This window comes from Diuraphis noxia, unplaced genomic scaffold, assembly GCF_037042655.1.
Source record: "Diuraphis noxia isolate RWA-SAM2 unplaced genomic scaffold, SU_Dnox_SAM2 contig0004, whole genome shotgun sequence".
NCBI classification, from domain to species: domain Eukaryota; kingdom Metazoa; phylum Arthropoda; class Insecta; order Hemiptera; family Aphididae; genus Diuraphis; species Diuraphis noxia.
The window spans coordinates 47,407,640-47,521,901 of record NW_028301714.1 but is presented as its reverse complement, the minus strand read 5'-3'; the positions used below and the strand labels follow the sequence as shown (position 1 = coordinate 47,521,901).

Sequence of the window (114,262 nt, the reverse complement as noted above, 5' to 3'; positions counted from 1 at the left end):
TACACTTTTTTTGATTAAAAAATTATAAGAATAGGTACATAGGCACAATTTTTTTTTATTAGCATTTGAAGTTCAAATATTGGCAAAAATTCGTCAAAACCATGAATAGTTGTAAATTATTTTCTAGTTCAAAATTCATAAAATTGTTTGTATTTACCTATTTACCTATTTATATCTAAGGTTAAAAAATTAAACACTAAGTTTTCCATAAGTTTTGCTTCAAATAGCTATAGAGAAAATTTGAAGCGTCATTATCGGAAAAATGTTTTGAGCGTTTGAGTTTTAAATTTTTATGAAATCGCGTAACGATAACGATTTATCCTCAAACTATAGGTATATGTATATCTATGATAATGTAAGGCAGTGGTCGGCAACCTTTTTAGACTCCCGGGCCACATTCATAAATTAAAAAAAGTTCGCGGGCCAGACAAAAATGAAAATTTTATATTCCAAATTATTTACCAAGAAAAAAAAATAACTGTTAAAATATATATTTTTTATACAATATGATTTTTTTTTTGGTTATGATATATTCAATTAAATTTCGTTGTTGTAGAATTTAAAGCGGGCCGCATGAAATAGACTTGCGGGCCGGATGCGGCCCGCGGTCCGCCGGTTGCCAACTACTGATATAAGGTATTATGAATTATGATAACTTTACTACATGCAATGTGTTTGGAAAAATTGATTAACCATGCCTTATGCAAAATGCGTCATAATTGAAAAATAAAATATTTGTTTCAAAATAGAATATGTATGGCAATATGACAATATTTATATATAATATATCCTAGACTGATAGTAGACTGACAAATCATCTCCGTTCAGAATCGTTTTTCGTATAATACAATGATACCATTGGTATATCATACCAATCATTTCATTCAAATTTAATCTACCCTAGTCAGAGGTCCACCCCACCCCCTAATGTACAACAGAGCTGTAACCACTTATTACCCTCTTTTTTTAATTTAAATTTTTACGAAACATTTTATCTAAACCACAAAAATGTTTAGGTATTCTAAAAATGTTCTGCGGACGTACCTATTTCAACGATTTATCTTCGACACTATTTCGTAATTTAGTTATTATACCTATTCAAAAGATATTTAAAACATTCCATTAACTTTAATAAAATCATCATTTTCAGCAAGCAATACAATTTTCAAAATATTAATACCAAAATAAAACTTTAGAGGAACTACATTTTCAATTTTAATTCATAAGGTTTTCTAGCTTAATTTGAAAACTACAATTTTTAACGGGCAAATGCAAACTTCATTAAAAAATAAAATAGTAAGCTATCCCCCTAAAACATTTTGGGATTTTGCTACCGAATTACAATTTTTGTAAATTCCCTTAAAATAATTTTGGTACCGTATTACACTTACCTAAATTCCCCTTAAAACATTTTACAAAAAAATTAGAACCATTTAGCGTAACTCGGAAGACACCACGTGGATGCGATGCTAATTATCCTCCAAAAATATTTATATTTTTAATTGAATTTATATTTCTTAATTTGTATTTAGAAAAATTCATATTTATCACATGTAATAATTCAATATTGAATATTGATAATTTGTTATTATATATCTATAAACAGTGGTATAGGTAACAATCTAGTTTACAACTATAGCGATAATAATGATACACTAATACCTATAGTTGGTTCTTCAAAGAGCATGATGATTAAATAAAATAATTTAGGACTAGATTAGATATAAATATTATATTATTATTATTATATGACCTTAAATTGCTATTTGATATAGTAAAAATTAATAATCAGGGCTGGACTGGGTCACTGTAATACTATTATACAGAAAGCAGGCGGAAATAATTAAATAAAAATATATATTTTTAAAGTTGCCAAAACACTAAAATATGAAATAATCAAATTTCTTATCCCCGAGAGTCTTATAACAAAATCAGAATTTTGATATCTCCATTATTTCGGGAGATATTACAATGGGTATATCCACGCGGGACACTCTATTTTTTTATTGGGGTTGTTCGCGCAACACGTAATGCGCAGGGTTGGGCAAGATACTCAAAAAAAAGTATCATGATACATGATACATGCATTTAGTGTATCAAGATACAAGATATATTGTGAATGTAGAAAAGATACAAGATACAAGATACATGTATCAAAGATACTTAGATACATGATACTTTTATGGTCGATTCACACTAACGGTACGGTCACGATCCTTCGATGGGTAAAATATATCTATATTTATATTATACATATCTATATTTTACCTATTGACAGACCATGACCGTACCGTAAATGTGAATCGGCCTTTATATTTCCAATCGAATTGTATTTACTATTAAACTTAAAACATCTATACATAATTCACTGTAGTGTCAATACATAAATACTTATAAAGTCATAATTATATTAAATAATACACTAAGTCAATAGGTAGGTACACATTATACATTTATAACTATTCCATCACTATATAATAGAAATACACCAACGGCCAGTTGACACAGTGACATAGTCACACTGAAGACAGAACGAATAGTAAAATGTATAGAATGGTATAACAATTAACAATTCGAATAGTATACTGTAATTGCTTATCTTTACTTTTATTTTCTATTTTATGCGGGAATACCTACACGGCTAGACAGTCACACTCATAATATCTAGGTAGCGGATTCATATTTTATGAGAACGAACATTTCAGTTGAGTGATTATCTATATAACTGTAGATACGTATATCGTATATGGGGCATGGGCTACGGATATACGGGCACCTTAATTTAATTTTATGTTTTTCAAATTATCTTACAGCTTTACAAGTTATAAAATCATCTGGTATATTTTTTCGGGCGAGACCGTTTTCGACCAAAAACGTACCCTTCCCTTTTCGGCCGATTCACTTTTCGACCAAATTTAAAAAAAGTCTATTCCCTTTTCGACCAAAATTGTACCCTTCCCTTTTCGGCCGATTCACTTTTCGACCAAATTTTAAAAAAACGCCAATTCCCTTTTCGACTAAAATCGTACCCTTCCCTTTTCGGCCGATTCACTTTTCGACCAAATTTAAAAAACATCGATTCCCTTTTCGACCAAAACAAAAAGTTTTGTAATATGATATGTAAAATAAAGAAAATAATATACAATATAATAATATACTTTAGAGTTTAGTTTATACTTACAGAAAATTATTAAAAGTATAAGTTGTATAAGATGTGTAAAATATATAAATAAATATTTATAATATTATAATAATATACTTATATATTATTTACATTAGTTTTGTACTTATATGTCACACTGTACATAATATTTTATAAAAAGAATAACATAATAATATACAATTTTTGTCAATAATTATTACGTATAATAGTAATGTGTATAATATAATATTAAGAAATAAACTAATAGGTGTATAATTGTTGTAAAATAATGGCAAATATTATTAAAAATATAAGATATATTATATAAAAAAAAATGATATAAGGTCAATATAATTGTGTTCTATCGTCGTCTGAGTTTTGTTAGCGCTTTTCATTACATTTGTTTGAAATAATTGTTTGACACCAACTTAACAAAATCATACCTAAAAATATTTTAGTGATATATTTACTATTAAGAAATAAAAACGCATAGCTATTTTAATAAATTATATACTGTAGGTACCTGTCAAGTTGTCCGTTTTGATAATCTGATATATATTTTTCATTTTTGGATTTTCTCTCTCTGATTGATCGATCTTGAGTACGGTTTGGCAAGTGAACACTTCTAAGTTTTATATAAATTTCAGTTTGTACCTCATCAATTAAAACCGCAAGCAAATTAAATATGGATGGAGATTCTTTATAAAAGCTTCGATTGAAATTTGCATGGAAGGATTCACAGTTATTAGTCGTGCGTTGTAAACTAGAACTTGCTGATGCCCATATTTCTGGAGGATAGTCACAATCGTCTGTTAAATAGTTGTCAATGAGATAGTCTGCATATTTGATAACTTTATCATCTATAGGACGATCAGCCATAAAGTTTTGAAGAAAACAATCTAAAACATTATTTGGTTCTAGAAAAAGCAATCCAAAAGTGTGGCGCAACCATAATCCAATTTCTGAAGATCGGTCTTGATATTCAGTAGCCAGTCCTACTTTTTGGATTTGGCGATACCAAGCTTGGGTTAAGTGGAACCTACACCCAATAATTTGAGTTTGTGGCCAAATTTCATGGACTGCGTTAATTATTGCTTTAATGTCTAGATACAATTCAGTACATACTTTTACAATAAAAGTATCTTGTATCTTTTGGCAAAAAAGATACAAGATACTGGTATAAAATGTATTATGATACATGATACGTGATACTTTAAAATTATGTATCATGATACAAGATACAATTGTATCTTTGATACTGCCCAACCCTGGTAATGCGTTTCTTAAAATGTCACAATATGTAATATGGAAATCAATTAAATATATATGTATTATTCTCTAATGGACTGTTGGCCAAAATACGTTGCATAATAGCATGAGATTCGGAATACAGTCGGTCGGCACTCTGACTGTCGATCGTCACGAATAAACGCTGCAACGGCGGGCACGTTTGGCGTCGGGAGGCGTACATGAGCTACCAACTTCCCGCCGACTGTACCGGCCGGATCTATGTATTATGTAGAATTGTAGAGCATGGGTCAGACTGGTCCACAGAGCACCGGTTGCAATAAGGTACACGATAGTACAAACTTGCTCAATAAAACTATTAATGACCCGACGACCCGACATGACCCGTGTATATTCTGCGATAAGGAATGCGTATCACATCATAATGGTCATTACACTAGTAATAACTACTAAGGCTCAAATGAGCCAGGGGGCATTGTATGCGGACAAATGCCGGCACCACACGGCGTCGGTGCCGTGTTCTGTTCCTGACTAGGCTGGCGCCCTCCGTTCCGTCATAGAACACGAGACCGGCCACCCGGCCACCCGGCCACCCGGCCATACCCAACGTCAGTACCATGTACGGGAACTCGTTCGTAACGCGCCGGATCTGCACGCCGGACACTGCACCACGCGCAGCAGCTAATCGGACTGCTGTGGGCGTGGTTTCGAAGGTGGCAACAACCAATGCATTGGTCAGCGCCGTCAAGTGACCGTACGCAATAACCAACCACAGACAATCATGGGCGGTTCATGTTAGTACACAGCGCCGCAGCAGGTGAAACCAAGATTATAAAAGGGAGTGCGGAGCACAAAATCAGTCAGTATTCCTTCCTATCTTACCATAGCAAGACCCACCCAGGGCAGACTTGCGTGGTATAACTTCCCTCCTACCTAACCGTAGCAAGACCCACTCGGGGCAGACTTGCGCGGTGTTGACTCTCCGCTCAACATCAAATTAAAAACCAAAAGAATACAGTCCACTCAACATCAAAATAAGAACAGGGGTTGAGGCTTCGACAACAAGCCAGGTCATAAGCCTGTGGAACTGTGGGGGAGGAACTGTTGGTTTGGAACTCGTGGATGTTTTTGGCAGAATTTCGAATGGACACCCGACACCCGTAGGTTTCTGCCATGCCCGGGTGAGGGGCGGCGGCCTCTCTTTCCAAATAGCGTGAACTGCCCGAAAAGCGATGCCGCCCATAAGCGGGAGGATTTGAACCGGCGATGGTGCGCGTTGCAACCCACGCTTTAATCCGCCCGACCAATACACACTTAATATCTTAAGATTTGATATTTCATACTGCTACTTTTTTTCCTATTAAAACCTACAGCATCAGGGGAAGTCATACTCCTACTTATAATATTACTGAATTTATACTTATATGTATATTGATATTATACAGAGTGATTTTTTTAAGTGGGTACACTAATTATCTCGAAAAGTATTGACTTTTTTCAAAATATTTTTTTACATGGTTTCAAGTTCTTAAAAGCCCAACGTTTTTATTACAAAATTATATTTTTAAATATTTTTTATCCTTATCATTTTTAAGTTTTTTACTTTATTGAATGACAACATAGAGTTTTAATTTCATATTCCAAAGCAGGATATTTTTCTAAGTATTTTGATATATAAAAATCGAATTTGGGGCTAGTAGTTTATGAGTTATAGGTATTTAAAGTTTAGATTGGCAGAGTGGAGTGGTTACGGGGTTACCCCGCAAAATATTTGTCCACTACTCCGCTTGTCTAAACTTTAAATACTTACAAGTTACAACAGTTATAACTCATAAACTGCTAGCCCCAAATTCGATTTTTATGTATCAAAATACTTAGAAAAATATTCTGCTTTGGAATATGAAATTAAAACTCTATGTTGTCATTCAAAAAAGCAAAAAACTTAAAAAATAAAACCATAATTTTTTAATAAAAACGTTGGTTTTTTAACAACTTGAAACCATGTAAAAAATATTTTGAAAAAATTAAATACTTTTCGAGATAAATAGTGTACCCACTTAAAAGAATCACCCTGTATTTTGAATTTTCTATGTAATCAACAAAGAAAAAGTTCCTGAATCCTATCCTTATAAAATTTGGGTGAAAATAAAAATACTATTGAATAAAATGTAATATTTTGTTAGTATAAATCAGTGCACTGAATCATGGTTCTCAACGGGAGCGATATCATCCCCCAGTGGGCGGTGAAGTGTCACTGGAAGACATTGAATTAGTTTTGGTTGGTAGGATGGTGATGGTGAATTAGTTTTAAGTGGTAGAAGGGCGGCAAGCGTGTTCACGCAAAAACGTTGTACATGGTGAGACCTAAAAATAACTAATACTTGATAATCCATATAATAACTATCAGTTACTAATAGCCAATAGGTATTATATGTTGAGAAATGCACAATAACTTATCTTTAATTGTTGACAAATTTATTATCTTTTTTTTTTGTACATTTGTAATCGATGACTGGCGTTGGTGGTACCTGACGTTAGTCATTTCAACCCTCAGCCGTCATCATTTATTGTGAACGAATATATACAATAGACAAATTTATTATCTTACGACATACGACCTAACCTAACCTAACCTAACGAGTATCAAACCTAATGTCGAAAAACTTGCTAAAAACCACCAAGTTCAATCATCTAACTGAAATCGTGTCTACAACACCAATAAAATTAACATTTTTTATTTGATTTTAAAATCTTTTTTAAAAGTAATATTTTTTCTAAATAAACTAAAAAATGTATTTATTATAAAAAAATAAAATTGATAAATTATTAAGTTTTTTTCAAATATTTAATTTAATTAATTTACTAGTACTATAATTAAAAAAATATGAAAATAAAATATTAATTATAAGATAATTATTTAAATTTTTTTTTAAATTGTCCAAATCATTAAATTCCTTCCTATCTCTCAGCCCATACCATTAATTATAGAATTTTCATATAGAAGGGCGTCAAAGAGTTGATTTCTACTCAAAGGACTGATGATATAAAAAAGGTTGAAAAACACTGGCTTAAATTGTGCTATTAAACCTAGGAAAGTGGGTCGATCGCTTATAAAAAATAGTAGGCCGAAACCCTTCCAGTCCGACCAAACTAATATTTGTTAAATTATTAATGGTATACAGTTAAATGTCTAATAAACATGTAAAATAAAGTAGGTTTATACACCGTACATTAGGTATAATATAAATGATAAATTATTTTCAAGTCAAATTGTCGTGGTTGGACTTAGTTTTGAAGTTATAACCTAATAAAGTTCATGATTTTTCATATGCGTATGCCTATATATTATTATGTATGTTTTATTTTACTGCGCTTTTCATGCATTTTTTTCTACGGTTTTTACGCTGAATTTTATAGAGCCTTAAGATCCATAGACCTATAGATCTATTGATCCATCCTTTAACCACAATAATTGGTGGACTATTTCTATATCTAAACCCTTTATACCTGCGAGAGGTCTGTTTTTCTAATTTTGTTTCCGGCAGTTTTGAAAACTTCTTAAAATTTGTTTATTTTTTATCGTTCCCCTCCCCCCATAAATGTCAATAACATTGTTATAGACGCTTTCGTTGGTTCGAAATGTGCATGAAAAAATTGAATACAAAGCTAAAGTATACTCATAAGTTGTTACATAGTACCAGTTGTATTTTTCAATTCGTAATGCGCTATGTCCGGTAGTATGCACGAAGGCCTAGGTTGGACGCCTATTTGACAGAATTTCTATAGTGGACACCCGTAGGTTGCTGCAATGCCCGGGTGGGGGGTAGTAGCCTCGTTCTCCAGACACCGTGGACTGCCCGATGACAGGTGCCAGCACTGCCAGCCGTGACCGAGGTTCGAACCGGCGGCGACGGTACGTGTTACAGTCGACGCCTTAGAACGCTCAGCCACACTAACCTAACCTAACCAGTTGTGCATAATATTTAAGATGCATATGATAGAATCATCAAAATGTCGAAAATTGTAAGGTTTATGGTAAAAAAGTATTCAATATATTGTAGTATTAATAATTAATTACCTACCTTAAGTCATCTTAATCATTATAAGTAGGTATAATATCATAAAAAATATATAGCATTAATACTTATAGTAATATTATAGGTTATAATAACAGACAGTCATATTATATTCAAAATCATTGAATTCAAATATAACCCATCCTTTACAATAATGACCTCTCTGGACACCTGCTGTTTAACAGAACAACTTCGCCAGATTTTTTTTTTGGGCATTAGTCATTATTACACAAGATATCACAAGTAAGGAAAAAAAAATTAGATTCAAAAAGGTCATACATCAACTGCGCCGGACGATATTGAGGTTTAAAAAAAGGTTATTATACAATAGATATTTGCGCTGACCAGCGGCGCGGCGTAGATACGATTTTTTTCTGGGGGAGGGGGGTTTTAAAATATATTTATGACACAAATTACAAGTTATTAATTAAACTAAACGTATTAGTATTATATAAGTATCACAGAAGATAAAATACCAATGTAAAAAGTTTTTTTTTGGGTGGTTGGGGGGGGGGGGTGGAAACCCCTCCCCCCGTAACTACACCACTGGCGCTGACGATACTAATCCGGACTAATCAAGTGAGAAATGTAAATACTCAATCCGGAGTACAAAAAATTACATTTTTAAAAAATTATTCTATATCATATGTGATGTATTTAATTATAATACGATTTTTGAAATTACAATTTATCTTATATGTTTGATTGTATTTGAGACTTAATAATTCAATTTAACTCAATTCAACATTTTCAACAAAAATGTTTAGTATTTTTGTACTAATACTTATAAATTATAATGTTAACGTAAACAGGGTGTCCCACAGAGATATGACATTCTGACAAATGAAATAGGTAACTTTTGTTCTAATCAATATTTAAAAAAAATTCTTTTAAATATAATTCATAGACACTTGTGCTACATTTTTTATTTTTTAATACTGAAAATAAACAACTTAAAAATTGATACAATTTTTTTTCGAAATATTCAATATAGCCAATTTGTAAATCTGATTTTTAGAAAAATTTAAATGGTAAAAACACTTATTTATAAGTCAAATGGCTGATTTTTTACAATTTTTTTAAGTATCAATATTTTCGTTAAGTAAATTACGATCTAGTTTATGTTAGAAACCTTGTAATTTCAAATAATAATAAATTTTTAAAACATATTTTATAAGAACATTTTTAAATAAGTGCATGTTAAAATCTAATTTTTTTTTTTTATTGTATTTATTTTAATATGTGATGTATAAACTATAAATTACTATAATTTACCTAACGAAAATATTGATATTTAAAAAAATTGGCCTTTTGACTTAAATAAGTGATTTGACATATAAATTATAAATTTTTCTTAAAATCAAATTTATAAATTGGCTATATTGAATATTTCGAAAAAAAATTTATCAATTTTTAGATTTTTTATTTTGAGTATTAAAAAATAAAAAATGTATTCTAAAAATGTAGCGCAAGTGCCTATTGATTATATTTAAAAGAAATTTAAAAAAAATATTGATTATAACAAAAGTTATTTCATTTGTGTCAGAATGTCAGATCTCTTTGGGACACCCTGTATACTTCACGTCTTATTAAAATGTATTAAAATAACACATCTAAAAATATTTATATTTTTCTGGTGCAATCGATCGATGTATACCTAATTAATTTGTAATAAATTTACTAGCGCAAAAGATGCGTGTATATGTTTTTAGTTAGAGATAAATTCGCCGGCGCAAAAGGTGTATAGATTTCAAATATTCTAGAAAAATTGGCGCTATCGAACAATCTTTTTTTAACTATTGAATATTACATTTTTGTCGATATTGGATTTATGTCGGCTTTTAAACATTCGTTGATATGTGTCTTTAGTTTTTAGTTTTAGTTTGTAAAAAAATGGCTTGAATTAAAAAGTAGAAAATCATTTTAATATTCAGTATACATATTCTATATAATTTAGTTTGATCGTTCATTAGGCGGCTAAATAATAAACAAACTCGTTTGTTCCATGATTACGTTGAGCTGTCGCCGGCAGAGGAGGCCGACGACCATTTTGTTTAGGCTTTGAAAAAAAAAACACTCGCGCCCGCGCCCTCTCGTCTATCGGCACCGTGGTCGCGGTACGAGATGACAAGGTACAACAGCGGCGGACACCCGCTGTGGCGCGTCCGTCGCTGATCGCTTATCGCTATTGTTAGCACCGCGGCGGCACGTACGCCAGCAGCTCGCCAGCAATTCATATTTTGTTCCCACGATAACGAGTAATATTATATTATGCACGATGACGTCACGTTATGACCGCGGATCTCGCGCATCTGGCGGCAAACCATACCTGTGTTCGTTCTGCGTCGTGCGTTGTCGGTGGCGGCCGGCACCGTCGGCGCAGCGGGCCAGCAGCCACCGCCGTCCGCCATCCAGCCAGTGGAGTACAACGACAGAGAAGGTGAACATCAGGCAGGAGTTTTCGTTGGGGTTATTTTTTCCATCTTTAACATCATAGTTCGGGCCGCCGTCGTCTTAACAACTAAATGGCAGAACAAGTCGGCGAGAGAAGGACGGAACGGCCACCGCAGAAGCCCTTGGCCCAAAAGCCGGTCATATGTGAGTAAGCCACCGCGCGCACGCTCTCCGCGGGGGGGTCATTCGTCCCACGCACAACGGTCGTCGTCGCCATTGACGATTTGGAGGCGGCACGTATAATTCACGTGCTTTGTCCCGAGCGCGCTTAATGTCATCACGGCCGTTCTCGCAGGACGCGTTTTTACGCTAGACGCGAAATCGTCGTCCTTCGTCTCTTCTCGCCTCCCCCTCTCGCCCGTGACTTCGGAAATGCGCGTCCCGGGATGATTGTTGTTTGTTTTTGTTTGTTGTCTGCTCGCCGCCAGCCGACGCGCCTAGACTGCTTGTGTGCACCGTTGGCGCGTTGTATTCGCACCCCCCCGCACGATCGTAAGCGTGTGAAGTGACTTTTAGGAAGTCTGAAATCATTATACTTCTACGTCCGGTGTTTGTTGTGGTTTACGTTTTATGGCATTATTACATCGTACACACGCGCATCGGCATCACGTCTCCGGTCCATCAAACCTCTACCCACACCTCTATCAGGCCACTGATGCTATTATCACCGCCAATCGAATTATTATTGATGTTTGGCATGCTCGCTACTTGGATCGACAGATAAAAGTTAACTTATCTACTATTGCTACTACTACGATTTAAGATATTATCTTAAATCGTCGCTACTGTGAATGTAGTATGTACGTAGTTGTTGTTATTGGCGGAGTTACACCTTTTACCTTTGTTATTGTTGTTATGGGTTGTTTTGTTGATAATGATGATGATGATGATGATAATAATAATAATAATAAATTGCCCCGACAACAATCTCCTGTTGGAAATTGATAGTGACGCTCGTCGTATTTTTAGTCGGATCGCTCGTTATTATGACGGATAGTCGACGGGTCTAAAATTGCACGGTCCGTAAATAAATGCGCATATTTTTATTCAGCCCCCTTCCTCCCTGAATTATTAACCTCTTCCACCTAGGTCATATTTACGACATATTTTATGTAACTAATCATCTGTCGCGAACTTGTAGAAGAGGCAAATCGAGTTCTTACATTTGTCCTTTTTTTTAGCCGTGAAAGTCACCGGTGTAGTCAAATGGTTCAACGTCAAAAGCGGCTATGGTTTTATCAATCGGTAAGTGCAATTTGGATTATTGGTATTTAAAAGAAATCAAAAATATCATGTATTTTTATACATAGGTACTTAAATTGTTATTATGTATCTGTTTAATCTTAATTTTCACTCCTATTATTGTTGAATTATTTCAAATTTCTGAAATGTTCTAATTTTTTCTTTGCTAGTATGAACAATTTAACTCAAAATTGTGTAGTTAATAAACATTAAAATAATATGTTTCAACAATAATAAATATTCAAACTATTTAATAAACATACGACTTAAATGTAAATATTAAATTACTAATCAAATTTATCAAAATTAAAAAATTAATCCAATCTTGACTTTTATACCTATTTCATTTAAGATAAAATATAAATACATTTAATAATTATCTATGTTATGTTATTTTTAGTAATGATACAAAAGAAGATATATTTGTCCACCAGGTAATTACATAATTATAAATATTTATTATTATTTAATATTTAATCATTATTTTAAAAATGTACACATTATATATTAAAGTTTTACTTATATGTATTTATATATATTTATAGTAATTTATTTTTTACTTAATAAAGATGTACTGTTATATTATCAATATACAGGTGTATCTGAAAAAACTATAGTAATTAACTGTCAAAACCTCCAGCTACTTATCTTTGAATTTATTAAATTATTTAAAATAATTGATATGTTAAACATTATCTACATTTTTGTAATTTATGCAAATTCAATTTATTTTTAAAAATACTCAAACTAAAATTTTAAAAGCATGACATGTGCAATGTCTTATGTGTAATATTTACACTAATTTTTAATTATTGAAAACTAAAAAATAAAAATCACAATAGTAAATTATATTAATTTTTTATAAAAGGAAGTTCCATTACAATAAAAGTTATCTTAAACAATACATAATTTATGTTATATTTCTGTTAAAATACATTTTAATATGGTCAAAGTATGAAAGTTATTTTGATTTTAGTTATCTATCAATTATACATATATTGGTAATAGGTATAAATTTTATTTTTTAAGTTTTAATGGTGTCTATCTGACTTAATTTTTTAAACTTTGAAGTACAACCATAAATATTTATTCTTAGATGCATACTCTTATTTCAGTCTGCTATAATCAAGAACAATCCGAAGAAAATTGTACGCAGTGTTGGTGATGGTGAAACCGTAGAATTTGACGTTGTTGAAGGTGAAAAAGGCCACGAAGCAGCAAATGTTACTGGTCCAGATGGAGAAGCTGTTAAAGGATCTCCTTATGCAGCTGAAAAAAGGAGAAGCAACTATCGCCAGTGGTTTTATGGACGCCGTCCTAATACCCGCCCGAGAAATGGTGGTCAACCTCCAAGAAATAGTAGTCCAAATGGTATGTATTAATATTATTATTAATTTATATAATAATTCTGCAAGTATATATTTTTTACAATATGTCCATAGGTGACAAGGAAGAAACTGAAAATGAAGTAGGAGAACAACCAAGACGTTACCGCCAACCTCGTCAACAGAATTGGTATAACAGTTATCGAGGAAATCGAAGAGGTCCCCCACCAAATAGGGGAGAAGGTGGTGATTACAATGTAAGAATTATTTTTAGGATTACCTATAAAAATTGTTAAAATGTTTATTATTTCTATTTAAAGATTGAGAAAATTTAATGGTTCTTTAATTACTAATTTATTATTAAAGTTCCTAGTTTCAGTTGTTACAATCTTAAATTTTTTAAATTATTTTAGTACATATATATTGAGCTATTTAATTATATTAAATTTGTGTCTGAAATTAAAAAACTGTATTCATTGTGGGTTTTGTTTTTAGGGTGGAGATAACTATGGATATGATAGTTCACCTCCTGGTAGAGGCAGAGGTCGTGGAATGGGTGCTCCGAGACGTTTCTTTAGACGAGGCAGTGGATTTAGAGGGAGCCGTGGTACAGGAGGTCCACCCCGAAGACCATACCAAGATGAAAATCAGGTAAAAATATGGTATGGTAGTATTGAAGATTTTTTTAATCATTTTATTTTTTAAATGTATTAGGACAATGAATATAACCAAAGTGATGAAAATGGAGCGAATAGACCCCGTCCTCGCTACCGCCGCCGCAATAATCGTTCAAGGGCAAGAAGTGATGGTCCTCCAAGAGCCAACAGCCAAAGTGACAACGAATCCAAACAAAAAGTAATATGTACATAATTTTATGTCTTATCTTATTATATTATGTTTAAGATTAAAAGCATGATTGAAGTATGGGTTACTTTTAGTTTTTATTCAAAGCATTACATTATAAAGAAAACTTGTAAATAGATATAAATTTACCTTTCTTTTATTATACTTTAGTTAACATTACACAAACTTATGATTTATTTTTACTTTTGTTTTCAGAATTTTGGAGGTGAAACGTTGGAACTGGATGAAAGTAGCCATGCTTAAACATCTGATTAAGTTGCAAACAGTATATTTATCATAGAATCTTGTTTTAATTTTCTCTTACGCATTTGTGTTTTTCATGTATCTAATCTCGGACGTTTTATTTGTTCCACTCGCCATGATTATGACTCTAACAAGTTCTACTATAATCAATTTGGTTTTTTGATTGCCTACATCTTTTGATATGTATTAACTCTTCTATTACAATCCAAAAAAGACCTGGGTTGTCGGTTATCTTGCTTGATCTTGATCTGTAAATCGTTCATCTTTAAAGTTTAATGCATGATAATTTTTCCTATTTACTTTTTTTTTATAATTATCACAAAGAAAAAAATAATTTTTTTTATGAAACATAAATGTGTTGAATACAATAAAAATATTGATTAATACTATATTTTAGACAAGCAATGTGTGCATGAGTAAATGGAGGAAAAACGAAATATATATTTGTATAATTTCGTATATATTAGAATTGTTTTATTACTATGTCAAACCTTATTATTTATTCTAAAAATTAAGTTAAGACAAACAGAAGAGGTACATGTAATTTTTTACCTAAAACTTAAATCATTTTTGTACCACAGTACACATATCAATTTATTAAATTATTTTCATACTAGTTATCAAACATTTGTAATATGTTTGAGAAATAATTAGCAAAGGTAATATTTTAGATTTAGAATAAAATATATCTGTATATTTCGATATATAAATATATATTTATAATTTATTATATATTTTGTCAAACTAAGATATAATTTTCATATTAGTTAAAAGTTTTTTTTAAACATTTTATATACCAAAGTTGTTTTAATATCCAAATAAGATCAGTAAAACAGTACCTGTATTTTATTGTTTTGATATGAGACCGGTATTAATTTTCGAAGCAAACATGAATCTTATTCAACTTGGTGGCTCCGTGCTCTAAAAAAATTTTATTTTCAGAAGGCATCACCTATGAAAAATATTCATACCAAGGTTATTGTTATACTATGATGTTACTTTATGATACTATCTACATTATATGAGCAGCCTTAAAGTCCTAATGACTATTAGGAGCAAAACCCTTAGGACCACCCCATTTTAGCTATTGATTTAACATCATTTGTTTGGGGGGTTCGGAGCAACTGTATCTTACTTAAATGTGAAAGTGAAATTATGTTTTACTTGCTAAATTTGTTTAAGGTAAATGTTATTGACAATATAAAATTAAAAAGTGTTTGAATATATTTGGATGTTCTGATTTGTGCACTTATCAATTGTCAAATTAAGTCACGTTTGTATTTATAATGACTAATATATTTAGAAAATTGTCGGGTGGATATTTTTATTATTTATTTTATTTAATCTATTTTAGTGACTAATTATTGAAGAAATTGTTTTTAAAATTTTACTCATCAGTATCATATTTTAGGTTAAAACCACACATACTACCTTAGCCAGAAGCGATTAAAGGTTTATACGTCTTCTGATCTACTTTTAATTTATTCAGATTTTTTTTTCTTTGGGGTGGATAGTATAATACAGAATTAAAACTTAACATTTTTTGATGATAATTTAAAGTAGGTATTTATATGGTTGTTATTTGTTTTTGATTCATAACTGATGAACTAAAAAAGAAATTTAATTATTTTATGTGTGAATATCAGACGTAATAATAAAGATGCATTAGATGTTATGCGTGGTTCATGCGAATTTTGCACACACGTTCGTCGCACAGTCATCTCGCTGCAGTATTAAATGCATCACATATTCGCATTAAAAAAAAAAAAAAGATAAGAAAATCCAACATTTCAAAATTTAATAAATAGCTCAAAAATAAAATAAAAATATCTTGTGAATATATCAAGTATCTGCGGTTAACTGTTTTTGAGTTACATCATATTACAAAATCGATTTTGTCGAAAACTGAGAATAAGTACCTAGGTACTCATCGGAAAATCATGAAGATTTCAACGGAAGTCTAACGTTTTCAATATCGAATGTGAATGGGAATCTTAAAGGTTAATGTCAGTTTATGACGGGGGCTAGTTCTGCCTATGGGTATACACTTCTCATATAAGTACAAAAGTTGTACATATCATTTGGAATTTTAACATAATATGACTGTTGAAACTGTTAGTTCGATTGTTTTAGACGATTAGATGCGAAGAAATTATCAACTCGCTTGGTAGTAGATACATGGGGCTAAGCAATGTGAAAACAGTACTGCTCCCATGTGGTGATTCATAACGGGGGGGGGGGAAGAAAGATAGATACCTTCCTACATAATAATATGTTTAGGTACTAGATTAAAAAATCTCGGATATAACGTTAATAAATCGAAACTGTTGGTGGCTTTAGCAATTAGTAATTTTAATAAATAAATTATTTTATGAAAAATAACATATACATTTCTCACACACACCACTCAGAACATAAAATTAAATAATATGTAATTAACTGGTACCAAATAAATAAACTCTTGAGATAAATGATACGTCAAGATACCAAATAAACAATCTTCAAAGATATCAAATTGTACAGTCAAATACGTATGTTTGAATATTTCAATCTTATAATTGCTTATCTTGTGTATATTATGTAGGTACATTTATGGTTTTATGTAATAGATATTTTATGCCTATTGGCCATTATTAAAAAAGTAATTTTGTTCAGTAACAAGTTAATTGTTTGGTTGAATGTTATTCTTTCATCACTGGCTCACTGCAGATTACAGCTGCACAAAACCAATAAAAATCGACAAAAAACATATAAGTAAACTTTTACTTGGCCAAGTTACTGATTTATTATAAATACACATTATATTTTTTAATAAACATTTTTTTAACGCTTTAATGTAAAATGTAAAATGAAGAATGATGTATATATGTATTGTGTATAAAATAATATTTTATAGGCTTTTACTTTATACATGGATTGGCGCAGTCAGGAGGGTTTTATGTGTTTGACCTCCCTCCCATAGGTTTCTTCTCTGATAAACTTATTATTTATAAGCAAAAACTTGGTTTAAATCATACTTAACCCCCAACACACTTTTCTCAATCCTGGCAACTGGCCACAGTGTATAGATTAGGACGATTTTTACTATTATTCCCATAAGGTATGCGTGTTATGATGTTAGATATTATATTTAAACATGATTAGTTAAACGATATAAGTTGGTTTAACAATTTAAAGTAGAAGGTTTCTTCCACTTTGAATTAATGAATACTTGTGGAATCTATATATGTACCAATACATTATAATAAATGTAGATATCTTATAATCCTTCCTCTTTACAATAAATTATCTATTAATTAATAGGTATTATATGTATTATAATTAATTATATAATATATGCGTATTAGTCATCATCATTCATCACTCGTCAAATTTTAAATAAATTAATACGTTCAAATGTAATTTTTTGATCTGTTTTTTATTTTATTAAAAAAAAAAAAAAAACATCAAACATTTATAAACCATATAAAATGAATAAATAACTAGCTAATAAGTAATAGTACACAAATTACATAGTAAATTTAATAATTATAATATTTTCTACAATAAAACACTTACATTATACATTTTCAACATACCTACGTAGGTCACCGACTGCAGTATAGATACCTACTATAATATTATAATATTATATTGTACAACATCGAATTTTGAAGAAATAAATACTACCTATAGGTACCTATCATAACTATTATGCCTAGTTACTATTTAAAACCAATATAGGTACGTGTTACAAAATTATTATTAGTATTCAGTATCTAATTAATATTTTTTATATAACACACAAGTGATTTATATATTTATATTGTGTCTGTTGCAAATACGCAACATCCAGGTATAGTATATTTGTTACAATAATATGAACGTTATTATTACAAACAATTGATGAGATAAAAAAAAAATAATAATAATAATACTGACTGGCGAGGTTAGTTACGTTTTATACCTATATATATATACAACATAAGAAATCATTTTAAATACAAATAGTTATATTCCTATTCTAATTTACAAACTTTGCTTGAATGATTAAAATTTTTATTTGTATACCTAACTACGTATGATCCGAAGATCATGATTGTTAACAAATCGCTTTTAACACACCTGTATGAATATTGATGTGTGACGCATGAATAATATTATGTATAATTTTTTACAAAACAAAAGCAGTAAACAAATAGTTGAACAATTGGCGAACAATATTGTTTAATTTATGCTGTCATATATGTAAGTAGGTATAGTTAAACCGAAAATGCAAAATGAAAGTTGTCACTACCTATATATTTTTGTTATTAAAAATAACTATACACACAACGAGTCGTAAATATATCGGTACCTACTCGTACTTAATGTAGGCACAGATAGACTGATTTTTTTTTACATACTTATTGCAATAATTATCATGAAATTAGTTATACCTAATTAGGTGTATTTGATGATTTTCTTCATTAGTATACATCGTAATAAAATAATTTCTACCTAATATGTCTTAATTATTATTAATAATATAATAGTAATAAATTATAAATTATTCTAAAATAAAATAAAGAACATTGGTATATTAATCTAATGTAATGTACACATGTAGGTCTACAAAAAAGTATTTGTTGTTGTTAATCGTCTCATATAGATAGGGAAATTACATTTAAATTTGTTGGTAATTCAATTAAAATTTAAACCCGTCTAAAGTTGCTAGAGCTGATAAGCAGTAATCATTTTCATTATGTCTAGAAATCAGTTTTTAAAATGTTATTTGTTTAAAGGAAATGTCAATTTTTTTAATTTTATTTATTATTTCATACCATCATATATGATAGCAACTTTTAGACATAATATTTTTTGTTCACACATTGGAAATGTACCTATAAAACAAAAAAACTGCACGCACACCAGCAATAAGGTAGTCATTCGTAAACGTAATTTAATATACGCCATGGATATTAAAGTCATGTAACACAATCTGTACCTGCAAATATTATCAGGATTGATGTATATTATTGAATATATACGTTTGGCGATGATTGGCCAAGTTATTCGATATTTTTACTTTCAGTATTTGATCTGCAGTTGTTCCAAATGATAAACACATTTTGAAATAGCCTAACGCGTAGAATTAATAAGATACCTAGGTACGGTTTAAATTTTCGATTGTTGTTGATTTCATTCCAAGGCACGTCAACAGATAGATAGGGTACATAAATCGTCGTTGAATAGCAAAAATATTAAACTTATTAATATACACTTATAAGTTATACGTAGGTACAAATGTAAAATACAATGTACGAATACAATGTACGAATAAAAGTAGGTATATAATAGATACGTGACAATATGTGTAATTTGTCTTGTCCTCGGCTTCTACATTATCTTGATCATAATCTAAATAATATGTCTAATGTATCTACCTAATATTATATAGTACCAGAGGCGCCAGGTTCAGAAAATTTCACAGGGGCGGCTCACTATGTTTTATAAACACATGCACAGTTTTAGCTAAGTAATTTAATTTTCTTTAAATAAATTGTTAAACAATTATACTAAAATATTGGTATTTGTTGTTTTATATCTTACAACAGTTAAATAGTATTATTAGACATTTTAATTTAAATCATAAAAACCAGAAGACAAAAGTTAAAAATACCAATTTAATTTTTAAAGTTATATATGTTTTGTATAGAAAATGTATTTTTCCGCACTTAAGAATTATTGTTTATGAATTGGTTTGCAACAGTTTCTAAATTTATTTCTTCATCACGGTGAACACGAAGAATGGAAATATTATTTAAAATGTGACAGAATAGGTATAGTGTATAATATTATTTTATATCAAACCACTATCATACCAATTCATACGGTTAATCAGACACCAATTGACCAATTATTAACCAAGAACCTAATTGATTACCAAAATCTAGACTTTTTCTCTGTTATTAATATCGGAAATTTTTTTATTTTTCTCAATCAATCTATCATGAATGAAATTAGTACTTTGATGGCACTTTACAATTTGAGAACCGTGGGAGGGGGCTGAGCTCCACTTTATCGAGCTCATGTGGGGAGTTGCAGAGCCCAAGACCCCCTTGTACTCGGCGCCCCTATATAGTACTATACTTACGCATAATTTAGTCATCTTAATGGAACCTTACTTAAATCGTATACTTATATCTATAACATAATTATTTAGCAATATAAGAATTATAGGTGACTGCATGTAGTAGGTACCTACCTCTAAGGTCAATATGGTAAATCGTACATAATTTGATTAAACCTATATATATGTATTTATGACAACACAAAAAAAATATCCGTTTACCGGAAATGTATAAAGTGTAAAAGTGTGTGTTTGAAAATACCTATATATACTACTTATACATAGGAAATAAGCTGGCTCTGTAGAGTATGACAAGACTAAGAAATCTTATATAATAATATGTATCTATAAATAATATGTACGTATATATATAAGTAGGTTAATATTATATACAAAAGCGAAATGTTCAATACGTAAGATTGTTCCTGATGTAAGCTTTCTTCCTATTTTCGTGCCTGTGGCACTTGCCCCACCACGTTTTTTTCGTGCACACCCGCACGCGTTTCAATACAAAACATTTTGTCTGCACCACGTTGAAGAACAGCTTGCCGATCAGGTTCGCGGATCCGGTGCCGATTGTTTTCAAACACGACCGGAACCTGTAATATACATTCGTTATTAGTGACTGGTGATTATAATAGATCATTCATTATATTGTTGGATAGGTGGTAAAGGGTTTTTTCACATAAAAAATATAGTATACACAACTATATTATGCGGTTATTACTTTATTAAGTACGATAGAAGTAAGTATATTATCAAATGCGTATACATATAATGCATATTATGATTACGTCGGTTGTTACGATTTTGACGAGAGAAAAATGTCGTCATGAAAATGAGTGAATTTAATATTATGACGTGTAAAGGCAAAGTGATTATTATTTGGGAAAGTTGTTCATAACGGAAATCGAGAAGGTTAGGTATAACTTAAATTGCATTAAAAGGTCTCGTGGAACGAATTCGATGACAATGATGTGTGTACCTATCATTTTTATTTTATACATAACATAATAAATAATAGCCAATAGGTCCTACGTACGTTATTATATAGTCACTTCTTATTAAAGTCACCACGATCAGTAGCGTACGCAGGGGGGCCCTCTTCATTGACCATATTTTTTATTATTATTTGTTTTAATATTTATCGATGATTTAATACAGACATACAGTGTCTTAAATCGTGTATTTACCTAATCATTACAACCATAGTCTATAAATATAAATGATAACTAACTATTGAACTGATATTATCAACAATCCGAGCATCGTTAAGTGATTTTTTATTTTCAAGCCCCCTCTCCTTACACCACGTTACACGTTTTTTTAGGACATCTATGATCTATTATATACAATATTAATTATGTATAGTGCTATCCGTCATCATGCGGGGAGGTACGTTTATTGTTCGTGATGAGTGATGGTGACTGGGGAGAGTGGAAAACAAGAACGCGATGTGATGCACTGATGCGAGCCTGCGAAGGAAATCGTCCACAGAAAGCTTTCTCGGTGAATGGATATCGTAGTATAGTACCCTTTAAATGTCACGGTGATTAGAGATATACATGTGTTAGGTTATGATTATGATTTAAAGTAGGTCGTAGAAACGTTCTATCCTGCAAGGTGTGTAATAACATAAAAGTCTAAAAATAAATTCTAGATCGTTCTAAAGAATCAGATGAGAATTAGATTATATTAGATTGGGGTAGTTGTAATAATAAAATTTCAACCGAGTGTTTTGTACAACTCATGTATTACTAATGTAATAATTTACAACTATGGTTTAAGCGTAAACTCGATCTACCGAACAACCACTTATTAGTCATCAACACGATGAGTTGAATTAAAAAATTCGAATTTTTTGCCGACTCGAAAGTCAAGTCGAGGTCATCAAATTTTTATTCATATAGCACTATATTATATACACTAAGGAAATTGTTTTTAATACGTATAATGCGTCACAGTCGTGTTGCCTAAAATACGTCATAATATGCAATCGAAACTCGGTGTGTCCGGTGCACGCGGGGTGATGAACTCTGGCGGGCGGTGCTATATTCTAACGCGCGATTCATCATCCACCATCCATTATACCCTTCTTAATAATTTCATTATTATAGACGCTTACAATAACGAATACTTGGGATCTATTATTATTGTTTTTTTTTTAACTATTACGGTTCAAAAAAAATAAATACACATTACACACAAATATATACTATAATATTAATGATTTCTATATTATATAGGTTCGACACGATCGCAACCACTTTCCGGGTTTCAGGTAAGATATCAATAGGTGTATATTGTACATTTATAACACACACACACACATATATATATATATGTTCGAGCAATCGAGTCGTTCGAGGTTTTCTCGTAATCGTGCGTACTCAACCAACTTAGATAGGTATACGACGAGTTCAAGGTTCGGTGGAAACGGTTTTCGTATAGCAGCAACAACTAAACCTACTAGTAAGTAGATATAACGCTATAAATTCAGTGTCTCTATCAAGTATCAATAATATGTATATTATTAACATGGAAAGTTTTATGCACGAATGTGGTACGTCTGCGACCGTTATAATATTGTCCATGTTGATGCTATATTACTGACTCGGGGGCCAGGAAGGTCTATCATCATCTATCTATACGAATATATACGATATTGGCATTGTCCATGTCACAACATGACGAAATCGCTATATTTATGAGTCGGACATTCGGACGCCATTATATTATATAGGTACGTACAATAATATATAATATATATTACAATGAAGTCCGGACGCGTGAACAGCGCTACAATATATAATTATACCTATATATATATATAATGATATTACGGATATATTATTATGTGTCGTTCGTCGTTATTATGGGCACGTAATTTTTATACGATATAGGTGCGAAAATAATACCACTGAACAATACGATAGGTAGTATCAAAATATTTACAATAAGACCGCGTTACGTGTTCACTGTTCAATCGTGTATATTGATATAGTCGTATCGATTCGATTTTTTCTACGGGTCGTGTTCGATTTGAACTTTAGACTACATATATAATAATATACTATTATATGATCTAAGATCTGAACGCAGACGGAATAATATCGAGTGTTATTCACATCATATGCTATAATAAATATATATACGTATATCCTATTGATATCACATTGCTATACGAATTTTACAACATATTCAACATCGTATATCACGCTGATAATATTATTATATTGTATATACCCTCCAAAGTCAACGCAAGATTTAACAGACGGTCGGTTTATATTTTGAATGTGCTGGAAGATTTCCGAATATTCTATAATATACATCATTCTAGGTCCGAATCAGCAAGGCTTTAAAACAAGTTAAGACGATTTAATTGATTTTTTTTATCTGACCGCTGGCAGACCTCGTCGCGAGCTTAGTTTTTTCTACCATCATAATATAATATAATGATCGTTGAAGATTATTTTCGTTGAACCAACAGCTATTTACACTTTTGGAAACAACAATCGAATTCACTGATTGTATTCTTTATATTAGCGAGGGATTTCTTTAATTCTTAAAAGTTCAATAAAACACAAAAACTTTATCCGAAATTAGAGATAATTGAATTTGAAGTATACACATTGTAGGAATACATTATATACATATATATCATAATATGTGTATACACTATATAGGTATCAGTATAACTAGAATAAACACTTGCAGTAGGTGGTCAATTTGTTTGAAATGATAGCACGCTGAATGAAACATCCGAATTTCATTTAATGTTGAAGCGAATGCGTTTAATTATTAGCTATTGTACATGCATATATCGGCATAATATTATGACAGCTATTTTAATTGCATTCTAACTGTTTGAGAGTCGACTTTAATAAAATATCAAGTAAAAAATAACCTTGGCTTGTATTCATCAACATGCACCATAAATGATAAAAAATTGTTTGATTGTACAAGATGGTTTACAAATATATATTATGATGCATTTACGAAAAACTTTTTTTATTTAGCCGTGTAGCCTATAATTAATTATTGTTTATCCGAATATAACAGGAAATGGGCGTAGTTTTAAAAATTTGAACGAAGCAACTTCATTAAGAATACATAACTAATATTAGGCTCCTTACATTATAACTATATGCATATACAAATTATATTTTAACGGACTAAGGGGAATGTAAATTAACAGGGAAAAAATTAAATGTATAATGTATATAGGAACTATTGGATATACTTTTAAAACAAAGTCAATCAATTTAAAAATCTGATAAAAGTAATTTACATATTTTGTTGTTATGATGTTTAAAAATATTTCATAGGTTTGATAGAAACTGCAGATCAAGTCTTTTGCTTTCCTTTTTCAATCTATAAATAACTCCAATACTTGCGATTTTTTCGAAGTCATTATATCAAACGTGGTTTTTTATACATATATCAATTTGACTTGTTTAATTTTAGATTCTGAACGAAGTGATGAATGTATTGATTTTACAATGATGTGTGTTTTTTTTTTTTTTGTGTCTGTGTACAGCATAAGTAGTCGAAATAATGCTTCGATTTCAAACTTTGGGGGTGGTTTCCGATGTAAAATTGAAGATCCTTGGTGCATTATAGAGGTCAAAAGTAAACATTTTCCAATAAGTTTCAAAAAAATCGAGAAAAACAAAAAAAAAATGACAGAAAAACGAGAATTTTTGCGCAAAACCCGTTTTCGACCAAATCGATATTTTTATATGGTTGTTATTCAAAAACTAATCAATGTAAACTTTTTACTTGAAATTTTCACCAAATGTTAATGTTAGTGATATCTATATACAGTTTAATTTTCAAACATTTTCGACTTTTTTTGAGTTATTTATAGACCACTGAAATTTTCGATTTTTTTGAGAATTTTTTTTTGAAGTGTTGGTAAAAAAATGTTGGACGACCAAAAAACCTAGAAAATTTAATACAAGGTTCCTTATGTGTTTTTCTTATTGTAGCTAAAAAAAAATTAAAAATCGTAAGTCACCATTTTTTTTAATAAGCGTTTACAATTCAAAATTTTACGAAATGTGTCGAAAACGCGAAAATTTGCAAGTAATTTTGAAGTAGACAAATCATAAAATTTTTTGCGTTTATAACTAAGGATTAAAAATACAAAACTAAGTTTTCCATAAGTTTTTCTTCAAGTAGCTATAGAGAAAACTCGAAACATCATTATAGGAAAAATTTTAAGTGCATTTGAATTTTAAATTTTTACGAAATAGCGTAACGATAACGATTTATCCTCAAACGATTTTAAACATTTGTTATTATTCAAAAAGTATAAGTAGATACTTGAAAATTTTATCAGTTATTTAGATTGGCATTTTCTTTACATGATTTAATTTTCAAAATATTTTGACTTTTTTGAGGTATTTATGGACCACTGAAATTTTCAATTTTTCTGAAAATTTTTTTTTGAAGTGTCGATAAAATTTTTATGGCCGTATCAAAATACTTGAAAATTTAATACAAAGTTCCTCATAAGCTATTCTTATAGTGATTAAAAAATTATAAATATACATAGGCACGATTTTTTTTTATTAGCATTTGAAGTTCAAATATTGACTTAATACGTAAAAATCACGGCAATGTTCAAATTATCTTAGATCGAAATTCATAAAAGTTTTCTTTTTAATTCTAAGATTTGCGAATTTAATACAAGGCTCATAATATAGTTTTGCAATAGCAGTTGAAAAATAAAAGAAATATATAGCCACATTTTTTTTTACATGCATTCAAATTTTAATTTTGATAACATACGTAAAAATCACGAAAATTCGTAAATTATTTTATTCTAGAAATTCATAAAAAATTTTCCTTTTAAACCTAAGTTTTGAAAATTTAATACAAGGCTCCCAAAATATTATTACAATAGCAGTTGAAAAATCAAGAAATGTATATTCATATTTTTTTTTTATAAGCATTTAAAGTTCAAATTTTGTCTAAATACGTAAAAATTACGAAAATTCGCAAATTATTATAAGCTAGAAATTCATAAAAAATTTTCTTTTTAAATCTAAGCTTTGAAAATTTAATACAAGATTCCTTACAAATTTGTCAATCTTTATCACAAAAAAAATGTCCACCGGAAATTCAAATTAAATTTTTATTAGCATTTGAATTTCAAATATTGACAAAAATTCGTCAAAACCATGAATATTTGCAAATTATTTTGTAGTTCAAAATTCATAATATTGTTTGTATTTATATCTAAGGTTATAAAATTGAACACCAAGTTTTCCATAAGTTTTGTTTCAAATAGAAATAGAGAAAATTTGATGCGTCATTATATGAAAAAAGTTTTGAGTGTTTGAGTTTTAAATTTTTATAAAATCGCGTAATGATAACGATTTATCCTCAAACCAGGTAATTCGTATATCTATGATAATATAAGGTATTATGAATTATGATAACTACATGATAACTACACTAACCATGCCATATGCAAAATGCGTCTTAATTGAAAAATAAAATATATGTTTCAAAATAGAATATATGACAATATTAAAATATAATATATCCTAGACTGACAAATCATCTTCGTTCAGAATCGTTTTTCGTATACAATGATACCTATCATTGCATTCAAATTTAATCCCATCCATTACAGTAACCTACTGTACAGCAGAGCGACATCCACGACTTACTCGCTTTTTTCTCCTTGTCTTTGACATCATCATCTATATTGCCATTATATTTTTTAGATGCGTGTGAAACTATATACCTACCTAGACATCCGCAAAACCTAACGTTAGTTTTTTCATAGTAATCATAATAATTGTACCTACCTAAATACGTATTACTATTTTTCATGTAAAAACCACTTCAAGGTTATATTGTATTAAATTGCTGTCTAAAATTGTTAGCAATACACGTTTTACATTTCAAACTTATTTAATTTATGATTTAATGCGTAATGTAATATTTCGCACGAATCTCATCCATTGTATATAAGCGTATAACGTAATTAACGATTTGACATTGCCCAAGGCGAGGTATTCTTATATTTCTATAGTAAATATTTGTGGATATTTAGATTTAAGAAATACAGATCCGGACAATTATTTCATTATATTCAAAATAAAAACGTTGCATATTAACTGAACTTATTCTATAATATAATATACTCAATGATAATACATATGATGTTATAAGATACATGTCCTACTTATACATATATACAAGGTAAGTATAAAATTTTTATGCTTAAGGCCTCCCTATTGGGGAAAAAACATTGTGAAATAATATTTAAATTCAAAATCTAAGATTAATAACAATTAATTTAATTATAATTATTTTTATATAATTTAAAAAAATAACATCACTTATGCTTATTGTACTTTTTTTATGTATAGATTGTAAATAGATTAAAAATCTAGATTAAAAAAAAAAAAATAAAATAAATAATTATATTTGAAAGCTATAAAAGACAAATATTATTTAGTTATAAATTATAATATATTATATATTTTACTTATCCATTTTATTATGGAAACACTAGAAACGATGTTTATAGTTTGTTTGTATTTAATATTATATATACTTACCTACTTAACTTTTATATCTACGTGTATCTTTAATTTACAGTGATGATATTATATAAGCATTCAGTGGATTATGATAATTATTACCAGTAAATATTACGTTAAGTAGTCTAATAATCTCAACTCTCATTACATTACTGTAACGCGTATAGCTGGAACAAATTTTCGGTAGGAGTTTAAAACCAAATCATATTTATTTTCATTTTATGTATTTATGAAAAACCTAACTTAGAAAATTTATATACATGTATTATAATAATATATCTAAATAAGGGTTTTCATGCACTACATATGCGATAAATTTATAACATTTTTAATTAAATATTTTTTATTGCACTAAGTTTAGTAGTTTTTTTTTCTTTTGTGAAACTATATCGATCTATCATCTGGATTGAATTCAATTTATCTATATATAGTTGAACCCAACCTTTATATAAATAAAGTATATACCGGATGATCCATTTAAATGGGTATAGGTACTAATTATGTTGAAAAGTATTACATTTTTTAAAAATTTTTATAGACTAATGTTTTTCTAAAACCGTATAATATTTGATTTTTTTCACCCTTATATTTATTGGTGAAACCACTATCTACTTTTGATTTTCAAATTATAACATATATAATTAAAATATCATGAATTAATAAAACCAATTTTTTCATGAATTTACGTGTTAACATTTTTATTTTTCGTTGATTGGTTTGTGAGATACAACTTCTCAAAGTATTGGTGGTTTTTACTATTTTTCCAATAATTCATAAATAAAGATCAGGAGCTAGTGATAAATTCGATATCGCTGAATCCAAGGTAACAAAATAAATCCAATAAATCCAATTAGTCGATAACTCAATACACGATTAGGGTCTAAAGTACAATAGTAACCTTTAATTAATTGTTATTTTATTTTGTTACCTTGGATTCAGCGATATCAAGTTTATCACTATAGCTCCTGGTCTTAACAATTATTGGAAAAATAGTAAAAATCACCAATACTTTGAGAAGTTGTATCTCACAAACCAATTAACGAAAAATAAAAATGTTAACACGTAAATTCATGAAAAAAAATTATTTTATTAATTCATGATATTTTAAATTAATTAACATATAACTTGTGTATTAATAATTATATATTTATATATATATATGTATATAATATGATCAATTTTTAAAAATGTTGAATAATACTTTAGGTTTTATTTTTTTATATATTTAATTATAATTATTATTTATATATACCTAATCAATAATGCGTAAACAATTTTTAAATAATACCTAATTTAATACTTTAATTTTAATTGTTATATATTTAATTATTGTAATTTTACTTTTTTTCCGTGGTTTATTTTTCCCATTGCTTTTTTTCCGTGGACTTTTTTCTTGGCTTTTTTTCTGACTACCTTTAATCATAAGCTACCATTTTAAAATCAAAAGTTGATAGTGGTTTCACCAATAAGGGTGAAAAATTCAAATATTATACGGTTTTAGAAAAACATAAGCCTTAAGTTAAAAAAAAAAAAATTTTAAAGTTAATACTTTTCGAGATAATTAGTGTACCCACTTAAATGGATCACTTTGTATACTATAGATCATATATTATACATACATACAAGTGTAATTGTTAAATTATAGAAAATATCTATTTACAAGAAACATGAAATTAACAAACTCAACTTCTTGGAGAACAGAAAAAAGACAGTTAACTTTCCAATATTAATGAATGTAAAATAAATGTTTATTTAAATAAGTTAATTATATTTTAACAGCATATTAACGCTTCTATGAATTTAGATCTTAAAATATTTTTTGTTTCACAATGCTATATGTTGATACAGTAATACATGGTATTTAAACTATATTAAAATAATATATAATATTCAATTAAAATAATTTTTAAAATAGGTAACTAGAATAAATTACTCAAATAATTAAATGCACTGAATTAATGATCTGTGGTAAGAACGACGAATAGGTAAGACTTCTAAGACTAAGTTCTTATTTCAATTTTCAGTTGCATATCAATCATCGAGTTTCAAGTCCCGATAACTCACGGTGCTTTAATAATCTCTTTTCAATTTATATATTTATAGTTTTTCGTTACAAATGCTCAAAAACTGTATAGTAAATTATCATAAAGTATACGATTATATGCATTTGGCACGTCCAACAGACTTCTGACGGACATATTGTTTTATAGTTTATGTAGGCTCAATATTTTATTATCACCAAGATTATGCTTATTTGTCATTATGAGACAGATCTTATTCTAAATATTTCGACATTTGAAATCACCAATAATGAGAAAACGTTTAAAATATTTGTTGAAATACTGCAAAATATATTTGAGTTTTTACAAATACTTTTTGATCTCAAATGGTCGGACGAGTCACGACCTCACGAGAATTGTGTCATGGGAAATCGTGTTATCACTGTTATATCTAAACAAAATAAATCATAATAAGATACTAATAATAATTAAACATTTGATTTATGTTCTAATTAAAATAATATAAATCAAAGATACCAACATTTCGTTGCGTTTGTTCGAAATTCTATTATTGCTGTTACCAGTTATGTATTTAAATTTCTACATGACCTTAGTTTCAATCTTACAAATCAACTAAACTGGTATGAATGTTTTGACAGTATCATTCGTATACAATATTATAATATGCATACAATTCGATTTATTGGACAGGTTTTTTTCTTCACAGATTCTAACGTTATAATATTACGTATGGATATCACGCGTATTAATAATATTATAGATATATTGAACTTGTCATGATGTGTTTAATTTTTACAAGTGTCTATGAATCGTTAGACAATAGGCATCTACGAATATGAGTTTATTATTATATTGAAGCTATAGAATAAATGGCATTTATCGTGTCGAAGCACTCATATCGTCTGCTTTGTATACGCGAAAGCGTTCAATCAAAATATCGCTTTCGAAGTATTTAAATAAAAGAAAATATTGAGTCTTTAAACACTTGTTTACATTAGAGTAAGTCGTTTAATTTTTATATAGGTATAGGTACTATACGTCGATACAGTCCTTGCATATATATACACAGGTGCCTATTTTTGATTAATATTATTTTTATTTTTATGACATTAATTCTCCAAACAACATTTTATGCGCTTGTGTATAATAATATTATTTGTATAGTACCTGTATATTGAAATCGTTCTGTAACAGTTTTTACTTTTACCTATCATAAAATAGAACCGAGATCATATATTATGGGTACTATGATGTCGAAGGTATATAACCGTATGTCTGTAAAGTGTACCAGTTTCCTATACTATCTATAACATAATATATAAATATATAATAATAATATACATTTACATTATATGCACTTTTTATTACTTTATTTTTATTCGTGTTACGTTCAAAAACGTTTGTTCTGTTGTTGTATATAGGTACAGATTTAGAAATGATAATGTTTTATTATTTCATTCAACACCTTTATTTTATGAAACTTGTCCAGTGGTCTATAAGTGTGTATGTTTTATAGCAGAAGTTTTTTTACACACACATATTATTATTACATGGACTCAAATAAATTGGTTCGTTTTGTTTAGTTTTTTTAAAACTTTTAAATATATCTCAGTCCAATTATGAACATACACATTTAGTTATTCAAATAACCATAAAATGTTAATTCTATACTTCCAATGTTCTTACAAGAATGCGTTCATCCGTGTTATATATATGAAAAAAAAGGTTGGTCAAACGAGGTTCAGTAAACTGTTACTTTGAAATATTTATACAATTGTCTAATTTACAGTGTACTTAAAAAAAAAGAAATTAACTACTTTGAATTTGAAATTCATTTACAATAAATTACTCTAAAAGTTACCACAAGACAATATAAACGTGTTAAAAAGAAATGTGTACATTTATAACAATTATTAATTGTTGAAATTTATCATTAAAATATATAATACAATACAAATGATTTAGAACTCAATACTTTCTTGACAGGAAATTAATTATTCAGGATATGCCTGTAATTAAGTAATGAGTAATGACTAATATTTTTTTGTACACAAATTTAGTTATATTCCTATAGTTACTAATAACTAGGTAATGTAAGTACTTATATATGAATAATGATATACCTATTACTTAATCGAAAGATGTGCTTTATATTCTAATTCAAGCTTAGACACTATATGATATTATAATAGAGGTACAAATCTTTTCGAGGAATAAGTACGTTATTTCAAGGCCAAATTCATCTAGAAAAAACTAAATCTGGCGACAATAAAAAAGCATTTTATTCTAAAAGAAGATAATTTGGTGTAATGACGTTCTACAAAGTGGGCGGTCGGTAACAGTCTTAAATGCGGTACATTATTTTATTATTTGCAAATCACAAAATGAGTCGTCGGAGACGGTTACACGACGGCGCCATTATAATAATTATTACTATAACGTAGTGATGATGCGTGCATTAAATAAATTCCACTAAAAAGGAACACGCATATTATATTTATGTATAATATTATTCAAATAAAGACTTCGTGTCCGTTTTACGATCTATCCGTTCGGACAACCCGCTGGCTTTCGATATTTCGCACGTGTATCCACCACAATAATCCTCAGCCTGCAACATACACGCACATAGTGCATTTTCGGTTTACCATACATTATACGTCTAACTGTCCAAGTATTATAATATAATATTATGTACTTCGATATCCTGTAGGTCACGGCGATTGAGCGCCGAGTAGGTACCACAATATTTATGGGCATCGATATTGACATATTGTATATAAGGTAGGCATAACACGAACTTCTTTTACGATCCCAATTATACAATATATAATCGTGCGTATGTATATAAGGATGCCCGTGTGACACTGCAGGACGCAGGATATAGTTGATTACTGCAGACACTATATATAAATATATATCCTTGGGGATCCAGTGACGAGTTTAATGAGTTTTTGAAAATATTTAGTTTAACGTTTGACGTTAAAAAAACAAAACACGGGACGAGACGCTCGTGGAAGTGTCGCGTACGCGTTGTCTGTTGATCATCGTTTGTGTTTTCCGACCAGATTTCGAAGACATTTAAATTGGGCACTTCGGCTATTTATCGGTGGACCTTTATGTAACTATATAATAGTCGAGTGTCGCGGCGGGTTAATATATATATATATGTGTGTGTGTGTATAAGGACCGTGGCTGCAGATAATCTCTTATTTTTATCGGTTACAGACATCAAACGTAGGTATATATTGTACATACATATATATATTCATAGGGATATATACGCCAACGTATTTGTTTGTTGTATTTTTTATTTGATTTAACGAGCCACCATTTATCGGAGGGATGCGTTCATAAATCGAGTTTCAATTAAAACGAGAATATACGAAGTGTCGTTTTGTATATTATACTATATATACGTGAAAATGACGCGTGTATATAAATTTTAATGTAATTTATGTACTAGTCGTATAATACTCGTATACAAATCGATTAAAATATATATGCCATAATAGACGACAGCGGGATATCGATTTTACGCTCATTTTATCGAAATGTATATAAAATAGGCCAATAGCTCTGAACACTATAAAATTCTAATTTACTGGCAGCCGATCAATAAAATAACGATGCCAATAATAATATAATACATTAGCGTTGTCTTTCTATATACGGTGTAGGCTTTAATTTTTATTGTTGCGCTATGAGCCTAACGCCTATACGATAAGCATCATATATTCAAAATTAGGTAGGTACGCTTTTTTAAAATTTAAATATTTTTCGTGTGTATTTTACGTGGAATAAAAGGAAAAATTTTCACAAATTCCAAATGTTATGCCCCATATACCACTTATTGGTTTTTATTTTTTTTTTTACACAAAGTGCATAATACATATGTTCATTATGTTCACGTATTATCGTTGTATATACAAAAGAAGGATATTGGTTCTGAAATATATTTTTCTAATCCTTCAATTTTGTTTTCTTTGATACGCCTACCTATATATTGTAATCAACGTTCCCGACATTATATACTTGGCAGTTTAATACGACATCACGACCTATAGGTACCTCGTCATCCGGCTATTGTCATCGTGTAATTTTCTGATTATTATTAATGTTCTTTGATGGTTGTTAGTCTCTACCTGTAATATACAGATACCGCAGGTACTTTGACGATAATATTGTTAATTTAAAAATAATTACTAGGCGATTAGATAGGTATACCGTATATGAACTGGATTATGAATATTGAACATTATTGTAGTTGTTCACAAGTAGGAAAAACGAAATGATAATTCTAACTATTCTTAATTACTGCTTGGTCACAAATTATAAAACACGTAATATCATGGATCCGGATGATGATATTTTTTCTAACGAATACATTTATAGCACAATAATTTTTCAATTGCCTGATTGAGATACAAAGCATTTAATTATTTCGATATTTTGTAATCTATGACAATGTTATGTAATAAATATATCTATTAAGACGTATTATGTATTAAAGGAATTTTACGCGAATATCATTAAGTTCGAATATTAGACCAACCATGATGATGAATTACTATATATTATAAATTATAATTTTATATAATTATAATAATATAAATATATAATAATAAGAATTTCTGCATGAAGTCAGACTTCCTATTTTCTTTTAACAATTATTTTCGTTAATATTAGGTTTGAAATTGGTCGGAATTATAAAATAACAATTAATACTTAAGTATGTAATACCTACATTTATACATACTATACACTACAGTTACACTAGTATATAGGTACGTATACTCATATCAATAATATGTAATTTTTAGTTTTGGAACATTAATTTATTGATATATTAATATATTATAATATAAGTTCGAGCCGTTGGAAAAATAGATATTTTGGGGGTGATATTTTCCACCCGTCATTAATATTTAAAAAAATACTACACTGTCATCATAACACTATATTATACATATAGCCATGTCACTACACGTCATATATTAACCCCGAATCCCGAGGGACATTTCCATGTTACGATTAAGTTCTTGGATCAGTCGACAATATTATTAGATTATCGAACCCACACGCAGAAACACATTTTTATATAAGTACGCAGAGAAGGACTATACAATAATAATTATTAGTACTTATGTGTATATATTATAATGTCTAAATTGAAGAAGGGTGAACTTCCAGTTGGATATTTATGATGAAGGATGAGTACCTATATATGGTAAATTGGTAAGTGCAATGAGTATGGGGTGTACGGAAATGCCTTTATAATGGCGGTTATGATAGTATTATGGTAAAATTGATGGTATTTACTACTTAATGATACATTATTAAATTTTAAAAGAATGATTTTACATTGAATCTATCTATGGAAATAAATAATTTCCAAAAAAATTGTATACTATACGTGTAGCACAGAATCTGAAATGTATATAAAAATAAAATATCATGGGTAAAAGTGAATTAATATTCAGCAAATTGTGTACAAAAATTAAAAATGTCTAATACAAACTTTTATTATAACCAATTTAAAAAAATATGTCATTTTAAGGGCGTTGGGTGATACCTTTTATTAATCCTTCTTAGCCATCTCAATAACCTATGTATAAATTTTGAATATTAAATACGTCCCCCTTCGGTTATAAAAACACAAAAGACTTCATCGGGGTTTTGGCATTGAGAGAAAACGCGGATTTCTATCGTATCTTTACAGTCCATTGATCCAAACTTGGCGATGCCCGGTAGGACAATTCTGCATTGTCTGTATATCTCGTGAATGATGACCTGTCCAATACTTTAAGCTACATAAAAATACTATCGATCTATCCATGCACAATATATGTTACGTGTATACATTTTTTGTGCTAAAAATATAAATAATATTTTCCTAAATGTAAAGATTTTCATACGGCAAAAAACAAAATTACCACCGTTAGGTTGCGAGTATAGGTAATAATAAACAAATATTATGAGCTACTATAAAATATTTATAGTGACAATATTTTATACACATGATAAATTTAAATATAGCGGTATTGGTATATATCGAATATCATCACTTACTCGTAACTTTATAATTTTATTATTGTAAATGGATGTTATGTTTACATGGAAGTTATTTTAAATAAAAACTTTATAGGTAGATAGGTTGTACCTACATAATACATAGGTAGGTATCTATTTTTTATACTGAAATAAAATAAATAACGTTTCATTAACAAAACTCCAATTTGTTTAAATGAAATTTTATGAATTAATTACTAATTAAAAAGTATACATACCAATTTACTATAATATATCAGTAAAATTAAAAATAGCGATTAGTGCTCATGAATGAAATCTACAAGAAAATACGTCATGTGGTTTTTATTTTTGCATGTGACACTCCATATGAGCACTAAAGAAAAAGCCTAAAAATTAAAACACTTTATATACTAATATGAGAAGTATGACTGTAGGTGCATTTATACACGTATTATAATAGGTATGGAAAAAAATAGAAAAGTAATAACACATATTATATTTTAACATGTTCTACATTTTTAATGTTTTAATAGGAAGCAATAACTTTTTTTTATCTATTTAATTTTAAATACGATTTCGATGAAATGAAAATATTTATTGTACACATAGATATACGAGTATAGGGCTATAATAATTTATGTCAGTGGCTAAAAAATACTGAAAGGAGGGTAAGAAAATAAGTACCTATTATATACATTTAAATTCGTTCTCCTGGCGGGATAGAACGTTTAAATTAAATTTAGAAAACAGGCCCCACGAGACCGTGGCTAATGGGACAGATTCATTTGTACCTACGAGTATTTTATTTTTATTTTATAATTTTGTTTTTTATTTGAAGACATACTAAATCATTTCGTCTACCCTATTATGTGGTATAATATATATAATATAATAACAACAAAATACAGTTATTAAAACATTGTTAACTAACGTTTATATACGTTTATGTACGTATATAATAATATATTATATTTTAATGCAGTATTATATAATTCTTCATATTATTATTTAAGTATAATACAATAGAATGTTAAAAGTAAAAATAACGAGATGAAAAGTCTAACACTATGAGAAATACATATTAAAAATTAAGAAATTACGTGTAAAAATGTTGTACCACAATCAAATAATTCAAAATATGTTTTTAAACATTGTAACGGATGTGATCTCAAATTAACCTTGAGTAGTTGAGTACTCACTTGGATATTCTTATCAGATTTCGTATTATTTTTGAATAAATGCCAAATTATTACGCTCTTTGTAGCTAGCATAAGAAATGCACTAGTCACTAGTGACCTAACCATTAATTAAATAAAATCTATAATATACATTTTAAATATGATATCTCCTGTAAATTTTTTAGAAATGAAAATACATAAAATAAAATGTTTGAAGTTTGATCCTGATTAGATTTACCATTTAGTCGCAAGTTTAAATAATGTATTTTATACATAGGTACATATTTTATAAATATAATATTCTGTAAATGTTACAACTTTTTAACAATAACAACTGGAGAGAAACTGTTTAGTTTGAACCTCTTAAAATAGTATTTACCGCTTTTATCTACACATAATTATTAATTACTGATTGATGTGGTGATTGCTATAATATAATAAATGTTAATGACAACGTAGCGAAATTCATAAGAAATATTTTATACAAAATACATTTATAAAAAATAATTAATAATATGTATAATATATTATAATGTAGTTATTTGTTTATGAATTTTGATTGTTCATTTTTAGAGTTTTATAATGACTTGGTTATTTTTATAATTTTTTTGTAAATTACTCATTTGTATGCCAGTTGGTACCAATATTTGTAAGATTTTTACAACACGTGTGCTATCAACAAATTTTAACATTATACTATTTAAATTGAATTATTTGAAGTGATTCACATAATTTCTGCTTAAACCTGCATATTGTGTAAAATATGTAGGTACCTACTATGATTTATGAGTATATTGTATTGTATGCACAATAGACTATTTAATAGGAAGAGATAGATACATATTCAAGCTGAATAGCCATATATGTTTATATTATTATCTATTTTTTAATGCTTAATATATGTAAAATTAAACTATTGAAGTTAGTATTAGTCTAAACACCTAAATACTTGAAACTATTTTATCATAAAATATATTAATTACTCATTAGTTATTACCTACAGTGGTAATTATATTTAAAATTATTTTATAATTTATGCTTTTTAATTTTTTGTAATGTAATTCAAAAATCAATGTAATGTTATCAATTTTAAAAATGTAGATTTAAATGTTACATGTGAATGAGACAATGTCTTTTTTTAAAAGATAAGTCTTAATTTACCTTATTTAGAAGTGTAAAATTTTTATTATAATTACTTCTCGAAAATCGTCAAACAAATAGTATATGGTTTAATTGTTCAACAGATAGATCAAACATTATTCAAGCATGTGATGAGAATAGTTATTACATACTTTAAATAAGATTTTTCTAATTTTGTTCAATGCCCATCGGGTCTAGAAATGATAATATTAAATTATAGAAATATATATCACCGAGACACCTACGCTTTTTCGAAAACCGGTTAATCCATTATTATAAAAATAAAATAATTTATGCTAACTTCAGTAACTTCACCGTGGATTATTCGATTATGGTTTTTAGCATATTGATCTAAAATGCTATTACATTTTCTTTCTATTAACAGATACAGATGCAGCTAAGGTGAACCCCGTGTAATACGATGCAACATCAAAGATACAACCGACAAAGACGTAATATTTATTTTTTGGTAAATAAATAAGGAAAATAAGTTGTATTTGTTCTTAAACAGGACAGTCAATTAGGCTTTTTTGAATTGAATCACGAATGTCCAACAAGTCAACAAATGTTGAAGTGGTTTGAACAGTGGGTTGACTGAACAACAAAGTCAACATTGTTATCATCACCTTAAACATGCTTCCCCAGTGGAAATCATCAAACACTATGTCAACATGTTTACGTAAAAAAATGTTAATATTTTTAATAATACTAGTTCGTTAATAATTTGCAGTGTTTTTAATAGCAGTTTGATAGTTTGATTTTAAAATAATACCGGTAGACCTGAATGGTTTAAAAAGTATATTATTAAAACGCTATCTATTAAACAACCAATCAAAAAAAACTTGTATAATGAATACTTCATTGAGTAAATAATCATTAACGGTTTAATTAAAATCAATTAAGATTTTATGAACATTCTTATTAGTTAAATAATTTTCTTCTGGCTAAATTATATTTAGTAATCTATATGTCATCTAAACAAAAATAGTTAGTTAAAAATACTGAATTATGATTTATGTCTGAATTTAAATAATCAAAATAATTATTTATATAATTAACTAAAAAAAATTAAAAAGTGTATTAATAACCATAACTTTAAAATAATATATACTTTCCTACCTATTATGACTATTTTATTATGTACAATTTAATTTGATTGTTTAATATTAGTTGGTCTTTAAAAATGTTATCATTATAATATATGTATCATTTTTATTTTATGGTATAACGTACCTATATTGTACATTATACTTACAAATTGTAAATTATTATGATGAAAATGTCAGTGCAATATTTGTCTTCTCTCTCAAACACATGTCCAACATATAAATAATTCATACAAAAATGTTTTATTTTTATAACTAAATGCTTTAGCTTATTTAGATTATACACAATGCAATTTGTTTATTTTTTTTGGTACAAATGGGCAAAACGTCGTTAAATAAATAAAAGATAGTTATAGGTACGGTTAAAAATGGTATCGAAAATTATATTATATCGTATTGATATAGTTTTCAAATAAAAATTTCGTGTGCGGAATATATCATATAGGTACATTGAAATATTAAGAAAATGTATATAAAATATATAATATACATACTATATATATTATATATTTTATCGTATTATACTGATTATATTTATTTCAAAAGTTTATACCTATAGCATATATTGTATAATTATAATTATACAATCATAAATCATAATATTTATGGTATGTTTTCTAATATATAAACATGCACACGAAAACTGTTTTTGTTTGACAATTTACTCAACGATGGCACTGATGGATAATAGTACTTACTTAGAAAAAGTGGGTTATGTTTAGTAGTAGATACTTATTTAGTTACTTATCATCCATGATTATATTTTTACTATATTAGATGGATTTACAAAGTATACATATTATGTAGGTATATAAGCATATAACAAATAATAAATATCATAAAATATATTATATACGAGTTTTTATGTTGAAGAAACTATTGTTAGAAGATAAGTATTATATTATATGCAATTAACGCGGCATAGTGTTTCTGAAGAAAATATTTCGAAGGGGTGAAATTTTTGACAAACCTATATGGTAGGTACGACCACTGTGGTGCGTAGGTATATCAATTATTAATTTTCCTGCACACCTGTTATGAAGAATAATTAATTTCGTGTTCTGATAGTAATCGTTTATGAATCATTAATATTATTCGTTGACGTTCATCATATTGTCGATATTGATGTATATAATACAAAGTGTTATAGATATAGGTACCTGCGGTCGCACGAGCAATGCATGAGCGTGTTCAGTCTCCAGTTGAACAGACCGTATTTACTTTGCAAAGCGCCAATCCACATTGGACAAGACGTGTCATGGATCCTGCAACATCGATCCGCTCCGCCGAACCCGTCGAGTTGTCTATACGATTTCGCTGAACGCCCTTTCCCACACCATTTTGTTCCAGGAACTCTTAACACGGACATCAGATCTCTCTTTCGCCGTTTGCTGAAATCACGAGGAGGTAAAATATTATATTTTATTATCTATTGTAGTAAATTATTAAGTGCATTGAAAAAATACATTATGTCATCCGAAAATATACATCGAACAAAATATATCAAAAATAACGTTTAGGTATACTGTAATGCTGTTATGAAAACCGACATTATTCGTATGCGTATTATACATATGATTGTATGAATGTTCAAGTTAGTGCCATTAAATATAATATTAGGTATAGTCTAAATGATTAGTGGCCGTCTTTCCAATGAAACGATTTTGAAGTTCTAATTTATCTTATTTATTCAATGAGTAAAATTATTTCAAAAATTCAAATGAGAGAACATTATTAGTATATAGTAATAATGATAGAAAAAAATAATTTCACTAAAAACACGCAATAAAAGTACAATTTCGAATAGGTATATGTATATATCATATATCATATATGATATACATGAATAATCTATTATATTTTATTATACCAATTAAACAGGTGATTTCGCCGTAGATAGTGGAATAAAATACATTGCAGAACAACTTTAAAATGACCTAATCTAACTGGACCGTATACGAGTGGTGTATTAAGAATATAATCCAAAAGTAAATATTATTTAAAAACCACTTTTCATTCATGATTTATAATACGCAACTGGAATAAAAAACTCCAATGGATATAGATATACTTATACATTCCGTATAACTAAGGACAATATTAATTTTATAGTTAATGAATGGGCATGGTATTATACATATTATAATCACTAAACTATTATATATTTTAAATTATAATGTTAATATATACTGACCCGTCGTTAGCGACGACGTCTGCAGTGGTGCTCTGATGATGCTGCTGCTGTAGTTGATACTCGTTCGCAAGTCTCCTTCTAGTTTTCTTATGGTTTTTATGACAAGCCTTTTTCAAATGTTTAAAATCTACCATGGAGGCATATTCCTTAGTCAAGGATCTCACTGTGTGATTTTTGCCTTGCTCCTCATTCCAAAACTCCCGAACGAAATCTTTGGCCGTCTTGGGTTCCTTGACGTACTCACAGTCGAAAAGCGTCTTTCCTGTGCCGTATATCATTTGCATGAAATGTACTCCGTCCGTAACTTGGTGCAACATCAACTCTTCTCTGAAAACGAAAGCAATAAGCAATAAATATTTTATTTATTTGAGGTTTTATTGTTTTCACTACAATTGCATACTTAACAACAAATCGTCACTTATGGCTTGCAAGAGCGCACATGCAGGACATATAATATATTACTTAACCTAGTCGTGTCAAGTACCTACAGATAGTTCAAGTGAAATTTAATCGCGTGTTGTAACGTCGACGAATGTCAAGTACCTATAAATTAAAGATTATCGGTCATAACATTTTTATACTCAGCTGCAGACTTCCGCAGTGATGCACAGATTTGAGTTACGCACAATTTTTGGAAACTATTATTTTATCTTTTTCGATATCAATAGCTGTACAGACGAAAACACAAAGTCAAATACGAATATGATATACTATTATAATTTATAGCCGTATATTATAGTGTATGTGCTACGAATATGTAACATCCGATGGACGATATAGTATTACTATAGTCTATAACTGTATTTGTTTACCATCATAATAATACTTATCAAGTTCATATTTGTATGATTACTATTTAGTTGTCCAACCGCAGGCTATGGGATCGTACGATAAATATTTGAGATTACTGATTACGTAAATTCGATGATTGGATCTCAGAAACACGAATATCTAGGCGCTTCGGGGTTTTTATCGCATAAGATGTGACGCCGCGGCAAACTCGTAGTGTTATAGGTATTATTATGTTAACGAGGTGAGTACCAATGTGCGCTCTATATATGATGTATAATACGTTCAATAGTATATTTCTAATAAATATAATTAACACCTGTAAGAAAATTATTGTTTGTTATAGGTTAAAATTATGGTTTGTGGGCTACTTATTCTAATCAATATTTTACCATCACAAATTTAGAATTCTTATAATCTAATGAGTCAGTAATTAGTATCATCAATTTTCAAAATACTTCACGATAAATACTAAATTCCAAATGTCATAAACATTCTATGTAGGTACCTATACACGTCATGTATTATATTATATAGTAAGAAAATCTACTACATTACATGAAAATCTTATAAAATTGACAATAAATGAAAATAACTTCAACGTGGGTGGGCTTTCATTAAATTTGTTTCGATTAAAATGAATTATAGGTACTTCAGATTCCTGGGCGAAATCTTAATGTTATATTATTTTTTCCCATGTGAGCACTAACAGTGCACGACCAGTAAAGTTTCTGAAAGATCGAGTAAACGACGGAAATTGTTCAAAAGGTCAAAGATATTGAGCAGATAAAAATGTATATAGGTACACCAACAAGTCAATGCATAAGGGAAGTGATTTAACTGATCAAAATGGTGTCAATATTTTCATTCATGAAAATTTCAAGACTTTACTATAGGGTATAGTTATCATCATAAAGTGAAACACTATTTTTAACTGGTTAGGTAATATAATAATTACATTTATGCAGAGCATACTTGAGTATAAAAATTCTTGAGTAAAACATATTTCTAATTTAGATTTTGCTAGCTAAATTATAATTAAGAATCAAAAATGTACTCTTGATCATCACTCAAAGGCCAAGGCCAGAATTTATTTACTAGTATAGCGAATAATTTTTTGTTTTTTATATCAATAATGTAAGCAACTTTAATAAATTAAGTATACTATAAGTAGTAATATAATGTGTTTAAAATTAATTAGCCTTTGTGGAGTTTTACGTAACGTTTCAGAAAATTGTCGGACACTTAAAATATCGAGTAGAAAAATGTTTCGTTCGAGCACCAGTGTAGTACGCCGTTCACAACTCGGGTATATTTAATTTAATTATTCAGTGAAAAATGGTTTTAGCAAAAAATCAACTGTATCTAAACATTGAAGTTTATAACAATAAACATTGGTATTACTATTTACAGAATATGATATACAATTTACATTAAAGATTAGTTATGTTATGACGAATGGAATAATAAACGTGACACTGACTTATATTATATGTAGGTACATGTGAGTTTGCGGCAATGGTAATTTTTTTTTTAACGACACTATCACTATAAAAATGCTTGAAAGTTTCTATAGAGTTTTTAATATTATTCATTATCAAATATATGATATAACCACTAAATATTATACATAGGTAGGCGTTTTTACTAGCAGAAAATAAATATAACAATAAATCGTATTCATTGAAAATGAAATAAAAGACTTAAATTGTTTATTTTGTATATATGTATATAGGTATATAAGTGCAACTAAAATATTAATATTCTGATGGCTAATGATTTTTATTTTTTACTGTTTATGGAATTCAACGAAATCTTAAAATGTGTTTACAATGATAATTCATTACTCATGACAGTTGTATACATATATACTATATAGCCTATATTATAATATTTTCGTAGCGCGTAGGATGTAATTCCGCACTTAAACAAAACAAAAAAATCTTGTGTGAAAATAACAGTCGTATAAAAAATTCATAAATAATATCTAATATTATTAATTTAATCCTTATCGGTGACGCCACTACGTCTATATACACGTGTATTGGGGCGTCGTGACACAACCGTTGCAGGATCTGCGTCGGTGTACCTACCTATTACAGTCGATATAATATAATATACCTACGAGTATGTATATTGTATGTAGTATGTATTGTATTATAAAATATATACGCGTGCCACGTGTTATTTTACGCAAGACACGCACAACTTACAAGTGTATTAGGTATAGCTTACTTGACGACGATATATTTAATAATTTTGTGCGTGGTGTACGCCACCATGATATCAAGTGACTATACTATTATTGTTCACGGTAAACAATGAAAAATACTACATTTATTATAACATGAACGGCACTTATTATTAAAAAAGCAAAGTGTGTTTCGGCCGAAAGTTGAACTTCTTCTGTAAGAACAGAGTGGTTTTTGTTTTATTACTATTATTATACGAAAATATTAATACATTTTTGTAAAAAAAAAAAAAATAATAATAATAATAATAATATAATAAAACAATTTATACTGGAAGAGGTATACTTCATAAAGTGGAAGTTGATATCACTTATATCAAGGTTTTATAATTTTTTGCAATCATCAAATTAATCATAACATTTTGATCTGGTGTTAAGAAAAGAAAAAGTACTATTTGTCTATTAACTCTACAATTAATTCTAATTTCTAATTATACATTATGTGCACTAAATCGATTAGGGTAAATTCGGTATATCATATCATTTAAGTCGTTTCTAAAATTGTATACTTTTATTGTCGATTAAAATTGAATATTTATATCATTAACTTTGTTTACTAATATAAATGTATAATATCTATATTAATATTAAAAAAAATGAAAACATTTTAATGTTATTCTAATTAAAATGCATTTACACATATTTTTCCCAAATAAATGAAGTATGCGTTCGTTCACTACTTATATCCAGAATGGCAGTATTGATACTAACGTAAATAGTACCTATAGTTAGTGAGACAGTGACTAACCTATTTGAGGACAAAATATATTTTTCTATTTAATATAACGCTGTCGTTTTCCTGTATAGTAGTGCCGATTATGTTATTTTTCTGTACAAATTATTTAAGAATACGTATATGGTTATATGGCTATATATTATGTATTAATGTGTGATTTATTAACTTTATAAAATCTCTAATGTGATGTACAGAAATAGGCAAGAGCAGTTTCACAAAAGCAGTGCTGCAGCGTTAAGCTATGTTGCTGCTCCGGGGAAAAATTAAAATATGCCACCCTTAAGAATAATAGATTGTAATTACAGTCGACTTTCGATAATTCGAAATTGACGGGACTATTGAAAAATTCGAATTACCGAGAATTCGAATTGTTGAGTAGTTCGGAATAACGAGAGGGGAAAAATATTCGAATTATAGAGAGTTGAGAAAAAAATTTTGTTTTTTATTATTGTACATACAATATAATACATATTAATTATTTCAGTAAATTAGGTGATACATGATAGAGTTATTTATTATTAATTTTAACATTTTTAATTATTTATTATTATTTTTTGAAGAAATCTGCAATGGTTTTCTGCTTCATTGAATTTAGTTTCATTTTTTCAATAGTATTTTCTATTGTAAATAAAGCATCAAAAACCTCAACAGTGACTTTTGACTGGAGCGAAAAATTTCGAATTACCGAGTGTACTTAAATGTTTTTGTTCGAATTACCGCATGATTTTCAAGGAACCGAGTATTTACTTCGAATTACCGAAGGTTTCGAATTATCGAAGGTTTGAATTCTCGAGAGTCGACTGTATATATATTTTATTTTATGTTGATCCTCAAAAAATGACCGCCCCATCAAAAACCATAAACTTTGGCTCCTCCCCCTTCCAATAAACGTGACTCTACGCAAAAGAAATAAACAAATTCGACTATATCACTACGACAGTGGCGTAATTAGGAATTAGTCTTAGGGGGGGGGGGGGGGGGGGTAAACATTTTTTTCCACACAAAATACTTAGATTTTCAAGTACAATATCTGGGAAAACTATTTCATCAAAAATTCTTAAACTAATATATATGTACACAAAATGTATTAATAAATGTGCTTTAAAATTCTACACAATTTAGTACCTATACAATATTATAATAATTTCTTCAAAATGTAAATTTTGAATATATTAGAATTAAAATTTGCTTTTAAATTAAATAATAATTTATAGATTTCCTGATATTAATTATATTTAATATATTTCGTCGTGATGTCAGCACGATAAAACATATAATTCCATAAGCTTCAAATTAATATATAAATATACACATTATATAGGCTATGGGGGGGATATATCCCCCCTCATCCCCCCTTAATTACGCCCCTGCACTACGAGTATATTATACGTTGTATTAAGTGCTCAATTATCTGATTTCTAGGAGATGAAAAGTGCGTTGTCTGCAGCTATATAAGAAAATTACATAATAATATAATATAGCCATATAGGGAAGGCAGTCGTTAGTGTACAGTTGCTTTATTAATAACTATCTAAAAATAATTTCACGTAAAAATATTATAGTATTTAAATCACATTATAATTATCAGGTGGACATAAGTCTTTTTAATGGTGCAAGTATCTATTAACGGTAGGTATGTAAGAATATTATGCATTCGTATTACCCTTCCAGCCCTCAAGAAATAATATTAATGCTTGTAAAAAAAGATTGTGATGAGAGATATTTTTGAATGGGGAGAAGGGAGCTTATGAAATTATTGGCATATCACGTATACTTACGCAGTTTAGTGTCGAATAGTGGCTAAATATATAGACATCATCACAATCAACTAGCGGCAATGATTATGGTAGCGTTAACGTCTCATCATTCGACAGCGACTTATCACATATTATAACCGAAACGCTGGAATATGCAGAATAAGCTAACCGCTGTAACGTTGCGTTATAAATCACTATAAACACATTACAGTATTATATTATTCACGTATAATATTAATTATATTTGAAACGATAGTGTTGTTCTTAATGTAAATCGAGTGGTAGAGACGTATACCCAGAGTCCCGAGAAACTTCCATTACAGCTCAACTACGTCATCGTCCCCAGCACCGCAGTGGTACATACGTGATTAATCGCGGCGAAGGGGGTGAGTTTGTTATTGTTATTTTTTTTTTTTATCTTTTACACATTATATTAATCGCGGGTGGTGACAACAAAGGCAAAAGCGTTAAAGACAGGCATGAAACCCGAAAAGTCGCGTCCGCCCCCTTGTTCTCGAGATTAATTACACGCGCACACGTCGTCGTCCGTCCATTTATATGTACAGGATATATTATCACCTTTAAACGAGTGTCGTGCGCGTGTGTGTATAATAAATCGACGGTCGGAAAACCGCAAAACATTAAACCGCGGAGAGCGAACAATGGGCGTCCGCAGTCGTCGTTTATATATTTATACACGCCGAGGGTTCGAATAAATCGGGAAACAAAAAAATAAAATAATAAGACCTGTAATCAACGGTCACAGTGTACGCGCATATACAAATTTAATAGGACACATATTATGTGTTTAATAGGTATGGAGTTTAGAAAATCGGAATCGTAAACTTTGATATATTTACGTATTAGATACAAAATGACCGTAAATAACAGTTTTTTTTTTATTGTCTCGGGACGAGCGTATTGGTAGGAGGTAGTGCAGTATATGGTGTATAATATATATAGTCAGACCTGGGCGAGAAATGAAATGAAAAAAAGCAAAGACCTCCAAAGCGATAATATACAGAAATGGCCGCTATCAATTACGTGGCTGTTGACGGTTCAATGGAAACAACAATTAGATCAGACACACCGCGCGTGTACACATATGTATATACTATATATACATCAATATATAGGTATATAATAGATACGTATAATAGAAACCGACCATACTCGCATGTATATAATATACGTTTAAATACGTGAATGTCGTATGTGTGTGTGTGCGTGCGGTGGGGGTGTACGGTCGAATTCTTCATACGGGGGAGGGTGTCGGGGACTGCATTGTGTCCCTGCGGAGTTTATTATAAGAGAAGAGAGCGGCGCACCCGGCCATACATATATTATAATACGACGACACGTCACTTCACGCGCCCTCCTGCTCTCGCGATTGCATATTGTATATTTATATATATATATATATATATATATATATAATATATATATATATATATATACGTAATGATATGGACACAAGGGCGTTCGATTTTACACAGTGACTTTCGGATAAAACTTACTCGCGTTATATTATGTACTAATCACCGCGCGGTTGCGGTAGATCACCCCATGTGAGTATACCACTGCGACCGTTAGCCGCACAGAACCCACTGCTGCTGCTGCACACCAATTACTCCACATAATAAATAGACGCTGCCAGGGGGTGTGCGGGATATATATATATATATATACACATATAACTGCATCCCTTAATACACAAAAAAAAAAAAAATGTAAAGTAAGAGATATGATGAACTGCTGCAGACAGTAGATTAATTTTTTCGATCTCTCCGAAAATTAATGTTTTACGGTATGTATTTTAAAAAACATTATCAATACGGGGTTGTTTTTACATTTGTTTCGCTGATCAACAGTTCCAGTGAAATATAACATGAACATATTAATTGTGCAATGTATTATAATACTTATACATTTTCAATTATTTTTATTTAGGTCCCCTTCCTTTTTTCGCAGATATTTTATTACAACCCTGCATGCATATAAGAGGACATGAAAAACTATAATTATATGTATATATAATATATGAGATGATGAAGAGCATCTCCTTCATTACGGTTGTATTACACTTGCACTTTATCAGAGGGCGTACCGTATATCAGGTATGTTTTTCGTATTTTAAGAATAGATATTATAATTTTATAAATAGCCAATAGGTAACGCAAAGAGGATTCACTTTTCAGGACGTGGGGATTATGAATTTTAAAAAAAATTCTAATTTTTTAAATATGCAATAACAATAATGTATGGGTAGGTCGAATTCGTAAAAACTCACAATTTGGAAAACGTTGGGTTTCAAATTATACTTTATTAATTTCAGAACTGTATCTAATACATACATCTGTTATAAGTAATTTGAAAAAGATATTATACCTATTATAGGTACAGAGTATAATTGGATAAATCGGTGACCAAAAATCACCACTACTGGCAAGTGGCCGCTAGATAGATCAAATTATAAACATATTTTCCCCGTGCAGTAAGATGTTGATGCATTCTCAGTGTTCGGAACATTTAATAAAAAAATGAATTCGTTCACGTTCACGTTCATGTTCTTTCAAACGAACGCGTTCACGTTCACGTTCTTTGAAAAAATGAACGCGTTCATAAGGTTGTTCATCTAATTTTTTGTTTACAAACAGTTTACCAGCAGTTTGTACGAGTATAAAAACCCATAAACATATAGGTCTCAACCCTAAAATAAAAACAATTTAGACTTTAGAGCATATACATTTTCTAAAGTATCTAAATTATATACATATTATATTTATTAAATAGTAAATAAATTGAGCGTCTTCAAAATCGATCAAATTCATTAAAAATATAAACGTCGTTCACGTTCACGTTCTATTTTTAAAAAATGAGCGACGTTTGCGTATCGTTTACTAACTATGAACGTGAACGTGTGAAGTGAACATGCGTTCAAGAACGACGTTCTTTCCAAACACTGTGCATTCTATAACGCATATTCACAGCGAGTTTAACGAAAATACTTGAATTAACGAAAACTACACAAATATCTTTCATAATATGAAATTATGAACTATTATTTTAATATATTCAATTATTCTAATATATTAAATATATTTTTGACCAACGGAAATACTGTTATATTTATTATAATCGTGATATAATGAACTTTAACATCATCCTATAGTTAGCTACTAGCTAGCATGAGAATACATTTTTAGGGGCTAGGTAAATTGAGTCCCGGGGAAAAACGATTTATATGCATTTAAAATTTAAAAATGTGCACTATACAATTTTTAATTGTGATTTGTGGACATTCATTGACTGCATGTATATGATTTTGAAAATAGCAACCTACACTTTTATTGCATAAAAAATAATTATATAATTAATAAAAATGCATGTTGCTATATTCAAAATCATATACATGCAGTCAATGAAAGTCTACAAATCACAAATAAAAATTTTATAGTGCATATTTTTAAATTTTAAATGCATATAAATCGTTTATCCCTGGGACTCAAATTTCCTACTGCCTTATTTTTTCTGGAACTCAACTTACCTATGACCTATTTTTCGCCGGGACTTAATTTACTGAGTTAGGGTCATTATTGGGACTCAATTTACCAACCCCAAATTTTTATACCATAAACGAAATATCGTGCTCTCAACTCGATATCACGCGTTGCTTTAGTCAATACAAATTATGCAAACAATAATGTTGTTGTCACAATTTCCGGAATTACATATTATGCAGTAAATTGTATACACTGTTTTTTGTTCAGCCACGCGTGTCGCTGCTTCAAAGTTAGGCTCACGGAGTTCCTGTATAAAAACCAAATAAGTATTTCAAACGATGCGTCTATGTTACCGTGAGTAGCCATTAATATTTGTAAAAAGCTTAACGATAAAAACTATCATATTACCTAACTAAACCAAATCAAAAGATCAATCATACCATGGTCACCAATACAATTTTTCCTTTACCTACCGTCTACCACCAAGTGATGGTGAGTCCTATCAAATTGCTCCATTCAAGTCTCAGGTTGTTCAAATATCTTCGACTTTGGTTACTATTAAAGAAAACATTAAAAATTGGACCCCACATAGAGCAAAAAGATAAACTTACCAAAACTAAAATAGTTTTCATTTATAATATGACTTGCCAACGGTAAATATTGTGGTTACCCGGTCACGAATAAAGTAAGCCATTGCTATTATACATTATTATGGTATACTGGCTAGCCGGTTACTGCAATAATATCCGTCGTCAGTCAATCAATGTGAGGAAAATACGGTTGTTGGTAGCTCAGCAAATATTCCTTAGCTTATATAGAGGCACACATGGCCGGCGTATGTAGATCCGCTGAGGTCTTATAAATGTTATTAACTTGTAATCTTTAAATTTTAAACAAATGATAAAGATTAAAAATCACTATTAACAACCTATAATATATATAATATAAATATATTGAGTTATGAAAATAGAAAATAATACCCGGGATCGTAACTGGGCCGAAAATAACCAGTTATAAGACCGAGTTAAAATATTTTAGTCAGATATAACCTTCGTTTAAACCTAAACCGATTTTCATATGTTTAAAAGAGCAAACCAAAACTCGAACCTAATTTTTGGAGTTCTCTCAAGTTTTTTCGATATTTTGATTTATAAGTAAATTTATCTGAGAAATATTATATTATTTGTGCGACGTTTTCAACATCATTATTTATTATTTAGTATACCTACATTTTCGATTCCGGGCAACCCCTTCAGACGTCTCAAACGTAATTGGTGTCGTGACCTGCTAAATGCTTGATTCCTAGATCAAATTCCCCCTACTAAACTTAACAAAATAGGTAGTGTCATCATTGGGTGGCTTCTTCCGTCATATTACTCATGTTTTTTTATTACTCTTATCTAATTTGCTTTTTAAAAAAAAAAAATAAAAAGTATACCTACATATTTTTTAAAGAAATTATTGTGCTATTTAGTATTTACATATATCATATTAAATGTATTTATTTTGTATGTAAGTTTTGCCTATAATATAAAATCTAGTCTATACAGGCTATTTTTTAACGAATTAAGAAGTGATGTACATATGTAATTGATAATATAGACTATAACTGATACCTACTGGTTACCGAGTACTAGTTAGAAATATTCATACCAAATCATTGATAAATAATATACTTAAAGGAAAAAAGATGTTGAAATTACTTTATAAATAGATGGTCTTATTTTCCCCATCATGGTTATTGTAGGTCGTAGAACACAAGTTAAAGACCACGAAAGGAAGGTTAGGAATGCTAAAGCGTAGTACCGGCCATCTGTATATGCGTATTTGCATTGACTGATATACATATGTCCCGTTATTAAAATATTATGATGTGATATTATAAACTATGGTTTTTGTAATTTTACATAATATTAGTCACTTATTAGTTATTACCTTTCTACCATAATAATAATAATGCGTTTTGCGGTATTGCTATCTGCACTGATGACTGACGACGATAACGTTTGTGATTGCGTTTACAATTTATTATTAAAAACATTAAACAATGCCTGGCCTACTACTATAATAATAATAAATTACTGTAAATACCTATAGAATTTAAATTATTGTATTGTATAAGTTATTAAAAAAATATGGCTTGCCGTAATCAAAATTCTGTAACTAAAAGACGCACATACTCGACAGTCGACATACACAAAGTACGGTATTTACGGTAACTACAATAATATACGGTAACTTACAATTTTAATTTAAAGAATATTAATTATGACTGGTTAAAACTAGTATTAACCATAACCTCAACCTAAATTGCATACCTTTAAGATTTATGATTAAACCAAAACATCAATAAATCTTTTTGAAAAACCAATCGGAAGCGAAGAAAACAATGGTAACAATCCTCGAATGAAATTGTTGTTGAATAATATTCGGAAGGCTAATTATTTATAACAAGGTGCCTAACCCACACCCTTTTAGTACCTAACGATTCTTTAAATGTATATCAAGAACCTCTATAATTTTTTTTGGACCAGGGACTCTATATTGTGATCGCGACCAATAAAATGTTCATACTAATGAGATAGTTATTTCATGTTTTTGCAATGCATTTATGGCGTGTATTGAATTTAGATTAACTTTTATAATTCTAATGTAGATACATTTTTATAATGTCGTAAAAAAATAAAAGGTATACAAAATTATAGAACTATACAATTACGATCACAAACATTCCAGAGGTATGTCAACCGGACAGGTATTTATTATTAAACCGGAAATAACCTATATTATATTCCCTCCGGAAGAGTATTCTATGTTATAACTTCTTGCAAGTTGCTATAACGTCGTTCGACTCATTCGCTTGTAATTTTTTATACAATTCTATTGTATGATTATGATCTGTAGAGTAGAAACTTTATAAACGATTTCTCTTTGTACTCCTAGGCCCTAAATACTAGTGTATAGACAATTAATATAATATACATATATATATATATATAGTATATACCTACCAAGCGTAAAGGCTACACCAGAACATCATAGTAGACAGTACACCTAACACCTAATATCTATATTATATTTTACTAAATTTGTTTTTCATACAAATATAAAACCAGATTGTGCTAATTATTACTCGATATCAAATAGTTAAGGACGTTATACCAGAACGTGTTCTCCGTCTTACAAGTTCGTAACATAGAAAATTTTAAGCTCAGCAGATCACGTTTAGCTCCGTGAGCTTAAAATTTAGAGTGAATTAACCTCTCATAAAAATTAAAGGTAAAATTATTATCGAGGGCTTCTCGTAGGGTTTTTATAATATCTTAATGTTAACGCGAGTTATGAGTATTTTATGTTATACAAACAATTTACAATTTTAAAATACTCATAACTCGCTTTAAAACTAAAATACTCATAATTCCCGTTAACATTAAGATAAAATAAAAAGCCTATTAGAAGCCATCGATAATAATGTTACCTTTAATTTTTACACAAGGTCAATTCACTCTAAATTTTAAACTCACGGAGCTAAACGTGATCTGCTGAGCTTTAAGTTTGGTAAGTTACGCACTTGTAAGACAGAGACAACACATGCGGGTATAACGTTCTCTTAAAGTTTAAATCACCATTTATTATTTTTAATTTTAACGCTATGGTAGCCAGTTTAAAGCATAAGATATACGTCTAATACTCAGTAGTCAGTACTCATCGATAAAACTGTTCAGGAACGCAGACTATTTCAAGTCTTTGGCGTAATATAGTCAGTATATCGAAATCATGAACAAGATGAATTGTATGATCGTGACTCATGGTTATTTTAGTATAGTATAATGAAAAGAATTACATAAATGTGTACACGTAATAGTTTGTTACCTATAGAAGTTATTTTAATTAATAATGTAATAATTACAACGGAAATAAGGAATTAATAACTCAATTTAGTTTTTTAAGATTATTAAATCGTTTCGTGTTAATAGTAAATTGACATTTAGCTGTCTTAAACACATAGTTAGGTGACAAGTGTGTAGTGTATATATCGTTTCTAAATTTGTAATAATACATTTCATATGTTAATTTGAGCACAGAGCAACAATTAATTATAAATAATAAATGTTATACAATAAATGAACACAGATAAATATAGATAATTAAATAAAATAAATAAAAATTGATTTAAATAACGTAGTTATAATATTAATGAGACAGTCATAATTTAAATTGGTTATATGTTGGTTGTTATATAGTTCATATTATAATGCAAATCCAAGTTCTTCATCCATCACAATACCAATTCTTTTTTCGTCAAATAGGGATATCTTTAATGTTGCCTTTGAATGTACGAAGTGGCCAGTGGACACTGATTTGAGTTGTGGCTATATGGGCATTTGTGATTTGAAGTCACAGTCACATGCTTCAGTCACGTGTTCCGATTTAACCACAATATGCATGCTTTATCCATTAGGTACTTGTTCTCATACAATTTTGTGTTTAGATCATATTATACGAATATACGATGTAAATTATCAAAAGTTTAGTGTTATAAACTTGTACTCAAATTTTCCTTAGAAGCTCAAATCATGTTGTTTAACGGTTCACAGTTGAGTAATGAGTTAGTTATCACTTATCAGTTTTTGAGTTTTGACCATTCGGATTATCTATTATCCTGCGCTATTATTCATATATATAGAACTTAATCAACTTTTTCTTCAACTAGCTTACCTTAGTATTTTCACATTGGTTTTCGGTAACAATTTTCGGGACAAAAATCGTTAATCTTAAGTCAGTGATCTAGCCAGTAATCTGAACCTCTTGGTTCCCTATATATTCATATCCATTACCAGCCTGGCCAAATCAGAAAATATACAACGTTTTAATACTCTTAAGCATACATAGTTTTTTTTTTTATTATCAGAGTACTGGATGTATGAATATAGATATAGAGAGAATGCATAATGTGGTATATAAAGGTCGACTTTAAAATCGCATTTATATAATAGCGATTGGTGACAAAGAATTGATGTTGACATTTTGCCCAAGTATTCAAACCTGCAGCGGATCAAATTAAGTTTGTATTTATGTCTACATCGTTTTAACTGCCTATAAATATAAGGCGCGTACGTCTTATTATTCGACATTATATGCATATACCTATTGAAATTTTTTCAATTTTAATTGTAAGTATATATAGCTATTTATATTATTATATTCGAATACATACGCATACCTACAAAGTACAACTACACACACACACTACACATATATGTATAGGTACGTAATGATAATACTTATATAATATATACTTACCTATATTTATGTTGTTTACACTATGGTGCATGTGTTGTTTACTCTTTGTTTGGTTGTATTAACTTAAGATCAAAAATATTATTTACCACAGTTGTTGACAATACTACAGTAGTAGGTACAGAGAATAAAATATACCGTAATATAGTGTTTAAATTTTATAATTTACTCGAAAATGTATTAAAATATTTAAGTATCCATACATAAACAATTGAAGATTGTAAGGTATAATTTCATTCCGATTTCTCGTTATATAGGTATTCTTATCTTCAAAGAGTTTTCGAGTCTTCGATATTTTTCTTTAGGATTTCCATTCAATATCATTTATATCAACTGTGAGATGAATAAAATATAAAGATATATAAAATTCTTTAAGGGTTGTGTGAGACGTATGAATTAAAACGAATAATTTACGCCTATATAGATACACTTTTGTATAAAAGCGATTTAAAGCACGGATGATGCAGCTGCAGAGTTCGGCGAAGATATAAAACTGCATGATGTTATATAAGTGTATACATATATGTATAAGGACGGGTCGACGGAAATAATATAATATAAGTGAATAAGTTATGAAGCTTATCATCGTCGTTGTAACGGTAGCCTGCGATCAAGTGATGACTGACGGCGTCGATCCGGCAATAATAATATATAAACCGATTAAAAATGTGCTTTTAATAAACTGTGAGAACCGACAGACGCAGAATCGCACGTTTCTCGATTACGTATGCCACGGCGTTTTGGGCGCGAATAATATTATAATGCGAGTTCCTTGTATACCAGTTTGACATCTGCTACGATTTACACACGTCGGTGCGACGGCGCGAGCTGCTGGCCCGCGTGCTGGCTCGCTGATGTATTATTTAAAGCTCCAAAGCTCCTTCCCACCGCTCGCCCACCAGTTGATGACACCGCCACCACCGACGATTTTAATCCAAAGCCCATAACCAGAATGATTTCGAGCTGTAGAAACGCCAACGAAGAGATATCGATATATATATGGCATATAGCTGCAGTGAGTTGTGATGAGCGTAAACATTTTTCACGTAATTTTTTTCTCCGAACTTTTTAAAATTTGTTTTTGCTTTAATACATTTCATTATTTATTTATAATAAATGAAATGACAAACGCGAGTTCAAAGCCACATAGTGAGCTGTTACCGTCTGAGCGTGCGTTATAATAAAATATTATACTATACCTATATAATTTAACAGTACAGCGTGTGCATCGTGCAGCAGCATTGTTACACATATAAATATTATTAATATACATACCACATGTATAGATTTCAATAACTGCAGAGTTATGCAAATTGTTCGTGGTGTTTTTTTAATACTTTCCAGTATATACCTACTCGACAACGCATTAGTTTTTGTCGGTTTATTATTATACTCGACTATTACACTATATATAAATATTAATATATTACACTATAATGCTTAGCTATATTCATACATACTATGTGGATTGTATAGTTAAACGAGTACACGGGTATACCTGTAGCTGTTTCCATATTTGCATAAATATTTTAACCAGTAGTTATTTATTAATATCATCATGGTATTTTATTTTATATATTCAAAAAAAAAAAAATACATTTCACCACTTGACCTGCAGCAACATAGAGAATAATCGTTTTACTTTTTTATCATTGAACATAATTATAGAGTATCAGTGCAGCAACTGTGAGTATAAGTCGAGGATATAAATCCTGTTTGATTTAGAATTATAAGTATATAGACTATAGTCTATAGAGTTACCTATGTGTTATTTAAGACTATACCTATGTCAGTTTTCAAACAAATTTCTTATATAAAGGCTTAAAATCTATTGTATTGTGAGATATATTTTAATGATATAATAAAGATATGATATATTGATTTAATATTTATTTTTCTATAGGTAATTGTTTTGATTCAATATTGATGATGTCATTTTAAATAATCGACTCTCATAAAATTATGAATATTATAATCCAAAAATAATCGGAACGATAACAATTTGTAATTGTGGCAAGGTGTTTGTAGAGCAGTTAAACGGATTTATAAATAAAAGTCCTTCTTCAAATTAAAAAAAAAATTGTTTTAAAAACGAGTAGGTTGGTAACGAGAATTAAAAAAATATCATCTAGTACTTTATAATATTGTTTATTATTCGCATATTATCTAATTTGTTATTAACTAAATATGAAATTGGACAACGTTTGTATTGTACATAATATAATATGTAAACTCTACCTCGGCTATTGTACCTATAAAATGCCTGTATAATGTTACATATTAATATATTATATGTGGCCTACAGTACGAAGAACAATGTACAATATAATATTATAGAAAAAATTTGTGCATCGTGATGAACCTATTGAACACAATATATTATACACTTGTATATGTTATGAACGAACGAACACGCAAATCGGTAGAATTTTAATGACGTATGTTCTCATGAATTCAGAGAATCGCGGAGTTCTGTTGGACATTTTTTTCAGTCTATATATTATGAACAATTTTTTTTCTGAATCAACAAAAAACGAACAGCTAACATAGTTTGCACACACATGTGTGTGCATAATGTAGAATACAGCGTTAATGCTATGCCAAAAACAATTTGGGTCAAGTTGTATACAAACAAAAAAAAAAAAAAAATGTATAATAATATGTGGGTATAATACATCGTTATCCTTGATGTCTTGATGGTTTGTAGAGCTTAGATTTTATTATGCTATTAAATTTCTTATGTAATTATTTATAGGTAAACACGAAAAAAAAATTTGTTTCGTATTATAACTGGGTAGGTAACTAGGGAACCTGAATGTGCCATTAATTAACATTATCATGATACTCGCATTACCGGCTCCTGCCGCGTTACCGTTGAAACACTTCCCTTTTAAGTAGACACTAGACACTTATTACATATAGGTATCAATATATACAATTATTATTTTCAACAAAATTGAAATCCAAGAACAAATTGATTTAAATTAATCTGTTAATAAATTTATCTCTAAGACTACATTATACACTATTACACTGCTTAGATTACTATAGATTACTTAAAATATGACTATATCATCTGCGTTAAGTTAATCTGATATATTAACATAAATACTTAAACAATATAGTTAATTTCGATCAATAATTTATTAATTTATCTAATATTGTTTGCCTCAATCTATATTTTTTTTTAATATTAGGTTGATAAATAAAATATATTATTTTCTAAAATAATTTGACTTGTAATAGTTTTTAATTTCTAATCACTGCATGCAAGTGTATCGCATGTATGCGGTCAATGGAGTAGCTGCTAGCTGCATGGTACAATAGTGACTTTTGTGTAAAAAATATGATGTATATTGTATTTTATTATAATGAATATATGATAGAAAATTTTTAAATTTGATACCACTCTAAAATGAAGTGAAAAACATTTAAGAGGTTTTCAACTTCAAGTGACCTTGTGCTACCCTATCCGCCCTAACCTTAATAAGTGAATTGTCTTTTTCAATGCGGTATACCCTCAGTACATATATTACTTCCGGATACAAACATATTCCATGTACATGCTTAGAGCACCCGGAACAATGTAAAATATTTAATGTAGATAACCGTTTAATAAATCCAATATTTGTCTAATAGGTTGGTAGGTGCGTATTATAATATTAATATATAATATTTTGCAATAGATAATTTGGTATACAAAATAGAAAATGGCCATGTATACTCTTATAATTCTATATATTAATAAATAATATTACTTACAAATCTGATTAATATTTAATTTAAAATGTTTAAATTATGTTATCAATGGTACTATTACAGCAATTTTAACAGTTCATATTTATTCTTAAATTACGTATAAATCTAGTGATTTAGTATTTTTTTTTGACAAATGCAAAAAATCACTTTTCATAGGTACAAAAAATTCACGATTTGTGTACAGTTTTCAGTTTATATAGCCATATTATGTTAACCATTGAGTTTTAAAACGTCAAATTAAATGATAAATAAACAAATAAAAATATATAATACTAACAATTTATTATAATGTACAAAAACGAAAAAATACGTTTTGAAGTAATAATTTTAGGTAGTTGATCTTTATAATTTAGGAAAAATAACTATATTTTAAAATTTTAAATGTTTATATAAGGTATACGTTGAAATTAGGCGGAAAAATAGATACTTTATTCTAAAGATTCTGGTTCTGCAATTCGACCACTTTTGTTTATTGATAATCAATAAAGTGCATATTGAAATGTGATGATTTGTGGGTTTGTGGGCGTGAAAATGCGGTTATGGCAAGCTGTTATGATGTGTCGTTTCGATATGGGTACATTAAATAGTATATCGAATATGATATATTTATAAACAAAGTTTTTAAAAGTCGAATTTGGAATAAAATCTATCCAAGAAGGCGAACCAGCGTCTAACAAACAGCTTATAACATATATAATTAATAATTATTGTTTTCTCGACTTCACGTATGTAGCTGTAGGCACAGCAGTAGACAAACAACCAAACACCATCATGTTCACTGGATTTTTTTACCGGAATTAATTAAGCGTTTTGGTAACTTTTAATTTCGGAAAGATTATAGACCGGCCTTACATGTCTGTATATAGTATATAATGATGTGGTTATTTACAAAATACATTTTAGATTTGAATTAATTTTACAATGACATGTCATATGTAGTCGTGTAACTCGTGTTGTACCTATTATTTTAACATATCTTTTCAGTTGACACGATGACACTTGAAAAGTATTGGTACAATGGTTGCAAATACAAAAAAACCAGTCGATTTGTGACTTTTTAATAAAATAACAAAAATATAACTGAACTAAAGCCTACACTATTTGTGTGTTCTAAGATAAAAAAAGCCAACTATAACTAAACATAAAACAAATAATATATTTATAATAAAAAATTCATCATCCTTTCCCTCTTACATATTATAAGCTTGATTGAAATCGTTTTGATCTCTAGATCCGCTACTGACACGCATACGCTACACATTATTATTAACACATATACGTTATACTTATATATAACAAAACATACACGTCCAAATGTGCACGCGCGCGTACATGTGTACGTAACTATGTAAAATACAAGACATATAAAATATAACACTTTAATCGGTCCATCATCATCCCACTCCTACTATATAGGTCCAAGAGAACTCGATCTCGTACACTTATATAACTATATCTATATGAATATTCGACCTATAGGCCGAATAATTAGTCTTTGATGTCGTTCGTCTAAACATTAGATATGTATCTTCCGATGACAGCACTTCACACCTTTAGATATACAGTTAATGATGTAAACAGTTACGAGTTTATAATGACCACCCGGGGTAAGTCCGATCGTGTCCGGCTATTGTTTCCCCACCGTGTGCTTGTATAGCAGCAACACCAATACCTGCCCGTTTGTTATAAAATTTCATATGACGTAACTATATATAATATACAGCCGTGTTGTTTAAAATAATAAAAAAATGTAATTAATACGCGAAGCGTATAGTATGTATCAATGTATGCATACGCGACGGACCTCGTACGGATCCGCAAGCGTATAGATACAATACTCACGCATAATATGTATACATACCTACCTATACATGTTTGAAAAAAAATACAATATAATAATATAATGAACGCGGATCAACGACAAAGAATGTCTCAGCCACGCTGCAGTATAAATCACTTCGTCGAAGCCCTGTTTAGCGGTGGCGTCTTCAGTCTTCAGTGTCGGCATCCCCCTTTCAATATAGTCCGAAAACGTCAAGGTAAACATTCGAATAAACAAGTGAAGAAAACCACATTTCGGGTTTTTTTATTTTCGTCTAAAAGGGTCCGCATAGCGATTCGTTTAATACGGTATATGTGTACAGCAAGGCAGCGGTACCTGCGTAATAATATGTCGTGTACCTATGTATTTTTTCCCAAATCGATTCTTTGTGGTTTGATTTCATTGTCTACACAATGTCTGTATGTTTTTCGCCTCGTCATCCGACCGTCGCGGGAGATGTTTATCGCGCATTTGATATTGTAACCGTTGTCGCCGTGTCACGTATACATATTATTATTACGATCTAACATGTTTTCCAAAACAGATAATATATATCATACATCCCCTGCAAACGTAATGGAAAGGTCTGACTCGTCAGGGTGCCCACACGCGGAGAAGACTCATATTATAATACCTATATCTCTCATACATTATCGTACAGATGTACCGCGCATGTTTTTATTTGACATTTCGCAGCGCCGTACGTATTATTATAATATAGTTTATAGACTTTAGTTTCTCGCACCTGCAACGATTACACAGTGTATACAGTGAATACAACGATATTCTTGAACGCCTCAAGACTTTAACACAGGGTTTTCAACAGTATAACTGACTTCTCGACCAAAAACCACGACCCTCCTATACATACGTGTATCACATAACTTTACATATACATAATATACAACATACAATACGCCCACATCGCTCAAACGCTATTCATGGTATAAATATAATATGTATAACGATACACAATACGCTTATATGTGTGTCATGTTAAACAACAGACTGACCGGCGCTAAATGCAGCTCTCTCTCCCTACTCGATAGTACATCTGCTATATATAATATGTATTATGTGTGGTGTGTACGCACATGACGTCCGAACGTTGTATAGAGTCAATATAATATATAAATATATATTGTTCAGCGTATTTATAAATCGTAACGAAAAGAATTTCACGCTCACGATAAATCGACGCGCGGTAGTAGATGTAAGGTATAATAACATATAACCGCACGCGTGATGTAACGGCCACGAACTTTTTAGCGTGAATTGTTTTTCGTCGGCCTTCGTCTATATTTTTATCTTGGAGCTTGAGTATATTATACTTATATCTGCGCTGGCACCTGATTGCAGGGTTTGATTTTTCAGCGAAATTCATCGCATGAACAGTAAAAACAAACGATGCGCGCATATTGTATAACATACACGTTAACGCTTAGGTACTTGTTTCAAATTTTGAAACGAAAATAATATATATGCTCGAAAATTGAAGTTCAATAAAAACCGGTCCATGTGTAGGTACTGTATACATTAACCGGTTGGAAGATGGAAATAAAACAGTACATAGGTAATATATTAGATTAAAAAAAACCACAACGTCCAGACACTGCTTAGTGTGTCATTGATGAATGAGCGAGAGTTTTCAAAACACAAATAAAAATAATTAGATATAATATACTTATACAAAATAAACTTATATAATACATCTACGTGCGATACGCCGCGCGCCGTGGTATTTTTTTTACAATAGCTTTTTAACGGTACATCCAGAAATAGTGCTTTTTACGCCAAACTAGGTATATTATTATTTATTATACATGCTCACATTAGATTTAAAAATTAATTTTACTGGCTGTGTTGAGCATTCAGAAAAAAAAATATGAAATACACGCTACTGCTAAACTAGATGTATATTATGTATAACAGATACCTATAGTTTTAAGGGGCATGTATATATTATGGTACACTCAATCATAAAACAATACGTATTCTTATTAACGTTAAATATATTTTAAAAATTAAAATACATATCATGTGCAAAATATATAAAATACCGAGTTTCAAAAAAAAATATTTATTTTATATTTACCGTTTTATATTTAAAAAAAAATATTATACTATAGTCAATAATAATTTGGGTTTAATTGTATCAAAACACCACAATTTAATAAAACCTTAGTTTAGGGATTGTAATATATTACCTATCTATCAGATATAAAATTTGCAGATTTATAACAAATGGTATAAAATTAAGTTTGAGCCTGAATATACACTGCGGTTTTTTCGCCTTAAGATTCGAATGGTTTTAACACCACGGGTTTTTACGTTACTGTCTAAACAGCAGTTTCAAAATCAATTGAACTACGCGGTATTACCCCAAGCCCTTACTGCCAGACCAATGGCTACAGTTTCTGAAGTTTTATTTTATATAAGTAATAAATAAAAAAATATATACCATAATCGCACAACTTAGAACAGGTATTCCATATTTAGATTATCTTTTGATATATCTTAATTTTTTTCAATTAGTATTAAATTGTTGGTATCTATAGTATTTTAAAATTATTGTGCATAGTATAAGAAAACATCAATTTAAATTATAAATAATAATATTTATACCTAAATGTTTTTTTAAAGATTTTTTTATAGAAATAACATTGCTTAATTTCATAAATTGTGAAAAGAAAGTTAACTTTTAGATTGATAAGAGTGAAGCATACAATTTATACCTACTTCATATAAAAAAGCAAACATTTGAAAAATAAAGAAAATAATTAACGATGAAAAAAAAATGAATAAATGTGTAATATTAAGACAAAAATAAGTATTCCATGCTGTAATAACGAATATTACTTAAAGTTTTTATACTAAGCAAAAAAGGTTAATTCATGCCCTAAAATAAATACATATATACGCCAACTAACAATTTCCTAAAATAAATAATGTCTTAAATTTATAACAGACTGCAGATTAAATATGTATATATATTTTTTTTTAAATTGATTAATACCAAAAGGCATAATAATGTGTACTTTGAGGGCATATTTATAAAACTGGTTTGGGAATTTGCTAAGAAACTTTTTTTCATCGCATGACCATTTTAGCAGTTAGTTGTGCCGATTGACGTGCTGAATGTAGAATTGCAATATGCTTATAAATAAAATAATGATGGTTATGTTTCGCATTTACACGATTGATATTTTTCTTTGAATTACTCTTCCTACACTCCTACTTCTAAGTCAACGAAATGGTATTAAAACAAAAAGTATTTTATAAAAAAAAGACTTGGAAAAAAAGAAAAATACAAAATAATTTTAAACAAATAATAAAATACATAGGTATCTAATCATAATTTACAATAGATAACTATATTGAATACACCATTATAATTTAGGGCCACGGCGGTGTCTAGTGTATGTAATATATATATAGGTGCTTACCTACTAACCTAATTAAAAGAGAGGAACAATTAAAAATTGTCTTTATGTTTGACTTAATATTAAAAATGTCTTTAAAAAAATATAAAATAATAAAATAATTTCTAAGCAAAACTGTAGAAGAATTTCAGATTAAAAAGTACAAAACACAATTTTCATAAACACAAAAATAAGTATGGAATAATTATGGTGGTCTTACGGTGTTCCCTTATTTTTGAGATTTGTAATCTTTATTTTTAATTTCATATGGGTATGCATTATTTCGTCGTAGGTATACAATTTAAACGCTATAATACGCTATTATAAAATAGTATGAATTTCGTAAGTACCTATATATAGGTACAATGGAAGATACCTACATTGTAATTTTTCAAAATTGTAATGCCATAAAACTGATACTTGTAATTTGATACATAATAATAAACTAAATGCGATAACAGTGTAGCAAGTTAGGCTCGAAAATCCCCTTATTCGTAATAGGCGCAATAAGTGTGAAGATGCCAACTATATAATAACTGATACTGATTTAAATAATATAATATTGCGCATTCGTTACCCGGTATCTGGTGAAGTGAACGACGTCCGTTTGGCTGTCACGTTGCCGGCGCTCACGCGTATCTCGACTTCGCCGTCCGGTAGTACATCTGCGGAAACGGTGTCCGCGAAGGCGACAGACATCGACGACACGGCCGCCGCGATGGCGACCACGACGGCGACTGCGACTGCGACGGGTCTGCGGCTCATGCCATCCGGTTATGCGGCGAACGCGGACACTGCGGCTCCGAAACGGCCGGCCGACGGTGGCACGAACGAATCCTCTCGCGGAACCGAAAAAAGTGACCACTGCGACGAAATCCGGAAGCGCCCTGCGATAGCGACGAAAACAATGAATTAAATGTCAGTTTCGATTTGGATAAAGAAATAGAGTGGCAGACAGAGATAGAGACGACCGAGTCGTAGTGTTAGACACGGTTTCGTGTACGAGTTGTAAATGTGAAGAAAAAAATGATTGCGACGACAATCTCGCCGGTAAAACGTGCGCGGCGATTGTGCGCTCGGACACACGTGCGTATAGCGAATGATTCGTGCGTCGACCGGCTAACTAACGGCGGTGCCGGTGATGCCGCGCGAACAGAAACCGCCACTCCTGATGTCACTCTTTTGGTCGTCGTCGGTGGCGGCGTACACAAGAAGTCCCGGAAGACACGCCTACTACCACGCGCCGCTTCTATATTATAATATGCGTGCGAGTTATATTACGTTCATGCTATGCTGTATTGCTGTGTACGATAGGTAATACAGTTCGCTATGTTGAACAGTAAGTAAACCTATAAATTTGTTGTTCGTGACGTTCTTAGTGGTTACTATTGCAGTTAGCGACTACTATATTCGCTACTGCGGCCGATGTATGTCGAGTGGCATAAAAATATAAGTGCAGTAGTCAGTGGGACAACCACTTTTTCGCACATATACATACGTGTACGAGGTGATTGACCAAACATCCACCCCCATTTTTTTTCTTTGATAATAAATTTGCAGTACAAACACTGAATCTTTTGGAATTTTAAAATTTACTCAATGATGATGACCATTTTTTTCAAATTCTTAATTTTATTTTTCCACTTAACTCACGATTAAAGATACACTTTAATAATACACTTTAATCGTGGCCCTACTAACAGAGTATCCTGTGTCGATACAAACATCAGTTTTTTTTTAATGAAACTCCACTTTTTTACTGTACCTAATTGTTATAAGATCGTTTTTAGAAAATGTTGATAGATCTAATTTAACATTCCAACGAGTGGTTTCTCGGTTATTAAATCATTTAAAATATTATTAACGGTAGATTAACTAAATCACTAACACTTTCAAACCACCATATACCATAATATCTTAAAAACCAGTTATCGTGTGGACTTATGTATTAATATTCATTGTACTCAAAGTTAAATAATAATTTAATAACTACTCGAATTTTCAAAAAAATTATCCACTAAATAATTTACAGTAGGAAAAGGATGGTTCTCATTTGAAAAACAGAAGTTTGTATTACCAAAAGACACTTTATAACAGTACACACCAATAGGTATATACATATTATAGAGCAATATTTCATATTTTATATCGTTAAATTAATATAATATAATATTACAATATAATATTTAAATAAAGTTTACAGGGCTTGGAACTGAAATTAAAAAATACTTTTGAACCTAAACTAGTACCTATCAATATTTGTTGGTGGAATATCTTTTGGTTCAAATATTATACCTTATAAAATATAAGTACTTAATTTAATCTAATAATAATTAACTAATTTAATATGGTTGTAAATATATACTTTGGATTTGTAATTTTTTATAATTTATGTGGTTCCAGAAAACGATAAAATATAAGCAAAATGTTAATATTTAAATTATTATTATTCACCCATCCGTTAAAGTCATTGACAGATCGATGTTTTTAAAACTAAAATAGTAAGCCCATCAAGTTCCTTTAATCCATATCAAGATAACTATTACTTGATCGTTGTAGATATGAAGTGATTATACTAACATGATTTTTTTTTACCTTTTGAAAACAAAATATGCCGGTAAAACAAAGTAGGTAGCATATATTAGGAAATGTTCACAGCACATTTAAAGTCTTGGATTTTACATGATAAATGCACCGAGTTCACATCAGTTATGTGCTCATATAGTTCATACAACGTAAATAAATAGCATGAATCACTTAATGAATTATAACATTCATTATCTTTATTTATTTACATTATTATAAACTTAAAAATTACTCATTTGATAATTATACACATTACCCATAGAATATTACCTATACATTGTTTTTTTTTTGTAAACTATTTATGTCCCCAACCGTTAATTTATCAAATTGAATATAATTTATAATACATATTATAAACGTACAAATAAGTTTTTAAAAAATGCACCATTAACTATTTTAAAGTGGCCCAAAATACAATTTATAATACAATGAAAATTGAAGTATATTTGTATCAAGATATCGCAGATTACATAATACCTTTTTATCATGTTTTATGTGGCAAAAGTTATCAAAATAAATTTTTAGATCTCTCAATCAACATAACTCCGGCAACATTTTTAAATTTTTCAAACAAATAGATATAGATAAAAAACTGTAAATATTAGTATATTTTACTTTGTATAATAATAATAATAAGATAATCTATAAAGACAATGTCAACTTTTATATTGTATAACTATCATTTTGTAATTATAGGCTAATAATCCTAGTAATTGAAGCCTTTATGTTAATAATAAAAAAAAAAAAATTAGAAGTGGCACACACAAACTACATTTTTTATTTAGTTGATTTTGACGTATGCTTGTAACATATGCACGAATAATTAATTAGATTTTAAGCCCTTAATATTTTTGACATTAAATAATAGTGAGGATATAAAATATACGTATGAAAACAATACATTTTAATAAGATTTAGATCGCTACAAATAACAGATTACATAGTATATTTCATATTATTCATCAGTTCCCTTTTTTCAAAAGTATTACTAATACAATTGTACGTATATTCCGTAATTTATCACTCGGGAATTTATATATCTTTAGGTAGGTATATGTCATCCTATACTATAATATATATATATATGCAATTGCGTGTCTGGCGTTTGCAATCACACCGGTGGACGTCATCATTTCGTCAAGACGATAAAATTTTTTTTATGAAGGTACACGTTACAATAATAACATTCACACTTTTAGTTATGTAGACCGTAGACGATTATTTTTCCTTTCATTTTTTTTTTCGTTTAATTTATATGCGTATTTTTACTGTCAATTTTTTTTTATTACGGTACTTGTTTTATGTACAAAAATGTAACTATAATAAAGTATTTGTTTTAACCCTTCTGCAGCAGCTATTGTATCTCTGGCCTTGGATGATACAATAATATACTATATACAATAATATTAATAATTAATATGTTAAATGTACCTATATATATATCACTGCATTATTATTACATATTTATACGTAAAGTATGATTTTTACTGATTTTTTAATGATATTATAGTTTTTTAGAAATCTGTTTTAAATATTAATTTTAAATTGCACAATGAGTTAACGGGTCCCTTACTTTACTCTGCTAATAGTGTTATTTGCATGCAGTTACTAAAACTAAACGTAATTTTAGTATAAAATAAACAGTAATCAAAATAATTACTATTTATAACCATATAGCGATAGCATTTGGTAGTACAAATTAATGTAGGTATTAACATTTAGTTTTAATATGAATAACTTGTACTTGTAATAACCTGTTCAACGTTTCCACACATTTCGAACGTTTGTATATAGTTGGTAGGCGAGAGGCTCGGGGGCGTATATTTTCAACGTAAAATAATAACCTCCCTAGTCCCTGCCTCCCTTAAAAACGATTGGCTACAGGTCGGCCCACTTAAGTATTAAAATAGTTCTAGCGCCACAGTATTTTATTTGACAATCTTTGAAATATGTTGACGTTGAAAAGAGAAAAACATATTTTTTTAATTTCAGAGCCTGTTGAAGGCAAATACCTACACATATAGGGTGATTCGTCAAACAAGCTCATCCTCTTTTTTCTTCAATGATTTGACTATCAAAATCTGAATTTTGGAATATTGAATACCATATTTTCAAATATTTGAGATTGTTTGTACTACCTATACTTACAGATGTTTTGGAATGGAGATTCAAATTTATAGCTTTCAAATAAAAACAGGGGGTTTTGTTCTTTGAATTATGTTGGAAATATTTTTTTAATGAAAATGCTGACGTGTCGGATTCAAAATTTGAACGAATAGGTTTTGAGTTGACCTATTTAATTTTGAATATTGAATTTATTTGGTTCATTTGGTTATGATTACCTATTTGAAAATGTTAGTGATTAATATTAATATTATTAATATCCATCAACCTAAATAATTTCTAAAAATGTTTCAAGTAGCTATTAGAATAAAAAATACTCGATTAATTATTCTATAATTTTTTAGAAATTTTAAAAAATCAAAAATTACTCATTCAAATTTAGAATTAGGTAGGTACATGTATATATATTTTAAATTATTCTTTATCCAGTTACATAATGTATTCTAAAAGTCTCAGGTACCAAAAATAATATTTTTAAATTACTACAAAATAACAGAACTAAAATCGTTATTCTTGGTTTTAAAATTTTAATACGTAATTTTGTCAAAATTTTAACTTAAAATGCCTGTAAAAATAACTGTGATTATTTCTTTTCAAGATTTTTAGATGGGTACACTATGGATCATTAAGCTTCGATACCTTTATTTTGATTATTACATACATTCTGTTGTTTGTTGGTAGAGATTTCCTTTATTGATTATTTTAATTTTGAAGTGAGCTATAAAAGTGAAAAATAATACAATTTAAAGACACTCTTAAGTCATTTTAAAATTAAAATATAAAAAAAAAATACTCAAGACTAAAAACCAGTCAAACCATACACTTTCTTATAGAAAACGCATTTGTTTTCTCAGCACAATATCATATAGCACACGTTATATATACCATAATATCGTACTTCAGAATAATTAATTTTAGGTACTCTGCAGCAGTTGAACACACTATTTTTACTGAGCTCATTGGAAACCAATGCGTCTAGCAGTGAACAAGTTCGCAGGTAGCCGAAACATTACTCCAAGTGATGTACACTGCGTACAGGACATGCTGTGTGGTCCCACTGACGTCTCGATTTGCATGAGCGAGCGAATAATTGCTGCCTCTCAACGCGCCACGCAAGCCTTTTATGAAATGGTCGAAGACATTCTTAGCTGCAAACTGCAAAGAGCAAGATGAGAGGCTAGCTGAAGCCAAAGCAAGAGCTGCTCTAAACGTCTGAGCTCCTTCCGTCAAAACGGCAGAACGGGATGCCAGGCCGGCGGGTGCGTGCGACACACCGGGCCGAGAATAGGGTCGATAAACGGGATCGTCATCATTTATCTATGTGACCATTTATGTTGTAGCATTAGGTTTTTTAATATGTATATTCGATGTTAAGTATTGTGATTAAATGTTTTAACGTTTTTCATCAATAAACGATGGCAGCAGAGGAGTATAGTATTGTGCAAACAGATCCTCCTCTGCTGTCGGTTCTAACTAGGGAAAAAAAAAGGTAGATGCTCTGCAGTTGTTTTTAATATTTGACAGTTGATTTTTCATAGCATTTAAAGACAAGAAAAATATTTAAGGCCCCATTTATGATGTTTTTAAGCTTCAGTTACATAACAATAGTTATGGCAATTTTAAAATTTTATATTTTTGTAAATGTTAATCATTCACAACTTGCTTCAAAATTAAATTATAAAAAAACCTATGTGGGGCACTAATAATATCCTGTAAATTATCGGTATCCGGCCAATATCGTGAAATTATTACTGTGGCGGCCATAATAGCGAAAACAAAATGAGCGATCATATGTAATTAACATATTAATAGCTGAAAAGCTACAAAAATATCTAACATTTATTTAAGTTAAATTTGTTTTGTTTTTATTGATCATAAACCGGGCAACTAATATGTCCATATTAGCTGTTTGTAGGAACGAATGTTTGGTTTGAAACACGTAATGTAAGTGTGGCAAGGACTTAGTAGTTTTAAAATTCTGAATGGTCACCTATTTGTGAGCCAGTAACGCGTACGCAACACGCTCGGCCACACCAAGCCACAGATAAAATTATATCCAATCATATCTTTTGAAATGTTCAAAGTTACGCATCGGATTATGAATGGATATTAGTTACATCATATTCCCCTGCAGACCATATTAACATTAAAACATATAATATAGTATGCGTGTAAATATTGAGCAGAGATACGTATAGATTTTGCAAAAGGTCCGAAACATGTTTTTTGACGAGTGGTAAATTATTACTACATGATTTCAAGTAAAATATATCCAAACGAATTATTAAAACTAAAAACAGATTTTTATTTTTTGGGATTATAATACAGTTGCTCACATGTGCATCATTGCATCAATACAAGCCAACAAGACATATAATTAATATGCAACTTCCGTAGTCATAGTCGTCTATTATATTGTACGGGTCAGTTTATTTGAGACATTTGGCGTTATAAATATAAATCTTGCAGCTAATGAATGTAAAATGCGCATACATGCGTAATGCGTAGGAACTCAATAAGGAATATTATATATTATATATCTATGCACTTAATGATGAATGCTATTGAAAATTGATGATTAGGTATGCAATTTAAATAAAAAAAAAAAAATATTGAATACTAAAAACCTTTTTAAATTTAAACATACTAAATACTTAATAATATACTGTTTAAATGAAATCTATGATGTAAACACGAATATAATATTATTGTCTTAGCACTTTTAGCGTGTCAATATGATTTATGACAGTATAATATTTTTTATAATAATATGACTTAATATGTAACAAAGAGAAAGCCGCGTTTTATGATATATTTATATGCCATGTTTTAAAATTTTACATAATGTCTTTTAAGTTGTTGGCAACTTTTAAATTGGCATAGTACAGCAAACGCACATTACAATTATATTTTAAGCCTTAAAGTTATACGATCGTATATTGTACACGTAGGTACCTACTGGTTACTACTACTTGCGACTATGGTAACGATAATATTGTGATTTATTGGTTAGTCGTCACAGTTAAATTAAAATTATTGTCTACAAATTACAAATATATATTCATATTATGATTTATCACGTTAATATTTTAGGGACACTGTTAATATAGCTGTAATCATTAAAAAAAGATTTTTATGAATACAAAACCGTTGTTAAATTCTGGTCTGTTGGTTTGTAACATGATATATTTTTTGAAAAGTTGTTTAGGCACCATCAATCTATCACGTCGTAACAACAAAGATTATTTTATAAAATCATTGGTAATAAGTTATAATCGGTATACTTATAAGTTATTATAGTCGCTAGTAGTAAATATCTATTCACTATTATATTATGTAGGTATTTATACCTACACTTTACACTTGCAACAGTTGTACCTATATACTTATACTAAATGTATTTATTTATTTTTTAATTCACGCAAACATTATACAGCAAGTAATACACGCGCCGTAATTAAGTAAGTATATTGAAATTTAAATGAATTTGTAAAAAATTAAATATAAATTTAACGGATCTTCAGTTTGGTGGAATATCATCAAAAATATAAAACAGTGTTCCCCGTAAGTTTTTCTTATTGTCTAATTGATCACATAGGATTTTATAAACATTTCACAAAAGTAGCCATCCAAATTATTATGAAATACATATTTGTATCTATAAAGTATAAAAAGATGTACAAAAGGTTATTTATAGATTTTGGATATGTAATGAGAAAATGCTAAATAATATTTTTTTTTAAGTTATTCGGTTAGAATGGATGTCACGAAAAATTTTCGAGTCGTACAAATTTCGTATGTATCTAATAAATATTTTTTAAAAATTTCTTTTTTGTAGGAGGGCTTATATGAAACGTTTCTAACATAGCCCCCGTAATTTTTTTTGCGAATTCTATTAAAAATAAATTCGTATTTATTCCGGTTTTTATCATAGGTACAATCAATTATATTTTAAATATTTATAACAAAGCATTTGAACAAAATCTATGTGATGAAGGGAATAGAATGGGCTCAGGATTGGGTAAACGTACGTACATTATGTTAGATAATAATTTATTGAGCACCTATTAGTCTTATTAGTTATTATACTTGTTGATTGCTTAAATCCATAAATGTATTACAATAAAATTAAAATAAATTACATTCATACTACAGAAACATCACAACTTTTGTAATTATAGTTCTAATATAGAAATTTGATATTGAATAATAATATATTATGTAAAACAACGGAATGCAATTTCTATTTTCAAATGCAATTTGAATTCAATTAGCTAATACTACGCTAAGGATAATATTATAAAATCAATTGTATATTAATATATTATGATTTATGACTAATACCATTACCATATTATACATAATTTGGCTTTTATTTAAAATTATTTTAATTTTTAGGTCTAGCTATAGCTGTGACATGACTAATACACCACAATAGAAATTTAATAATGCGGCGATTCCGAAAAGATAATTTTTAGTGCAAATATATGTACGGTACCTACCAATACTTACTAGTTACTACATTCCAATTGGCAATTACATTACAAATTACAATGCATTAAATTCCTACAAAATCCATAACAATTAAAATTAGGCGATGAATCAATTAGTTCAATTAGTTGTTTGATTACAATAAAGTCATTTTTTAAGAGCCTTTTTGTATCGGATTATTGATTCATCGGCATCCTGTCAGCGGTTTTTAAATGTATACCACTCTATGGTGGCATCGTATAGGCACTAATTATCCTTTTGCTTCAATGGCATACTCAAATCTCTTACATTCACACATCAACAAATACCCAACAGTTCAGTCGAAATTAAATATTGAAATAGATGCACCCACGGGCATGTATTAGGCACCACTGTCCACTATATACAGGGCGATTCACAAAGCATGTTCGCCTCTTTTTTTCTTTAATAATGTAGCTATTCAAAATCTGATTTTTAGAATCTTTAAATATATTCGAAGACCACATTATCAAATTCTTAGAATTTTTGTACCACTTAAAGAGTGTCCTATGGCGATACAAACTTTTGTTTTTCAATTGAAAACCCCTTTTTTACTATAAATTATTTAATGGATAAAAAACATAAATTATTTGTAAAAACGATCTAAGTCGGTATCGTATAAATACTAGTTCCAATAGTACGTATATCTTATACTTTTGTAAAACGATTTTTAATGACTATTATCCTTAGACCTTAGTACAAACAATTTACTAACCAAGAACTACTCATTCGAATTTTTAATTAGTTACATCAAAATGAAAAGCTAAGAAAATTCAAAAAATGTCAAATGCCTATCAATAGTTTTTCGATATATTTTAATCGATGAATGAATAACTTATGAGGACATTTTATAATACATAAAAAAAAAAAATTAAAACAAAACAAAACGAAAAATTAAATTAAATTAAAATACCAATAGAACAGAATCATTATATTTTGTTGAAAATTATATGTGTGCAGTAAATACTAACATGAATATTTGTTGAAAATTTCTAGTCCGGAAATTATTTCTTGAATTTTACAATAAAATAAGGAAATTGATTTTGACAAAAACGGGTTTGTGACAAATTTGCGTTTTTCTTACATTATAGATTCTGAATGGAGCGATGAAAGTGTTGATATTTCAGTGATCTGATTTTATTTATAATTTCCTTTAATTTTTTTTAATGACCGTCATCACTAGGATTAGAGGCTACATTTTTGGAAATACGCATAAAAAAGAAACATTAAGTCAGAATTTTACGGAAAAACGAAAATATTATGAAATAATCAATTTTTAAAGCTAAGGATTGAAAATTTAAAACAAGGTTTCTAATTAGTATTCCATACTGTAACAGTAGGTAATGATTTAAGTAATTTGTTTTGTAATTAATGAATTTTTTACATGAAAATGAATTTAACTTATTGTATTAGTGTATTAGTAATAGTAAAATAAACTATATGATAAAATAAACTTTGTAATGAATACTGACAGACTGTCTTTACTTAAATTCGTTTTTTGTGTACTATGATTTTATACAGATAATTAGATTCAAATGTAACATACCTATTACCGTAACCCACACATTATCTTCTAATGTCAAACAAGTTTTATTACAAAATATTAGTGATTTTAACATATTTATTTTCATTAATTCAATTTAAGAAAAACATTATATTCATTTTATTAGTTCAATAATAAAGAGGAAAAAAACATTGATTTATATATATAGTTGATAAAAATATTTTATTTTTCACTAAAATATAGTCTTCTGATTAGAAGAAATAATTTACTTAATTACTGGTTTTAAATAGATGAGTTAAAAAAAAAAAAACAATTATTGTATAAACGATGAATGTATCAGTATAATTGAAATAATATTATATTTTTATAGTATAGCAGTAATATTATCTATTAAAAGAGTTTTACAATATATATTTTATTTTTTTTTAATTAATATTATGATATTAAATAAAATTTGTATACAATAATAATTTCAGTAAAATTAAATAAACATTTTAATTCATAAAGTTGAATATAATAACAGTTTAGGAGACAAGTTACGTAAATGAAAAAATATAAATATTGGATAAAAATATTTCATAAACTACAAATATATATGATTTAGACATCGAAGAAATAATATCATCAAATAAACTAGTATAAATAGTTCTGAGTATATTATTAGAATAAAATGACAAATTAAATAATATGAGATATTGGTATTTTTTTTCAAATAACTGAATACCTATTAAAATACCAAGATGATAATTAACTAAAAACGACATATAATAAAAGTAAAAATATACATAAAATACATAAGATACATAAAATATAAATTTATATATGTATATTATATAGCCACACATACAAACCAAGGTAAAACTTATTTTTAGTTCATTGTTTTAATAAATTCAATCGCTGCACAAAATTGTATCCACCAATAATGTTCTTCGCCTTCCAGACGATCACCATAAAAGCTATTTATGTACTGAACAGTAGATAACAATGATGGAGGATTTGCCTAAGGGAGGAAAAAAATACCATACATTTTAAAATATCAAGGTATTGATTAATAATTTTAACAGTTAATACTTTAATGAGCACATAAACGAGGACTGGTACAATATCATCTGCAGCTGGATGCATATTACCATGTTCACCGGCCATTGACATCAGATTTAAAAGGGTTGTAGTACACCGAAAAACACATTGCAATTTGTCTTTTGGTGTCTTATATGCTGAAATAGCTGAAATCTCAGCTTGAGCAGAAGGCCAAGGGCATTCAAAATGAAATTCCTAAAACAATTTATTGTAATTTTATTTTTAATAATTGTATTTCTTGATAAATGACTACCTACTTTCGGAATACGTAAATCGTTGTGAGTAGGGACTAAATTCTTGGACAAATTAGACATATGCTCTCGTAAAACTCTAAAATTACATAATAGAACATTGATGTTTAATATTTTTTACTGAATATTAATACAATTAAAACAATATATTTCTCTTACTGATCCCTATAAAAATCTGCATCACCATTAGGGTACATTGCTAATGTGTACACTTTACTAATAATTGCTCGTTCAATTGTCAATTTTGCATCATCAATTTGATCATAGCTAGCATCTGTAACATTTGTTACCAAAAATTGGCATTAAGAAATATCTAATAAAATTATTATGAAGTTTAACATAATATATTCAAATTGTATAATGATACACAATCAGAAACAAGTAAAACAAAAAGCAGATACATGGGTAAAACTCTGCAGTACTTCATAGGTGTCAAGAGAGTCACTGTAATGGATGTGTTAAATTTAAATTCAATAATCATTGTAACCAAAATGATCCTAAACTAAGACAGTCTGTGAGCCTGTATAATTATTAAGTAAATTTTATGATATTATCGTGATTAATATAACTTATTTTATTGTCAGGAATTGGTACAACTGTAGGTATAATTAATTTTTTCCAAAAAATTGCATTTGAAAATATCATTGTGTGTACACAGTATACATGCAATATAATAATGTAATTTAAAAGTCTCAAGTACTCACAAATAATATTTTTATATCATAACAAAATAACTAAAATTGTTTTTTTTTTTTTTTTTTATTAGAAATAAGCCTCGGCTGCGGAGGCCACTAAAATTGTGATTCTTGGTTTTAATATGTAACTTCATCTAACTATGAATTTACAATATCTGTAAAACACAACTGAGAATAATTATTTTTAAATCTTTTGATTACAGTATGAACTATTTAAGAGAATATTTGTTTTAAATTTTAATTCCTAGCAATAAAATTTTTACGACTATAATTTTCAACTACAAAATAATTTGAACATTTTTGTGCTTCCTATGGATCTTAAATATATACCAAATATTTTTATAATAACTTATATTGAACAGTGTATTATATATTCAAACTTTTACTCAACAAATACATTTTTATTGACATTTATAGAATTTTATAATCAATTTATTATTTTTTTAAACTTGTTTTAGGTAAAAACCTTAGTTTTCTTTTTTGTTTTTCTAACACTTTTTGATACTTTAAGGAATTTTTGACCTCCTAAAATAACAACTATATTTACTTTCCCTCTAAAAAAGATGCTGTTGAAGAAAATCAAAAGATTATTACTGTCTAAAAAGGTGATGACAAACAAAAATAAAACACACATCATTGTAAAATCAATACATCCATCCCTCCACTCCGCTCAGAATCTTATATTTTCTTGTAGTTTGATAAATTAGAGAAATTGATTACTTTTCCAAATATTATTGCGTTTCATTTCAATTTCAAGTGTTGACAAAAATCTATTAAGATTTTGATTTTTTTCATCAGCTAATTTGCTTTGTTCAAATTCATCAATAAATTCCAAAATCAATTGATTGTTTTGTTCCAGAAATATCTGTACACATTTGGTAATCAAAAATTGGTGGCACACTTCACGATCACATTTGATTTGTTCCAATAGTCTTAAAACAAATTCATAAAAGAGAGAAACAATTACATGCACATTCAACAACATAGAATTTAATGGTTAAGTACCTGTTTAACTGGGCTATACTAGTTAATAAGGTTTTTCTACACTTCACAAGATATGTAATATAGGGTGCTCTAGATTTATAGTCCTCTTTTAATGCACCAATTAATTTTTGACAACTGAAAAACAATACATAAAGTAATAAGTAAATAAACTATAAATTACGATCTGTGCATTCTTAAAATGTCATTTTCTGCTATGTCTTACCTGTGAGTATCAAACATCTTCATACACCTGATTGTTTCGTGAAGTCTAGCTGATATAAAATGATCGTTAAGATTGGTAGCTTCTGCCAGTTGGTATTGTAATAAGCCAACAATTTCATTATCCTTATCTCGCCATGTATTTAACTATTTCAAACAGTAGATTTATAAAAAAATTGATCGTTTGAATAAACTAATCTAATGAATTATTTAATTTTTTATGTTGATGTAACTTTACCATAGGTTTAGACTCAGTTTCATTACACCAGGGTACATATTGTATGTCAACAGTACTTAACACAAGTCGCAATTTCTTTTTAGCATCATCAAATGAATATTTTTCAAAATCAATATTTTGGTTTAACTCTAACATAGAATCTTCATCATTCTTTGCTGTTCCTGATTTTTGATTAGAATTTTTTTCATTTATACTCAATATATTGCTGGGCTTTTTACGGTACTTGGCTAATATGTCTTCAGAAGATTCTGTTTGATAGTAAATAAAATTATAAAACATAACAATAATAATATTACATAATAGATAGTTAAAACTGAAAATAATAATAAACGAACCATCAAGAAGATTTTCGGATAAATTATTATTCAACATTAATTCATTTCCACTACTATTACTACAGCCTTGTAATGGATCATACCTATAAATAATAACAGTATCAGCATTCTCTTTATAGAATATATTATCAAGTATAACAAAATTTACCCTAATTCATCATTTCTGTACCATTTTCCGCGTCGATTTTTAAAAGAAATTTTGAAGTTTTTGAAAAATCCTTTTTTATTTTTAGTATCGTCTTCATATACTTCTCTATCACCACGTTCTGCTGTTTTATCAAAACTAATGCTTTTCGTGATTAAATTTCCACTATTTCCCATTTTTGTATTAATTGACATTGAATTTGTATTAGTTTTCATAGTTAAAACTGAACCATTAATTAGCATAGGTTTGTGTTTAGCTCCTAGACTGCTGCCACTGCTACTACTAGTAGATGCTAAACTACAGGAACTCATATGCAAGGCCATATTTGTATCACCATCATCGACTGAAGCCTAAGATCAGAAATCAAAAAATGAGTATTTTTAATCGAACATCATCAATTTTCAAAATAAGGATTACTTCTTGACTAGAGGATGGCTGTGGTCTATGAGAGAGTTTGGGTGGTCCAGAAGGCGTTTGTTCACAAGAAGTGGACACCATAGAAAATGCAGACCTTGATACATTTAAGCCGGTTTCAATTCTAGTAGATGGAACATCATCAGGAGAACCAATAAATTTGTTAGTATTTGATTCAGCACTACTGTCAGACACTTTTCGTCTTTGTACTCTATTGTTAAACGACGACGCGTTTTCCGACCGTAAAATACTCTCTTGTTGAATTTCTACTAAAGGTCTAAATACATTTGGCGCTAGAAATAAGTATTAAAATAAATTTAATAAAATATAACAGTTAATTTTACTATTTAAGTAAAAAATAATAAATATTTATCTAAAATAATCATCATTAATATTATATAAAATTTTTGAACAGTAAATAGTTTGTAAAACTTTAAGCTGTATTCTTTTTTTGGGTCAAATAAAAAATGTATTATTATAAAAAAAAAAAAATATGATAAAAAAAAAAATATTTAAACTTGATATTTACAGTAATGATAAATTGAAGAATCATCAGTTCCATCCATTTCACCTCGGCTTTCTAACTCATATCTTAACATATCGTCAGATCTAAAATTAAAAACAAACATCATGTCAAATTTTAATATCACTAAAATTAAAGATGTATATATTAATAAAATGGAAAAAAACTTTAACAGATCTATAAAATAAAACAATTAGGTAAAACTTAAAACTTAAAAATCTTTACCTTGCAACACTAGCTGTATCATCAGTATCAACTTCAGCTAATCGATCAGTGTCAGAAGCAAAAACATCTGTACTCCAGGCTTCAGACGCAGTTTCATTAATATCCAATATCTAGTATTAATTATTGCTTGGTTAGTAATAAAGTTAAATTAGAAAACATTTAAGATAGATAAAAATTATTAACTTGTTGATTATTTGGAATGACTTGTGATTGTGGTGGTGGTGGAAGTTGAACACTAATTTGAGATCTATCAGATTGATCGAGTATTTCATTATCACTTGCTAAAACATCCATACTCCACGTGTCTGATACCATGGATGATGTGGTTTCATCACGTCCCATCCCTTGATATTTTTAAAAGTAAAATGCCATCAAGATTAGAATTTAATATTTATTATTTAATATTCTTTCAACCTAAATACTTTAATAAAAATGTTTAGCTATTCATTTTTTCAATAATTTAAAAAAAAGTATTATAAAAAAAAACTACTAATAGCACATATATAATGAAATCTATTTAATTAAAGTTTTACGATTTTTGACGTGATCAAATATTAATCTATATTTCAACTTATACCAAGGTCCTAGGACAATTTTTATTATAATAGAATATGTTTCTGTAATTTTTTTAATGATATGAGTTTATAATTTATAGCTTTGAACATGTTTTCTTTAAATTGCAACTCCAATAAGATATCATAATTAATATACAAATAATTTAAAAGTATTTAAGTATTCATCAATAATATATTTACCTTGCATCTTAGATTTTATTTCAAATTTGCCAAATTTATCATCTAGATCAAATTTACATTGTTTTGCTGATGAATTTATACGAGCAGATGGTGTTGGAGGACCATTAACTATATCTTCATTTTCTGTAACTTGTGATGATGGAGTATCACGCCCTAATTAAATAAATAAATACAACTTAAAATGTTTTATATTAAAGTAAAAACAAAGTTAACCTGATATATTTGGTGTTCCTCGCCCTGATACATTTGCAGAAATCATGTCTGATAAATTATCATTTTGATCCTGGTCAAGTTCCACAGATGATGGAACACTGTGGTTAGATGCAGCTTCTGAGACAACTTCTAAATAATCGCTAGTATTTCCAGTGTCCACTTTTAAGTTAAATATACAAAATAAAATACATATATTAAGTTGTTATAAAATAAATGTGGTTTTCAACAAAATTCATTGTTTTTATGATACTGAAAACTGTTGATTAGTTATTGATTATTATATATATATATTAGTTGATTATTGATTCTTACCAATAGAACCTTCATGGGACACAGAATGTAAAGGTTTTTCTTTTTTCTTTACAATTTCATATAATTTATTGTTTTGCTCGCCATCATCTTCAATGTTTGATTTTTCAATTTCTAAAACCTTATGCTCAGGTAACAAACCAATGCCCGAGTTAAATGTACTCTCAAATGGAACAATAAGGACTTTTTGATCAAAATCTTTTTTACATTTATCATCATCATCATTAAAACCTTCTGAATTAGAAAAATTTAAAATATTTGTATTTGGTAGTACTTTTCCAAGAGACGAAGCAGCTAAAATATGAAAAAAAAAATATATTTATTTATTCTCCAATAATAATAATGATTTATACAATTTAAAAATATCAAATAATATTGGTTTAATTATTAAAACAACTATGACTGTGATGTGAGTGGCAGTTCATATTAAAAAAATTAAATAATATTAATAAGTATAGTAAAATTAACAGTACTACCAAAGAAATAAAAGATTGAATAAAAGGTATTAATTCTTTTAGATACTGAACGAAGTGATGAATGTATTTATTTTTTTAAACTATACAAATATATCACATTGATGTATTGTTTAAATAAATAAAATGATTAACAAAAGAAAGTAAGTACATTTTTAGAGTAGCATACATTTTAGAAAATATAAATAATGAATAAAACTAGTGGCAGACTAGGTCACTAGGAAGCCAGGATAATGTCTAGTGGGCTGCTATAGCCTATGTTCATATTTGAATATAGTATAATATTTTGCAATGTAAAAAAAAATTTACATCTACAGTAATTCACTTTCAAATTACAACAAAAATAAAAAATGGTTCAATGAGAAATCATTAATTTACAAGTGAATATCTAATGTAGTGAAAATTTGAGAGTAAAACGCTCATAAAAAATTAATTTGATTTCTGGTAAACCTTTTTTGTTTTAGAATGTAGAAACATCTATGAGTAGGACCAGCACAAGGGCAGTGCAATAGGTTCATCTACACAGGGCCTAGCAGGAGCAGAGCTTCCTCTATAAAAGCAAATCATCATAAAATAAAAATAATAAAATTAATTTTGTTGGAGTTAATTTGGTTTAAAATTATTGTTTTTCCTTAATTTTTTTTTTGTTTCTTATTTATGTTTTTAAAAATTAATGAGAAATTTTAATTTTGACTACTTGAATACAAAATTAAATACACTTTCCCACCAGAAAAGGTAGCGAAGTTGAAGATCAAAGCATTATTTTGACTACTTATCATGTACAGACACAAAAATAGAAAAAGAAAATAACACAAATAGTTGTAAAATAAATTCATTCATCACTCTGCGTCACTTTGCTAATAATATAAAAATAAATATAATACACTAAAAAATTCTGGATGATATAATAAATTGTTAAATTTAAAATGATGGTGATAGGTGATTAACTAAATTAGTGCCGCTTGAAATGAGATTTTTCTATGCCGAATATTTCATATAAAACCAATTAAAATTTATCATCATTTTAGAATCAATAACACCACTTAAAATATTATAGTTTATAATATAGATAATATAATATAGAAGTGCCAATAATTTGTTTGTATTTAAACATAAATTAACATACATTTTTGTAGTATAATTAATTTAAAGTATTTTAACTATAATCTTTGTAGATACTGTTAATAAGCTTGGTAACCTTGACTTAAAAGATAATTATAAGTTAAATTTAGTTTACTAGTATGTATATGGTAAATACATATATTTATTGATATAATATATAATATATATATATTTATTTTTAGAATCAATAAGTTTGTTACAGAGAATCTGTAAAGTTTAGTGCATATTTACAGTGGAATAATTTAATATGCAAACAGAAAATATAAAAAACGAAAAATAGATTTCTTACCAGTTTTACTAAGGATTCCTGGCTTTTTTTGTTCAATAGGTAATTGAAATTTATCATTTGAATTATTATCAGGCCACATTATTGGCATATTCATCAATAAATCAGCCAGTTCTTTTTTATCTGACTCGCTCAATGTTCCATCATTTGAAACCACATTCAGGAAATTAACCTAAAATTGCAATTATTAAGTACTTATAGCTATAGTTGACTTAAAATGCTTACAAAAGTTTGAAGTTCGTCTTCAGTAAATAATGCAACGGATCTAATTATGTTTTCCAATTTAACATTAGAATTTACAGTAAGATTTTCATCATTCAAAGAATTTCGTGATGACGTTTTTAATAGAGCTTCCATTAAGCTAGAAATGCAATCCTTATTGAAATGCTGATACAAGTCTTGAACTTTATTATCAATTGGTTCATATTTGTACATGGCCAACATTTGAATTATATTGGCTACTTGAATAAGATTATAACGTGCAATTTGAGTAATATCAGCATCAGTAATTCCATGTGGTTCGGGGTTTACGATTGCTGGACAAATAAAATATGTGAAAACTAGATTTACACAAATACCATAAATCTAAAATTAAATAGCAATACATTAGAATTTACCAATACATCCAAGTTAAATAATAAATGCAAAATATATAATACTTGTTTTTCAGTCAAAGTACTTCCAGCAGTTAATAAAGAATGAATTTGCCTCACAAGCCAACACACTGAGCTTGGAAAACAGTAAAGGTTTTCATTGAGGCTATTAATGAATTTTGAAGCAATTGCTACCAGTTGTTCTACAATAGATTTTCTATAGTTTTGAAGTTTTAAATTATATTCAGAACTTTGTTCACGATTGCATGTTCTAAGATTAGAAAATCTAAAATTTTAAATTAATATAATATGTATGATAAAAATAAATATTTAAAGCATTATTTAGGTGCTTAATTGTATTTTATATACTAACAACAAATTATTAAAATATTTTAAAATTATTTCGATATGTATAATACAATCTAGGAAAATCAATATATTTATTTATATGTTGCATTCATAATAAATATTTTATAATATAATATATATATATATTTAAAGCAGGATACTCATTACACAAGTATTAATGTTCTTTTTTTTTTACTTGGGTTTAAGCAATCACAAAACTATGTTTTTTGCATTAAAAAATGTTATTTTTAAATATTTATTACCAGGATCACTTAGTTAATAATTTTTTTAAATTACAAAATTTTGTATTTTAATGAATAAGAACAAATTAAAATTTATTTTTTTTTAAAACATTTATACTTTTTGAAATAATAAGTATTGAATGATATTTAATAATTATGTTATATTTATAGGCGTTTTTATATTGTTGGAGCAGGAAAATAGGGCGGTTATAATATTAAATAATTAAATTGAATAGTTTTTTTTGTAACCTTAGTTTCAATTAGATTTACTATAGAATACTAGATTTTTAAAATTTACAAGCAGATTAATATCAATATATTTGATATGTAAATCAATTTGATGATTTATTTACCTTAATTGTGCTTTATCTGGGTCAATATCGAGGTACTTTTCCTCATCTTTTAACAACTGCATAATGGGATCATGAAAAGCAGCAGTCAAAAATAATTTTGCAGAAAATAAACTTCCGTGGAATGCAGAATACAATCTTGAAAAAGCACATGATCCGTGACTTAATACTCTAAAATATTTAGGCATTTATTATTATTTCTTAATTTTAATTGTTATCATACCTAACATAGATATAATAATACACAATCATATAATATATTATTCTACTTTATCAAAAGGGCAAACCTGCGAGGGTTATCTGCAGGTATTAACTGTAACACAGCTAAATGTCTGAGTAATTTTAATATTAAAACATTATCCTCAGCCATCAAACAAGATCCAAACACTCCAGATAAAGTGCAATTGACAACATCTGGCATTTTGTTAGTAAATAATCGGTCTCCAGCAGCTAAACAGCTTGCTAGAAGTTTTGGATTTTTACGCAACTTTTGCACTAGAACACCAAACCCTTGCGCATTCTATAAAAAAAGAGCATTACTTTTTTAGTTTATTTGATGTATAAATACAGACTTACATTGTAGCCAATTGACTCATGCACTTCGACAAAATGCGTATCATCCAGATGTTGAGCGATTTCACAACAATCAGCGGGGGTACAATCTGGATTTGACAAGACTAATTTGTTCAGATTTATACGTTGTTGAGTTGTTATCCAAGCTTCTTGAGCCAATCTATTCGATATACTATTTACCTGTTGAAAAAAAAAATTACAATTTTAAACCAATAAAAGTTGTTCATAATAGTTCAGTTATGTGATCACATGAATAAACAAAATGTAACAATATAAGACTTTAAGCAACAACACATTTAACTTGGAAAGAGTGAATACTTGACAATTACAGTAATTGATAAACGTTCACCTGTTCATTAAGTGTTTGCAAATTGTTTATCTCGTATTGAGTGAAGAGTCGTTCTTGTCGCATGTGCGTGGCTAGTTCCATTAGATCTTGCAATAAAGTTTGTTCTTCCATTATTACTCTGGTTTTCTTTTCTGAAGATGGAAACACACAATTAATTATTTTTAATGATAAGCGAATGGTGGATCCTATCCTAAGGGCATTATCAAAATTGGAAGATGACTTATTTTTAAAACTTTCATTTAACAAGAAACAATCACAATCGGGTACCTTGTGATTAATGAAGGGAGGGGGTTTATTAAAACATTTTACTAATTATTTTAAATTACACAATGTCAAACGTCAAAGATATGTATTTGTTTAGTGTCATTTTGTTTTATCATTATTATAAAATTATTATTACTTTTTTTTATTACTTCTTGGTCATGAGCTACAGACAGTTAAAACATTATTATTTCACAACAGGTATTCCATTATAATCATACCGATCAATCGAAAAACAATAATGAAAATAATAATATTAAAGTATAATTGGTTCCGATTTTGTTCAGAAAACAATTCTTCTTCGATTTGTAGTTCCGGTCTGTACTACATGACAGTTCGGGGTCGTTTTCGATTCAACAGCGCAATTTGCAATTTGCAAATGAAAACGAAAATATTTAATAAAATGTAAATAATAAATCGGCTAAATAGTATGAAATATAAAATCAAACAATAACGTCGCAGTCCGAGTACGACTCAATTAATATGGAACTGATAACGGAGAGTTAAGAAAAGCAAACACGTTTAAAGCGGCACTGACGGAAGTAGGACGGAAAACGCAATACCGTGGCCTATACTTTAAGCTTTGAAATACTTCTGGTTAAAGTTCTACCGAGTACAGTATACATCTGCAGCTGCTTAGTTTTCGCGACTACACCATTACTTACTATTATAGTTTACTACTACTATAGTGAAGATAACGAGCGATACGATTATTATTGTTGTTGGACTGACAATAATAATTGTATGTTTAAGGTTGTTGTCGTAAAAATATGAATGGACTACGCATAGCGCTATCTATAATAAAGTTAAGATGGATGGGTTGTGCGATTCCGTGGCGCCATCTTGTGACGATTCTCAACCAACCGTGAAATACTTGAAAACGGCAAGGCGCCTGCTTGGTTTTTATAATAAATAAATATATTTAATACACTGTCGTAGTGACGTTGTCTTTAAAAATATTATAATTGCCAATACCATCTAGACCTTACATAGAACAAATTTTTTGGGTGACGAGGGCCGAGGGATTTGATTTCTTGACCATCCCTTTAAGAAGGTACAGCCTCAAACACAATATAATATGTGAATTTATTGTCAATATTTACAACCGTTGAATTCCAGGTGAAAAAATTCATTCTAACCGCCGTTCACCATCTTCCACAATAAGAAATCCATCTGAATCAACCATCAAGGTATATGGATGGATGATGGATCCTAAGTCACTTTCTAGTGTAGAACGTTGCTTTATTTTAGTGATTGTGCAAGAAATATTGAAATATAATTAAAAGTAAATTTAAAAAAAATGTTTTTTATGACAAATCCTTAATCTTAATCATAATTTCAGGGAAGTGGATAAACTGTTCCAAGTCACTGTCTAGAGTAAAACGTTGTCTTAATTTAGTATATGTCCTAGAAATGTTTTAATGCAACATAAACATACAGGGTTTTTATTATATTGCAAGTAAGTACTGATTTACATTTAGGTGCAATTACTAAACTGCATTTATAAGTTATAACTTATAAGGTTATAACAGATCCGATTTCCGTGGTAGACACTAGAAATTTTTATGATATTTAAATACAGTACAACCCTTGTTGTGTACAAAATTTTATAATTATTAGTAATGTGTTTAAGTTCTTGATATTTCTGCAACAGGTAACCTGGATATGATATTCAACGGAACAACTTATAATTTGGTAGAAAGTTGTATGGAGGTGTTATAATGGCCATTGTGGAGTTTCAGCACATTTGGATTTGATTTGTCTATGCTACAGCTGCTATAGCCCCAGTACAGTAAATCAGCGTATCAACAGAGTTCAGCAAATTAGACCAATCCATAGTAGAATAAATATAAATAAAACATATTATTTATTTTTTATTAACTTATAATTACCGTAATTAAAATAACAATTAACAAATATTATTTTTACTATTGTTAGAATTAATAAAACATTTATAAAAAATGTTAACACTTTATCATTGTAACATACTTTTAATTTGGGGTTTCATGAAACATCAGTGTATATTTGATTACCGCTGAGATCTTTTTCTGAAAATTGATACAATAAAAATATTGGATATTAATAATTAAAATGATTTACATTACATCTAACATGTCATAATAACTTATATTAAATAAAATTATAATTATAATTTTGATTATTAGTAATGTATCGTATTCACATGTTAGTTTACACAATTTCAAAAAAATATAAAAACTTAAGTAATTTTAAAATGATAAATTTAAATTTAAAATTTGTTAAAAATGAAAATATAGTTTTTCTAGTTAGATGGATAAATTATCATACAATTTGTATTATTTTATTCAATATAAATATTAAATACCTTCTTTGTGACGAGATAATTTTTTCTTTGTCTTAATTAATATCCGATGACCAAGACAATCAGCAATTTCCAAATAACATTTACTTCGACAACATTTTTTACAAAGTTTATACTCACATTTCAAGCCCTTGACAGTAAACATAAAATTAACAACTATATATTATTTAGTTAAGGTTAGGCACAATTTAAAATAACACTTCAGAAACTGTAGGTACCTTTGGATTTCGACATTCAGAACATAATTCTTCAAGTATTCTTTGACACCGGATTTCTTTGTTTTTTAATTTACTTAACTGTTTTAATTTTTTTTTTGACAATTTTAGTGGGTCAATACAGTCTTCATCATCAATACCTCTCTTTAAATTCTATTTGAATGAAACAATTTAAAAAAAAAGTTAACATAATATATATTAAATATTATGTTTAACAATAAAATGCCTTACTTCTTTTTCATCAGTTTTTGATTTATTTAGTTCTTCATTAGTTTCAAGTTCAACTAAATTACTTTTTTGTATAACACGAATCATCGGTTGACACAACCAAGGCGGTAAAGTTAAGTTATAATCTATAAACATATTAAAAACTGTAAGGATGTAATTTGTTCATAAGATTAAAGCAAAATAATTAGTAGAATACCATTTTGATTGTTGTTCCATGGTAATTGGCCCATGTGATATGGTAAATACTTTTCTTTTAATTGCATGATGGCATTTCTAAAATCATTACGGTTTTGACCTTTTGCTAATATTTCTCTAATTGATTCATTTTCGGGGAGGCTGAATCTGAAATTACAAAATATAAAATAATTATAATCACATTATAATTTAAAATCATTATTTTAATCACATACACATGGTAGCAAAGTTTAAATAAGTGACCTCTTGTATTTGAAAGTGGACAAGGATATTGTTGGCTAAGATCTAAGTACTCAAGTGCTGGTTCCCAAACAGGAGGTGATTGGTTGTCAAAAATATATGGATTATGAAGATGTCCTTCAGCAGACATAACACCTTCGCACAAAGTTTCCTTTAAACACCTTTCAATATCTTGATATATAAGAATATTGCCATTGGCTAAGACAGGAATTGTTACATTTTCCCTGAAAAATAAATATAATGATTACATTTTTAAGCTTTTGACTTCAAAACTTATAGAAAAAAAATTAGAGATAGTTTCCAAACAATTATTTTAATATGTCATTAATCATTATATTAAAATTTTAACACATGTTCGTATACAATTTTATTATTTTATTCTTTATTTTTCCTTATTAATTTAAAAAGTATTGAACATTTTCAATTTTCATCTCTCTAAAGTACTAACCAGATCCAGTTTTCTACAAGAACCTGTATCGAAAAAGATGATCAGAGCATTTTTTTATATTAAAAATGTGTCTTCAGACAAAAAAACAAAAACTAAAAATACAGATCACTGTAAAATTAATAAATTCATGGTTTAAAATCTTATAATTTGTAAAATAATTTATAAAATTCAAATTTTTTATGTTAATTTCAATGATGATTAAAAATAAAAATATGTTGATACTTAAAAAAATACCAATACATTTCTGAAATATATAATATCTTACCAAATATTCTTTAACATTGAATCATTATTTTTATGGTTTAAAAACTATTGTACGCTACTTCTATGTAGAAAAATACACCAAGAAATTTTACTTAATTAAATCTGTATAATTCGAAAAAATATATGCAAAAACATACATATAATATGGTCTTCATACATGAGAATTACTTTGACAATAGTCATAATTTGTTAGGAATAAGTATAATTATTAAAATATTAGTCAATAAAAACAAAATAAATGTAAGATATGATTCTCTAAAAGAAAGAATAAGTTATAATAGTTACATATTGAATATATTTTGGATTTTTTTAACTTACTTAACAGCTTTTATTTGATTCCAATCAGCTATTCCTGTTAATCTTCCTTTTTGATCTCTAGTCCTACCATGAACAGTTAGCATTTGACAACCTGCTTCTTCTAACATTTTAGCATATGAAATAGTTTTTGTTAAATCTTCAAAAATACGTATTTTACACGAAACTGGTACTGTAAGATTGTCTCGCAATGTTTTAACTGAAATTTAAACAAGCTTAAATATCAATAACATATTTTTTGTGTTTAGCTGAATTGGATACTGAACATATTACCATCATACTTATATTATTATTAAAGCAAAAATAATAGAACCTACTTACCAATTTCAAATATAAGTTTCCATTCATCTTGGAGAAAAGAACCATAAAATCCACGCTTAGCAATGGCTTGTGGACAACCCAAGTTAAGATCTATTACATCGCAACTATTTTCAACTAATTTTCCAGCTTCTAGTATTATTTTTGGATCATTACCACAGAACTAATAAAAACAATATTTGAAAAAACTTATTTAATGCAAACACCACTCCTGCAATTGTTGTCTCTATATACAATGACAATGTACAATATATTTTTTGGCAGAGTTAATGTTTCATTATCTTTAATATTAGAGAGAACTTAACCTACTATCAATCTAAAAACATATGAAAAATGACATTAGTTTTTTAGATATGTTAATTTTTAAATACTTAAGTTTTATAAACATTTTTTATTGTAATATTTTATATAATATCTTCTCATATTTTGCTTAAAAATTGAAATATAGTAAATATAGTAAAAAAATAATAATTTAAAAACTTCAATGTATTCTTACGTTTAAGTTCAATGAAAGGTCACTTTAATATTAAAGCTAAGAACACAAAGTTGGTTCTGCTCATTGCTCAATAATAATTTGCTTTGTTGTACAATTTTATTATAAGATGGAGACATACCATGCAGAGTAGCCCTTTTAAAACTATTAAATAAACATAATATTATGTTTTTATAGTTGTACCTGAACAACTAATGGCCGGTCTTCAGGGCAAGTAGTAAAAAATTCTTTCCGATATTTACGATCTTGAACAAAATTCTGACTGTGTAACATAGGTGCAAAACATAATTGAACACCGTGTTTACGTGATAACATCCGCCAAGGTAGTTCACTCTGTTCAACCATAGGGGCTAGTACATACTTTGGTTTTCCAAGCCGTTCCCATACATTTTCTTTTACCTCCATATTTCCAGTTAATTATACCTAAAAATTAATTTAATTGTAAAATTATTATACTAAAAATTCAGCAAATGGATAACAGTATTATAATTTAAAGGATGTATAAAATAACAATTTGTTGGATGTATAATATTTTATCATGTATTTATTGACATTTCAATAGATACTGTAATCCATATAATCCAAAATAAATTAAAACCATAACTTATAATTTATATGGACACCATTTTTATTATGCAAAAATAAATAAACAGATATTGATCTGATAATACAATATTATATTTATATGGTACATATTATGTTTGAAAAACAAAATTATGGGTAAATATTATAAATTATTTGACTTTCAAAATGGTAAAATAGAAAACTATTAGGCATGTTTACAGACTTTACAGACAAACAAGTGGTTAAAAGTCTGATCATAAGAAAAATATTCATTAACACTACAAATAATACTAATATTTAAAATTTAAACCATGGTTAACTCGTACCAATTTATAATAAAAGTTTTTTAGATGTTACTTAATTTTATGGAAAATATTACAAGTCCACAAACGCATTTTTATCAAATAAAAAGAAAACTAATCAAATTTATTAATTGTAGGATTGATTTTAATTTTTCTCATTAATAATTGAGAAAAAATGAATGGGTAAAAGATTTTAAATTTAGGTAATTAAATAAATTATGACTTAGAGTTAAATGAAGTAAAAACTTTTGTATGCTTTGGACTATAATTATCACAAATTCGTAATTACATAATATTATACTGTATAGGTAATTCTTTTGTTTCTTCATCTACAAGAATACAACTTAATGTGTAGGTACATAGAAAAACTTATTAGGTTATTGATAAATATTTACATTGTAATTAGTTATTACTAATAAGACTAATAATTATAATATCTTGATATTAGTAATAATTAGTAAATTTTAAATACAAATGTTCTCAGTATAAATAATTTTGAATATGAAACAGACATAATAAGATGTCTTACTCTCAAAAACTTTGTTGAAAATATAAATTAAAACATAATGGAATTATAGTGGACTTTTCCATTATTTTTAAAAACATATTATTAGATAATAATTGTAAAATTATACTGAAGGCCGTAGAAAATGATATTAAATTCAACATATTAAATATATGTAATATATTGAACATTCAACATCAACTAATGATTTTCCAATTAAATAAACAGTGTATAACATATACTTTGAAAAAATATATTTAATTTTCACAAATTTCACAAACACTTTATTTTCTAATAAAATTTAAAACTAAACCACGACACTTCAAACATTTGGTTTTCACAAAATAAAAATGATTATAAACAATAGTTTTCTAAATATATTAAAATTTCAAATGTATTTATAAAAATGAAAAATTTTTAAAATATTAATATAGTACAACAAGAAAAGACGACTTATAGTAGGTAGGTACCTATATATCACACTATAACGAATATTATATAATATCGCGTGCTTGGGAATAGGTTTTTATTTTATCATTGCTAAAATCATTTTTGGTTTGAATGAGTATCAATTATTTGTTGAGATTTTCAAAAACCCCAATCACATGTGATAATAAAAACATATTGGTAGTTGATAGTCATTAGTCATAAATGGAGGTATAACAGTTTGAGTTAAACATTTAGGTATAATATATTATATAGGTACCTATTTAAGTTATATAGGTTATAGGTAAGTGTATAAAGAAAAAAAAAACGATAAAATCCAAATTTTTTTAATACGATTATTTGAGGTTTATACCTCTTCAGTCCTCTGGATTTCGCACAGTTACTTATATTAGTATAACATCGATATACGCTATAAAATGCAGTAGGTCAATAATTAAAAATGAAGTTGAACCAAATTAAAAACTCTAAGATTCCCCTCATTTAGGAGTACACGAATTTCATGTCTAAATAATTTTTCAAAAAAAAAAAAAATACATTTCATATTAACGATATTCTTGCTCATGAAACAACCACAAACTTATATCAATCGTAATGTCATAATGGTCAAATGTTTTAAGTTTAGAATAATAATTAAAAAAAAATAATTTTCCATGTAAAACTGAATATAATAAGTTTATAAGTTTTTCAGTTTTTATATTTATATACTATGAGAAGTATAAACATATTAAACTAATTAATGTTTTTGTTATTATAAATTCATAACTTAAAAGAAAATGAAAAATATAAAAATACATTTTCCTCAAGTGTTCTTTAGTGACTCGTGACATTTTAGCTTATCCAGACAGTATATTTTTCGTCATTCGGTAGTGTTAAATTAAAAAGGGTATTCATACATACATAATATTTCAAATACGGATAAACCGGAAGAGCTTTCGGATTCCGACACGCATAACTTCGATCCTACATAACAAAAAAACTATATTTTGAGGGGCTGATGGGACGTTTGGGAGCTACGTCCCCTGATCCCCCTTGCGATTTGCAACTATATACGGAATTGAGGAACATTGAACTTAATATATATAATGTACTGTATTCAGTTCAGTGGGTTGGACACGGCTATACCTACGGTTGTAAAATTATATAATATTATTGTTTACATTTTTGATTACCAAACGCCGTCGTTCATAAGATATTTTGTCGGTTTATCAGCCGGCGGTTAAAATGAAATTCGAATTGCTGCACGTGTATACACATCAAAAGGGTCTTAGGGGAGGAGAAAGGGGTGGAGATATGGAAAACCCACACACAAATTACGCGCTTTTGGAAGTGCTGTGCGGGGAGGAAGACGGCGGTGACGACGACGACAGCCAACTACACGGCCTGGTCTGCGGACAACGGTTTTTCAGTTGTGGCGTCGACGGATTGGACAGTCCCGACTCGTGAATCGGTGACAGGTTGGACGAAGATTTCGAGTGTTTTATCTGCCCGTTTCCGCTGCCAATCTTGCGTCGCTTAGTTTTCGAAGGCTGTTGTTCGACGAATGCCAACACCTGGCCTAGCTCCTTGAGCGTGATCTTCTGCATCTGACGGTGGCCGGCCGCGTGTGGCAGGGCCGGAAGTGAGCCCGAGTTGAACGATTTCCACTCGTCGACAACCAACGATAACTGACCACTGTCGGTGGGTATGACACGGTTCCGGCGAACGGCGAACGGCGATGGCGGAACCTTGACGTGGTGGGCGGCCGCAGCGGTAACTGCAGCAGTCCGACCAAATACCGGCTCGGGTTTCTGGAAGCAGCAACAAAACCCTTTTCGGCGTTTGCCCAACACGAAGAACCGTGCACCATCACCCCGGATCCTGTTTTTCTCCAGACAGTACCGACATTTTGGCTGTGTGCTCTGCTGATCACGGTCCTCTGGTCTTGTCCGCTCCAAGTCTTTCGGGTTCAGCAGTCTACTGGAGCCACTACGACCGTACGATTCAATCGTCTCAACAGTCATGTCGTCGTGGCTAGCGCCATCCTGGTCGTTCCGGCCTGCGCCGTTAAAGTTCGAGTGGATGCCGCATGACGGCCGCTTGTGCCGACCTGCGGTCACCGCGCCGTAACAACACGCTGAAGCGTACACTTTGGCCAAAGCGGACTTCCGGCCCGCAGCGTTTTTACAGGACCCCAAAGACATCGCGATGTGGTTGTCTGACACGGACGACGACGACGACAACGTAGCCGCACCGTTCCTGGAATCGAACTCTGGATATCTCCTGTAGTTTCGGATGTACTCGTACGTGGTGATGCCCAGCGCGGATATGTACACGTGAAACACGCACAGATGCAGCAGCAGCACCATGGCGACCAGGGCCAAGGCGCATTGGGCAGACGCGACAGCCACGAACACGTTCCGGTCAACCGAAAGTCGACTGACGCTGAATAACTGGTTCACCTGGATGGTTTGATTACTGCCGAACATCGGCCGCAAGTAGTGCTCGACGTGTACCGGGTCCGCGTTGTAGATGACCAGCTCAGCGGACGACACCAGCACGATCACCAAGCACGCGAGCACAGCAGACACGACGCTCACGATGAACGCCACGTAATTTCTAGCGCCGATACAGTGGTTCAGCCATTTGCAATGGTGGTCAAACTTCTCCACGCACTTATTGCACGATCCGCAATGTTTGGTCCGATGGCTGGACGTGTATATATTGCACAGGTGACATTTGCCGTTCTCGATGACGTGCGCGTGTTTGGTCTTGTCGAGCTCCGGGACGGACTTCCTCTTCGATTCTCCGTCGCCTCTGAGAGCACGGAGCTGTGGGTCCGCGGGATCGATGAGCAGCGCAGCCACGTGCGACACGACGTGTAAGAAGAACAGGCTGCCCAGCACAAACAGCGCGACTGGATAGACGTCAGGCCGGAGGCCGGGCAACAGGACGCCGAACGAACAGGCACCGAACATGGCCAGCACCAGCCAACCAGCTACTTGCTGCGGGTGCCATGGCATTTGAAGTCCGTGGACCCGCCGCTGTTTTCTCCTTGTCTCGCTGTGGCACAGTGTCATGGTCCGTCGCGCATCGCACAATTCCGACGCTCAACGGCGACACCAGCACGACCAATGGCGGTGGGGATGAAACGATTGCGTATAATATGACTGAGAGTACGCTTCCGGTCGGTGTCTCGAAGTCGTCAATCGAGTTGGTATAGAATAACGCGGTAACAGAAACGGCGGAGACGACAATAAAAGACTCGCGACGGATGACGCATGGCGGACGTCGATGGACGATAGCGGGACGATTGGTACTGGCGAGGGAGACGCGACGACGGTCCGATGAGGGGCGCGAAACGACGGAGGAATGTGCGCGCCTACACCACGCCGGGGCCACCCGTTCGCCGCCCGCGTTTAACGGCGTTAGCGGTTCCCCTTCGAGCGTGCCGCGTCACGCCGTATCGATTAGTTTGTAGTCACCCTCGCGCATCCACACCGCATTAACTACCGTCGTCACCGACAGAGTGCGATGAGGGCCGAAGGTTTCATTTGGACGTCGGCTCATTATGACGCGTTCACAGACTTAATGCACATACCACAACCTACTCTGAAAACCCAATTCCGTCTGCGAATAATCAATCAATCAACAACGATTGGTAGACAGTGAAAGTGTGTAGCGCTACATTATACTCGCTTAGACGTACGAGGAATAAAGAGAAGAAAAAAAAAATTTTAAACCCCATTAGGGTTGCCTAATGAGTGTATAATAATGAAGTAGCGCGCCACTAGTGTACTACTTTCGTTGACTTTCCACGTGGACGAACAAAATTGTATTGAGTGCACGAAACGAGTGCCGACTTCCTGACACTTCATAGAAGGAATACAAATATACTTACAATAATTTTTTACTTTTGCAAATCAAGTCATTAATATAACCTTTAACCCATATAGTAGTACAATAATAACTTATGGATTAGGTCAGTTTTAATAAGATATTCAGACCATTCAGTTTACAAAAAAGTTAAGAAAATCACTATGTCAGAGTGTCAGACATTGAGCTTAAATATGAATATACTTAGCGTAACCACTAGTCAATTTTTTGTACACCAAATTTCCAATAATGTGTACTACTGTACTTCAAGGTATTTCCTAATATTTGTACACCTTATTCCACTAGTCGTTTACCATCCAGTCTTATACTTTATATTAAATATTTTTTGAATGAAAATTAAATAAAAAATAATGTAATGCACCGTTAGATCTAATGCTAAATGACAAATTAAAATTAACTTGGTTTATATTCTACTCATTTCTTATTTCTTATCTGAGACAAACCACAAATCCTAAGATAGAGGATCTTCTGACTTCTCACATTTTACGAAACATTTATAATTTAAACATTTGGAGGTACTTTTCTGTTATCCCTACTACCGCTTGACGTTTAATTGATAATTTTGATGACTTTTTGTTTTATACACAATTTAAGTTAGTACTATCTTAAATCGTGGTTTTATACTATAACTCTCCACTGCTGTGATAATTTATGTGATAGCTAATAATAAACGTTATACTAATATACATATTATTACATAAATGGCAATTCATGATGTATATTATGTATTAAAATATGGAACTATCTGGATAGTTAGTACTATAGTAGTCGAAATAACAGAATTTAGTAGTGGTGGCATCAGCGAGGTAGTCTAGATAATAGAATTGAGAGTCGCCGCAGTAGTAGGGATAACAGAAAAGTACCCATTGGGATCTAAATTAGAAGGCACCAATTTGTAAGTTCAAAGTACCTACTGCTTACTATTGTAAGGAAGACATCATTCACATTTCACATATAGAATATAGGCTATTAATTATTAAAAGTATTACAAAAATTCTTAATAGATCAGTCCTAATTTGAATACTTTCAAGTATCAGTGGCTAATTATCATCTGCATTATACAAATATATCATAAAAATATATTTAATCTTAAATGCCAATATTTGAACTTTGAAGACTAACTAACAACCGTTAGTTAGTTAGTTAACAACACATTAATTATTTGCATTAAAGGTTTTAATACAACTGTTTTGTTTTGTTGTTATAGATAATACATATAATTAATTTATAGTTTGTAAGCCACTATACAATAAAATTATCTATTTGTTAAAGAAAATACAATAATAGGAAGTTAAAATATAGTTTTTTTACTTAATTTAAATTATAATGAATTAATAATAAATAAGTGTAATTACAATCGCAAACTGAGAAGGTAACACAAAAAACTAAATTGCCATTGGTTTAGATAACAAAAATCACAAATCTTCGCTCTAAAAAACGTTTTAACTATTCTATTTTATTGCTGTTTATAAAGTTTTTTAGAGCACATATTATGAATTATGCCTTATAGATAAATAAAATAAGTATAAAAGTATTATTCATATTTTAGCATACATACTTTTAGCTTGCTATCAGTCATGAATCTTCTGAAAACATTTATTTTAAAAACCAAAAATAACTTTAAAATAAAAATAAATATGAAAGAATGTAACTTTATTAATCAACAATATTGATTGATTTTATTACATAAAAACTTTTACACATTTCATTTACTAATAATCAAGTAGTTGTACACGATTACATTGACATGAAGTTTCGCGTTCATATAATCACATTATCACAATATAATCGTATGATAAGTGATAACAGTGATAAACTGATAACAGAAACTTATTTAAACCAGTGGTTCAAAACATGCTTAACACTTAAAAATTCAACTGATTATAAATTATAATTATTTAACCCAGCGATTTTCAAGCTTTTATTTACGTACCATTAATGATTAAAAATAGAACCATGCAAACTTTAGATAGTTAAATACATACATTTATTTTGAATAAAAAGTCTGTAAAATACTATGATAACATTTTTATTTATTTATTTACACAAATTTGAAATTTATTGTTGTTTTTAAACATACGCGTTCCGCTTACCACTATGCAGTCTTTGCGTACCTGTACCGGTACACGTACCGCAGCTTGAGAGCCACTGCAGCGCGCTGATTTAACGCAATTGAAAGTATAATATTATTATTATGTATGAAGACCGTGGTTTAATCATAATCATGATGAATACCAGAAATTACTAATTAGAATATTAAGTAGAAACCAAACTCGTACGGCCACCCACGTGACCCGCAACAGGTCTAATTGTTGTGTACTTTAATATTTTATAAACTGATCCGATTCAAATTATTCGAATAATTTAAATAATTAACGATTAAAAATGTCCACCTCTACGAGATATTAAGCACCCTTTATAGTCCTAAATCCATTTTATAAGTCTCAAGGACTCCTTACTAGATCAATTTGGAACTACGAGATCAATTTGACGGATGAACGATCTAGCTCACCTAAATCAAATAAATTTGCCATTTCTGCTTTGTTGGGAATAAGAATATATACTTATTGGTATATAAATTGAATGTAATGGAGAAATCTCATCGAAACCAACATTGAACTTTCTATTTTTTTTTTAAAAGAACACATCCCCTGCTACCTACAAAAAAGCATAGTTAAATCATCATAATATCAAACATAATACTGACAATTGGAAATTCCCTATCAAAATCTACTGAAAATTTGAGCTCATAATAATTATATTCAAAATCGGCCACACTCAAATTCCTCACACCTTCATAATGGCCAAGGAAGAACCTCCAATGTGCCCCATCATGCACTGTACAAGTCACCACATTTTCACCGAATGCGGAACATACCTCAATATCCGAACAAGACACAACCTTCCTGAATCACTACCAAAAATACTAATTACTAAGCAATCACCCTCAATCGATAGCAAATATCCAGTTCATTACAGCCGCCCACCTCCAGACAAAAATATAATTAACACTTAGATTTAGTAACTACACAATTAATATGTAATTAATTATTTCCCTTTAAGCTTAAATATGGCCTAAGCTGCCGAGGGTATATGTAAAATTAAAAAATAAACATATTTCTAGTAATATCGATATGCATATTTTTTTATACTTAAATTTATATACCTTTATATTGCTTAAAAGAATTATAGTATAAAGTGCAATAAATAATATTATATTTCCTAATGCTTAAAATATTGAAATACATATAATAATATTATACGTACTATGTAGGTACCTTACAATTACAATAGTACCAATATTGTATAGCTTACATTTCATAATTATTGACGTTAATGATATCTTATATTTTACAGTATACACTATACATACAATATTCATAATTCACAATATACATATATTAAAACTATTTTAACTTAGCATTACTAAGACATTTTAAGAATGCTAATTTCAATGAAATTACGTTGAATATTTTGTAAGTACTTAGTTAACAAATTTGATATTTATGTTACCTACCTATGTATATTTATATTATAAATTATAATATGGTCAATTTCATTTTGTACTTCTTGAAAATGTATATAACTTATAACTATTAATGTATAACATATTATATTATTATATGAATGGATTATATTGACTAGTAAAAAAGAAATAATACACGGCACACGGCTAATTTATAATGTAAGAAAAATGCTTTTGTGAAAGTAAATATTAACTTTTAAGATTATTCATTAAAATTAAATAATTTTAATTTAAATAATTATTTTGAACTGTAGGTACCTATATAACTTATTATGATATATATTACTATAACTGCGAATTGTGTATTGTGCATTTCATTTGAGTGGGTACTGGGTATTATATATCTTTTCCTCGATTTATAAATGTACCATAATACAGTTTTACATTAATTAATTACAATGAAACATTTTAAATCATTAAAATACATCACAAAAAGGCTGGTTATTTCGTTAATAACAAAGTGTATGGAACTTTTAAAATTATATAAATATTTAATATATAATATAATAATCTATTATAATGTGTAATTACTGATCAGAATTATTAGTTGAAGTGTTTTTCTTAAATTTATCATCGTCATTAGTGGTGGCACACTGAAGTCCTCTTGAATAACCTATTTGGAACGCTTTCCTCTCTAATCCTTTGGCTAATCCTTCTTGATACGCTCTTTCTTCGATTTTCTTTAGGTAGTCCAACAATCCACCAACTCCGGATGCGGATGGTTGAACATTTGATGTAACTGTTTCTGATGTTCTTGAGTTAAATTTTGTCTTAAACTTTCTGTTGCTATACATCTTTGATGGTCTATCGTTTTTAGTTGATAAAATTTCATCAACACAAAACCTCTTAAAGTGCAAAACCAGCTCTGATCTAAGTGTATGAGGGCACATATCTATAGGAACTACTCGAAGTGGAAGAAATGGATCAGAATCTATTGGTTTTTGCCAATATCTGACTACTGAAGAGAAATCTAGTAAATTTTTCAAAGGCAATTTGTGATTAGAACAAACGTAAATTAAATTTATAGCTTCTTTAAATTTACGAAGAGTTCTGACCAATCCGGTACCTTTTTAAAAAACAACGTTATATTGTATTATGATTTTTAATTATAAATATTCATACTTCATTGTAATATTCATCTGATTAAAAATATTTATTTTACTTACTGACTCCAGTTAAAGGCGGATCCATTATCACAGTAACGTTGCACCCTTTCAGTTTGTTAAGAACAGAGTCCAAAATATCTTCCGTCCTTCCAGCTATAAATTCACAGTTGACTATTCCATTTTTTTCAGCATTTCTTTTTGCGTCCATTATATTTGCCTTAATTAACTCGATGCCCACGACTTGCTTACATTTCTACGTAATTAAAAATATGAAATATAGTTCTCAGTTGATTTCAATAATTTCATCATACGATGTGATAAATAATCATGATATTAAATATTTTAAGTAGGTAGGTAATGGTATAATTTATTATAAAATATAATGTAAGCACGACTGCACCTCAAACAAAAATGTTGTTGCGATGTGTGCCATTAACAGACAAATAAAAATAATATGTTTATATATATATACATAATACATATATTATTTATTATGTATACATGTATATTGTATATTGTATATGCAATGTATATTATATTACATTTTTATTATTTTTATTTTAAAAGATTTACAATCTTTATACGCGTAATTCAATAAGTAAAAGGTAAATAAAACGTGCTATCTTATGTAATGAGTGTAGGTAGGGGGGGGGGTTGAAAAAGGCGATGACAGACAGTAAAATAAAAATCATAATTGTACAAATAATAGTTACATTCATTGTTCCGTTTAGAATTTAAAATATAGATAAATAAATAATTACTAATTATTGTGTTGCCTATATTATTATTCAAAAATTTTCAAGATTTTTAGCATAGAGAAAATTAGTTAATTGACAAATACGGAATAAACGTCAAAATAATCCCAAATATCACTTGCATATAAATAGCTCAAAAAGAAGCAAAATATTTTAAAAGTTTTAACATGTAGGTAAGTATAGAAAATGATGAAATAAACATTTAGAGAAAATTCAGAGTTTCTATCAACGTTTCATCTTTCTTCATTTTTGATTTACAACAAAATATCAAACATCGATTGAGGGGAAATATTAGATTTACTGATGAATATCTAATGTTATAAAAACTGGAACGCTCATAAAAAATTAATGTGACATTCCACCGATTTTTTTGTACCGGAGATAAAAGCTTATTACAAATGAATATTAAAAAGAAAATATTTATGAATTTTTTAAGTACCTACAATACTTCCAAATTTTTAAGATCTTGACGAAGTTCGTCAAAATTTTAACTTCAGAATCTTTAGATGCTCATAAAAACTTATAGTAAAGACATAGTACACACAATTTTAATTATTGTGATAATGTGGTAAAATATGTTGTTTGCAATTTGAAACCTAAGTAGTGGTTAAGCAGCAACATTTTCATATCTTAATCTTTATATAACATATACATTATACATTTTTAACTATAGGTACAATAAGAAATAAAAACAAGGAACATGATTTAAAAAGGTCTTGGTACTGAATGTATAATATATTATACATGTAATTACTCGTCTTTATTTTAAACTAAGACAAATTAGTTAATTTATGAATCAATAAATTTACCTTGGCTAATGTAAGTGCTAAGCATCCAGATCCACAGAACAAATCCAAAACTGTAGTGGTCTCGTTCACATCGGCAAGATCAGCAACTACTTTACACAATTCTTCAGCACCTAAGCTATTCAAACGAAAATATGTAGCTGGAGAGATTTCTAACGATAAGTTTAACAGCTTTTCTACAATGTACTTTTGTCCCCACAATAATTCAGCTTCGATCGTGGTACCAATACAATCAGCTAGGGTCCTTTCACACACAAACAAATACATAATTTATATACATATAACAATTGAAATTAAAAACAAATATAAATAAATTAAATGTTAATAAATTATATTATTCTAAGTGTCATTAATTTTTAAAAACAGAAAAAAATTGAATTTAATACAATATTATATAATACGTATTTTGTACTTTTTACTATGAATAATAGGTAAACAGTAATAGTAAGTGAGTAAGTCTAAACTCACTTTTCTCCGTGGATTTGAAAGTATAACGAAACTACGTTTTCGGTCACATTATTTTTGGACCATTCTGATATAGAACTTTTAATGCCAGGCAATTGTTCGGTATCTAGTGGATGCTGGTTGATAACTATCGATACCATTACTTCTCCGTCTTCATTCATACGAATTATCATATTACGCCATATTCTCCAATCTTGGGAATGATTTTTCACAAAATCTTCAAATTTCTAAATTAAATATAATTAAATTTATGAATACTTTCACATCTATCTCTATATTTTAATACTTGTATTGTTGGCTGTACAGTAAGATAAATGTTACGCCGTTAAACACAATAAAAGTGATTGATTCAGAAAATATGAAAAGTCTTTTACTAAATTATTATATTATAATATATTAGGTAATGAAAAATTAGTTGTAATGGATCTGAACATATTATTTGAAGTATATCTGAAAGTGGATGTAATTGTATATTTATATTTGTTTGATTATTATCTAATTTCAGATCGTGATTTCAAATATAATGTAAACAAAAAAATGTTCAATAAAATATACTTTGTCAATATATTATTATTATTATTTCTACACTACCTTCGCTAACGTGATCATTGGCATCGGCAAATTTCTCAGACAATCCGGTGGACCGACATAGTGGATTCCATCCATCGAATCTTTCACTCTCAGTCCGACGGCCACTGAATCACTGTCGGGATTAATTCCTGTATACATTTTAAACCCAGTCCAGTGGGTATTACTGCATAATACAAACCCATTCCTTTGGGCTATTTATCGCGGGCTGCAGCTACAGTGTCCCGTCGGTCTGTTATGTATAAAGACCGACTTCAAATGCTCCCTATGATTCAGGCGCTCCCCATAATTTTACTTCGTGTCTGTGTAGACTAGCTGTAGATCTATCTTTGTGCGCGCGTCTAATATTAAACGGTTCTTACTCACCTACGCTCCACTCGCATTTGTTGCGGTAACGGTCGACTTTTTGCGACGGTATTATCGGCGACAGTTCAAACGCCAAATCGCTATTCAGCTGCCGTTTGCGCTTAGCACACCATTCTGCAAGCGGCGGTTGTTTGCGTTGAATTATCGTCCCAAACCGTTGAAACAATATTCTAGCTTCTTCGCTCTTTTTCCTCAACTGTTTCGAACCGAATCGCCAATTAGTTACATAAAAATCGTTATACCATACACGAATTCAATTCGATTAAACATTCATTAAGTTTAGATAATCTCAATTAGATAATATTGTCTTTTATACGAGGTAGGTACGTGCGGTAGTAATAGGTTAGGTACATACCAATTACAATAAATTATTTTTAAACATTACAGTACCTACGAGATAAAAAATGTATATATACAGGATGATTCACCAAGCATGATCGCCCCCTAAATCAGACCTTCCCCATTTTATAGTATAAATTATTTAGCTGATAATTTTTCTGAAATTAAAACGTATCAAAATCAATTTCAAACGAATAATTTTTTAATTATTTAATATTGTGTACTAAGGACTAAGGATACAATGAGGGTATGATGTAATAGGTTGCGAAAATGTAATGGATATAGTGTTTTAAAAGTCTTAGTAATTAGAAACTATTAATCTATCAACACACGTAATTTGTAAAAATGGTTCAAGGATAATAAATATTAGATCTTAACAAGGCCGTAACTGAAAAAAATTTAGGGGGGAGGCCTTGCATCCTATATTATGTCTGTTTTATATTTTTGTAAAACCATTTAGAGAACTATTATCTTAAGTAGGGATAAATATTTTAATAACTGAGAAACTAGGTACTTGTGTACATTTTTCATAAGCCAAAACTTTCAAAATAATTATTTATTTATAATTTACAGCAGAAGAAAAGGTTCTTATTTGAAAAATTTAAATTTGTATCATCACAGGATACACCTTAAGCAGCAAAAAAATATTAGGAGTTTAAAAATATAATATTTAAGTACGTATATTCAAATATTAAAAAAATCAGAATTTGAGTAAATTTAAACTCGTATTAGAGGAAATACTTGGGATGCACATTGTACAATGTACCATGTACCTACATGCATTCTGAATTATCATTGGTAACGAATTTATCACTACTATAATCACGGGTTATATTTTAAAACCATTATTAAATTTACTACTGTTGTACGCTCGCATTAATAATCGTATTCACAATATTTTTGTACTCACTTGTTCTTCGTATTCAATACTATGATAGGGAATTGTAGACATCAAAACTTGTTCACTAAGTGGAATATCTAGTCTAGGTCTTTTAGCTACGTGGTTCCCATCTGCGTATGTTAAATTCACGTTGGTTTTAGGCGTGTCAGCCGTAACTAACTGTGTAAATTAATATAAATAATATTTATATATATTATGCATTGCATTTATGTATTAAAAATCAAAAACTATGATAAAAGACTAACCGTACTAATTAAAGAACGTCCTTTCCAATTATATTTTTTTAATAATTTGAGAGCAACCGCTTGTTCTGATTCGGTTGGAAACGTGAGATACAACCATGCGTTACCCTTTTTACTGTATCTTGCGTGTATGCAATTTAATCTTAACTCCTCGTTGATCATTTTCAAAAATTCTTGTAGCAATGGATCCTAGTAACAAAAAATTAACCATATTTATTAGAGAAATCATATACTATATACCTACCTACAATTAAATTATACTTAAAATCAGTCACTTACATAAATCATATAATGAATACATTTTTAAGTAAATCAAACACTAGGTATCTCTTTTTGAACACGGTATTAGTCCATTTAGGTACTATAATAGTTTTTGAGATATAAGGGGGGCTACAGATTTTGATGTAGAGATGAAAATGTTTTCAATAACCTATTTCAATATGGTGTTAAATCTTCAGGTTTATTCTTAGATTAGGTTATAATGATATTAAATCAAGTCATGTTTGATTCATTTAAAACATTAATATAATATAAGAATGTTTCTTACTTATTCATTATTTGAAACCTAGAAAAGTGACATATTTCCTGGTGTTTATAATTAATCAAAATTGTAGGATTAAATCAAAACGATCTTGATACCTTTTAATGGTTATTATAAATATTTTTTTGGTTTTCGTCTCTTTATGGAAAAACTAAAATTTTGAAATATATTTGGTATACCATTACAATATTCACCACAGACCAGATCTTAAGAACCACTGATTAATAATATGCGCATTTATTACAAATATTATAGTTTATGAATATACATATATGATATATACCATCTAGGTACTTTTAAATAAATAAATAAATAATGTAGAAATGTATATAGTTTATTTATTATTAATTTAGTTGATACCTACTTATTTTATTTTTGAGATGATAATTATCTACATAAATTGTTATATCAAAACTAGAGTATCTGAAGATTAGAGTATTGGTAGGTAGGTGTACATTTTACATAGAACTTACTGTAGTGCTTCATAGTATATCATTAAATTATATTTATTTATATTTATTCAAATTAAATGTATAGGTACATATCAAATATTTTTTTTTAGTTTATATACCTATGTACGATATACCAATTATAATATATATTTGTAAATATGAATATGAATAATTTAAATTAATATTAGTAAAAATAATCATAAAAAGTTAATCAAAATGGGCTATTCGTAAATTAATTACACGACATTTTATTAAGATAATATCACTTATGATGGGAGTTTTAACAATTTAAACAATTTAACAGTTTTAATATGTACCTATCTATAATCTTATAATAATATGAATAAAAAAATTACTTACCAATAACGAATAAAATCTAGGGAGACCGCTGACTTTTATTTTATACCGTAATTTGTCGGTATTCATGGGTGTTGCAAAATTCATTTTAAATATTGTAATAACTAAATTATCTAAGCGTTTAATGTAGGTACAATGCGCAAGTTTACTATTTATTATTTCCGTTAGTAGTGTTCCATGTATGGCTACTGAATGATTAATAAATTATTAATGCATTGCTTTGTTGGAATAATAGGCTCTATGACCCCTCTACATTGATAAAAACAAAACAAAAAATGTTTAATAAGAAAGATAAGATAGATATATTTAGGTATAGTTAATTTTGCTTATATAATCTCATTTAAAATAAAGGTGAAAGATGAAAAATTTCTTCTAAAAGTTATAAGAAACATTTGGTGTATTAAAAATGATTGGCAAACTATTGTTAATTGTTATTTAAATAGATGAAAAATGTTATTTTAAATATTTATACAACTTGAAAAAATTTGAAAAGTTTTGAGTTGGTAATAATTGTTGGTTTATTTAGTGATAATCACATTTTTTATTTTTTTTATCAAACTCAATATTTCACGAAAATGACTTGCTCGGTAACAATAATAGTAGAAATAAGTAGTAAAATATTAAAACATTTAAAACTCAACATCATCAAAACTAAAACTATATTGTACATAAACTTGTAGGGCTGTTTACATATGTTCTGATTTTGCGTACTAATAAAAGTCTAAAAATAGTATTGTATAACATTTTAAGGTCAAATTAATACCTCAAATCATAGGTGAAATTACAGGGTGTGCCTGGTGTGCCAGGGCACACCCTGCGACTCGTATAAACCTGTGCAGGGCCCATAATACTCATTTCAGTTACAATACAATTTCAATTACAATGGTATTGAGTCTAAACATTAAACAATTTGTACTTTAATTTTAATACATTTTTATGGTTACAAATATTATAGTGATAAGCATAGTTGATAAAATATCAGCAATATTTTCAAGAAAAGAGAAAACATGCCTGTTTATTTATAACACGGCTATAGTCGTAATTTGTAGCCATAATCATAATATTTTTGTGTAATTTAATTTTACCAGTAATTATAATTTTTATGGTTATTGACAAAATAAAAAATACTTTATTTTGTTCAAATGAGAAACATATTTTAAACGTGTGATAATTGAGAGGTATTTTGAACAGAGGGCTTTTTTGAGGTAAAGGCACACCCTGCTATGAATTCCTAGATTTGCCTATGCCTCAAATTAATTCATAATGCAATGACGTATTACTGTATCAGTAAAAATTAATTGAACGTTAATATTTTCAAAAGTTTGACAAATCTATAAAACGTGTGCAGCTTGAGTACGTCGTAGAATATACAATTTAAAATCACGTTTTTTGGTAATAGAACGAGACTAAACACGTTACTTTTACATAAAAAATTAGTTTGTAATATTTCAAGAACCGCAGTTAAAATAAGTACTTCCGAATAAAAATAAATTCAATAAAATAAAATAGATAAAGAATATATAAGGTAAAGACTAAGTAGCAGACAATCCTGCTGTTTGTTATATAACACTTTCAAATTACATAGTTTGTGGAATAAAATGTGTTCATAATTCCCATTTTACAAACGTTTGTATTTTAATTACGTGGTAGACAATTAAACGTGGAACCTTAATAGTTTTACTAAATATTATCAAAGGTCGAAAAGTGCTATCCGTGTAGATTTTATTTATTTCTGAAACTAAAATTATAATACAATATATCATATAAATTCTGAAATGTAAGTATTAATGCTTTATAGACATTTAGTATGGAAATTGTTAAGTTATATACGGAATATATAGTTTTAATTGTCTACTTGCCTATTTGTTATATTGTTGTTAATATATTGTGTTGAGAATTTAGTATAGTAAGTATATTTTTTAGAAATATTGATGACTAAAAAACAATTGTTTCACAGAATTGAGTGTACAACTAAAAATATTACTTAACTCTATCCATAATTTCAAACACAAATTTGTTCCTATGGTTTTGTGCTATGTTGAAGATAAAATTGTTTGTTGTCTTAACCCACAGTAATGCATTAAAACATTTTATTAAAGGGAAATAATTTATGATGGAATATTGGAAAGTATTGACTGCTATCAAGTATGATATTATTAACATTACAACAGTAGTACTTTGAACAAAATATATACATCGCTGCACCAATAATTTCTCGATTTAATCTCAAATAATTAATATGGAATACATAATTATTTAACGTGCTTATTACACTTTAACATCATATATTATGTATATATTATATATACGTATATCTTTATATTGTATCTAAATGGTAGGTATGTGGTTATCTTAAAAAAAAAAAAACTAATAGTTTATTAAAGCGTTGTACCTAATCTTTTACAACTAGTCATAAAGAGTACCTATACATTTATTGTAACATTTAATTATTGAAGCCTAGTACGTTTGTTACTAGTAACTAGTAAGTAATGGTATCGAGGTATGCGTACGACCTAGACGAGGGTCAAAGGTTTTAATACGTATTAATTCAATAACTAAGGACATTATTTTGGAGTACAAAGGCCATGTCTTTTTGTTTTACATAAACAGTGGTAATAAAACTATCATAAATAAACTAGCACATTTATTAAAATTAAACTTACAAATATTTTCTTTTAGTAATTGTTTAAACAGTTAATTATAATAATCAATAAATTAAAAGATAAATAGATATTTTATATTTTCTGGGATATTATAGTAATAGGTAACTTATAAATGATGACCTATATTAAAAGTATTTAGTGTAATAATTTATATTTTATGTCTTATGTAGATAAAAATATGAAACATATTAAACAAAATTTATATAACATGGATAAAAACTAACGAACGTCATTATTCGTAAGACTGAAAATTAAAAATATATACTTAATTAGATAAGAAATAATGTGTTACAGACTTACATATTTTATTCATCATTGATCAATATTATTGGATATTAACTATTAAAATTTTATGGTAATGTTCATAAGCAGTGACGATACGAACTTTTTTATCAGTAAGACAAATAAATTTCACTTGTTCCACAAAATATTTTATTTGTTCAAAATACCACCAGGGAGAGATAATGACCTCAAAGATCTCACACAACATAAAATTTTATGTGAAATTTGCAAATTTGCAAATGTATTATACAATACTTCAATAGAAATAATTTATAAAATTAAATAAATACTGCTATTATTAAAAAATAAATTCAAATAATTCATATTTTAAAAGGTAGGATTTATCTATTAATATTAATCTATCATGCTATATATATATATTTATTTATTTTATTAAGTATTTTGTCTTTTAGAGCATTAAAAAACTTAAATATTTTACTTTGAAGGTTTCTAAGAAGACTTGAGTTTGTCACCAAATAATTAATACTTTTTAGAGAATATGATAATTTTCAAAATTTTTTGTATCTTTTTGTGCTATTTGTATGCATTGAAAAAGTTTTACTTATTTTTCGATATAATATATGTAAGGATAATAATTTAATTTCCTAGGAAAATGCATGAAAATGTATTACAATAAGGTTCCAATAAATTGTCCTTATTATTAATATGTAATCTAAAAATATTACAAATACACAGCTAAATATTTAATCTATTTTTGATATTTTTTAACTACGATAATAACAAATTAAGGAAAATATCGTATAAAATGTTGATGTTTTTTACTCAAAAACAAAAAAGTTATTATAAATATATATATTATATTTATATTACGTCTATTATAAAACATTTATTTGGTGAAAATTTCTATTCTCTTTAGTTATTCAATTTTCAAATACAACAAAAAATTAAAAAAATTTGTTATTAATATTTAATACAATTTCCTGTTTAAAAAAAATATATCTCAGTTATTTCAAAAAGTTGCTAACTACATAAAAAAAGCGGGTAAGTCGTGGATGTCGCTCTGCTGTACAGTAGGTTACTGTAATGGATGGGATTAAATTTGAATGCAATGATAGGTATCATTGTATACGAAAAACGATTCTGAACGGAGATGATTTGTCAGTCTATGATATATTATATTTAAATATTGTCATATATTCTATTTTGAAACAAATATTTTATTTTTCAATTAAGACGCATTTTGCATGGTTAATCAATTAGTGTAGTTATCATATAGTTATCATAATTCATAATACCTTATATTATCATAGATGGTTTGAGGATAAATCGTTATCATTACGCGATTTCATAAAAATTTAAAACTCAAACGCTCAAAACATTTTTCCTATAATGACTCAAATTTTCTCTATAGCTATTTGAAGCAAAACTTATTGTTGAATTTTATAACCTTAGATAAAAATACAAACAATATTATGAATTTTGAACTACAAAAAAATTCACAAATATTCATGGTTTTGACGAATTTTTGTCAATATTTGAAATTCAAATGCTTATAAAAATTTAATTTGCATTTCCGGTGGACATTGTTTTTGTGATAAAGATTGAAAACTTGTAAGGAATCTTATATTAAATTTTTAAATCTTAGTTTAAAAGAAAATTTTTTATGAATTTTTATCTTATAATAATTTGTGAATTTTTGTGATTTTTACGTATTTTGTCTAAATTCAAACTTTGAATGCTTATAAAAAAAAAAATGTAACTATGAATTTCTTTTATTTTTCAACTGCTATTGTAATAATATGTTAAGAGCCTTGTATTAAATTTTCAAGATTTTCTACCTAAAAAATAAATTTTTATCGATTTTAATTAAAAAAAAAAAAACAAATAATGATTGAAAATTGCATATACGTATGAATAGTTAAACTTAAGTCAACATTTTTAAAAATTTCATGGTGGATAGAATATAGGTACTTATATAAACATTCAATGAAAATTTCATGTATCAATGGTCATTCGTTTTAAAGTTACATCAAAAATCAAAATCGATTTTGTCGAAAACTGATTGTACGTACAATTTCCGGTTTTTCCGTTAATTTTTAGTTTGTTTATCCCGATTATTTAGAAACTTTTGATCCTCCAAAGTATCAACTAGATTCACTTTCTGATTTAACAAGGTACTGAAGTTAAAAGTCAAAGCATTTTTACTGCCCCATAACGTAATGACAATCACAAAAAAAAAATATTAATGGTTTTGACGAATTTTTGTCAATATTTGAACTTCAAATGCTAATTCAAAAAAAAATGTGCCTATGTATTCTTATAATTTTTTATTCACTATAAGAATAACTTATAAGGAACTTTGTATTAAATTTTCAAGTATTTTGATAGGGCCAAAACAATTTTTCGACACTTCAAAAAAATGTTTTCAGACAAATTGAAAATTTCAGTCGTCTGTAAATATCTCAAAAAAAGTCAAACTATTTTGAAAATTAAATCATGTAAAGAAAATGCCAATCTAAATAACTGATAAAATTTTCAAGTATCTACGAATTATACTTTTTGAACAATAACAAATATTTAAAATCGTTTCAGGATAAATCGTTACGCTAATTCGTAAAAATTTAAAATTCAAACGCACTTAAAATTTTTCCTATAAAGATGCTTCGAGTTTTCTCTATAGCTACTTGAAGGAAAACTTATGGAAAACTTAGTGTTGTATTTTTAATCCTTAGTTATAAACGCAAAAACTTTTATGATTTTTCAACTTCAAACTTACTTGCAAATTTTCGCGTTTTCGACAAGTTTTTTTGGTCGTCCAACATTTTTTTACCAACATTTCAAAAAAAAAAATTGAAAATTTCAGTGGTCTATAAATAACTCAAAAAAAGTCAAAATTTTTGAAAATTAAACTGTATATAGATAACACTAACATAAACATTTGGTGAAAATTTAAAGTATTTACAGTGATTAGTTTTTGAATTACAACCATATAAAAAAATTGATTTGGTCGAAAACTGATTTTGCGTAAAAATTCCCGTTTTTCTGTCATTTTTTTTTTGTTTTTCTCGAATTTTTTGAAAACTGTTGGAAAATGTTTACGTTTGACCTCTATTAATCACCAAGGATCTTCAATTTTACATCGGAAACCACCCCCAAAGTTTGAAATCGAAGCATTATTTCGACTAGTTATGCTGTA

General features: G+C 28.9%; 6 protein-coding genes and 1 long non-coding RNA gene across 12 annotated transcripts; 2 read left to right on the top strand and 5 right to left on the bottom strand.

Moving 5' to 3' along the window:
* The first annotated feature begins 10,863 nt into the window (after window positions 1-10,863).
* Window positions 10,864-15,055, top strand: yps (Y-box binding protein ypsilon schachtel). Its single transcript, XM_015512846.2, has 8 exons — window positions 10,864-11,064; window positions 12,102-12,165; window positions 12,563-12,596; window positions 13,278-13,533; window positions 13,605-13,744; window positions 13,983-14,138; window positions 14,202-14,342; window positions 14,547-15,055. Exons 1-8 carry the CDS (start codon window positions 10,992-10,994, stop codon window positions 14,592-14,594), a joined length of 912 nt encoding a protein of 303 aa, XP_015368332.1. The 5' UTR covers window positions 10,864-10,991; the 3' UTR covers window positions 14,595-15,055.
* A 2,938-nt stretch (window positions 15,056-17,993) lies between these two features.
* Window positions 17,994-66,385, bottom strand: GIIIspla2 (Phospholipase A2 group III). Its single transcript, XM_015512825.2, has 4 exons — window positions 65,840-66,385; window positions 41,923-42,249; window positions 40,889-41,119; window positions 17,994-21,284 (listed from the first exon to the last, which is right to left on the bottom strand). Exons 1-4 carry the CDS (start codon window positions 66,025-66,027, stop codon window positions 21,092-21,094), a joined length of 939 nt encoding a protein of 312 aa, XP_015368311.1. The 5' UTR covers window positions 66,028-66,385; the 3' UTR covers window positions 17,994-21,091.
* On the top strand, window positions 22,960-39,068 carry LOC149056134 (uncharacterized). Its single transcript, XR_016191564.1, has 3 exons — window positions 22,960-23,157; window positions 23,232-23,428; window positions 39,008-39,068. It is a non-coding gene; the product is annotated as an uncharacterized LOC149056134 (long non-coding RNA).
* A 9,912-nt stretch (window positions 66,386-76,297) lies between the features above and the next one.
* On the bottom strand, window positions 76,298-86,832 carry Gapvd1 (GTPase activating protein and VPS9 domains 1). 2 transcript variants are annotated; one of them, XM_015512833.2, is made up of 24 exons: window positions 86,708-86,832; window positions 86,362-86,538; window positions 86,073-86,305; window positions 85,789-85,956; window positions 84,912-85,131; window positions 84,478-84,837; window positions 84,256-84,424; window positions 82,375-82,665; window positions 82,063-82,221; window positions 81,850-82,002; window positions 81,278-81,438; window positions 81,095-81,204; window positions 80,876-80,955; window positions 80,350-80,639; window positions 79,936-80,282; window positions 79,788-79,870; window positions 79,453-79,700; window positions 79,219-79,361; window positions 79,017-79,130; window positions 78,732-78,943; window positions 77,476-77,590; window positions 77,323-77,395; window positions 77,057-77,260; window positions 76,298-76,985 (listed from the first exon to the last, which is right to left on the bottom strand). In XM_015512833.2, the coding sequence occupies exons 1-24, from the start codon at window positions 86,816-86,818 to the stop codon at window positions 76,854-76,856; spliced, it is 4,353 nt and encodes a 1,450-aa protein (XP_015368319.2). In that variant the 5' UTR covers window positions 86,819-86,832; the 3' UTR covers window positions 76,298-76,853. The 2 variants fall into 2 exon arrangements, 1 of the variants encoding a protein (XP_015368319.2); XR_016191759.1 differs by lacking the exons at window positions 76,298-76,985; window positions 77,057-77,260; window positions 77,323-77,395 and having other exon boundaries at window positions 78,644-78,943.
* Dus1 (Dihydrouridine synthase 1) lies at window positions 86,787-99,422 on the bottom strand. 4 transcript variants are annotated; one of them, XM_089227776.1, is made up of 11 exons: window positions 99,275-99,422; window positions 92,209-92,448; window positions 91,536-91,695; window positions 91,218-91,413; window positions 90,163-90,411; window positions 89,949-90,094; window positions 89,756-89,877; window positions 89,528-89,677; window positions 89,313-89,439; window positions 88,958-89,016; window positions 86,787-86,838 (listed from the first exon to the last, which is right to left on the bottom strand). In XM_089227776.1, exons 2-10 carry the CDS (start codon window positions 92,428-92,430, stop codon window positions 88,973-88,975), a joined length of 1,416 nt encoding a protein of 471 aa, XP_089083902.1. In that variant the 5' UTR covers window positions 92,431-92,448; window positions 99,275-99,422; the 3' UTR covers window positions 86,787-86,838; window positions 88,958-88,972. The 4 variants fall into 4 exon arrangements, with proteins under 4 accessions (XP_089083902.1, XP_089083900.1, XP_089083901.1 ...); XM_089227774.1 differs by lacking the exon at window positions 86,787-86,838 and adding an exon at window positions 88,398-88,744; XM_089227775.1 differs by lacking the exon at window positions 86,787-86,838 and adding an exon at window positions 88,398-88,741.
* LOC107164858 (uncharacterized) lies at window positions 93,634-97,312 on the bottom strand. Its single transcript, XM_015512834.2, has one exon. The coding sequence runs from the start codon at window positions 96,897-96,899 to the stop codon at window positions 95,154-95,156; it is 1,746 nt and encodes a 581-aa protein (XP_015368320.2). The 5' UTR covers window positions 96,900-97,312; the 3' UTR covers window positions 93,634-95,153.
* A 307-nt stretch (window positions 99,423-99,729) lies between the features above and the next one.
* Window positions 99,730-108,365, bottom strand: LOC107164849 (tRNA (uracil-5-)-methyltransferase homolog B-like). Of its 2 annotated transcripts, XM_015512824.2 has the most exons (10): window positions 108,164-108,365; window positions 106,814-106,999; window positions 106,578-106,727; window positions 105,329-105,524; window positions 104,966-105,093; window positions 104,378-104,601; window positions 104,097-104,153; window positions 103,913-104,027; window positions 102,409-102,601; window positions 99,730-102,308 (listed from the first exon to the last, which is right to left on the bottom strand). In XM_015512824.2, exons 1-10 carry the CDS (start codon window positions 108,245-108,247, stop codon window positions 101,770-101,772), a joined length of 1,872 nt encoding a protein of 623 aa, XP_015368310.2. In that variant the 5' UTR covers window positions 108,248-108,365; the 3' UTR covers window positions 99,730-101,769. The 2 variants fall into 2 exon arrangements, with proteins under 2 accessions (XP_015368310.2, XP_015368309.2); XM_015512823.2 differs by having other exon boundaries at window positions 103,913-104,153.
* Between the last annotated feature and the right edge of the window lie 5,897 nt (window positions 108,366-114,262).

Bases quoted from the DNA above. Each gene is read 5' to 3' on its own strand.
- yps (XM_015512846.2), top strand. From the start codon at position 10,992: ATGGCAGAACAAGTCGGCGAGAGAAGGACGGAACGGCCACCGCAGAAG. The intron at 11,065-12,101 runs GTGAGTAAGCCA...CCTTTTTTTTAG, and splicing joins GGCCCAAAAGCCGGTCATAT to CCGTGAAAGTCACCGGTGTA. The intron at 13,534-13,604 runs GTATGTATTAAT...ATATGTCCATAG, and splicing joins AAGAAATAGTAGTCCAAATG to GTGACAAGGAAGAAACTGAA.
- GIIIspla2 (XM_015512825.2), bottom strand. From the start codon at position 66,027: ATGAGCCGCAGACCCGTCGCAGTCGCAGTCGCCGTCGTGGTCGCCATC. The intron at 42,250-65,839 runs GTAACGAATGCG...TTTCGTTTTCAG, and splicing joins TTCACTTCACCAGATACCGG to AGAAGAGTTGATGTTGCACC. The intron at 21,285-40,888 runs GTACCTATATCT...TGTATATTACAG, and splicing joins CATTGCTCGTGCGACCGCAG to GTTCCGGTCGTGTTTGAAAA.
- Gapvd1 (XM_015512833.2), bottom strand. From the start codon at position 86,818: ATGGAAGAACAAACTTTATTGCAAGATCTAATGGAACTAGCCACGCAC. The intron at 82,666-84,255 runs GTAAGAAATCTA...TTCATATTTTAG, and splicing joins AGGAATCCTTAGTAAAACTG to CTGCTTCGTCTCTTGGAAAA. The intron at 79,871-79,935 runs GTAAATTTTGTT...TATTATTTATAG, and splicing joins TACAGAAATGATGAATTAGG to GTATGATCCATTACAAGGCT.
- Dus1 (XM_089227776.1), bottom strand. From the start codon at position 92,430: ATGGAGGTAAAAGAAAATGTATGGGAACGGCTTGGAAAACCAAAGTAT. The intron at 91,414-91,535 runs GTAAGTAGGTTC...TTTAAATTTCAG, and splicing joins GAAACTTATATTTGAAATTG to TTAAAACATTGCGAGACAAT. The intron at 90,412-91,217 runs GTAAGTTAAAAA...TTTATTTTTCAG, and splicing joins AATCAAATAAAAGCTGTTAA to GGAAAATGTAACAATTCCTG.
- LOC107164858 (XM_015512834.2), bottom strand. From the start codon at position 96,899: ATGACACTGTGCCACAGCGAGACAAGGAGAAAACAGCGGCGGGTCCAC.
- LOC107164849 (XM_015512823.2), bottom strand. From the start codon at position 108,247: ATGAATTTTGCAACACCCATGAATACCGACAAATTACGGTATAAAATA. The intron at 105,525-106,577 runs GTGAGTACAAAA...GGTTCGAAACAG, and splicing joins GTATTGAATACGAAGAACAA to TTGAGGAAAAAGAGCGAAGA. The intron at 104,154-104,377 runs GTGAGTTTAGAC...TGTGTGTGAAAG, and splicing joins TTTCAAATCCACGGAGAAAA to GACCCTAGCTGATTGTATTG.